Source organism: Hevea brasiliensis, chromosome 13, assembly GCF_030052815.1.
Source record: "Hevea brasiliensis isolate MT/VB/25A 57/8 chromosome 13, ASM3005281v1, whole genome shotgun sequence".
Taxonomy (NCBI): Eukaryota; Viridiplantae; Streptophyta; class Magnoliopsida; order Malpighiales; family Euphorbiaceae; genus Hevea; species Hevea brasiliensis.
The window spans coordinates 89,890,007-90,002,639 of NC_079505.1; the positions used below are offsets into that span (position 1 = coordinate 89,890,007).

At 35.1% G+C, this 112,633-nt stretch overlaps 14 protein-coding genes and 1 long non-coding RNA gene across 19 annotated transcripts; 7 read left to right on the top strand and 8 right to left on the bottom strand.

Moving 5' to 3' along the window:
• The first annotated feature begins 4,087 nt into the window (after positions 1–4,087).
• LOC110662002 (uncharacterized) lies at positions 4,088–10,492 on the top strand. Its single transcript, XM_021820870.2, has 11 exons — positions 4,088–4,414; positions 4,512–4,700; positions 4,826–4,879; positions 6,022–6,132; positions 6,403–6,465; positions 6,589–6,843; positions 6,981–7,127; positions 7,220–7,247; positions 9,614–9,684; positions 9,785–9,844; positions 9,958–10,492. The coding sequence occupies exons 1-11, from the start codon at positions 4,184–4,186 to the stop codon at positions 10,024–10,026; spliced, it is 1,278 nt and encodes a 425-aa protein (XP_021676562.2). The 5' UTR covers positions 4,088–4,183; the 3' UTR covers positions 10,027–10,492.
• Positions 10,493–12,050: 1,558 nt separating this feature from the next.
• Positions 12,051–17,274, bottom strand: LOC110662003 (uncharacterized). The gene is made up of 8 exons (XM_021820871.2): positions 16,708–17,274; positions 16,218–16,313; positions 15,418–15,528; positions 15,040–15,349; positions 14,647–14,737; positions 13,645–13,975; positions 13,019–13,167; positions 12,051–12,747 (listed from the first exon to the last, which is right to left on the bottom strand). The coding sequence occupies exons 1-8, from the start codon at positions 17,059–17,061 to the stop codon at positions 12,228–12,230; spliced, it is 1,962 nt and encodes a 653-aa protein (XP_021676563.2). The 5' UTR covers positions 17,062–17,274; the 3' UTR covers positions 12,051–12,227.
• Positions 17,275–18,490: 1,216 nt separating this feature from the next.
• On the top strand, positions 18,491–23,320 carry LOC110662004 (protein NARROW LEAF 1). Its single transcript, XM_021820872.2, has 6 exons — positions 18,491–18,766; positions 19,804–20,307; positions 20,517–20,660; positions 21,203–21,443; positions 21,713–22,213; positions 22,669–23,320. The coding sequence occupies exons 2-6, from the start codon at positions 19,816–19,818 to the stop codon at positions 23,100–23,102; spliced, it is 1,812 nt and encodes a 603-aa protein (XP_021676564.2). The 5' UTR covers positions 18,491–18,766; positions 19,804–19,815; the 3' UTR covers positions 23,103–23,320.
• A 675-nt stretch (positions 23,321–23,995) lies between these two features.
• LOC110662006 (serine/arginine-rich splicing factor SR45) lies at positions 23,996–30,172 on the top strand. 4 transcript variants are annotated; one of them, XM_021820875.2, is made up of 13 exons: positions 23,996–24,377; positions 25,270–25,338; positions 25,431–25,519; positions 26,286–26,332; positions 26,429–26,509; positions 26,599–26,764; positions 26,840–27,074; positions 27,155–27,220; positions 27,619–27,732; positions 28,577–28,646; positions 28,755–28,792; positions 29,435–29,498; positions 30,018–30,172. In XM_021820875.2, exons 1-12 carry the CDS (start codon positions 24,148–24,150, stop codon positions 29,496–29,498), a joined length of 1,269 nt encoding a protein of 422 aa, XP_021676567.2. In that variant the 5' UTR covers positions 23,996–24,147; the 3' UTR covers positions 30,018–30,172. The 4 variants fall into 4 exon arrangements, with proteins under 4 accessions (XP_021676567.2, XP_021676566.2, XP_021676565.2 ...); XM_021820874.2 differs by lacking the exon at positions 30,018–30,172 and adding an exon at positions 29,670–29,792 and having other exon boundaries at positions 23,997–24,377; XM_021820873.2 differs by lacking the exon at positions 30,018–30,172 and having other exon boundaries at positions 23,998–24,377; positions 29,435–29,792.
• Positions 30,173–31,951: 1,779 nt separating this feature from the next.
• Positions 31,952–35,937, top strand: LOC110662007 (uncharacterized). 2 transcript variants are annotated; one of them, XM_021820879.2, is made up of 4 exons: positions 31,952–32,121; positions 32,305–33,407; positions 34,141–34,518; positions 35,594–35,937. In XM_021820879.2, coding segments are annotated over exons 2-4 (1,431 nt in total). In that variant the 5' UTR covers positions 31,952–32,121; positions 32,305–32,356; the 3' UTR covers positions 35,596–35,937. The 2 variants fall into 2 exon arrangements, with proteins under 2 accessions (XP_021676571.2, XP_021676570.2); XM_021820878.2 differs by having other exon boundaries at positions 31,953–32,121; positions 34,141–34,524.
• A 308-nt stretch (positions 35,938–36,245) lies between these two features.
• On the top strand, positions 36,246–37,410 carry LOC131171980 (60S ribosomal protein L27-like). The gene has a single exon (XM_058132855.1). It carries the CDS (start codon positions 36,929–36,931, stop codon positions 37,310–37,312), a length of 384 nt encoding a protein of 127 aa, XP_057988838.1. The 5' UTR covers positions 36,246–36,928; the 3' UTR covers positions 37,313–37,410.
• Positions 37,411–42,312: 4,902 nt separating this feature from the next.
• On the top strand, positions 42,313–43,884 carry LOC110662008 (probable BOI-related E3 ubiquitin-protein ligase 3). The gene is made up of 3 exons (XM_021820880.2): positions 42,313–42,639; positions 42,741–43,086; positions 43,210–43,884. Exons 1-3 carry the CDS (start codon positions 42,584–42,586, stop codon positions 43,768–43,770), a joined length of 963 nt encoding a protein of 320 aa, XP_021676572.1. The 5' UTR covers positions 42,313–42,583; the 3' UTR covers positions 43,771–43,884.
• Positions 43,885–51,453: 7,569 nt separating this feature from the next.
• Positions 51,454–52,932, bottom strand: LOC110662011 (DNA polymerase zeta processivity subunit). Its single transcript, XM_021820884.2, has 4 exons — positions 52,790–52,932; positions 52,524–52,717; positions 52,197–52,386; positions 51,454–52,022 (listed from the first exon to the last, which is right to left on the bottom strand). The coding sequence occupies exons 1-4, from the start codon at positions 52,818–52,820 to the stop codon at positions 51,808–51,810; spliced, it is 630 nt and encodes a 209-aa protein (XP_021676576.1). The 5' UTR covers positions 52,821–52,932; the 3' UTR covers positions 51,454–51,807.
• Positions 52,933–53,060: 128 nt separating this feature from the next.
• LOC110662010 (KRR1 small subunit processome component homolog) lies at positions 53,061–56,257 on the top strand. The gene is made up of 12 exons (XM_021820883.2): positions 53,061–53,292; positions 53,384–53,460; positions 53,617–53,727; positions 53,947–54,015; positions 54,414–54,470; positions 54,669–54,707; positions 54,824–54,928; positions 55,034–55,116; positions 55,231–55,312; positions 55,492–55,635; positions 55,738–55,812; positions 56,028–56,257. The coding sequence occupies exons 1-12, from the start codon at positions 53,094–53,096 to the stop codon at positions 56,136–56,138; spliced, it is 1,152 nt and encodes a 383-aa protein (XP_021676575.2). The 5' UTR covers positions 53,061–53,093; the 3' UTR covers positions 56,139–56,257.
• A 675-nt stretch (positions 56,258–56,932) lies between these two features.
• Positions 56,933–61,090, bottom strand: LOC110662009 (elongation factor 2). Its single transcript, XM_021820881.2, has 4 exons — positions 60,938–61,090; positions 60,193–60,243; positions 60,014–60,101; positions 56,933–59,583 (listed from the first exon to the last, which is right to left on the bottom strand). Exons 2-4 carry the CDS (start codon positions 60,193–60,195, stop codon positions 57,143–57,145), a joined length of 2,532 nt encoding a protein of 843 aa, XP_021676573.2. The 5' UTR covers positions 60,196–60,243; positions 60,938–61,090; the 3' UTR covers positions 56,933–57,142.
• Positions 61,091–61,996: 906 nt separating this feature from the next.
• On the bottom strand, positions 61,997–65,582 carry LOC110662012 (uncharacterized). The gene is made up of 2 exons (XR_002496239.2): positions 64,798–65,582; positions 61,997–62,275 (listed from the first exon to the last, which is right to left on the bottom strand). It is a non-coding gene; the product is annotated as an uncharacterized LOC110662012 (long non-coding RNA).
• Positions 65,583–66,205: 623 nt separating this feature from the next.
• LOC110662015 (uncharacterized) lies at positions 66,206–80,051 on the bottom strand. Its single transcript, XM_058132856.1, is given in 7 exon segments — positions 66,206–66,608; positions 77,571–77,752; positions 78,095–78,179; positions 78,182–78,236; positions 78,345–78,606; positions 79,961–80,009; positions 80,012–80,051. Coding segments are annotated over 7 exon segments (948 nt in total). The 3' UTR covers positions 66,206–66,333.
• A 2,322-nt stretch (positions 80,052–82,373) lies between these two features.
• LOC110662014 (cytokinin dehydrogenase 3-like) lies at positions 82,374–86,468 on the bottom strand. The gene is made up of 5 exons (XM_021820885.2): positions 85,858–86,468; positions 84,448–84,575; positions 83,222–83,497; positions 82,887–83,134; positions 82,374–82,791 (listed from the first exon to the last, which is right to left on the bottom strand). The coding sequence occupies exons 1-5, from the start codon at positions 86,456–86,458 to the stop codon at positions 82,497–82,499; spliced, it is 1,548 nt and encodes a 515-aa protein (XP_021676577.2). The 5' UTR covers positions 86,459–86,468; the 3' UTR covers positions 82,374–82,496.
• A 1,872-nt stretch (positions 86,469–88,340) lies between these two features.
• On the bottom strand, positions 88,341–92,586 carry LOC110662016 (cytokinin dehydrogenase 3-like). The gene is made up of 5 exons (XM_021820892.2): positions 91,899–92,586; positions 91,459–91,586; positions 89,300–89,584; positions 88,956–89,203; positions 88,341–88,781 (listed from the first exon to the last, which is right to left on the bottom strand). The coding sequence occupies exons 1-5, from the start codon at positions 92,497–92,499 to the stop codon at positions 88,487–88,489; spliced, it is 1,557 nt and encodes a 518-aa protein (XP_021676584.2). The 5' UTR covers positions 92,500–92,586; the 3' UTR covers positions 88,341–88,486.
• Positions 92,587–96,936: 4,350 nt separating this feature from the next.
• Positions 96,937–98,951, bottom strand: LOC110662017 (transcription factor JUNGBRUNNEN 1). Its single transcript, XM_021820893.2, has 3 exons — positions 98,607–98,951; positions 97,681–97,988; positions 96,937–97,543 (listed from the first exon to the last, which is right to left on the bottom strand). The coding sequence occupies exons 1-3, from the start codon at positions 98,809–98,811 to the stop codon at positions 97,160–97,162; spliced, it is 897 nt and encodes a 298-aa protein (XP_021676585.2). The 5' UTR covers positions 98,812–98,951; the 3' UTR covers positions 96,937–97,159.
• Between the last annotated feature and the right edge of the window lie 13,682 nt (positions 98,952–112,633).

Genomic DNA, 112,633 nt, shown 5'->3' on the forward strand with positions numbered 1-112,633 from the left:
GGACGGAAATGGGAGAAGCGAAGGTGCATGATGTAGACCTAGTGCAGTACACTTCAGAAATAGTTCCTTTAATCAGGGAACGATTGAAAACAGCTTTTAGTAGGCAGAAGAGTTATGCAGACCCCAGACGGAGGGATGTAGAGTTTGCAGTAGGCGACTATGTATTCCTGAAGGTTTCTCCGATGAAGGGAGTCATGAGATTTGGAAAGAAGGGCAAGTTGGCACCTCGGTATATTGGACCTTTTGAGATTACTGATAGAGTTGGAGCAATTGCCTACCAGTTGGAGCTACCACCCAACCTTTCTCATATTCATCCTGTGTTTCACATCTCCATGCTCAGGAAATACATTCCTGATCCTTCTCATGTAATACAGCCGGATGTAATAGAGCTAAAAGAAAACTTAACATTTGAGGAGCAACCTGTAGCCATAGTGGACTACCAAGTGAGACAGCTAAGATCAAAACAGATCCCTATGGTTAAGGTTTTGTGGAGGAGCCAGTCAGTGGAAGAGTGTACCTAGGAGTCAGAACGGGACATGCATAGCAAGTACCCTTATCTGTTCAATGTGTAATCCTGTACTTTATTATGCCTTGTGTAAAATTTGAGGACAAATTTTCTGTAAGGGGGGAAGAATGTAACACCCCTAATTTTTAAATTTATTATTTTTGGGTAAATATTGATATTTTATTTTATTTGAATTTTAGGAAATTATTTGAAAATTTTCAGATTTTAGAAATTTGGTTCAATTTTTCGAAAATATAAACTTTGATGATTTTTAAAAATTAATTTAAAGATCACGTGGCAAAACTAAAAATAAATTTGGAGTCTAAGCATTTTTCTGAGTTTTCTGAAATTTTTTCTGAATTTTTGGACCTCTTTTTTCGGTCCCAAGGCAGAGTAACAATTCAAAATTTTGTATTCTAAATCGAACAGTCCGAATCGAACTGGACCGGATCGAACCAGTCAAATCGGATCGACTTCTTCCTTTTTCTTCCTTCCCGTGCGCGTCCCGACTCCTCTCTCTTTTTCTCCCGTTTTCTCTCTCCTCCCTCCTCCCCTTGTCGCGTCGCCGCCTCCCCAGCCCACCGGCGCGACTCCCCAGCCACCTCCCCTCACCGGCAGCCGCCTGGAACGCTGGCAAAAGGCGCACGAAGCGACGCGACGTGCAAGCGCGCCGCTTCGTCTTTCCGATCGAAATCTGGCCGATCCGACCACCAATCGAACTGGGTCTTGTGTCTAAATCCATCTACTCATCGAGAGCTTTCCATAGACACCAAGAACACCGAAATGCATCGGCGGTTTGTCCAATTTTTGCCCGGGAAGTTTTAGCCCATTTTGACTTTTGGGCTAGATTTCTCGCAAACTGTGAACCCCACAAGAAAACCGAGAATACCAGAGCTCTCCACTCGTCGAGAGCTTCGCGGCGATGTAAATTTCAAATTTTTCCGACACCGTTTTTTGGTGGGTCCCACGAAACTTCGTAATATTTTTCTGAGCATTAATTGAGCTTAGAAAATTTTGTAAAATTTATGTACTAACCCCCGTGTTGTGGGCTTCATGTAGGTATCTTCAATTCGCGGAAATTCGACAGTTGTCCGGGTTTATAAATTTCCGGCCGGACAGACCAATTACCAGAAAAGTTTCCGAATTGGATCAAGGTTTTGGCTACCCCACTATTGTCAGACGTCCCGAGCGCGTCCCCGAAGTTGGAATCGGCATAGGTAAACCCGAACCTTACTTTTTCATAATTTTCTAGTGCTTAAATGAGATTAAAAATCCGTAAAACATTCGTGGTAGCTCAGAAAATTATGATTCTTTTTGCATTAGCCTAGTAATATTGCTAAGGACTGCGGCACAAAGTTTTAGAATTTTTAGAGTTCATTTGGGTAGTTTTTGCAGAAAGAGTCAATTATAAGGACTAAATTGAAATTTTACATATTGTGATGGATGACTATTTGGATGGGCTCAGGAGGGGCTGTGTGATGTGATTGAGTTGTGGATATATGAATTGTGAATATAGAAGTGTATTTTGAGCCTTTTTGCAGGTCGGGTAGGTCCTAGGTATAGGGGAGACTCTGCCGGATTTTTGACACGACTTATGATGTATTTGGTCTTTTCTTAGTTTGTATTGAGTCAAATTTATTAAATGATTATAATAAAATTGTCAGGTGAGCCGGGACAGCCTTCTTCCTCCGCCCAGCCGGCACAGTGATTGCCATCAAGTCTATGAGTAAAATATTAATTTTAATTATAATTTCACTATTATTATATGTTCAAGCATGCCCATGCATCACTTATATGTATGTATCTATGTAGTTAAACTCTAGGCACGTTTTATGTTGCATTCATAACTGTTAAAGTGCCATGAATGTTGTTGTGGTAATTTGGAGCAGTGTGCGTGCGTTAGCGTGCGTGTGATGTGGTATTGACTATGGATAGGACAGGTATACACGGCTTGAGATCTTCGCTGGGACCCAGTCCTTCGGAGTAGACACGGCTTAAGTTCTTCGCTAGGACCCCGATTTGGTTTATTAAGCGAAAGTCCGGCTTGAGTTCTTCGCTGGCACAGGTTGGATTTAAGAGAGCTGTATAGGGAATCAGCTCCCGTATATTATGATTGATATTAATGGGTGTGTGAGTACTCCAAATTACCTTTTTGATGTTGTGATGCAAAATTATTGCTGGTGTTGCATTTCATTCTACAGGGTCCATTAGTTTTAGATAGTTATAGAGATTATGGTTAAAATTGATATTTTACTCTCTGAGTCAAACGCTCACTCCTGTTCAATATTTTTCTAGGCCACATGAGGATATTTTTGAGGTTAACCTGTTTTTCTCTCTCGCAGGTCGTTTATTCATGTTTGTGTAATTTTATAAACTTCTAGAATTTCCGCATGTGTTAGAAATATTTAATTGATTTGGGTCTGTAATATAATTGTTATTTTGGACCTGTAAAATTTTTATCACATGCATGTTTGATGGACTGGATGAGGGAGCTGAGCTCCCATTTATTTTTATGTTGATATGAGTATGTAGAGGGTGAGCTGAGCTCTCCAATTGACTATTTATTGTGTTTACAGGTCGGGTGAGTCAAAAACTCCCCGTTGGAAGGTCCATTTTATGGCCGGATTCTGTCTGGTTGATTTCTTGAAATTGAGCCCAAATGGGCCTTAGAGTTGGATTAGTGAATAGTTAGGCTTACTACGGGCCTCGGGGGCTTTAGGCTGGCCCAGGTCTTAGTGCCGGTCTGGCCCATAGGTTGGGTCGTGACACAAATACCCCCTTAGAGCTATTTATCGTCAGCTACTGACTGATTTAATTTTATTTTTTATTTTGATCATATTATCATTTTTTATTTAACTGAAAAATTATTATTATTAATATTTTTATCTTTTTTATTTGTAATTTTAATATTTTAATTAATGTATTTTAATTTTATTAAAAATTTTTTTATTAATAATATAAAATATAAAATATTTATTTATATCTAAATACTTAAAATTAATTATAAATTTTTTAATTAACAATAATAATTATTTTATTATTTTATTTATATTTTTAAAGTTATTTACTTTTTTTAAATAATTATTTTTTAATTTTAATAATTATATAATAGATTAATAATTATATATTTATTTTAATAATATAATAAATAATATAATATATTAATTTAATAATTATATATTTAATTTAATAATATAATAAATTTATAATTTTATATTTATTTAAATAATAAAATAAATTATATAATATATATTTTTATTAATTATTTTATATATAATAATAATAATTAAATATAATTTTATTAAATATTTAATATAAAGTAATTATTATCAATCATTAACTATTAATTAATAATATTAATTATTAATCATATTCAACCGTCAAACTAAACGTGTTCTGAGTTGCTAGCTGCTAAGCGCCGGTAACAATATATTTGCCGTAAGTGAAGTGATGATGCGGTTCCATAAACTTGTGACACGTCTATCGTAATCGACCAATTGTTTGTGAAAACTTGGCAAGGCATGATTGGTCAATAAATTTGGCCCAAACTTCCATTCACATTAGAGCATCTAAACCCAGAGGGGTTTTCATTGGCTCTCTTTTCCCTCGATCCATCGTTTCATTAGATAAACCCTCTACCTCTCTGAGAGCTTCAAGGTAAAACCCAATAGAATAGAAATGGCGAGAGTGGCTTGCAGTAACCTAATCCCCGCCTTACCTCTTCTTCCATCGAAATCACCATCATCATTTCTCTGCACTAATTCTTCTTTGTTCGCTAAGAGCTCCCAATTTATGGGTGCTTTAGGGATCAACAGGTGGTTTTCCTCTTCTTCGAAGATAAGTATGAGCTTGAAAGCCGGCATCGTTGGTCTCCCTAACGTCGGAAAATCCACCCTATTCAACGCTGTTGTAAGCATTTCTTTACGTCGTTTGTGAGGTTCTTTGATTCTCCTTGCATTGATGGTATTCAATTCTTAAGTGTTGATTAGATAATTGGTATGTATAGGTTGAGAATGGAAAAGCTCAGGCAGCTAATTTCCCTTTCTGTACAATAGAGCCAAATGTAGGAACTGTTGCGGTTCCAGATCCGCGACTCAATGTGCTCTCTGATCTTAGCAAGTCTCAGCGAGCAGTCCCAGCTTCCATAGAATTTGTGGATATTGCTGGACTCGTGAAGGGCGCCAGTCAGGGAGAGGTTGCTTTAATTCTTTTTTTTTTTGTGCAAATTTTGGTTTAGTTGAGATTATTGATGTATTTGCTGTCGACTATCATATTGCGTATACTTCTCATTACTGTTATTTCTAAACTTGATCCTTGCAGGGGCTTGGTAATAAGTTCTTATCACATATTCGTGAGGTTGATTCTATTCTTCAGGTTTTTATCCATCCCCTTTAACATTGATTTTCAAGTAGTGCATTGTTTGCCATGCTTGTTAATGTTATCAACAACCTAATTCAAGAGGAGAGGTCATAAATTAAAATTACAAGTGAGGGTGGGGAAGATAGTTCTTAAGGGTTTATCTCTTAAACTTGATTTACATATATTGTTGCTCCATATATTTTATTTCGTTAACATTTAAGTCCTTGTAAATGTTATGTAATGTATTTCTATTCAACTTGTTGCACTTTTGCAATTCAGTCCTTGAACAATGATTTTCAAGCAATCAAGTTCTTGCCTCCTAATCACCTGAACTATTCTTCAGTTTTGAGTTGAGGCTAAGATGTAACTATTCAGATCACATGTGCATTGAAGTGTTAAAAAGGAAAGAAAAAGAAAAAGCAAGGTGTCTTGTGAGTCTATTTAAAGTCTGCCAAAATAACAGATTGATTAACTAGAGTTATGTGTACCACGGATCCCCAAAAAAAAAAAAAAACTAGCACAATAAGTTAACAAAAAGTGATTCATGGATTAGAGTACAATATCAAGCACATTACCACTGATGGGTCCACTTGCCATGTTAGAATTGAGTTGCCATTTTTTCAACACTTTAGCACAGATGGACTAAATAAATTTACATAGCTTTAACTCAAAGTTGGATTTTAGATAAGAGCAGTTACTATCTTTGTTACTTATACACTTGATTGCATGGGATTGCTGTTTGGGGATTGAACTGCAAAAATGTATGTATTATAGTTTCATGTAAAAATCTGGACTTATGCAAAGAGATTTTGGATACCCTGGTTACAGATTGATGATGGAAGATTAAAATCCATAATTAAGTATTGGAGCTTGTTTAATTGATGGATGGCAAGAAATCGGAGAATAAAGAATTGAAAAGATAATGGCTATATGAGACTGGCATGTTTAGGTTCACAGAAAGGGAATCTATTTATGCGAGGGGTTTTAAAATCAATTGAGATACAAACTTTAATGAAATTCACTTAGATTTATAGAAAATATTGCAAATACTTACCCATGTTTTAAGATTCCTGTATATTCTTGCTAGGCAGAAACAAAGCTTTTGTTGATTGCTTCTCCATACAATGTTATTAAAGGCCTACAAATTCTTGTTTCAGGTTGTACGCTGTTTTGAAGATAATGATATCGTTCATGTGAATGGCAAAGTCGATCCTAAGTCTGATATTGATGTAATCAACCTGGAGCTCATTTTCTCAGATTTGGACCAGGTATGCTAAATAGTGTGTGTTCAGCACTGTTGTTTTTCTGTGTACGCCTGTGCATAAGAGAGGATCCTTACATGATTTGCCTAATTCTTAAATGATTTGCCTAACTGTAGTATTCTAGTAATAACTTTGTCAGCTATTGCTGCTTATAACAGTTCAAAAAAAAAAGTTATTTCGGTTCATAGTCTTCGAGCATTATTGTTGGCTTTTATATTTATTAACCACGGCAAGACAAGCTAATAGAACTAAATTATATCTTTTACAAGAATGCAGATTGAGAAAAGATTAGAGAAGCTTAGAAAAGGGAAGGCAAAGGATTCACAATCTAAACTCAAGGTAAAACCTTTTTTTTTTCTTTGAAATACCGTACAAATAACATTTCTTATATGCACATTTGGATACATTGATAAAATAAGTGTGGTGGTTTTGAATATGTGAATACAATTTTCTTCACGTCAGGAGGAAGCAGAAAAGTCTGCTTTGGAAAGGATTCAGGGGGCACTTATGGATGGAAAGCCGGCACGATCTGTAGCATTATCTGATTTTGAAAATGATGCCGTAAAGCATCTCTGCTTGCTTACCATTAAGCCAGTCATATATGTGGCAAATGTTTCAGAATCAGACCTAGCTTCTCCTGAAAATAACCCACATGTGAAGGAAGTGATGAATCTCGCATCTCAGTTGCAATCTGGACTGGTTGCAATTTCAGCACAGGTTTGGTCATACCTTCAGTAAACTTTTTACCTGCAACTTTGCATGCAGCTTTCTATTGTGTAACTGTTACTGGCACTGAGGTTTCAATTTTTAACTGTAATGCAAGGCAACTAATCTAGAGATGCTTAACTTTGCAGGTTGAGTCAGAGCTAACTGAACTGCCATCTGAAGAGAGAACAGAATATTTGAAATCACTTGGTGTAAGTGACAGTGGCCTTGGGAACCTTATTAGGGCAACATACAACCTTTTGGGGCTACGGACATACTTTACTTCTGGTGAAAAGGTGAGGAAGATTGATTTGACAAATGCCTTACCGAATACTTCTTTTTTTTTTTTTCAATTATGTAAAGGATTATTTGTTAATATTTTTGGCAGGAAACAAAAGCATGGACCATATTAGCAGGTTAGTTTTGCTTAACTGGTTGTTGAATTTATTTTGATTGAACTTGCTCCAAGCGAGCAGCAAAGCACTAATGTTTTTTGCTCAACTTGGTACTCTCAGATGGTTTTCAACAATTTCCTGTTAATTGAAAATTATTTGTAAAGATGCTTTTTCTTTCTTTTCCCTTTTTTTTTTTTGGGGTTTTGGGGAGGGGGTGGGGGAGGGGGGGGGGGGAAGTGGGGTGGGGTTGTTGGGGGGGTGGTTGTATTTACTTGTTTCATTCTTTTAGATGGGACTCATGATACTTCTATCTCTCTCAATCAGTTTGGCTTCATGCCCGATCGTTCAACTATGGAAGTGATTTTTCACATTAGAAGCTTGATGGAGAAATATAGAGATGTGAAGAAAGATCTACACATGGTTTTTATTGATTTGGAGAAGGCTTATGATAGTGTTCCAAGAGATGTCTTATGGAATGTGTTAGAACAAAAGAGAGTATCTATTAGGTACATACAAGTGTTGAAAGATATGTATGAAGGAGCAATTACTATTGTGCACACAGTGGGAGGGGACACAAGAGATTTTCCTATTTCAATTAGATTACACCAAGGATCAGCTATAAGCCATTACTTTTTTATATTAGTTTTAGATGAATTGACGAAACATATACAAGAGAGTATTTCTTGGTGCATGATGTTTGCGGATGATATTGTTCTGATAGGTGAGACGTGAGAATGAGTCAATAGAAAGTTAGAGCTTTGGAGAAGTACTCTAGAGTTAAAGGGCTTTAAATTAAGTAAAACGAAGACAAAATACATGCATTGCAAGTTCAGTGAAGGTCAAACTGGTAATAGGGAAGTAGTTAGTTTGGATGGAGTGGTACTGTCCCAAAGCAATCATTTTAAATATCTCGGCTCAGTCGTTCAAGTAAATGGGGGATGTGAGGAGGATGCTAGTCATAGGATTAAAGTCGGATGGTTGAAGTGGAGACGTGCTGCAGGAGTTTTATGTGACCGCTAGATTCCCAATAAGTTGAAAGGAAAATTTTACTGTATAGCCATACGATCGGCTATGTTATATGGTAGTGAGTGTTGGGTACTGAAGGAGTCATATGCGTCTAAGATAAGAGTTGCAAAGATGAGAATGTTAAGATGGATGAGTGGCTATACTAGACTAGATAAAGTCCGTAATGAGAGTATTAGAGAAAAGGTAGGAGTGGTGCCAATTCAGGATAAATTGAGAGAAGGGAGATTGAGGTGGTTTGGTCATGTGAAGAGTAGACATACGGAGGCTCCAGTTAGACAAGTAGAATACATTAGGTTAGAGGATAGAAAGAAAAAAAGGGGTAGACCTAAATTGACTTGGAGGAGAGTAGTACAACATGACCTAGAAGCATTACACATTTCTGAGGATTTAACCCAAAATCGTTTAGAGTGGAGAAAGCGAATTCATATAGCCGACTCCAAATTTTTGGGATAAAAACTTAGGGGGTGTTTGGTTCAGTTGTTGGGTGCAACTGATAGCTGATAGACACCCAAACAGGTGAATTAGAGTGTTTGACAAGCTTAAAAAAATAAAGGGCAACTGACATGGTACCCATCAGCTGCAGTTTGTATCAGTTTTATTCTTAGAGCTGTTTCTCATCAGCTAATAGCTGATTTGGTTTTATTTTTTATTTTGACCATATTATCCTTTTTTATTTAACTTAAAAATTAATATTATTAATACTTTTATCTTTTTTATTTATAATTTTAACATTTTAATTAACGTATTTTAACTTTGTTAGAATATTTTTTATTAATAATATAAAATATAAAATATTTATTTATATCTAAATACTTAAAATTAATTATAAATTTTTTTATTAACAATAATAATTACTTTATTATTTTATTTATATTTTTAAAGTTATTTAATTTTTTTTAAATAATTATTTTCTAATTTCAATAATAAAATAAATAATATTATACGATAGATTAATAATTATATATTTATTTTAATAATATAATAAATGATATAATATATTAATTTAATAATTATATATTTAATTTAATAATAAAATAAATAATATAATATAATAAATTTATAATTTTATATTTATTTAAATAATAAAATAAATTATATGATATATGCCCTTACTAATCATTTCACGTATTAACAGCAACAGCTAAATATAGTTTTACCAAATACTTAATATAAATAAATTATCATCGGCTAACAGTAACAACTATCAGTTATATTCAACAGTTAAATCAAACAAGCTCTTAGTTGAGTTGAGTTGAGTTAACTTTATTCTTTTAGATGGGACACATGGTAATAACTTAAATACCTATATGTACCGTTGTGGTCAAGGGGATTCTTGTCTGAGTTTTCCCATCTTAATTCAGGAATGACTGCACCTCAAGCTGCTGGGGTGATACACTCTGACTTTGAGAAAGGTTTCATTCGAGCTGAAACGGTAAGCATCATGAGTGGAAGTAAATGACTTCCCATCCGATTCATTGTATGTAATTTATATTCTATTTATGCTACTGACATGATCCTTTTTTTTCTTCCAGGTGTCCTATGATGATTTTGTTGCTGCTGGTTCATTAGCAGCAGCAAGGGAAAAAGGACTGGTGCGTTTGTTGCTTTAATGTGTCAATTTATATTTTATCTCTCACTTGCAACTTGTGTACCCTTTTCTATTCTCTTAAAAACTTGTTAACCAGAGAATTCTTGATTCACATAGTTGAGATCCGAGGGCAAAGATTACATGGTTGAAGAAGGAGATGTCATGCTATTTCGCTTCAACGTTTAACATAGGTACCATTGAAGATGAATGTATCTTATTGCTTTTGTCTATCCAATCAAAATCATTATATAGCAGCCGCAGAAGGCAATGAAGTATTTTTTCATTAATCTCTGAAAGAAGGGGTCCAAGAATTCAATGGACTAAGATCATTGTCAGTGGGATGCTAATGGAATGGACTACATGGTTAATTACTCTTTTCATTACCATGATCATAAGAAAACCACAGATTTTGCTCATTAACAATATGATTCGTGAAGTAGCCTGATATTTGTTTTAGAAATTGATTTTTCCACATATAGGTTGGATGTGCCCACCTGCTGGGTTGTCACTTTGTCATTAGTTTATAGGTAATTTTGGGAACATGTATAATACCGAATAATATATATTTACTTGAGTTCATTTGAGTAGAGTTGGAGAGAGACACATATTGCTTATTCAAAAAGAAACAATACAAGGGGAAGAATTCTTTAAATCCTCAAGCACTCTGCAAATCATTCCTTTTAACTATGAATTGATTTGTTCATTATACAAGAGGAGGGTTTTCTTATTGATGGAATGTGATTATGCATCTGGAACGACCCACAAAAATTAGTTCGCTCGAATGACCTCAAGCAACTACATTACTACTCATCCAAATGTTTGCTTTACTGATTTTTTACGAGTGATGGGTGCATTATTTTTTAGTGCATAACCCAATAATTTGCTCTCCTGGAAGGACTAGGTTTTCTTGGGCGGTTGGTCCAACATTATATATTTCACAGTAACATAAACCGACATTTTTTTCTCTAATGAAAACCTCCCCTGTTTTTTCCATGGCCAACAACCCTCAGAACACTTTGTTTTTGATCCTTGATCAACAAACTCACTCTCGTCTTTCCAAGAAACCAACACCAAGAAAACCCTTTTCATTTACTAGACAACATGGACACCTCAACTTGTAAGCCATTGATCATGGAGATCAACCTGATATCAGCCCAATTCCTCGGGCGTGGAAGAAAGTCATCACTTATGCAGACTTATTTGGTGGTACATCTCAACCGGAAGCAGATGCTCACGTCGAGGATTGACAAAGAAGGCCACGACAGTCCTACATGGAACGACAAATTCATTTTTGTAGTGGATGAATATGGTGATGTTTCGAGAAATCATTCTTGCATAGTTTTTTAGATCTTCCGCGTTCGGAGATTCGTCAAAGATAAAAGAATTGGTGTGGTACGAGTGTTGCTGGACAACTTGATAAGCAAAGATCATGGTTGCAGCGAAGGAGAAAGCCCAAAGTTTGTGGCATTTCATGTGCGAAATCCAGCCGGTGAACCTATGGGAATCCTCAACATTGGCGTGGCAAAGTTGAACGGCGTGTTCCATCAAGAAATTCCCAAGTTTCTTTCTTTGGATTTTGCCCTGGACCATAGAAGATTGATGGGCAGTGAAACTGTGGCTAGAGCCTAGCAGCCGCAGCGGCTGAATTGTAAGAGTTTTTGGAGATACTGAAAAATAATTTCGCTGGATTCCTCCGTGGACGTAGGCCACCTTGGCCGAACCACGTAAATTTATTGTGTTTCTTGTGTGCTTGCTTTATTTTTAGACATCTCCAGAAGGAGCTAGAGTTCAGGTCACGCACGAAATTTTTTTTTTCAGGAACAAAAAAAAAATCAATATTCTTCCACAATTAACACAGCAATTGGATTCGAGAGCTGCTGATTAGTCAATTACCATACGTTTAGAATTGGGGATGGAAAAATGCTTTCGTTTAATTTTTATCAAGTTTCTTGGACCTCATTTTTAAACAAGGATGGTGATAGTTATAAATGCCATGCCTGGTGCCAGCATACGCCCACGAGTCAAAGTCAACTTGCATACAAATAGATTTCCCCATGTAGCATAAATGGCCTCCACTTTACAATGAATTCTGTAACTAGCTTTTGTTTAACGTCATTTTCTGTCATGAATCCTGAACAAGCAAAACAACTCGGCTCAAAGTTTAAAAAAGGGGGAGGTCCCTAAAGCATACATCAATGAACCGTTGGCAATGACATCTAATAATATACTCGAATAAGCAAAATCCAAAAATCCCCCATCAGCAGGGGCAAATAATGAGAACAACATGATGCCCTGAACCAAAAAGAATGTGGCTTTTATGGTTACCAAGTATATGCTCACCTACCTACAAACAACCCAATAGAACAAGTATAATTCAAGCGATACTACTAAGCACTTTTTCCATCTGATTTTGATGCCAGTTTACTCCTCTGTTGATGTTCTGCAACTTTATAATCTACCACTTCACGAAACAGGCTTGGATCAAGTACACAATTCTGACTCCCATAAACTGCAGCTTGGATACTTGCCATCAATTTTGCTATTTCTCTCCCAGAAAATCCCTCCGTTTTTGCTGCTGCTTCCTTTAAGATGTCATCAGTCAGTCCCCTGATCTCAATCTTCTGCTGCTGTTTTTTGAACAAATTTTGAAACCAACCGCCAGATTTTCTTGATCCGGCCTGAGCTATATACTTGTCCAAATAGAGTTTGAGCAGCTTGAAGCGTTCCTCTTCCCCAGGCAAAGGGAATTCCAGGACTTCATCAATACGATCTGCTACAGCAGAATCAAGATCACCTGGACGATTTGTGGCAAGAGCAAGGACTATATCCTTTGATTGGTCACCAGTGCGGAAAAGAAGAGCATTGAGTGCACTTCTTTGAGCTTCACTCATGTAGGTCTTGTTCCGCCTACAAAGTTTGGTAAAAAAATTCAGTCCTCTCAAATCTAGATCCATATATAAATTGATAAAATTCTGCAGTTAAAACAAAATAACCTGTATAGTATATCTATCCTATGATGAACACTGTTACTCCTTTACTTTCCTCATAACTTATTGCTAAGTTCTGAAACTAACCAATAATTCTTCTCATCCATTCTTCTACGACTTGACATGAAGCCCAAAGAAAAACCATAACAGAAATATTTGCACAGATAAGTTACATGACAAGAACCACTTACTCGCACAAAAATGCATCTGCTTCATCAATGAACAGCAACAAACCCCTCTTGGACTTCTTAGCCCAATCGAATAACTGGTGTATTTTGGTAACAGCCTGTGATCCCAGCGGAGCAACATCACCACCAGTCATCAATGCATAATCTAATCCCTGCATGTAAAATTAGAAGAAGATAAGAATGCTTGATATGACATGAAACAGATGAAATCACCAGTAAGCATGCTTGATTCAAATCATACTTAAATTTTTCATATTTGATGCCCATTATAGGATTCACAAAGTTTACTAATTTCTTTCTTCTTTCTTAAGTAAAAACATTTCTTGTTATGCACATGTTCATATATTTGCATGTATCATATTTTGAATTTTAAAACTGCAAGGTCTAACCCATAGTTCAAAGGCATAATTAAAAGCTAGGTAGCAGAAAAGAAGAAACAGTTACAAATATCAAAAGTCTGAGGTCATCATACAAATGCAATAACTTTTGTGCGAAGTAATCTATGAAGTAATCACAAAAGTGGTCTCAAACGTCAAATCACAGTCAATCAAGCTTTTTGATGATTGCAATAACATAGCATAAGCAATGCATGAAACAAAAAGAATGAGACAGTCATATAAATCTCATACAGATTTTCGAGCAAGCTCTCTGGCAGCCATTGTTTTTCCTGTTCCTGGAGGTCCATAGAAAAGCATGTTTCGGAAAGGTGCTTGATGGGATTTTGTATTGGCAGTTGCATTGGACAGTTGTTCAATTCTTTTCTGAAGAGAAGGATGAAGAATCACATCACCAAAGCCATTTCCATTTTTGGAAGACCCTTTATTGGCACTATGTGATAAAGTGCTCATGGTACGGGTGAAAAATCCAGACCAAGGGTATTTCCCTCGGGAAGACTCTCTGATAAGTGATGGTTGTCCCAATATTCTATCCACATAGCTCCAAATCACCTTTGCACCTTCTCTGCATTAAAGAAAGAAGATATGCATAAGCTTTTCCTCACAAGCACAAGTATTGACTAACAATAAATTTTACTTAAAAAAATGATACCAGGGAAGTCTATTTTGAAATTCTAAACTTCGGGGACAGTTGCACACTCATAATTGCAATTCATGTCTTTCTCATGCAGCAAAAGACACTTGATCAAGAACCTATAATGCTAGAATTAAATAATTAAAGATATTTTCCCATTACGCTTATTTGGTGACCGCTAAATGCCATACAGCTTACAGAATAAATAGACAGCACACAACTTTAATCAAACATAGAAAAACAACCATTTGTCCACCTTCAGGCAGTCCAAAAATGATAGAAAGCAATGTGCACTGCAAAAAGCAATAATACTCAAGAAATGCACAGCAAAAATGGATGCAACAGCTCTACTCTCATTCAGGAGGACTTCACCACAAAGACAAGGCTAATAATGTCCTAGGTCAGCTATTTAAATCTAAGCTAATCAAGTAAACCAGTGATAATCAAGGCAAATATCCTTTCCCAGCATATGAAAACAAATCCCTATTATTTATAGGAACTCATATTCAAATCTACGTTGACCCTAGGCAAAACGGTTTCCTCAACTTCCACATCAAAAGCCCACACCACAAACACAGGAATCCAAATAAGTTTAACATTACCTTGTTGTATAAATCCCAGCGGCAAGAGCGGTCACTCCTCCCACAGCAACAACTAACTTATTTTGGTCTGTTAAAATGGCTCGTAAACCCCCTGCAAAAAAAAAAAAAATGAAGAAGAAGAGATGTGTCCACCTCAGTTGATATCTTCTTAAGCTAAAACACATGAGCATATGAAATTACAACAACAGTATTGCAGTTTATGAAGACTAATATGTCTCCGCTCAGTTGAACTTATGATATCCCAAATTTAATCTGTACACCACTAAATGAGATTTGTCTAACAATATCAGTTGCCTCCATCACCAAAGCTCCCTACTGAGAATTTAAATAAAATAGTAACTGACTCACATGCATAATTTATAGGACATTATTGGTTTGTGATTGAATCTATACCTCCAATATGGTCAAAAGTTGTATTAATAGCGGCCACCCACTTCTCTCTTTCAGCATTTGCACGATCAATCAGCATTCGCCTGTTAACATCTTCAGCTAGCTTTGCTTCATGGGCTCTCCCTTCAGCTTCTGCCATAGCTCTCACCCTGATTGTTTCCCGTTCTATATCAGCCTTTTCTCTCTCTGTCTGGCGCCGTTGTGCTTGAATCTGTTCTTCTGTGGCTCGTCGAGCTTGCTCCTGCCTTATTGATGATTCTTCTTGCAGTTTGACAAGCTCCTGATTCCTTGCTCTTTGGTATTCGTTATCAGCCTGTAACATTAACCAATTAGACTCCACAAAGAATAATTTCTTCAACTCAAAAATGAAGAGTCACATGCCTGCATCCTTTTTCTTGCCAATTCATCCTCATAACGAGCCATCTGGGATTTAGTTTGTGCCTGATGTTGAGCCAACTTTTTCTGTTCATCATATATTACCCTTTGTCTCTCCTGCCAAGTAACCGGGCGCAAAATTTAATAGAAAGTGATATGTCATCAACAGGAATTCCATGAGACTCAGAACACCAGGGATGGAGTGTGCATAAGCAAAATTCTTTATGCCCAATCTTCTTTATGCTCCAATAGGAGAAGAGATCATGAGCCTTCAGCAAAGAAGATTAGGCAGATTAATTGTATGGTCATACAAGGAAATGAACCATGGTTAATATGCAACCCAAAGGCGCACGCACAGAATGCATTCTTTTTAAGTTCATAACTCTATACCATCAGCAGCTTCCAGTTATCACAACTACCTAAACAGCACTGAAAAATGACGTGCCACTAATTGGGCAGGAAAAGCTAAACTCAAATATCAACCAACAACTAAAACTAAAAAAGCCAAGACTAGATAATAGAAAAATTAAATAATGTGACAGATGGATGACACAGTAATGTGCAATAAATTTCATGATGTCCTGGCCATTCGATTAGAATAATCCAAATCAAGAATAACATATGCTCCAAGGAAAAAATGTACAGCTAAATTGCCTTGGAAGCAGGAAAAAGAACATGTTTTTGCATGATAGAGTAAGAGTTCCAAAGATTTCACCACCAACCATGTACCCTTTAACCATGTAGATAAATTGTAGGTCTCACAAGCTTTACGAAAAATTATCAGAGTTGACACATTTATGTCTTACAGTTTCAGCTTGTGCTTGCGTTGCCTTAAATTCTGAAGCCTTCGCTGCCCATTCTGCCTGCCTTGTTGCTTCTTGCGTCTTCATCACTTCAAACACCTATATTAACAACAAGAAGCACCATTTTCATGTCTGCCCATTGACTAAAGGCCTATTCAAACTCAATTTCTGAATCAATCAATACATTTGAAAAGGCATGAAATTATTTATTTGAAGGGAGCAAGGTTGAAGTTGAAATGTTTCAATGAAAATCATCAAATCGAATACCATAACACGTAAATAAGAAACGAGCACAGAAAACTAGTGTGAAATGATTTTTTATCATCTGGGAGATGCATTATGCCCACAAACTTCATTGAACCCTAAAGCAATTCCATATACAGCAAAATGGAAACTGTCATTTTCCTGCCCATTTCCATAAAATTATCATAAAACGCACCACCAAAAAATAAAAAGGGCAATTTGACCAAAATTTAAAAGATCAATACTAAACCTTCTTAGCATGACTAGAAGAGGCAATCTCCCTTAAGGCTTTGGCACCTCTCTCGAGTGCCTCCGGATCGAACCCAGCCGACGTCGTCCTAGGGTTATCGTTCCTTGTAGCTTTAGGAACAGAATCCACAGCATTAGCCACCGCAGATTGAGCCGAATTGGAGGGCGGAGATTGACCAGAAGTAGAAAATGAAGGAGACTGAGAAGAAGCATTTGATGTAGTGGAAGACGAAGAGGAGGGAAATAATGTAGAGAAGTTGAAAGGGGTATCAGCAAAGGCAATGGAGTTAGTCTGGGAGAGAGAAGCAGAGGCTGCTAGAGCAGAGATTAGCCCTACTGCATACGTTTTCCCCATTCTCTCTTCTTTCCTTACTTGAAAATCCTGTTAAAGAAAAGCTACATAAACCCTCCACTCCAGGGGTTTGGTTGAATTGAAGAAAGGGTTTTCAGATATTTGTTATTTTATGCTTGAAGAACAAGAAAAGAAGAGGAGAGAAGGTTATTGTAGTTTCCATTAATGGCAGACCCTAGAGTTGCGAGAGGCCAAGAAAAGGTTTTGGTAGGGTTTAGGTGGCGAAATGTCAAGTGCGGCTGGTTTTCTATGGATATCGGGTTTGGTAAATGACCCGACCATATTTGAACCCGGATGTTGACAGGATCTGGTTCGGTACTTCAGCGCAGTCCAAATGGGCTATTTTTTTTTTTTAACAAAGGGCTGAGTTTTATTTGAGCAAAACAATTTCGCTTTTATATATATTCAATTTAACTCAATTAAATTTTTATTTTTAAATTTTAAAATTAATTATATGAATTCATTTTCTTTACTCTTCAGGTTATATATATATATATATATATATATGAAAATCTATGCAAACTTAAACCTATTGACTATTATTTCATTAAACTAAATAATTAATATATTTTTAATTAATTATTATATTTATTTGATTAAATATATATATATGACTTTTTTATTTTAAAAAATATTAAAATTTAATGAATGGAATAATATATAATGAATAATACAACAAGATGCATTTTTTTATTGTAAAAATAATTAATTTTATAATAAATAAATAAAAACACTATTAAAAACGACAATTTTTCAAGCATAAAAAATAAAAACATCTTGACTAATTAGTGCGAAAGTTTTATGGGCCAATATGTTAGGAGTTGAGAAAACATAAAAAGAGTTGAAAGGACGAAAACTATTTGATTGGCCTGTTGATGTCTGCTTAATCACTTGTCGAAACTTATATTCCTTCTCCTATTGTTCACTGCTTAAATCCATTATTTGTCTCAGACCATCACTCTCAGGTTTTCAACAATCACCTCGTCTATCATCCTCCTATTATGCACCTATTTTAATGAAAATTATCCGATACATATATTATACACTTAAAATTAATAAATAATATTGAGTTAAATTATAATTTTTTAGAATATATTAATCTATTTTATAATTTATCAGGGCATATTAATCAATGCAACTAATAAAAAAATAAAAATAAAAAAACTTATCCCCTTGTAGAGAAATCCGAGGCGAGGAGCACGAAAAGAACTCCATGTTTTCATTTTAAGTGCAACAAATTAGGCTTATAGGAAATGTGCCATCCGCACGAGCTCTTTATATAAACCGCATGATTAGACAAATCTCATAACCAATGATCACAAACCACGTGGAATATGCAAATCCAACGGCAATAAGAGAACACTCCAGGACTCTCTTCATAAGGATACCCACCTCAGGTACACTTCCCACCAACTCTCCTGCTACATGCAGATATCTCATTAAAGAATTACATCCATGGCTAACTTTACCTTGCCATTTATACTTTATGCTGTGCTTATGGGTTTCTATAGAAAACCCCACCACCAGTTTGCTGCATTCAACGCAAACTGGCAATCTTTGTCTTCAGCCTTCCCACAGAATTTTGTTTCAATTGGTTACATGATCCTTTTAGTCTTAATTTCAAGCTACTCAACGTCTCCCAATTGGACCCAGTTGTTTCATAAGCTTCTCTAGCTACCACCTTTTGCCATTGCTGATCAGTTGACCAGTGAGTTTCTTCTCTTTCTTCTTTAACTCTTCACTTTGATTTCCTAATTTTTCCCCCAGTTTGTGCATTAAACGGCAAGTGTTATTGATTATATATGTAGTCCGAGGAATATGGTTTTTGGCTTTCTGTGTTTGGTTTATTTCTTGTTGTTTCTTGTTTCATGATGTTCTAAAGTTCGCTGTTTTTTGCTTCTTCAGACTTCAGTGACGTTTTCTCTCTTTCTTCTTCTTCTTCCTTTTTTTTTTTGAACTTGTTGTTTTCATGATGCTTGATTGTTTCTTTGACTACTAAAAGCTGCAGCTTTCCATTCCACAAGCAAAATTTCATGATATAAACACAACTGTTAAAAGTTATACTGTTCTGATAATCCCCCTGCCCTTTTATTTTTGGTGGGAAAGGTTCCTTTTAATGGGTTTTGATACTTGTAGGGAAGTTCTTCTGTAAGTTGCTATCTTAATTTCTGCGACTTTGATGTTATTAGAACCTTTTTTTTTTTTTTTTTAACTTGAAGAAATGAAATAAATATTTGTCATTGTTGAGGCTTTTCCCTGGTGAGCGAAAAGATCGGTGCATATGGTTATTTTCTCCAAAAGACATTTAGATTCTGCCATATAGCTCTTACGTTGAGCATAGCACGTGTAATATATTTCTCAAAGAATTTTTAGAGTTAGAACAGGAATGGCTTCAATGTCGTTTTTTGAGAGACCCTCCTCCACCAGGGGGCCGGTGGTGATATTTGACCATGTTAGGGCGTCAGAATTGGGGACTGTATTGATAAGTGTAGCAAAGTAGAACTTATTCTGTTATTGCTTTTACATGATGCTTTCTATCATTCAATTGAAGCTTTAACTTATCATTAAAATTATTCAATAGCTTTTGATTTACTGATAAAACATGATGCTTCTGTTTTTCCCTATTTTGTATATTTTTCTTCAAATGCTTTTCTTAATTTACTCAACCTGTTATGTCTAGCTGTTTTGTTTCTTAAAGTCTCTATAATTATGATTGATTTCGGTTTTGCTGCATTATTTCCCTAGCTAATTTGAAAGATGGAGTTTAGTAGAGTTAACATGAGGGCCCGTTGCTCTGGTTCAACACCATCGGAGGAATCAGCTTTAGATACTGAAAGAAACTGTTGCAGTCATCCTAGCCTGCCTTCATTAAGTCCCCGACCTCTTCAACCTTTTGCTTCTGGTGGACAGCACTGTGAGAGCAGTGCTGCTTATTTCTCCTGGCCTAGCTGGCGGTTAATTGATGCTGCTGAGGAAAGGGCAAACTATTTTGCAAATCTGCAGAAAGGGGTTCTACCTGAAACTCTTGGTCAGTTGCCAAAGGGGCAACGAGCAACTACATTGCTTGAACTCATGACTATTAGGGCATTTCATAGCAAGATCTTGCGATGTTACAGTCTTGGCACAGCTATTGGCTTTCGCATTCAACGAGGTGTGCTAACAGACATACCAGCCATTCTTGTTTTTGTTTCTAGGAAAGTTCATAAGCAATGGCTCAGCCCCATCCAATGTCTGCCCAATGCCCTTGAGGTAAGGACGTATGTCTATTGTTGTGTCTTCTATCCAGAATTTAATGCTTTTTCAGGGGTGAATTTCTTTCAGCGATGTTGTAAATTTTTCTTTTTTCCTTTTATGATTGAGTACGGTTCATATGATTCAATGCCTAGTTTACTCTTTTTGTTTTCTTTCTCCAACTTTAAGCTTGTTATTAGAATGCATGTTAAATTCTTGTCAATCAGGGACCAGGAGGTGTATGGTGCGATGTTGATGTGGTTGAGTTCTCATATTTTGGTGCACCTGAGCCAACTCCCAAGGAACAGTTATATACTGAGATTGTAGATGATTTGCGTGGAGGTGACTTGTGTATTGGTTCCGGTTCTCAGGTACTTGCATATTCCCTGCACAATATCCTTTTGGATATAGACTAGAATGTAGATGTGTTGCCTTTGTACCCAAGATATTATTGATTCCACAGCATATAATGACCACGACCAGAGTTGGCTTCTGATTCAACTTCTACCTTTTTAGAGTCTTGTTGTTGTTTATCTGTTTTGGATATAATAATCCCTTCCACATCATAAAAAGGCTTTAGGTCAAATGTTTGTCTTATGATGGTCGCTTTTGTAAAATCTATGAGTAAGGGCCATTGCCTGGTCTCTGGTAAAAAGGTAAGGTTTTCAGGGACAGGTTTGAGGCCTGAGAGTAGCCATGTTCACGTAAAAACATATAAGGATAGGACTGCCTCCTGATTGTCTTGCATAGGATGCAACTTTAGTGAGATCATAACTGGGTGATGGCTTTTGCAAACTATTTCATTAAGAAAATAGTTGAACAATAGTTGATTAGTGTCTATTAATTTAATTGATAATCTAAAATTCCTATCTCACATGATGGGGATTGCAACTGAGTTATTGCTTGTGCACAGGTGGCAAGCCAGGAGACCTATGGAACATTAGGTGCTATTGTGAGAAGTCAGACTGGCAGTAGACAAATTGGGTTTCTAACGAATCGGCATGTTGCTGTTGACTTGGATTACCCAAATCAAAAAATGTTCCATCCTTTGCCCCCAACACTTGGACCTGGTGTCTATCTTGGTGCAGTTGAGAGAGCCACTTCATTCATCACAGACGACCTTTGGTATGGCATTTTTGCTGGAATAAACCCTGGTAAGCAGATTCCAAATTATAAGTCTAATTATAGCAACCCACATATCTATTTAATGAAATGGAGATTACTCTTTGACTAAACTCTGCAGTGTCAGGGACACTGTGGTGTTAAAGCTGATTAAGGGACCTGTATAATGCTTAGCTTCAATATGAATAGGGCTTTTTTTCTTCTTTTTCTCTCCTACTCATTTTATAATGCTTAGCTCCAATGGTTCAACCAAAAGCTTTTAATTTTTCACTTACTATACAATGGTTGGCACACCTTGCAGAGACATTTGTCAGAGCAGATGGGGCATTCATCCCATTTGCTGATGATTTTGATATGTCCACTGTAACCACATCTGTGAAAGGTGTAGGAGAGATTGGTGATGTAAAGATTATAGATTTGCAGTCTCCAATCAGCAGCCTTATTGGGAAGCAGGTGATGAAGGTTGGAAGAAGTTCTGGCTTGACCACAGGAACTGTATTGGCCTATGCCCTTGAGTACAACGACGAAAAAGGCATATGCTTCTTAACTGATTTTCTTGTTGTAGGTGAGAACCAGCAGACTTTTGACCTTGAAGGGGATAGTGGAAGCCTCATCATAATGAAAGGTCAGAATGGCGAGAAGCCACGGCCTATTGGGATCATATGGGGTGGGACCGCTAATCGTGGCCGACTTAAGCTGAAAGTTGGCCAGGCGCCTGAAAATTGGACTAGTGGAGTTGATCTTGGCCGACTTCTCAATCTTCTTGAACTTGATCTCATCAATACCAATGAGGGGCTCAAAGGTTTGTGTTTTGAAATATCACTGCTTGTCTATGCATGTTTATTTTATTGTATTTCTTGATATTCAATTAATATTCATCCTCATTATGAATCAATTTCTCTCTTTCTTTTTGTTCTCCTCCCTGTCAATATGTATTTTTTGTGTGTATGTGGATTATTCATAACAGTCCCCAATTTAGACATCCTAACTGTTAGGATTTGGATTTCAACCTGGGAGTTCCAGGATCAATTCCCACTGGGGTTGTGTGAATTTTATAAGATAAGAGAGAGAGAGAGGGATTTTCCCATTTTGTTGTACAAGCTCCAATATAAGCAAATCAGTAGAGGCATGGAAGGGGAATAATTATATGGGCTAAAATGATTTTATTGGAGAAGTGAAATTGTTATTATGTGGCTTTTTCATGATTCTCAATTTATTTTTTATTTTTGAATTTCCAATTGTCTGTTGTATTTACAGTGGCAGTACACGAGCAAAGAGCTGCATCAGCAACGGCAATTGGCTCCACAGCGGGAGACTCCTCACCCCCAGATGGAATGTTTCCTAGGGACAAAGTTGAAGGCAAATTTGAGTCGTTAGGTCTTCAAATTGAGCATATCACCATGGAAGTCGAACACAAAAACGCAGAAATGAAACCATCACCAATGGAAAATGAATTTCATTTGGAAGATGGGATCAAGGTAGCTCCTAGTGTTGAACATCAGTTTATTCCAAGCTTCAGAAGACAGTCCCCGCTGCATAAGAACAGCTTACCAGAGAAGGCAGTATCACAGAACCTCGCTTCTCTGAGGAATGGCTGTGATGAAGATTCATGTGTTTCATTGCACTTGGGTGACAATGAAGCCAAAAGGAGGAGATCAATTGCTTCAACTAGTATTGAGAAACTGAAATGAGTCGGATGGTTGCTTGAACTTCTGGTGTTGAATGATTTTGCAAATGGATGCAACTGCATTGAAACTTTCGTTGTACATTGTATTGTAGTGGGTAAATTGCTGCTCGAGAAAATGGGCTGTGAGCATACAAATTCTGGATTTTCTGTGATATGGTGATAACATGGTTCAGTTTAATGTCAACTTTGCTTTCGCAAAAAGATGTCATGATTCTAGTTAAATGTCATGGTTTCTTATAAAGTTGCCATAGCAGAAGCAATGGGAACGTTGAGGGCGTTCAGTGTGCTATTCAGATGGAATGCTCTAAACTAGGGATTGAATTTGAAAATTTGCCACTTCTTACTTTTCTAGGTTTAATTCATAATCACTTTAGTATCATTAAAAATAATTTTTTAATGTGACATTCATGTGCAATAAAATTAAAAAATTAAATAAGATAATATGTTAGAACCATATGAATAATTGTTATAAAAAATATTGTTATTTTTTAGGAAAACTTTCTAAAACAAATTTGAAATATTTTTGGATTCGTTATTTAAACATAAGTTTAAATTATGTTTTACATTATTGAAGAGCATAAAAAATAATAATTATAAATCATTAAAATTAATTTAAAATTAAATTTAATCTATTTTAATTATAAAAATTACTAAATAATTAAATAATTTTTTCTAAATTTTTATTAACAATTAGAATGTGTTTAATAAAAAGATAAAAACCAAGTTAACATAAATTTTAATCCAAAATTAATAGTTACGGATAAAACACTAATACCTCTCCATTCCAACTTTAAACATACATAAAATAATAATTTAAAGAAAATGGAATCTACCGTCCACACCAAAACGAAAAACCGGATCGGAGCCCGTTCGTAATTTCCATTTTCAGTAATCACTGGGCCCATCAGTTGTCGCTGTCCATAGCTACAAGCAGTCAAGCACTGGACAGATAAAACCGGCGCGGTCCTTGCCTCGTCTTTCCTTCCCTCAATTTTCACCGTCCTGGGGGTTTATTTAGGGTTTCTAATCTACTGTTTTGCTTTCTATCCATGGCGAAGCCAAAGCGAGGCCGTACCTCGCCTTCTGGTTCTGGTTCGGGCTCGTCCTCCCGGTCCCGCTCCAATTCACGGTCACGCTCTTACTCCGGTTCAGATTCTCGCTCCAGCTCACGCTCCCGGTCTTTGTCCTCTCGATCTCGCTCCAGATCGTTCTCTTCATCCTCCTCCCCTTCTCGCAGTCTCAGCTCTGCTAGCCGCAGCCCTCCTGCTCAGAGAAAGAGGTAATGGCTTTTTTTTTTTTCTTCTTTGTTATTTAGATTTTGGAATTTATGACGGTTTGTATGGTTGCTGGGAAGGTGGATATTAGATTGCGAAGACACAATGTCATTCTTGTGGTTGATGACAGAATAAAGTGTAGGAAAATGGAATAGATTAGTTTTTGAACTGTCGGACCTACTGGATTTAAAAGGCCTGGTTCTTCATTCTTGGTATCACTTTTCGAGTTTAGCTGAGTTGAGCTTTTTATCACCTGAGAACGGGGTAAAATTTCCCTGCAGTCACTTAATTTTGTTAATTTTTCATTTCAGTCATTATACTTTAAATTATTTCAATAAAATCACTCATTGCGGCTACTCAGACCAGAATCGAGTAAATAAAAAATTTATTTCCTTGCCGGATCAGATTAAAAAACCAAAGAAAAATAATGTATTTATTACATTTACTAATCCTTAGTTTTAGACCCCTGAAAACTAAAGAAAGAAATAAATTTTAATATGACCATGTAAATATTTAATTTTTTTATGATTTAAAGCCATACTTCATGTTGTAGTTTTTGCTGAAAACTATTAGTTAAAAAAAATAATAATAAAAGATAAGTGATTTTATTGAAACAAATTAAAGTATAATAATTAAAATGAAACAATTAGCAAAATTGAGCGATTTCGAGTAAAATTTATCCCCTGAGAACATAATTTTTAACATTTCTTGTGATTTGCTTTTGTAGAAGTTTGTTGTATTGGAAATTGATATCGGGACTTGAATATGGAGAGATTGGGATATTCCTAAGTAATTTTTTTTTGTTGCAAGCTTAAGCATCCTTTTTTGATATCGTTTTCTGCCCCATTTAATGTGTACATTTATTATTAAAAAAAATTGCTCCCTTCTTTTCTGCAGTCCTGCTGCTGAAGTGGCTAAACGAGGCCGTTCTCCACCACCGCAATCTAGAAAAATTTCTCCGCCAAGGTAAATTTACTATTTATTTTGATAGGAACTTGGGAAGTGGTTGAAAATTTGTCTTCAATATGTTATTTCTACCTGCATGGCACTGATTTCAGGAAGACTTCTCCCATTCGCGAGTCTCTTGTTCTTCACATTGACTCGCTCAGCAGGAATGTGCATGAGGGCCATTTAAAAGAGATATTCAGTAAGTTCTGCACCTTGCTTTTTTATGATGTGTCCTTAGTTTTTGTCCTTTTCAAGACTGTCTTTTTTGTAATTTGAAAAGGTTGACATAACTTGGCTATTTTCATTTAGTAAACTATGTTAGCTTTGTAATGACAGAAATCTAAATTTTTCAATTATGTTTATGTATGCAATCTGATTTTCCTTTGAAACATGTAGCTCCCAACCAAATGGGAAAATAGGCTTGCATTTTAAGCTTGTTTTTTAGAGTTTCTAATTGCACAGTGTGTAATTGTGAGTAGTAAGAATCTGCTGAATGGGCATATATGTGAAAATTCCAATACTGCTTTTTGCAAGCTGTTGGACTGTTGCAGAGTGAATGAGGAGTATTTGTTTTAAAAAAAATTGCTTGTAAAGAGAAATTGGTCAGTGTTTTAATAAGTATGAAGTTGAGGAGGTTGCAGTTATTCATTGCTGACCAGTTGAATGATTGATTCTTCTTTAGTGCATAGTAGCTTTTACTAGTAGACATAAAAGTAATCTATCCGTATCCAATCATTCAATTTTGTTAATGACTGTTTGATAGGGCTTGTTTGGTTAGTGAAAAATGGATTAACTGATATTCTGCTTATCAAATGTGTGATGCTACATGGATGGTGATTGTCAAGGAAATTGAGTCAGTTTTCTCTCCGTCTCTTTTTCAATCTGTTGATCACAAAGGGAATATGAAGCGTATGTTCTATTGATTGATGTTTCATCTTGGTTTCTTTGTTTTTGCTGTTACTCAGGTAACTTTGGTGAAGTTGTACATGTGGAGCTGGCAATGGACCGTACTGTAAGTTTCTACAAGTTGTTTCTATCATACTGTTGGAGGCTTGGAGCATTTGTTTGTTTTGTCTTCCTAGTGCAATAATATGTTTCACCTGAACAGGTTAATCTTCCAAAAGGATATGGATATGTTGAATTCAGGACAAGGGCTGATGCTGAGAAGGCCCTACTATACATGGATGGGGTAATTGTTACAAAGATGTGGTATTAAATGTAGTTGGTACCATACAACCATATTATTTCTGGTGACATGATGTAATTGCCTGGATGCAGGCCCAGATTGATGGCAATGTTGTTCGAGCAAGGTTCACATTACCGCCGCGGCAGAAGGTTTCACCACCCCCAAAACCTATTGCTGCTGCTCCAAAGCGAGATGCTCCCAAAACTGATAATGCAAGTGTAGATGTTGAGAAGGATGGACCACAAAGGCAAAGAGAACGTATGTTTGAGTGATTTTAATGTCATGGGATTTTTTTTTATTATCAGTTTGCTCATTGTGTCTAGTTGATGTCAGCTTCTCCCCGTCGGAAACCTCTAGCCTCTCCTCGAAGAAGATCCCCTGTTACTCGAAGAGGTGGATCCCCTAGACGTCTTCCAGATTCTCCTCCACGTCGACGTGTAGATTCTCCTTCACATCGGCGAATAGAGTCTCCTTATCGTCGTGGGGATACACCACCAAGACGGAGACCAGCATCCCCAGCTAGAGGTCGTAGTCCATCTCCACCAAGGCGTTATAGATCCCCTGCAAGGTTGGCTGCCTGCTGCACGATTTCTTGCTCAATGTTATGAGTAACTTTGAAAGGCTGTTGACCAATTATAATCTTTGCAGGGGCTCTCCCAGAAGGATTCGCGGCGGCCCTGTTCGCAGACGTTCTCCTCCTCCTCCAAGGCGACGGTAATTGCTTTTTCTAATTATGTTCTGAGCTGAAATGCCTGTCCTGATTGAATTTTTTCTTATTGGAACTGGGCAGAACCTGTCCTGCCTATATTTTATTGTATTGGGCCAAGCTTGGCCAAAGATATTGGCTTAAATATTGGGCTGGGGCCAGGCTTAGGTTAAAAGGTCCCTGACTGATTAGGCCTGGTATGAACCCGAACCAACCTGCCTTTTGAACAGGTCTTTCTCCAAAGTATGTTTAAGTGATCATAAACCATTAAGAATAATGGTTGCTGAAGTATAATATCTAAGGAATTGGTAGGAAAAAAAATACAAGCTAAGCAAATTTTAGGTTTGGAAGGAACTACTTTGGAACGTGGTAACTTCTTGGTGAATTCTTTTTCCCTTTATTGCAGCACACCTCCTAGACGAGCCCGTAGTCCTCCAAGAAGGTCCCCACTTCGTCGACGTAGCCGATCTCCAATTCGTAGGCCTGCTCGCTCACGTTCAAGATCACTTTCACCGAGGAGGTAAGTGTATTAATATCTAAACTTGGATACATTTATTGTTTATCTGAACAGTACTATTTTTGACAGAATCAAGGTACCTATTGAGTTTTACTGAATTAGTCGGTCTGATTCTTTGCTATGCGTTCTTAATGTCTGAGCATTGCCCATGTGAGGATACAAGGGGTAGCTTTTTTCAAAACCTTTTTATCAAAGCCTTTTGACTTCTTTTTTCTCTATATGTTTCTACAGAAGATGAAGCTATATTTAGGCTGTAAAAGCAGGGCCATTTTGTACAAATTGAATATGAGAAATTTTTTAGATGGAATAAATGGTTGATCATTCGAATGAAGCATGGTTGTGCAAGCCTCATCAAATCTAAGATGATTGCTGTCTTCTCTTAGGGATGTTGTGGGAATCAATTTAGCATGGTACAGATGAGGAACATTTGGTTAAGAGGGTAAATGGACTAGATTAGGAGGGAAATTTTGAATTTTGTTTTGAAATCAGATTCAGATGAGATTTTGAATTGTTGAGAACTTAAGCAAAGCGGAAGAAAGGGGAAAGCTGTTGGATAGCAAGGGTAGAAAGGAAAGGATAAAAAAGTTGTGGGACCTTGGATGGTAAACTCAATAAACAAGAATTCTTGGTCAATTCTTGCTGTGTTTGTGTATCTTTTCTTCTCACTGAATCGATCCTTGTTTCTTGTATAATAAATGAAACTTCTTTGGTTTTTGAAGTTTAGTAACTACTATGTTACCTTACATTATTTTTTATCCCAAAACAAGCATATCATTTTTGCATTTTCTAGTGTTGCTGAGCAACCTTTGTCAGCATGTCTTACAATTTTTGTGATCATGTTGTATAGCAGAGGCCGAGCTCCTGCTGCTAGACGTGGGAGGTCATCATCCTATTCCAGGTCACCTAGTCCACGCAAGGTTTGTCATTTGTGCCTTAACCTAGTCATGCAAGGTTTATTATTATCATGCTAAGAAAGGGTATTCTTTATAATTATGTAGTTGATTTTGTGTATTTGATTGCGACAGGTCACCCGCAGGATATCAAGGAGCCGTAGTCCTAGAAGGTGAATTTTTTTTTAAAAAAAATCTATAATCATGTTTGTGCACACACACTCTCACTGGCTAATATGAGAATCTTTCATTTGTTTGAGGTTTTTCATATCTATGTTTTGTATGATATAAAGACAGTTGTGGCGTGGCCAATTCTATGAAGATGCTGTTGTTTGACAAAGTTCCTTTTAAACTTTCTCTTTGTACTGGATTATTCAAAATTGTTTGAATAATTTTTTCTTAAGTTTCCTAAGGCCTAGAAAACGTGCACATCATGCTCTTTTTGCTTTTTCTCTGTAAAGAGAAGGCAAGAGGCTTGGGGTAGACACTGCAAGGAAAGAGTGGGATGGGGGATATGGTAGAGAAAGCAAATGATGGAAGTGATGTGAAACAAGAAGTGCATGCTGTTGAGCTAAAGGCTCTTAACTAGAGAACAAGATATGGTGGGGTTTGGGGGAGGGGATGCAATGGGCTGGTCCTAGTTACTATGTGTCTGTATAATTTTACTGTTTCCATTAATTCTTTTCAAGTAAATATGATTAAAATTCTGTTTGTGATGTTATAATTTGAGTGATATGTCTTGGTCTGACAATTCTTTTTCTTCTTAAGCTTTTCCAATTTCTTCTCAAAGTAACTAGAGATGCTTCTTTGTATAGGCCTTTGAGGGGAAGAAGCACCAGCAACAGCAAAAGCAGCAGCTCACCACTTCGTAACCCATAGGTATTATTTGCTGCAATGCAGTCCGTTACCCCCACACCCCAACCCTTCTCTTTCTTTTCCTCCATCCAAAAAAATTTGATATCTGTGAATGCTGTAATAGTTAAGATCTGTTTCAGTATGGAGAAATACTTTGATTTCCTGTGATGTGATAGGGCTTGATATTGTTCTCAGGGTCGTTTGTTTTGCTTCATGGGTCCCATGCAGTTCGTGCTAGTTAGGAATATTTGTGGAGAACTATCTAAATACATTTTGGTTAATTTGTGTTGAATTTTATGTAGAATACTTGTTTAGTTTTTTCCTTTTCTTAACAATGGACAATCTTTAGTAACCACTGCAAGTTGGAGTGTTTACTTGTATGCATCTAAGGAGAGAGTAAGAGAAAAAGCAAAGAAAGATTTCGTTCCTGGCAACTGCCAAGAAGCAGGGGTCTGGATTTTCCATTTGATTGCAGAATGATTTAGGAGAGTTGTGGCGTCGTGAGATTAACAAGCAATTATTCCTTTATCTTTTTCTTTTTAGGTAAGAGAGAGAGGACCAAATCCAATGCAGATGACGCGTGGAGTAAAATTGCAATTGATATGACTATGAATTTTTCATGAATTGGACATTGACGGATGGATTAAAGGACTAATTTTCAAATTTACGTTATAATTATAAAAAAATTGACGCCGCAATTGTTAGCACTATGGATAATATTTTGGTTTGTTATGCTTTGCATGCGCTTATGGATGAAGTGAAGGTAAAGCCTCCAAAAGCTTAGGAAAGGAGAGCAATTGTGTTTTGGAGCTGCAAAAATATAACAGCTCAATTGAATTGTATTTGAAAGATGAAGCTAATCTTGTATCTTGCTATAATTAATTTGTCAATTCATGTGATTAGAAAACTCAATTTGGTTTCTATGCTTTTAACTCTGTAAATGAATTAAACAATTTGTCTAACTAATTATAGAAGACGCCTAAAAAGATATTATTACATTATAATTATAATAAATTAGGGGATTAAATAATAATATATCTAAAAATATAGCCACAAAAATTTTGAAAGAAATACTACTATTTCTAAATTTGTTATATATATGTATATATAACATTCAATTACATATATATTAATTGAAAATATGTCTATTAAATATATATTAAAATACAATAAAATAACTAAAAGTAACATAAAAATAAATTAAAATTTATCTATTAAAAAAGAGTGTCACATGGTAAATTCTTTTATAGATATATATATAACTTAAAAGTTTAGTTTTTTTTTCCTTTTTATGTATTTAATAAATTTTAATTTATTTTAATATTATTATATTTTTATTTATCTTAAAAATTAATATTTTTACTATAATATTGATTAATTTATTCAAATTAATTTTTTTATTTCTAATTAATTGATAGCCTAATTAATAAAAATAACTTTTAATTATAATATTGATTAATCTGTTTAAATTAATTTTTAATTTTCAATTAATTTGTGATCTAATTAATAAAAATAACTTTATTTAATTTTTTTTAGACATAAATTAATAAAAAATTACTTTCTTTAATATTATTATATTAGTATTTTATTTTTTCCTTAATTTTTCTAAGTTATATTTGATATGTCACTTCATAATTACTATATTTTAATGTGTAATTAATTAATAAAATATAACAACCACTTTTGTTATAATATTAATTGTCATTTAATTATTATAATTATTATTATTATTTATAATAAAAAAGGACTTAATTTAATAAAATAATTATGGCTAAAATTTACCAAATATATAAGTATATTTATTTAATTAAATTTGAATAATTTTAAAATTATTTATATATTGATTAACATGATGATACTTTTATATTTTTTTAATTTTTTCATTTATTTATAAAATTGATGATATATTTTAATTATATACATTAAGTAATTTTATTCATAAAAAATAAATTGTAAAACTTGGAAATGTAATTTTATTGAAAATTTAAATTAAATATATAATATTAAAAATAAAGTATTAAAATGAGATATTATAATTATAGGCTATAAATTTTAATAATTAAAATTATAAAAAAATAAAAAAATTATAAAAAAATATCAAAATTTAAATTAAATATATAATAATTAATTTCTATTAAAATTATGCATAATATAAGTATTTAGCTAATTTTATTTATGTAGTTGGATTTGTCATCGAAAACTCAAGATGCTCTTATTAATAGAGTAGAATTAAATAAATAATATACTATATTTTGATTTGTTGATATATACAAATAATATATTATATATTAGTAAAATAAAATAAATTAAAATAAACAAAAATAAATTAAATTAAAAGATCACAGGTAATATATTTTACAAAATAAAATTAATAAGAGTGAGGAATATAATTTAAATATAAACATTTTTTCGATATTTTAAAAAATTTACTAGTATAAAAATAATAAGCTTTTTCCTTGAAAAGAAAAAATGATTTTAGGGGCTTTGTTTTGTAGGCATGAAAATTGGAAGAACGGACAAACGAAGAAGGATCCAATAGCCAAAGTTACTGCAGCCCCTCTCTCTCTCTCTCTCTCTACGAACCCTAATCCGGGTTTCATCAAATTTCGTATTCGATTCTCCAAATTAACATATCAGCTCTTTAAAGGTCAGTTCTTTCGTGTCCTCCAGAATCATAATCAAAGTAGATGCGAGAAAATATTGATTTTTTTGTAGCTAACTTCACGTTAGAGATTGGTTCTTCTGTTGATTAATTTCTGAGTTTTTAAGCTTCATGACAAATTTTCTTTTGCTTGTAATTGATGATGCCGCTTTCGGTTTCTATTTCCAGTTGGCTTCTGGATTTCCGTTTAAGCTTTAGCACAGGTAACTCTGACAATTTCATGGCAGGCAATGGCCTGCCAGTGCCATCTTTGGGTCGTGTGAAGCTCAGTGATCTTATTCCCTCTGAAGGCCTTCCCTCTGATTCGTACAAACTCTCAGTCTCCACTTTGTCACAGTCGCTTGCTCAATATTCTGCTGCCATCATTCAATTCTCGGGAATCGATGGGGCGCTTCTGAGATCCGGTTTGGATTCTGCTCGCCTTTACTTCCATCAAAGATCATCATACCCCTCTGCGGATATGATTCATACCAATGATTCTCGCGAATGGTGCAAGACATCTGGTTACTATGCTGATCCTCAGCTGTGGCAGGAAACCTTTGATTATAGACCAGGCCTGACTCCTACAGAGCCGAATAATTCCATGGAATTCCCTCCAGGAGGATTGCCTGACATATTTGCCCTGCTCGGAAAGGCAGCTAGGGATATACTGGATGCCATCAGCTTCTATTTAAACTTGCGTAGCTCTCCTTTTACTGAAATACTTGATAATGTTCCCTTGAGAAGTCGGGAGATATCCTCTTCAGTATTGTCTGTTTGCTGTTATGCTAGACCATCTTTTCAGGGAGCACAGCACCATAATTTAACTGCTCAAGAAGATGGTCAGATGGTTATGTATCCTGACCATGAGCACCAAGTTGATAAAAGCCTGATATCTCTTGTTAAGTCAGATAAGGCGGGTTTACATGTTAGAGATTTTCATGGTCGCTGGGTTCTTGTGGATGGAGATCTTGGTCCTCAAGAAGCCATTGTTTACCCTGGACTTGCCCTGTACCAGGCAACTGCAGGCTATATCAACCCTGCGCTTCACAGAACAGAGATTAATAACATGCAGGGGAACATGTATGGGCGCTGTTCTTTGGCTTTTAAACTTATGCCGAAGTCTATGACCAGTCTCAGTTGTTCGGAGATGAGAGCAGCTGGTCATGGTGTTGAAGCTCAGTTCCAGCTACCAGTACCAGTGGATGACTTCATGCAGAGACCTCACCCCACTGATCAGATCTTTAACAGGCATAATTTCCAAAGTTTCAATTTCTCAACGTCTCAAGATGGTAGGCAGTAGTCCCACAACATTCTTGTTTTCATTGTCTAATTAGTAAACTTTGTTTTTAAATAAATGTAACCTCTGTTCAAAATTATCTTAAATCAATTGCATGATCACTTTCCTTTAAATGACATAGACCATAGGCTTTCATATTTTATGCAGCACTAAAATACATACTTGTAGCTTTTCTTCATTCTATTATTTTTAGTTAGTTGGTTCTGTTTGAGGATTTGACCTTCCTTATCTCATAATTTTGGACATTGTTTCAAATACCATTTCATTTCTAGCCTTTTTTTCTGATCTAATATGTATCTGTTCATTAACATAAAATGAATATTGTAGGAGATTATTATTTCTCTACAATGTAATTCAACTTGATGACTCATTCTCTATAATGTAATATTGTGGTCAGTCTTTTAGGTGTTAAGTATGTCATTTGCTTATCCTTGTCCCAAAGGCATGTACGAGTATACTAAATGATAGAAAGATTTTCTGTTCCCTTGTGATAATAGGAAAGAAACATGAAGTTTGTCAAGTCTTAAAGTCTTTTTTTTTTTTTTTAATTTCTGGTCATTAGAGGTTTTTCTCTTTCTATATCTAATCCTGATAACTTTTATTGGCTGTTTCAGTCTTTTGGACCCTCTTCTTTTTGGGTTTTTCATTTTTCTTTTTCTGTGCAAGTAGTCCTTAGCGAGAAGTTTTTAACAGCAGGTCCTTGGATCGATGACATGCTGGTACAGGATCTATGAAGCCCATGATGAGGAGGAGGAAGAATAATTCAAGATGCAAACCTCTGCCACCATCCAAGAGGCTAAGGCTTGAGGCTCAGAGGGTTCTGAAGGAAAGAGTTCAGGACATTGCAGATAAGAAAGGCATCAAGCTAAGGTTCTGCAACCTCAAGGAGTGCGAGAATCACATTCATACCTTGGATAGCCCATGTGCCAATATTAGAATGGAGATCGGTTGGCCTGCTGGAGTACCATTTGTTCATCCCCATGATTTGCCGAATAAGGCAAAGATAGGTTTTCTTGAAGCATATGAGCCTGGGTGGACAGCAACTCATGGTATGGAGCTAAGTCTGACCGAAACTGGACAAGGCAGTCAACACTCGGCCAATTGTACCTGTAACTGAACTCTTCAAATTCCATATCCATATACTCATATCTTTTACGTCAAATGTCTCTTATGCTTGAGGCCTCACAAATACACGACTGCATGTGCATGTACATGTGTATTTGCATGCATGCATGTAGCATTCTCATAAGAACAATTGCTTGGTGTCTCAGTATTATGAATATATGATGGTTTTCTGTTGGCTGATTGAAAATTGTACAAAAAGAAAGTACAAAGAAGCTCTATTATTAGTGATGTACTTTATTTGACACAAAATAGATGGACTCTATTTCTGTGCATTTTTGTGTGTGTAATTCATGAATTGTGGGAAATTATACAACCAATTTATTTAAATTCCTTTACATGCTAGGAAATAATTCCAGCAGCGACTTATCTACATCAAACATGAATTGGCAATTCATCAAATTACATGAACTATGATACAGTTGTGCTATAGAGACTTCACTTTGAAGGCAAAAAAAATTCAGTCCAACTGGATACTATGTTTATGCATGTGTTGCCTGCTTAGAAGTACATTTAGATCTATATGGTATTACAATACTATGATATGCTATAACATCGTAAGTTTAAATCTCAGCTTTGTTTTTATCGCATGGAATGTGTCTTTACATCTTGTTATGTGAATGGATAATATGAAGGAAACATATCGTTTGGCCTAGGGTTTTATCTGGTAGGAGATCTGGTTGTTAGCAGATAAAGGTGTTCAACACCTTTCTTGAGCTTTTTCTTGCTCTGTGATGGAGTTTATATTTATTTGCTATTCTACGTCCAACTTTATAGCTCAGAGATCTGTTTAATGAACAATTGTAGTAGGTGAATTGTTCGGACATCTGTGGGGATCTATGGCTACTCATTCATAGCCTTAAATTAATGCTTCCAAGAGTTTACATCTATTTTATTAATACTCATCATTATCATTTTCATGTCCTTGTAGATCCCTCATGAGTCCCGTCTCTCTTCCCTCATTATCACATGCACATGTAGATATGCATGCATGTACCCATGCATATCTCTACCTTTGTTTGCTGATAAATAATTTCCTTGTACTTCTGTGTGCAGGAATCAATTTCTATGTTTTCCAAATGGCAATGATCCTTGATAAGCTTCTGACTAGGTTTGACAGAATTGATCTCCCTGGTTTACTGTCAGTTATGGCATTAAGCAGCTCGTGGTTGCATTTTGGGGTCATAGTACTTTCATTGTGTTGATGCATCAATTCTCCCAAGATGACATAGCAAATTGTGTGTTGTTCTTGGGCTGTGACTGAGATTCTATATTGGTGGTTCTACTGAAGCTTAATTTATTTTCTTATGTATTTATACTCTTATAGTGTGCTCGTTGAGCAGAGTGCACTGTTTTGTAGAACTGAACAAATAACAATAAGACATGCAGATTAGAAGCCTTGAGAGAGAGCTACTAATTTAATTCTGCGCCTTATCCATGGCCTCTGGTGCAGAGTTGAGGCAACACTACCTTCATTCTCCAGACTCTGTATGAGAAGAAAAGGTTTCGGTTACAATTGAATAAGAATAAAATTACTATTTCCGTTGCTTTTCAAAAAGTACCTGCTGGAGTCGCATTACAAAGTCTTCCCAACATATAATTTTTTACATCTGAGCTCTGTACACTCTGAATTTCTGTAGCTGTTTTCAGGTCCACAAATCTTGGATGCTCACTGCATGGCAGGTTCTAATATTAATAGGTGAAGAAGTTGTGTACTAGTTCATGAGGCTTGCAATGCCTGTATAATCATGAATCACTGGCATTCACTTCTATTTCCTTTCTATTTCAGGTGTCATAATGGCAGGCTTCGAAAATAAAATGAGTAAAACCGATGCATGAGTTTGTCATTTTGTTTTACTCTGGAGCATCCTACTAATTCCTGGAGCCAATTAATATTTTGTTGCTGTGCGGGCCTTTTTCATCATTTTGTTTATGAACTTCTATACCTGTGAAAACCTTTGATGAGCATTTAACTATCACATGATTAACAATGAAACCTAAAGAGAAAAGGCCTACTAGCCGAAGGAACATTTTCAGATCTAGTGCAAAAAGATTCGCATATGAAACAACAGCATATTCAAGCAAATATTACAATGGTGTGTGGTTTCAAGTTAGAGTTTCAATTGTACAAAAAAATTCCTTGCGGACATTGCCAGGCCTGTGAAGGCATATCAAGCAAATTCAAAACTAGGGTCATGCCCATGGCTCAGTGAAAGCAGGGCTTGAATTCTATTGATGTGGCAGTTCTCTAATTTTATCCACTATCGAGGCCCATCCCGATTCATATCAGCCTCTTCACACAAACCCTGGTAGACATTGGCCCCTCCTTTACGAGCAGCGACAAGGTAAAGAAATCTCGAAACCTTTCGCTCGCCTCCGCCTGAAACGAGGATGGTCAAGTTCTTGAAACCCATTTTGGCGGTTATCCTCCTCCAGGGTCGCTCCGCCCGCCGGAAGGCGGTGATTTTCCGATTCTTCGATGACGGGACCCGTGATCGCCCATACGGCCACTGCCTGGTCGCTGGAATATCGAAGTACCCATCGAAGGTGATCAATAAAGACTCAGCGAAGAAGACAGCGAAGGAGTCGCGCGTGAAGGCGCTTATCAAGGTGTTGAACTACAGCCATGTGATGCCTACGAGATACACTCTGGATGTGGATTTGAAGGATGTGGTGAGTCCTGAAGCGCTAGTGACCAAGGACATGAAGGTTACGGCTGCCGAAGTAATCAAGAAGAGGTTTGAGGAGCCAAGCTTAGGTTTTGAAATGATTTAATTTACAGTGTGTCTTTGAATTTAAAGAGATTTTGTTAATTGAAAAACTTGTTAATTTAGATTAATTGCTGGAAATTCATATAATGTTTTGAAACTCAATGTGAAACGGGCTCTATGTTAACTTTGGAATTTGTTAAGGTCACTGGAAAATTCATCTTGCTTGAGGTATCAGAAAGAGAACACACATCCAAGACATGCAGCAACGCAAGTCAGCAAATACAATTTAATATTTAATTGAAAGTTAATATGTATTATTTTATATTTGGAGTCAAGCTTTTCCGAAAGCCATCACCACCCTTGCGTTTGGTCTCTACAAGGGTATCTTGTTGCAGGTATCCAGGACCATCCTTGGTGGGATAACTAATTGGTGTGGTGCAACTTGGTGATCTTGGGTGTAGTGGATGAGCTTCCGATGGTGGATATGCTGTCATAGGCGGTGGATGTATAAAATCAAACACTTAAAAGATCCCATCATATTCTGAGTAAAAGGTCAACTTGTTATAATTACCAGCAACTTGTAGAGAGCATGTCGTGATATTTGCGAAAATGTAGGTTTGTAGAGAAAGCAAGTCTTTAAGAGTGAAGTGCAAGTTGAGCAGGGTTTTGAATGGTTTGTTTGCAGTCAATGGAAGGACACTTCGCTTCTGGGACGGGTTTTACTGGAAGTCGGTCACAACGACTCAGTGATCAGCAAAATAGCTTGGTTCTTGCCTGTTCCTTCCATGGGCTTGCTCTTACGCAATTTTCCATCCTCAACCTCAATTTGGGCCCATTACCCTCAAATTTTTCGATTGAATATGATCTTTAAGGAACCCACGCCCAAATTATGCGTTATGGGTTTGACAGAGCAACATATTGGATTGAGCCTTTTGGATTTAAAAAAAAAAAAAAAAAAAAAAAAGCTTACATTGATGTGATTGATAAAAGTCATTAAACAAGGTTCAGCAACCACCGAGTGCCTTGCTGATATAAGTTAAAGTAATAAAAAAAAAAAAAAAAGATAATAACACTCAAAATTACATGTACACGTAGGGTGGATGGCGACACGTAGCCTTGCTACATATTGATATCATATGACTAAAAATTGAGCTATATGATCGTCACCAAGCGACTTTGATGAAATAAAAGTATATTTATAGCCAAAGTTTCAAACATTCATGAGAATAGAATAGTCCATTAAATGTCATTCAACCACTCTTAGCCAAAGGAAGTAGTTGAAAACTATGCATATAGCCCATGACATGGTCACGAGTCTTCCCACAAGAAACATGATAGGTATGAGAAAAGTAATGAATGCCCATCTAAATTTCAGCCAAAGGTGAGAAGAAGAAAATAGCTAATTAATGCTTAATTGGGTCAACCAACAACCAAGAGTAATACAAACATTAAAGGTACTAACGCAGTGATGTGAAGTAGTTTTCATTGGAAGATGGTAGGTAGCTCTATCAAGCATCTGCCTTCCCAAGCAATACGTATGGGAAAATGAATGCGAAAGGACCTGTCGATATGTGGGACAAAGCATGGATATGCACATGGAAACATAAAGGCAAGCTCAGAAATGAGAAGTGTTTGGTGCATAGCAAACACTGAGAAATCACAGAGAAGGTGCTTTGAGAAACGTGTCAATGGGGAAGAATTTTATCTTTTCCAAAGTCCATCACTCACACCTCCCATATTCAACCCACTTTGATGGTTCCTGCTCATCTTTCTTTGCATGTCCCATTGATTTTTTTTTTTTTATTTGCTTCAATTATTAGTCAAGAAAGATTGATGAATAAATTTATACAATACCATATCAGTGAAGATAAAGAGAATCAAGTACCCTACCTTTATCAATGGGGGTCCACATATCCATGAATGCATTCTCTCTCAACCCACTTCTTCTCTCCGTCCCTCTCCTCCTAACCTAACGGTCAAATTTTCTTGGCAGATATACAAAGCTAACCTCTCTTTTTAAGAATCCTGGCTACAAGTAAGGTATGTTTCCAATACAAGAAATAATGATAGTTCAACTGACCCCATGAGCTGCAAATTGCAAAACTAATAAATAAATAAATAAGAACCTCGTTCATTATCATCAACACTGCCAACCATATGCCTGTCTCTTTCCTTTTTATTTATTTAATTACAGAGAAGATGCAGCAGCTGACATACTCAAAGGTTGGCTTTCATTTGTATTTGTGGTAGTGATGAATGAGATTCCCCCAAAGCTATAACAATGAGAGATTCTCATAATGTGAAGAGTTCAAAAGGATGGAGCTCACATGTACAATACCACACCACACTACCAACTTTAGGTTGAATGGAACAAAAGATGAAGAAAACTCCCACGTCAAGCCAAGATGCAATATATCTGCTCTAAAAAGAGGGGAAGCACAAACACACATTATATCTTATATTCTTTATATGGATATACAAATTGTACTGTCATGATTTATCAGGACAACATGCATAGAGCAATCATAGCCGTCCAATTATGTATCTTTTCTTATTTCCACAATATATAAAGTAGAAGAAGAATGTAATATGCGTTGTGACCCATTACCTCCTTTCCCCTAACTTTATGATTTTTAACTTTGCTTTTTTCTTTGGTGTTCTTTTGTTTTTAATTTCGGTGGTTAAACGAAAGTGTGGTCGATACATGGTTGGCTTGATGCATGCAATAATAGAGCTAGAATAAAGGAGAAAGGTGAAGAAAGGGAAACACCGAATCCATCTATTTAGCTAATAGCTATAGCTACTTTTCATCTAATCTTTATCTTGTGGGGTTCCTCTTTCTCTGTCCCTATCTTGAAGTTTCTTAATAATTTTTAACAATCATTCATCCAGTCCCATGTTTTTTGTTAATTGTATACGACTTTTCTTCAATTTCTTTCATGAATAACAAGATTATAATATGAACATATTTTTGTAATATTAATTAATTAATTAATACTTTGTTAGTCTAAATCTAATATTTAATAGAATACTAATACTTCCTTAAAGTGTAGATTTTTTTTTAGGTATTTTTGTGAAATGGCAAAGCAAGGGAAGATGGAGAACAGGCCAAGGTGTAATATTTTAATGCAGGGTGGCCTTGTGTCTGTACGGCCAGCCTCATGCGGCTCGTGTTATTTATAATTAATTATGTGAAGCTCTTATTTTATTATATATATATATATATATATTAGCACAAACAACTGTGTCAGAAATAAAAGCACTTGAGGATCAAAATTTAGGGCTAGTTGGCTGATTTATTTGTCGTTTTGTCTGTTTAAAATGGATTGTTAAATGCTCAGGAAATACAAGGGAAATTGATTGGGTTACGATTTGGTGGAGATTGCCTCGAGGTTACCTCTCTGTCTTTGTACACTTGTGCCTTCCGTGAATACAAGGCTCAAAGTAATCTATTTTAACATTTTAAAGAAGGGTCCGTTTTCATGTCTCTTTTACAGTCACAATGTCAGATTTTTTATTCCCTAAATTTGATTTTCATAAGTTTTATATATAAAATATATAATATAATTTACTTATTAAATATATAAATATTATATTTTTATATTTAAAATTTATATTAAATAGAGTTTAAATAAATTTTTTTTTATAATATCTAAGTAAATCAGGCAAGAGATGATAATTAACAAAAATAATAAGAAATAGCCAATAAAAAAAAGAAAAAGAGAATCATAATTGAGAAAATAATTATTGTATTTATATATTAATAGTATAACTCTTTTGATGTAAAATTATTATTATTATTAGATATGTGCTCAGACTTTCTAACCAAATCACCACTAATTACTAATAAAACTACACCATGAATCTATCCCCATGTTTGTTAGTTTATTATGGCAAGCATATCAAGTTGCATGGTCAAATTTGGATAGCAAGCAGAAATTTCATAGAAATTATACAATAGTTTCTAGATAAAATAATAATTGTTGTGGTGTTAAATTAATTTTAGTATTAGGAAGCTAAGTTGTCAAAAGATTGTGAATTACGTACTCCAATGGTATCACCTTAATTGGGAATTAGTTAGCAGATTTGGTCAATAAGTTCAATGGAATTCATCAATTGCATCAAAGTAGGCCCCAAATGTGGAAATCCAACCTTAGATTGATATATCAACAAAATTTTGGTAATTAAGCTCAGTTGAGAGAATTGAAAACCTGTTTTTCCAAGGCAAATTAAGGCAGTCAAACACGCCCAATTTTCCAAGGCAGACAACCACATAGTGAATTTCAATTTAGCATTAAACTTGTGAGGTTAAAAAAAATATATATAAATATTTATTTTTTATAAAAGTATGATTTAAAAATTTTTTAAGTAATATATTCAATAAAATATTTTTTAAAATCTTAATTTTATCAGTAAATTTGAAGGGAGGGCGAAGTTTTTCTTAGTTGGGGATAGGAAAACCAGGGAAGAAAAGAAAAAGGACAGCCACGTGGCAGACAAAGTGCCAAACGTAAGCCAACGTTTCCCATGCGACCTCCCTGAATTAACGTGTCTTAAATCAGATAAAATCAAAAGAGGGAAAAGGTTAGTAAAGAGGGAAACTGCCAAAGGTCCCTGACTGGGTACACCGTACCCTTCTCAACGGCCCCTTATTATTAGTTCCCTTTTTTCTTGACAACAATCCAATCTTTTGCGGGGCCCACTTCTGCCACGCTGGCCTTTCCCTGGCCCACCTTCCCTTTTGTCTTGTCCCTCTTAGTCCTCTAACCCTGTCCCACACGCGTATCAGTGGACCCCATTACCCACCACGTTGTTCACTGCGTCTACGTGGCAGATGCCCCGCTGCTTGTCAGTTATATATTAAAAATCTCCAACAGCCTCTTTTTTAATTTTAATTTTACGGTGAAGAAAAAAAAATAGTGAAAGGTTGCCTGCTATTACTTTATTTTTTATTTATTTTGTTCACATTTTATTATTAAATAATAATTATTATTAATTTATTTAAAAAATAAAATTTATAATCACGAAATTTTTCATATATATATATTTTTTCAGATCTTATTATTTGTGTCTTGATTTGATTCCTCCTCTCTACCTAGCTTTCTCTCTCTAGACCAAACCAAACCCTAAATAAACCCCACCATACGGCCTTGCCACCTCAATTGCATGCCCCTTTGTTCATTTCACCACCCCTTGTTCTTCTCTTCACCTCTAAAAACCAAAGCAACTTCAAAACCAACCACTAGCCAAGAAATCGAAACGGAAAGCATACAAGGACACTGCCTTTAAAGAAAGAGAGCAGAAAGCAAATCCAACCCATCTTCTTCATTTTCCCATGGCTGTAGAAGCCCGGCATCTCAGTCTCTTCCCTCCTCAACTCCTAGGCAACAGGTATGTTTCTTCTTTCTTCTTTCTCTCTTTGCATATGATAATATAAAAATGTGTGTCTGCATCTCAACTTAATGTTCTTCTTTCTGGTGATGAATTTGTAGGGAAATAATGAATCATGTTGAAGCAAATTCTAATATCTACAATACTCAGATGGGATATGGGATTCCATTATCAGGAACTACAACAACTACGGAGACACAGCTTCCCATGTACAGTTCTGTAATCACCGATTCAATCCCTCAAAAAACACCAATCAAATCAGAAAGCGGCCTCACCTACAATCTGCCTATGCCAAGAAAGCGCCCAAGAGAATCTATCAGCCCTCTCCTCTCATACCCGACTCCCCAGCCCAACAAGACTGCTTCTCCCTTCTCCTTTCTTGGCCAAGACTTCTCCCTCCAGATTGAGCAACAGCAACTAGACATCGACCGTCTTATTTCCCAACATGTACGTATCAATCGAGGTCTTCATTTTAATCTAGTATTTTTAGTGTAGATACTCTCCAGAAATGATCGTAGATATTGATGAGTAATCGGTATTAACTTATTTTTAAATGTTGTAATTGAATAGATGGAGAAAGTGAGGATGGAGTTAGAAGATAAGAGAAAGAGGCAAGCGAGGAGGATAATAGAGGCAATAGAAGAAGGGATGCTCAAGAGGCTAAGAGCCAAGGAAGAAGAAATCGAGAAGATGGGTAAATTGAATTGGGCACTGGAAGAGAGGGTCAAGTCCTTGTGCATAGAGAACCAAATATGGCGAGACCTTGCCCAAACCAACGAGGCAACAGCCAATGCTCTAAGGACCAACCTAGAACAAGTCCTCGCGGCGCAGGTTGACGAGCGCACCCGAGGCGCAGGATTAGACGAAACGGCAGCAGAAATGGACGATGCCCAATCGTGCTGTGGCAGCAGTGGTGAGGGGGAAAGGTCATCGGAGCGGTGTATGCTGGCAAGTGGGGTGCAGAATAAGGACACAACTAGGCTGTGCAGGAACTGTAGGAAGGAGGAATCGTGTGTGTTGCTATTGCCGTGCAGGCATCTGTGCCTTTGCACTGTTTGCGGGTCTATTCTCAATGCTTGCCCTATCTGTAAAGCCACCAAGAATGCCAGTTTCCATGTTAACATGTCATGAGTTACCAAAACACCAGAGAAACAAAAATCCAAAAAAACATTTTCAAGAAAACGAAAAAAAATGTTAATTTTACAGCCATCTTGGTTTAGTTAGAATGATGATTCTTTTATTGCATTTACAATTTTCATTTGTTTTATTTGATTTCTGTTCCCATTTTTGCCCATTTGCTGGACAGATTATTCGTTTTAAATACAGTGGAAAATCAGAGAAAATTGAATTTTTGTAGGAGAAAAAGCTGCAAAAGATTTGGCAAAATATGGATACGGCAAAGTAGAGAAACGGAATCATACTGATGCAATTTATGTAATTTAATATTAACAAAAATATGGATAAGCTGGCGCATTTTAGCGAGTTGGATAGACGAGGTTAGTTCGGGCTTTTTCGAGAGTAAAGAGAAAAAAAGAGGGGAAGTGGGGGCATGAGGAATGTGGGACCCGGGCTCCCAGGGCACGCATCTACGCGAAGGGAAGATGGACAGTGATCGGTGAGATGGGCGTGAAACTTACGCTCGTATAGCATCGCGTGGAGTCAACGAGAGGAAGAAAGCGACAGGTGTGAGGCAAAAGCTGACACGTAGGACGCGCGCAATTGTCGCTGTTATTGTGCAGTGGCAGTAGAGGCACTCATCTCTCTCTCTCTCGTGCGCACACCCAAACGCACGATTTTCTTTTATTTTACTTTTCTATTGTCTGGTGATGCGCTCAGTCAGAGTTCACTGTGTTTGGTGCAAACGAGGATCTCTGCAAAAAACTTTGCCTTTTCTTCTTGTTTCTTGCTTTTACCTTATTCTGTCTTCTCCCCCAATGAAATAGTAAGATGTAATTTTCTTCCTTTAATTTTAAAAAATTTAAAATAATAATAATAATAATAATTTCAATATCTTTTCTTTCCTATATTAAATTCTATATAAAGGACATCAGAATGGGTGGTTGGAGAGGATAGAGGCCCACCAAACGAGGCAAGAAATGGTAAATAGATAACACCTAAAAGGGCGCTGAAGAGTGGCAGCAGCGCATTTTGTGCATCATCGCTGGGCGTATTCTAGACGACGACGTTATCATTATTTCCGCTGTGAACGTAAATTTAATTATAAATAAAAAAATAATAAAAGCGTCTGAAAAATCGTGATATGATGATGACGATATCTTCAAGGGGGTGGTTGGCGCAGGTTAGCGTGCAAGTTTGTTGAGAGTTGTGAGGCCAAGGCAAGACTATTGATGGGTTAATTTTGAAATGAACGAGGCCCGTCCTGGGCACGTTACTTCTGTGTCTCTTTTGTCATTGTCAATAGGGGGACTATATCAAAAGCTACCACACCACCTTTGGCCTTTTCCCTCTTCAATTATAAAGCACCGTCTCTCCCTTTTTTTTATTCCTCTACAAATATTTTTTAAAAATATGGTGAAACAATCAATTTATCATCTTCAAATGTGAACGGGTATATTGAATTTTTCAAAATTCTAAACATCAATGGCAGTTGTTATCAAAAGATGAAGAACATAAATTTGTCCATATTTAATAAAAAATTGCCATCCATAGGTGTGATGGGAATGGAGCGAAACCTTTCATTTCCATGTATTGATAATTGGTTGAAAGTTGAAAATACGTGTTTGATAGAGAAAATTCTACATTGTTACGTTGGTTAGGCAGGTTTAGGATTGGCATGTAACGTTAAATGGGAAAGAGAAAACGAAAGAGGCTTCAATATATATACTATAATAAACATGTCCACGTATTTTTATAATAAATTCGTTTTTCTATAAAATAAATTTAATAATTTTAAAATTAAATATTTATATTAAATCTACTCATATATATATATAAATTCATTGAAAGATTCAAATAGTTGCTAGCCATTTATGAATCATTCTTTCCCATCTTCTCCAATATGATTTTGGGTGCATGAACATTGAAAAGTGTGCAATTTTTTAACTTTAGTGCATCACCTCCATTATAGCTTTAATCCAAACTTGGTTCTATGTAGTGCATATATTTAAAAAAAAAATTATATTTAATTTTGGAATCATATCAATTTTCTAATCTTACCATAATAAATTATTTATTTTAATCAAAACACACAAAGATATAATATTTAATATAATAATAATAAAAAAATAACATGTAATATTCTGAATGAAAAAAAAAAATTAAAAAGCTTTTATGCTACATGATAAGAAGTCAATTCCAATAATGATGATATTAAATTGGGAATATTAGATGGCCTTCAGTAATAGTCCCACCTCTATAGAAAGCGTATCCAATCCAAGTTGTTTACAAGTCATCTTCAAATCCCATTCAAGCATTTCAATCTTCAAAATTGTCCAACTAAATAATGGGCCATTTTCAGAAAATTAAAATAGTTTTCGGTTTAAGATAAAATAAAGAGAGAAATAAAGTTTACGGGAAAAAAAAAAAAAGTTGTCGAGGGCCCCACATAGGCACATACACAAAAATCCAAAGTTAGCATTTAATAAGAAGAAAGTAACAAGGACAACACAAAAATAATAGGAGATTTTGTTTGTAGGATCCTGTGGCCCACACGTGGACCCCCACCAGATCAGGACCATCTGTCCCTTTATGACCGGCATGCCCTCCAATAAACGTTAATCGGATTCCCCGGTTCTTTTTTTTTTTTTTAAATTAAGATTAAATGCTTTCTTTGTAATATTCATTAAAGAAATGAACATTGCCCTATTGACTAGGAACAAGTGATAATGATTTTAATTAATACAAATGTAAAGTTTAAATAAATAAATAAGAGTTGGGAAATGCTAATTATAAAAGGTCCTTTTGCCAAGGAATCTAATCAAAACATTTTACTAGAAATGATGAATGATCCTTTTTTTTTGGTGGGTTTTCTGTTTTGTTATACCTTTGAAACATCATGATGCCCACTACTGGACATGGTTTTTGACATGGATTTTTATTTTTTAATGCTAATTTTTTTTTATTATTTTCCTTAATTACCTTCCTTCCCATTTCATTTCCTTAATTCGGAATTTGAGAGGACCACGCCATCTTTCCCCAAAAAAAAAAAAATAAATCTATATTTAATTTTTTTTTTTCTAATTTTATTTGCATTGGGTGACAATTACTTTGTGATGATGTTTGGCAATAAATTGACTAATTTGTTTTATTTCACAGTTGAAATTTTGTCTCTTCTCTATCAAATCCATTTGCCGTAATGCATTTGTTATTTGCCATAAGGGAAATATTATAGTTATATAAGGGATAGGTGCAGTAGTCCAATAAAATATGTATTGTTTTTAAGAAGAAATTTAATTTTAAAATCTCAAATTAAATATGGGAGTTACGTTCCTCTTCGAACATTAATTAAATTCAATAATTATAATTACCTATAAAAAAGAATAATTGTGTTTCATTCAATAATACTTTTATCTTTGGGAGACTTAGGTTTTGATCACCTAAGCATTAGAAGACATCTTGGCTAATCAAACCAAAGTGTAATTTAATATGAGGTTTTCGTAAGAATGAATTCTTATAATTTCAAAGAATCATAAATTAATCACATGATTAAGGAGAGACTGCACTGATTAAATATAACCAAATCAAACCACCGGTGCATGATTAGAATATGAATCCCATGTTACACCATCATTAATAAATTTATTAGAGGGTGATGGTGTAACATTTGATAAACTAGATTACATTTAATTAAAAAAAAAAGGAGATAATTGGGATTGTCAACAAGGAATTAAATAATAATAATAATAATAATAATTAGTTAGAAAATGGGAAGATATGATGGGTTTGTGTGAGTTAGTTGAGATGTGCAATGCACATTGGAATCCCAATCTCAAAATCATGAAACCAAACAATTAATAAAAAGCCATGGGAAGGGAAGGCCACCAAAGCAAAGACACACAAACACACAATGTCTTGTTGTATTGAAAAGGAAATGTGAATAAACTAATAAGGCCAAATGGGTTTTTGGTCCTCTTTCCCCTATAGAATCACATATCAATTTCATGTGGGTTATATTCTTTTGTTTAACTTCTTCTATACATTCAAGAAGACTCCACATGATGGAGAGAGAGAGAGAGAAAGAGAGAAATACATATTCCAACAAGGACTAATTTATTTAATTTTTGTAAATGCTCGAATTCATCATCACGTACACATTACGCACTAGGCCAACCTAATGCCGACTATGAGGAAAGTGACACTTTACCCAATGGCAAAATTTAAGTATCTAAGGTCCATGCTTGGTGGTGTTGGTGCCTTTATTATCTTTTTGTTTTGTAAGGGTGTAAAGGAGATGGAAATGTGTGTCACTTAAGTTGTCCACTTAGGTCATATAAAACCATATTCTTCAATTCCATGTTACTTCACTTGAGGTGGGGCTGCCTAGGTAATATTGCCCAGTACTAAGCATAGAATATGAATATGGATCCCAATCAAAAGAGGCAAGCATGGGGGCCATGATGGGATCCCCTACCTTTTGAAACTTTGGAACCCCTTCTCTTATTTTCTAGTCTAATATGATTTTGTATTTGATTTTTTTTTTTTTTTCTCTTTCAATGCATTTTTCTTGGTTCTATGCTTAAGGCCCACATGTGCCCACATCACAAGCCATCAAGGTAAGACTTTGATGTCATTTCCAATTAAGTATGGTTTGTAAGTTGTAATAGCCATACCTTGAAAGCAATTAAAGGTAGCTAAATGGGATTGGTATAATGCTATTATACTTCAAATTTATCTTGAAACCAACGTGGAACTCCTTGCCAAGAAAATGAATTTCAATTGAGCACTATACTATTGATTAATTTGATTGGCAAGGTTTTTGATGATGATGGTGTCCCTCTTACTTTGCACAATCTCCATATACTTATGTTTGGTAAAAAGCAATTTCAAAATCAAAATCAAAATCAAATCAGAATTGAATAAAAATTAAAATTAAATTAATCGAAAAACTGATTTTTGTTTCAATTTGTTACGTTGGCTAGACCTATCATGTACAATAATGTTGAAAGGGTAGTAAAATTTAATTTTGAAAAAGAAAGGGTGGATGAAGATAAAAATCCACTTAACCCCAAAAGAAACAAGGCATAAACCATTATTCACCTAGAAAATCATATCTTAATGAATATATATGTATATATTTGTTATCTTCTTTATGTGGGAATTTCAATCACCTGCCATGAGTCTACTTTACGTGGATGGATTTGGTGTGATGGGTGGAGTAAGGATAAAGATAAAGACATTATTTATTGTAATTTTGAATCCAGAAAATCCCACTATAGATGAAACATTGCAAAGAGAGAGAGAGAGAGAAAAAAAAAAAAAAAGCACAATAAAAGGTAAAGCAAAGGCAAACTATTGCAACTATTCTTTTTCTAGGTTTGATAGATTTGCTGTGCAAGCAGCTTCCCCACTAGCCACAATATCCATGTGCAATGACCATCAAGTCCCACTCACCCCCATTAATGGATGGTTGCTAACCCAACTCCTCCATCTTTGGTAAAATCATTGCTTTCTCTCTCTTTCTCTCTGTCTCTCTCTCTCTCATATCAATTCCCACTTTGTCTAAAGTGCTGCAATAGTTCCTTCCTGTCTACATTAGACACCACTGAAAATCTAATCACTAAAATCATCCTTGTAGCTTGGTAGATGTAGGTGGACAAACATGATAACTAGCAATAAAATGGATTTTCCATGTGGATGGATAGGATATGAAGATTGAAGAGATGTGTGATTGGACTAAGTAATTGGTTAAAATAATAAAAAGTGATTCCAAAGAAATGATATCTATCAAGAACAAAGAGAGATATGTGTACTATGTTATATATATCTTTTCCCCTATTTTCCTTTTGAAAGCTTCACATTCTAACAGTGAAAAAGACATGAGAATTCAGATTAGGTGTTGAAAGGTGACATTACAAAGAATCAGCCAACACACTGGACCAAATACATGGAGGAAACATTTGCTAACATTGCCATTATTGAGTGCAATATTATTGCGCCATCAACAATCCATTGCTCATATATGGGGTTATTGGCCCTACCAATAATGGACCATCAAAACTGATCGCTTTAAATTTGGACCCCTTTAGGTGATCATCATGATACTAAATTAATCAATTGCATTGTATATTAAATATTTTTAACATATATCATGACTAGACATACTAATCAATCCTAAATTATAAATAGCAAATAAATCCACTTTTATCAAAATTGACTAAAAAGGAAGAAAAGTGATTGTTAATATACAGTAGGACTTGTATCCCACTAATAGAAAATTCATCAGTTGATAATTGAAAAATCTGAATTTAGGTCACTGCAGCATGCCTCAAAAGACATGACCATTAAAGCCCTAATGGCTTGATATTCTATTTTTCTAGCTTGGTCTTAAAAGAACCGACCTAAATTATTCACTTATCAACACCGCCCATGCCATACATGAACTAGCTAGATTTAACTAATTCCCTTCTTCCTAATCTACAACACCACTATGGCTGTCTGACACTGATGTATTAATATTTTCCAACTAGTAATGGAGGATATATTGCAAATCAAGAAGATTACATCAGTTTATATAATATCTTGAACTTTGCATCAATCACATTTTGGATGGCTCACATTGCTTTGGAAATGTGAAGGTCTGCTTTCTTTATAACTTTGTATTTTTTTTGACAAGTTGTGAATTTGTACCCATTCTAGTACAGCAGATGCCAATGCTTTCAATTGCCATTGCGGACTGCCAGATATACATTAGGGATGTCATTTCACTTTCTTTCTTCATTGGCCACTTGAAACAACCAGACGGACCTGACTGAATAAAATCATTGGGCCTCAAACTGGGTTCCACCATAAACTGATTTTGCATCCACCCAATTAATAAATGAATAGACTTTGTTGCTGAGAAAAGACTTCTCCAGCGTGTAATGAGAAGGTGCACAGCCTGGGACTGATCCCACCATCTCATGAGGCTAGCCAGACCTGAATGGGTGCAGATATTCTAACAGTGGATTCTGTTTTTGGATTCAGAGAAGGGCATTGTGAAAGTAGGCTTCATCTTCTGTGACTTAACGTTACTCTACCATTGAATCACTACTTAAAATGGAGATAAAACGAAATGGATAACATATGGAATTTATTTAAAATTGCAATTAGCATAAGAACGAAATGTATAACATATGGAATTTATTTAAAATTGCAATTAGCTTAAGAAGCTTAGTTCGTTACTCGATTAGTGTATCGACCATCTATTTTTTTCCCTTCATATCTTGAGCTCTTCAAGGCTACATTCCATGTGAGACGCAGACTGTACGAGATCAGAAAATATCCTACCAAACATGTTCAGTGTTGAGCATGATAAGAACAAATGATGGTTTCCAAAGTTTCATAATGCAACATAAGAACAAAATGAAGATGGACAAATAATTAAAGTGTCGGTGATCTGTTCTGCTGGACTCTTCTTGGGAAGTTTCTGATTCATCACTCATCACCTTGTGTTGAATTATTAACTTTACAAGTACAGTTTGATGGATCAGGCCCATACGGCAAAAACCCACAAAATTTAGAGAACGAAAATCTTCATTAACATGGACACCTAACAAGGGAGTTATTTGGGGCCTCCGGCCCAGTCATAGAAACAACGCTTCTGTGTCTCTCTTAGACTGTCCAACGAGGAAAACAAAACATTCTTTTATGCAAAGATTGAGAGAGAGCAACAGGGACTTTCATACTTGTATATAATTCATGATAATTCAATGCTCAGCCGGTCTATAAGCCAACAAGACCAAGATAGAACATAAACCAACGAGACATAAGCTTCAGATTCTCTTTGAAATCTGCGACAGAGAAGACACTCGGGGATGGGAGGAATAACAATGGAAAAATTGTTCAACCACCTCCCAAGTTCTTATAAAAACACTTATCACATAATTTACCTTCGGAACATGCAGGATTTCCTAAAATATCATGCTACTATGCGTTAGAAATTACAATAGAAAAATAAAACAAGTGCCACGCACAGATGTTCAATGGAATAAATACATCAGTTGTGGGAGTCTAGTAATTCTTCGCTTCAGGCTTTGGTTCAGATAGACTTGGATGTTCCAAATATAGCTGCATAAACAAAGGTTCGCTACTCATTGACTTGATTGGGGTTATCAGTGGAGGTTGTTGCCATTGCTTTGTGTCAGTTGGGATCCATAACTCTGCATACTTGCTTGTACCAACCTGAGGAATGGAACTAAAGTAGGCTGTTATCTCCCACCTGCAATCTGGTAAAAAAAGAGCGACGTTCACAGAAATACAGATCCTTTTCCAATCTCATTACACTATTAAAGAATTATCAGCAATTAAGCAATAAAGTGAAACAAAAAAGTTCTGTTGAAATGCTGTGAGATAAAAAAAATCGGACCATAAATGTAAAAGCTATTACTGTTGTTCACTACCTCGTGGGAGAACCTTGGTAAGAGGCCCTGAGACAGAAAGTTTCATTAAGAATGACCTAAGAGAGAATTCCAGGTCACCTTCTTCCACCTTCAAGTCACAAGACTGATTCACCGTGAGCTTGAAAATGAATCTCTCGACTGGGATATTATCAGTGCTAGAAAAAATTACTGCCACTCTGTTGACCAATCCCTATTTTTGTTTCAGAAAAAGTTATACAATTATCAAAGTTTTGCAATTCTAGTCACAATAAACACCATACTAGCAAGGATTTTCACCTAACAGAATTGAATAAAAGAAACCTACAAGTAAGGGGAAAAAGAAACAACCTTTTGGATAAAAGGAAGGAGGCCAGTAACAGCAGAGTGAATGTAATCTCTGAGCTGTGGGTGTCTAGCTCTCTGGACCACGACATTCATATACCTCCTCCTCTCAAATGCACCGCCAGGATATACTCCTTTGAGGAAAATTATCGATGTAATTGCTACCTCCAAGAATTCCACTAATACCCGAGCCCTTTCGTCTGTGACTTTGGAAAGAGAGATTGTTAGAAAAGGGATAAACTATCAAAATAAAAAGAGAATAAGAACCGAACCTTGAGGAGATTGATTTTCTCTGCTTTCCATGGGTGAAGTAAACGATCAATCAGCGAATATGTCTCAGGGATCCATTGACGGGAAAATGGGGGAGAAGATAAGTTTAAACGCCACGGTTTTGTTAACGACGAGTCGTTTTTTTATTTAAGCCCATGGGCCTGAAACTGAAGTCTTAGGCCCAATTCTAATGTTATTTCAGTTCATCTTTCTTAGACCATCTTCTTCGTCTTGCTGTCTGCCTAGGGTTTTAGGTGTTGAGTAACAGTTATAGGGTGGCAATCAATTGACCTGATAATCAGAAGCATGGCGGCTGAGAATGGAGAAATTGAGGTGAAGGAAATGACGAAGAAGCAGAAGCACAAGGGAAAACATGACAAACCGAAGCCGTGGGACGAGGACCCAAACATCGATCATTGGAAGATTGAAAAATTCGATCCCTCTTGGAATGAAAGCGGCATGCTAGAAGCCAGTTCGTTCTCTACCCTTTTCCCTCAGTACAGAGGTATCTTTCTTTTTGTGGAAGAACTTTTCTTTCTAGAATCCTTCAACCTCTTTATATCGTCTTAGTTATTTGTTTTCCGTTGCATTTTCAGAAAAATACTTGCAAGAAGTGTGGCCAATGGTGAAATCTGCTTTGAAGGAATATGGCGTTGCATGTGAGTTGAACCTGGTAAGAATTCATTTTTTCCCTTGCTCTGTTCGTTTATGTTGGCCATGTAGCAAGATATCCATTTTTCCTTGTTTTCTGATTTTGTTTCACTTGAATTTACCGTTACTCTTCTTCTGCATGTTTGTGTGGATGGGCTTATATTTTATTGGTGGTCAGGTTGAGGGGTCAATGACTGTTTCAACTACTAGAAAAACTAGGGATCCCTATATCATTATCAAAGCGAGGGATCTCATTAAGCTTTTATCAAGAAGTGTTCCAGCACCTCAGGTACAATTATCTACTATCCCTTTTTTAGCATTTGCTTGTGTCATTATTTTTCCAATTTTTTACTATTTGTTTTATTTTAAAGATTATCTATCTGATAGTCTGAAATAATTAAGATTTTCTTCTTGTTCTTTCTGGAAGTTAGATTCACTGTAAATTATAACAATTGATTCACTAATGTCATGTCATTCTTGAATGTTAAATGGATTTTTGATGTGATAGGCAATCAAAATTCTGAATGATGAAATGCAGTGCGACATCATCAAGATTGGAAACTTGGTCCGCAATAAGGTATTTATTGCTTAAATTATTTCATAGGTAGGTTAGGTGACTATTTTATTATCTTACTTTCGTAACTTTTATATTAACTTATGGTCTCCTTGGGTGTGGGAGATAAAATGCTCATTTTTCATGTGTCTTGGAGCAGTGAGAAACAGTCCATTTGTAGGTAGTACTCTACTTATCTAGTTGTATATAGCTAAGAACTTTTTTTTTTGTAATTTTTTAAATTCTTTTTCTAAATATATATTTTTAATGTGCCCTATCTTGATTATGTGCAGAAGTCTAGAGTCTAGACTGAGTATGGTGCAGGAACTTAGTCTAAAAAGTTTGTCTAGTGCTCGCAATTTGAAATTAACTAGACAATAAAATCTCCAAGAGCTCATCAAAGTTTATATTATTGCTTGCAGGAGCGATTTGTTAAACGACGACAGCATCTTGTGGGTCCAAATTCTTCCACTTTGAAGGTGTGTTCAGCTTCTTGGACCGTTGTTGTGCTATTTTTGGAATCTTCACTATACTCCAATCCTCTTCCCCTATGAAATGAAAACTTGTTAAAAAAAGGGAGCTTTTGTATAGACAAGATAAGCATGCAACCTAGCATGCTGAGAGATCGTCTTTTAGTTCTTTTTACTAGCTTATATTTCATCTTTTACTGGATGCAGGCCCTTGAGATTTTGACAGGCTGCTACATCTTAGTTCAGGTAATTGTTAGCACCAATGATTATTTTACACAAATGTAAAACTTTTTTTTTTTAACCACTGTTGGTGGAGTACAGTAGCGTAAAAATTTATTGAAGGTATCCTTGTAATTGAATAGGGAAACACTGTCGCTGCTATGGGCTCATTTAAAGGTTTGAAACAAGTAAGAAGGATTGTGGAAGACTGCATTCAAAATAAAATGCATCCTGTATACCATATAAAGGTGCATCTGCTATACTTGTTTTCTCTTCTAGTTTCATCTACATGGTTTTCACTTGAAAGCCTGTTAACTCTGTTTGTGTGCGTGTTTGACTTTCCTGTTATGTAGATTCTTATGATGAAGAAAGAACTTGAAATGGATCCTGCACTTAAAAATGAGAACTGGGACAGGTTCCTTCCCAAGTTTAAGAAGTATGATATCTACCTGATTATTGTTTATGTTTATGTTCATGTTGTTTTAATTACCCTTTAGCCTCTTTTACATGGTGTTCACTTTCATCTTTGATTTACACGAACATTTTTCAGGAAAAATGTCAAACAAAAGAAGGTTAAGAGCAAAGAAAAGAAACCATATACACCATTCCCTCCTCCTCAACCACCTAGTAAGGTAAGAGGATTACACCTGTTCTCCAAAATATACAAGTCCCTAGCTAGATTCATTTCATTATTGCATCTCTAATATTCACATTAGGCCTTAAAATTTTTATGGAACGTTTTCTTCTTTATGGTTTTCCTAAAATTTATTTTGTTTGATCATTAATATGCTATGTTTTGCAATATGTGCAGGTTGATATGCAGCTGGAGTCAGGAGAATACTTTTGGAGCAACCAGAAGAAACAAGCGAAGAAGTGGCAAGAGAAACAGGAGAAGCAAGCAGAAAAAACAGCTGAAAACAAAAGAAAACGGGAAGCTGCTTTCATTCCTCCCGAGGTTCTATTCCAAAACTCTTTCAGCCAGTTTAACCCATTTTATACACATTTTTTGGCCTCATGTTTTAGAAGAAGCTCAATGATATCTCTTTGGATATTTTAGGAGCCCAAAGAGCAGAATGCTGGTACATCAGAGGATAAAAATAATGATGTGGCTGCTATTGCCATCTCAATAAAGGTATAATTCATAGACTAATTCTAACAAAATCCTGTTTGCTTTACGAGGTATGCTGGAGTATTGTCATTGCAATTGCATATTTTGGTTATAGCATACGAGAGATTTTCTGAAGGTCATGTCAGAACAACTCTAGAAAGTTGCACATCAATTTTTTTTTTTTTAATTTTTTGTAACAAAAGAAGAGTAGGTAACATCTTGCGTTGGTTGTCTGGCAGGCAAAGGCAAAGGAATTCGGGAAGAAAAAGGCTATTGAGAATGTCAATGCAGAAGAATATATTGCTGCATCAGGAGAGCTACCTAAGAAAAAGAAATCAAAGCATGTTTAGTCTAGATATTCATGCTTATCATAGAACGCTTTTATTAGTTTGGCTTTGCTAAGTTGCATGCCATTGTATACCTTGTTTATTATTTTTGTTGAGTTGCATGCCTTTGTATTCCTTGTTTATTATTTTTGTTGAGTTGCATGCCATGGCTCTGATATGATGTTAGGACTATGCCCTGTTTAGGGAACGATCCTGTATGATCTTTAAAGCTTGCAATTTTTTTTTTTTTTTTCCCTCTTGTTAACAAAGTTTACACTAATTTTAATGAAAGAGACTATTATCTAGGTGAACAAAATAACGAGTGTGTTTTCAGCTGAACAACATTTACCCCACCGGCACATGTGCCAACAGGCGCAGAACTGCAATGAAGATTGAAGAGAGTGTCAAATCTTTTGTGAAGGGGAACACGGGAGAAGAGACGATGAGGAAAGGCTGGACGAGGTTGGTTATGATGCTGTGGGTGGTGTTTGAAAGCAGTTGGCTCAAATCAATATGTTTCCTCTCCGTGACAATCATGCAGGCAAATTTATAATTTTTTTTTTTTTTTATATATATATAGAGACATCATATTTATAATTAAGATAAGGGTTTGGGGAAATTTAATAATTATAAAGTGAATTAAGATATCACGTTATAGCGTATCCCATTGACATGGAAGTTTTAAAACTTAAAATTTTTTTGATAAAATATGCCACAAGGGAGGGGTTTTTAGATAAAATTTAAAAGTAAATTTACATGTTCACCATGCCATGCATTCCCAATAAACGAAAACCTGAAGATTATTGAAGCAAGCAACGTCTGAAAGGTTAAATAGCAATATAATCAACCAACGTTGGTTGGAATAGTTCAGAACACAACATCAATGCAGACATTATACTAGAACAAACATAAGGATGCCTAATCCCAACAAAGTACTACTCCACAGCAACAAAAATTAAAAATAGAAACAAAGCAAGAAAGGCAGCAAAAACATTCTTGTCGGTATCATCTTCACACTCGTGGATTGATTACAGCTTGTCCTCGTACTCAGATAGAGGTGTCATCTGTTCCTTCAAGCCCTTCCTCTTGCGGATGTCTGATACAAGCTGTGCAGCTTGCGACCCAGCCTCCAATGGATCCGAAGACATCATGTCCCAATGATCAAACACACACTGCGGGAAAGCTTGTCCTGATGTGGCAGCCCTCAAAGTGCCAGAGAATCCGAAGGACTCGACAACTGGGAGGTATGCCTTGATGTTGTACAGGGGGGTACCAGGCCTTTGCAATTCCTCAAAGACATGCCCACGTTTCTGGTTAAGAACACTGTAGATGCCACCGAGGGCCTGCTCTGGCGCTTGAATCTCGACCAAGTAAACTGGCTCAAGAAGCCTGGGCTTGGCTGTAAGTTGTGAAGCGTAGATAACCCTCCTAGCAGTTGGAATGATCTGACCTCCACCTCTGTGAATAGCATCAGCATGTAGAACCACATCACAGACTTCAAAACAGATACCCCTCATGTTCTCTTCAGCTAGAGCCCCTTCTTTTGATGCCCACTGGAATCCAGCAACAACAGAATCCTTGATTTCATTGAGGTACTGAACTCCCTTACACATATCAACAACCATGTTAGGCCCAGTAGTCTCAGGACCAAAACACCAAATTTTCTTTGCCAGATCCTTATCCCAACCAAATTCCTCGGACAATATCTTTGCACGTGCCTTTGGATCATCCCTTGGACCAATACGACCCTCATCAATAGCCTCAGCAAGCCCATCCTCCATAGGCCTTGCCTCCATGTAAAGACGATTGTGCTTGTTGGGGGACTTGCTCATCACTATACGGCAGGATTTCTCAAGGACAGTCTCCCGGAAGGACACAACAGGGTCTGATTTAATGATCTCTGCTCCACCCATGAAATCATCCTGCAAATCCTTCAAGCAGATCTCAAGATGAAGTTCTCCAGCACCAGCAATGATGTGTTCTCCAGACTCCTCAATTGTACAAACCACCATAGGATCTGACTTGGCCAAACGCTTCAGACCTTCAACAAGCTTGGGGAGATCAGATGCAACCTTACATTGAACAGCCACACGCACGACTGGTGAGACAGAGAACTTCATAGCACGAATGGGATGGGCATCAACTTCCTTCTCATTGGTCAAAGTTGCATTCTTAGTGATAAATTGATCCAAACCAACCATGGCAACAGTGTTACCACAAGGGACATCCTCAACAGTTTCCTGCTTCTTTCCCATCCAAATAACAGTTCTCTGAACACTCTTAACGTACAAGTCTTTCTTCTCACCAGGGACATAGTTTGGACCCATGATCCTGACCTTTAGACCGGTTGAGACCTTTCCAGAGAATACACGACCGAATGCAAAGAACCTACCCTTGTCAGAAGCTGGAATCATCTTAGAAACATAAAGCATAAGTGGGCCTTCAGGATCACAGTTCCTAATAGCTGTAGCATAAGGATCATCAAGAGGACCCTCATACAAGTTCTCAACACGATACTTCTGAGCCGTGGCAGGAGAAGGAAGATGAAAGATCATCATTTCCAATAGAGCATTACTTGCAGGAAGCCATGTCTGCATAACACGCTTCATCAAAGCCTTGCCCATCAAATCCTTCTCCTCAGACTTCATGGTAACACCAAGCTTTTGCAACATTGGCCACAATTTGTCCTTCTGGTCATTCATGCAAGTATTAATAATCTGCTTGATGGGCTCATAACAGAACTGCACAAAGCCACGCTTGCAAGTTGGAGAGCCAGTGTTCTTGGTAGTCCACTTCTTCGTAGCGGGGTCAAAGAAGTTCTCACCCCATAGCCTTTCCATCATCTTAGCCTCATCAACTCCAAACTTTGAGGCATACATCTTGGCAAAGTTTGTCAAAGTGAAAGCCCAACCATGCAAACCAGCAGAAAAAGCTACAGTTCCTTTCTCAGGGTAGACCTGACAATCACCAAGAAGAGGATCTTCATATGTTGCCATGATGACATTAGCATTTTCAATAACCCTTTGGAATGTTTGATAAGCCTCCTCTCCATCAACCTGGAGCTCAAGGAAGCATCTGTCCATCTTGTTGACAGTTAAGACAGGCCTGATCCTTTCACCCAAGGCCTGACGAAGCACAGTTTCAGTTTGGACACATACACCCTCCACACAATCAACCACCACAAGTGCACCATCAGTAATACGAAGAGCAGCCGTGACTTCAGATGAAAAGTCAACATGTCCAGGGGAATCAATGAGATTGATGAGATACTCATTTCCATTCCTCTCTCCCTTGTAACTTTTAAGGGCATCATCACTCATTTCATAGTAAAGTGAGATACCAGTAGATTTAATTGTAATACCACGCTCTGCTTCATCTTGACGTGTATCAGTCATACGAACATCACCAGCAACTTCTTGTGCTATAATACCAGCAGCAGCCACAAGAGAGTCGGTAAGTGTTGACTTCCCTGCAAGGTAGAAATAAACGGAAGAGATTAAGAACATCTGAAAAAGGGAAATAAATAAAAAAAAGAACATCTGAAAAACGGATTTCATCAGCACTACAAAAACATATTCAATGCTTAGAGAAAAATAAAGAAGCCCATGTAAATGCATGAAGTACATTAGGCCTGAAATCCACCTCATCAATATCTAAGACACACAAAAACACATATCAATTAAAATGTGATTATGATTATGTGAAAACAACTGAGACTACAAAGAGAAGAAAATGAAATCTGGCAAACTAAGATTTTATAAGTTGCTACCCTATGGCAACCTACAAAAGCACTAAAGATGGTAATAAAAGACAACTATACTAGACAACAAAAGCAAGCTGTACAAATCAATAAATTTACATCCTTAGTTAAGATGAAATTTGCAAAAAAGAACTCATACCATGATCAACATGGGCAATGACAGACATGTTCCGAATGTTGTGCTTAAAGTCCATAATACGACGAAGCTCCTCAGCTGTAAACTTCACCTGCAAATATCCAAAAAAAAAAAAAACTCCGTAAGCATCATTCCCAAGAAGAGAAAATTAGCTCTCCAGGATTCAAGACAAATGAACTTACCATCTTGACTAGCCTTTAGAGTTCACCACCAATTACTATCAGTGAGAACACCTGCACAGTCAAACAAGAACATCTTAAAGTGAAATTTACAGAATAAAGATCTAATGAAACTTAAACATATTGAATGCAATCAATTAATGATCCATTTCCACAGTGAGATGCAAAGTTAGGTGTGTAGAAGACAATCCTCAAATTTACACAGGCAATTGCTAGCTGCCTGCCCAAATCCTCTTATAATATATTAATAACGAAGCAGTCAACTCGAAACGCACACCCAAACATTCAATGAATTGCACAAATTATTTGATAGGCATAGCAAATGAAATATGGTGGCAACTGGCAAGTGAATTGAAATCCAAATCTACATATTTCAGCTGGAAAAGGCTATCACGGGGTACATCAAAATTTAGAACACATCTTAGATTTGATTAACTGTATAACTATATTAAGCTATAAGTAGAAAAAAAAAAATTGAAGAAAATAATAACAACCAATGTCCAGCCATCAAATACTTATCAACGTTAAACTATACGATTCACATCAATAATCATCTTATTTAACAGAAACATCGTCACAAAACAGCTTGATCAAGAATCTAAACAACACAAAGTTAAATTAAGCAATCAAACACCAAAAACAGCAAGAATTAGCATTACGAGCAGCCAGATCGAAATCTAAAATAGAAGAAGAAAATCAACTGGTGATATAAAAATAAAGAATCAATGAAGAAAGTAGAGATACACACCGGTAGAAGAGTGAAAATGGAGGCGGCAAGAGAAGAGAGGGTTTGGAGACTCGCTCTCTTCAGACCAGATATATGAGAGCCACCATCTCTAATGAAGCGTATATATCAAAGATTTCAGTGTATGTGGTACCCTAGGGTTTCCCTTCTGGGCTCAGCTGGGCTTTGGACTTCAGTCGGCAGTTTGCTGTGCCCAGCCTTATTCATTTAGCATACAAGATCCCAGCAAGGATGTGTAAAACCAGAATCTTAAAATCTTGTATACGGGATCATCGTATCTAAATTTAAGCAATATTTTTAATATTTAAATTTATTTAAAATTTAATAAAAATTTATCCTAAATTATCTAAATTCTTTCTAAACTCAATTATTTTATTATATAAATAATACTTGAATTAATTTAAATTTATTTGTTTTAATTAACAATTTATATAAATTGTATTTTTGTTAATAATTTATATTTTAAAAAATTAATAATTTAAAAAAAAATTTAAATTCCATATTAAACTATAATACATAAAAACTTATAAATATTAACATAAAAAATATATATTATATTTAATTAATTATATATAATAGATATTATTTTTTAACTTTACCCTCCATTCCATTATATATTATACAAATCTGTTTTAACAGAATTCGCATTAAATATCCAATAATAAAATTAATCAGTACTTTTCTTTTAGTGGATATATAATCTATTTAATCTAATAATTATATATAATGCATTTTTTAAAGTGTACTTTTTACAATTCACTGAAGGTGTTCACCCGCCCCAGACCCTTCATGTGAGATCGTTCCTATGTTTGAGTTCCAATGTTCAAGGAGTTTCATGGCTTAGGATAGTGCCGAGCTTTTCTCCTTGGGTTTTTATCCCTCCTCTTATAAAAAATACACTGAAAGAATATTATAATTTGCATATAGATAATGGGATTTATTTATGTTTTAACCGAAAAATGGGTATAAATTTCAACTCAATTATATTATAATTATCTCTAGAATGGGTTTTAAAAAAAAAAAAATCCCTAGAACTATGAAATATAAATTCAAATTCCAATCAACGCAAAAAGGTGAGCCATTTTATTTCTAAAAATTATTTTAGTAGTAAATAATAGGAATAATTCGACTATACTTCACACATAGTTCTTTTGTAAGTCTGCGTTTTATGTAAACATGTCAAGCTCCAAGTATTACAATGCACGGGTAAAAGCTCGGATTGCATGAATCTGAAGGTTGATGCTTGTGCTCAGGAATTAACAAATCAGGGGATCTGCCAGAGAATCATTCAGAATGCAACTTCAATTGAGTTCACCGTAGGAATTAACAAATTCAGGGGATCTGCCAGAGAATAATTCAGAATGCAACTTCAATTGAGTTCACCAATACATATTTCGTAAGGGTGAACATCTAATTATTTTATTGTACAAATAAAAAAGGAAAAAAAACCAACACAACAATGATCAAATTCTTCAATGAAAAGCCCCTTTTACTCAACTATGTATTTAAAATGCTTTCCCAACATGCCTATAGCCCTCTACAAAACGAACGAAACCTGATACAAACTATATCTAAATTTTCAGGAGGCAGGAAATGGCCATACAGGTAAAATGGAAACTATAGGAAAAGAAAGCGAAAAACCAGAGATTTGAGAGATCATGAGAATACAAAAGACAATAAAACAAGAACCCTTCAATTCACATGCTCTTCCGGCATACCCAAACAGCACCTAGCCAAAAGTACTGATATGAGAAGTCCACCGTTAAGGTAAATTTACAAGGGCAAATCTCAAAGTAAGAGCCGAGCATGTCAAGATTCTCGCTGCTGGTTTCACAGCGGCTCTCTAAAGCCCTCAGACTATAAATTAGAGGACAAGACTCTAATCAGGTACAGTTTCTCTACAATACTGAAACTATGTCAAATTTCTACCTTTTCATAAGTGACTGGTTTTTTCTGTGTTACAGCCTGACTTGGCACAAAAACTGATCAAAGAAGCTCACGACAATATCAATATTTATGAGGGCTTTTTAACTAAGTTTAATATTTTGTGAAAGAGTGTAACAACATGAAGAATAAGCTCAGCCACATATTAAAATAGGAAAAATTTTAGTTCCTTCATTACAGCTCAAATAATAAAATTCTATCACTGGCCTCCATATTCAAATTCTGGATATGCATTCAGATGCTCTTAAGTCCTAACTGACAGAGTAGAACACACTTATTATAATGCAAAAAGAGATATTGAAGCAAAAAATAGTAGTTTATTAGCTACAGGAAACAACACTTCAAATTCAGGAATTCGTTGATAAGAGACCATATATATGCTGCAAACCCAGTACACCTTCTTGTATTGTTTCAAACTTCAGAGGCAACTTATAACACAGAATAATAAAAACACAGCCAAAAATGGAAATCCATTGCAAGTTGAATGCAGATAATGTACAGATCCTGGCTCTTATGAAAACGGATAATGCTGCAATCAGCACAAGTTAATCTCTAGAGCATGACAAAGAGTGCACTTCAATAGTTCATTTGAGTTTGCTTACAGAATCTTATTTACCAAGAAACCACAGGTAATAAATTCAAAAACATGAAATAAAAGAATATAAAGTATTCTAGACATACTACAAATAGATAAAAAATGACTGCTAAAAAGAGCAACTAGGGGTACATGGCTATAACTAAGTAGGCAAAGAGAAGAAAGAAAAAGGACTGCACATTCACCATTACACATGAGATTCTTTTTTGCATGCATGCACTTTCTCTCATAACTTACAACAGAATGGAGAAAAGATATGGATGCCAGAAAAAAATGAGATATGGCACGTACTCCATGCATCAAAAGACATCAAAAAGCAGCGCATGTGAGTTTTTGTGTGTCCATAGACATGAGTTCAGTGCTAACAATTTAAGTCGTTTATTTATTTATTTTTTTTTGGGGGGGGGGGGGGGGGGGGAAGGGAAGGAGAACACTCAAGATGGTTTCCAAGCACAGAACCAGAACAACGAAGTACAAATGAAAAACATTGTTGAAGCAATACACCTACATATGTTTCTGCATACAAACTTTCAATTATATGCATACAAAAAAAAACAAGAGAGGTGAAGAATACAAGTGAGACTAGCACATGTTGACGTACTTGTCAATCACCTTCCCCCTTCCCATACAAGCTAACTCACTGACGTCAATGCAAAACATTAATAACAGTACAATACCAACTTTAAAATAGAATCACCTGGAAAATCTAAGTTACCTGTAATCAGCAACAGTATCACAAGCACCAGAATCTACAATTCAAACAATACTAGCAAGCCACAATGAAACCAATACGATTCAGCATAAATGGTAATATAAACCTAAAATCAGACCAAGTCCAAACATAGACTCCAAACATTTACCAAAAAATGTCGCAAATAATTCAAAACTGCGGCTTTGCGTAACAACGTTCAAGCATAATAATTTGCGTCTACACCTAATGGAATAATTTTCAACTAATTCTCCAATCAAACTTTTTATTTAATTAGATTTCATTAAGTTCAAATTCATTCTATGAAGCACACAAATTCTTTCTCTTAATGTTTCATATAAAAACTAAATATTTTACCCTGTAAATATTTTCAATTACTATACTAAGCAGCGCGAATCCGCGGGTCTAACACCAGCATAATAATGAGACACTAATTAAAAGAACTAATAATGAGATCTATTAAAGCTAAATAATGTCAGATCGATAAATGCCCAAAAATTCGAATAACATCTATAATTAAAGTTTCCATTTTCAAGAAATGAATCACAATCTTTTCACTTTTCAGCTGTAATCCACAGCTTCATCACAAAAATAAATGTACAGATAAATCCCTACCTGAGATCTGAACGGTAACCGGAGATAAAAAGCAAGATCCATGCAACCTTTCACCGCGGTCTCCGATTCAGTTGATGCAAGGCGGGATCTAATTCGCTTCTGTCCAATCTCAACCAATCACATCTCGCCATTTGGCACTGACAAGAATATATATCCAAGCGAAGCCAATCAGTTCCCGACCTGCACCAAGCGAATTAGAGACCGCCGGTAACAGAATCAACTTCTCCCTCCCTCAAACATCTCTCCCATTTTCTTTCTCTCTCTTCGAGATATAAATGTTGAATTAAGTAAGATAGAGCGAGAAAATCTACTGATACACACTGCTCCTACTCTATTAGGTGAGACTGGTGGTTATTTATAGTTGGAACGGACGAACAAGATTGTGACGCGTAGGTGTGCACCGACTAGGGTTATCAGACGGTCCACGGACGATTCTAAGGTAGCGGCTAATGGTTTTAGAAAAAAGGGTTGATGGTAAGGAAGTAGGCGTGGATTTTAAATGAATTACGAAGCAATGCCTGTGAGAGAGTAAGAGCGGGGCAGTCTGACGTGGAGCTACAGTGTCTACACGTGCGCGTGATATGCAGTTGCAAAGTGTTGTGAAAGGGTTGGAATTTTTTTAATGCGTGTGGTTATACGCGTGCCACCACAGTTGCGCCCCTCAACCAACCATCCGATCCATAAAGCAGATGAACGTGAATTGGATCATGTGAGCCGATGACTTCAATTTTTACCGAAAATAAATTCTATTAAACTAAAAATAAAAAATATGCGTGCGGATAAGGAGAAACTATGGAAGATTGACATGTTGAAGTTGCGGCTAAAGAAAACACTCAATCGTTTCAAAAAAAAAAAAAGTTATGTTTTGATACTTTCAACTTAAGCCTTGTTTGGATGGAGAGAAATAGAAAAAAAAAAAAATAAATTTTTTTTTATTTGAATAGAAAGAAAATAATATACTTTTATGAGAAGGATTTATATACAGATACAAACATCAATTTCTCTATTCAAATTTTTCTTACTTTTTTAATATTTTATTTAAAAATTATAAAAGAATTTAATTACTCTTTATTTTCTCTACTCAAAATCTCTTCTATTATCCTGCACAATTAAGGATCAACCAAAAGGGTTAATTTATGGAACCCTAATATTTTATGTAAATTCATGCATTTGATTCTTTTTATAGAACTTTAACAGAAGCGAGTGGCAGACAGGTCGGCCAAACTTCACTTGTTGCACTACTTTGGGATTTATAAATTGGAAGGGGGGTTGTGATTTATGTAACAGATTATTATTATTTAGGTAGCTTTTCAGTGATATGCCCTCCATTGTCAAAAAGGGCAAGAGAAAACCTTCATTTATTTTATAGATGATTCATTTTCATCCAAAAAGATCACTAAAGAAGATATTTTGAGTAAGCAGCTTGTTTCCCCTTGAAAATTTGAAAAAGAAATTTGTTGCCAGAAAACAAAATATGCAAATCCCATAAACGATCAAACTAGGTAAGTTTTACAGAATTTTTGGTTTTTCAATTAGCTACTTGGCCTTTTTAAGCAGGTTAGAGGTGCGGAACTCAGCTTCATCCCTGATGAAACTCCACCAAATGTAGGTAAGAGGGATGGTGCTGGCATGCCAAAGAGCATGGGCATCCACAAATCCTTTATATGGTGGGAAATCGTAGATTTCTAAGAGCACTGCAAGGCCACCAACCCACAGCTAACGGCGTGAAGGATGGCGGCTGATACCAGCCCAACTTGCCCAAATGAGAAGCTGAGCCACTGCCATGATGACACAAATTTTCATGTTCCAACCTGTAACAAATTAAAAATCATGTCAGTCTGTCATCACTAAATACAAGAAAACTTGTGCATTATAGAGATGGGAACAATTAGGGTTAATTTTATGTGCGCTCTGCTCACTCAAGTTCCTATAAACATCCATTATACTAAAAAAATCATGTCATTAAAATAATTGAAATGGCATATAATCACAATTGAACCACCATTTCAGCTTACGGGCAGCAATTTGTCTCTTGATTACACTCACTGAAGTGACAGTTAAAATTTATTTTTAGTTAATTAAAGCTAATTGTTGGTCCCACATTGAACTCAAATGCAATTCTCTTTTACTTATCTCTTGCATACGTGGAGCTCGATGGAGGTCTTTCTGGTTTTTTCTTCTATTTCTTGATCATCTTTGCTTACTTTTGGGCTGGAAACTCTTTTGTTACACAAACAAATACAACAACAATTACACATGATGTATGAGGATGTTTCAGATTAGCTGAAAGAATCCATATTCATCCATCTTAAAAACAAATTGGAGGAACTTAACAGAGAATCATGCACATATGAATGTAACTATCAGAACGAGTTTAACGATGTGTGCACATGCCAATTATTGCATTATATGATGTATCTACTCGTCCTGCATCATTTCATGTTACCGGTGGGAATTGAGCGGATCAGATGTGTATACTATGCTCTTTTGAGGCTGCAAAATTCTATTAAGAGGTTGAGTACAGAACTCCCAAAGACAAGTAAAATAAAATCCCAGAACTTATCATGCTCATGATGCTCAAGGGTCAGATATACTGCAGCAACAATGGACAATCGATCTAAGCAAGTGAAATTGCTTGTAGATGACTATGGCTAGGGGATTTTTGTTTAGGATTTTATTTTACTTGTCTTTGCTGTTGAGAAGTAAGAACAATAAACAAGCGGCCCAGAGGCAACGCAAGAGGGATTGGAGGCGGAGAAAACAGCATCACATAAGGAATAATGGGGCTTAGTCTCTTTGGAAAGACCATATCAGGGATTTGTGGGCCCCAACACTAGCTTTAACTAATTAAAAATAATTTTAAACTAAATGTCAACAGGTGCAACCATGAGACAGGTTTCTGCCTGTGGCGGCAGTCCAATTATGATTCTCTGTCATTTAAGTTATTTTCGCAGCATAATTCTTTTTCCCCATGAGGGTTTAGTGAAAAGACTCAACTCAACTCAACTAAGATTTTATCCCAAAAATTTGGGGTCGGCTATATGAATTCGCTTTCTTAACTCTAAACGATTTTGGGTTAAATCCTCAGAAATGTGTAATGCTTCTAGGTCATGTTGTACTACTCTCCTCCAAGTCAATTTAGGTCTACCCTTTTTTGTCTTTCTATCCTCTAACCTAGTGTGCTCTACTTGTCTAACTGGAACCTCTGTATGTTTACCCTTCACATGACTAAATCACCTCAATCTCCCTTCTCTCAACTTATCTTCAATTGGCACTACTCCTATCTTTTCTCTAATACTCTCATTACGGACTTTATCTAGTCTAGTATGGCCACTCATCCACCTGAACATTCTCATCTCTGCAACTCTTATCTTAGACGCATACGACTATTTCAGTGCCCAACACTCACATTACATATTGGGAATCTTACGATCACATAAAACTCCTGTGGCACGTGTCACCCCACAAGTTGTTGCCCCAAGAAGTCCAAGATATTTTGTGCTTGAAGGCTGCCCGAATGGATGCCAATTGGTGTGTGTGGAACACAGTGGCCGAGTGTGGGAAGTTGGGACATGAGACTTGTGCATGGAGTCCTTGGAGTGGACGTGAATTACATGCATGAGTAAGCTACGGCAATTGCATGGAGAGTCCTTGAAGTGGACGTGAGGCTTGCATGGCATGGTCTACATGAGAATTGTCTTGGTGCATGGGAAAGGTTCACGTGAATGGCATTTGCATGGCATTGTGGTAGTGGAAGACCACGTGGGACAAAGTGGTTTTGGTGTTGTGCATGTGAAGAACAACTTAAATGGGCCAAGTGGAGCGCACCAATTGATGAGAACATGCAAGGTGGCGTGAGGGGCCATGTGTAGCGCCAAAAGAAAGTTTGTGTGCATGGGACATGCATGCAAACGTGAAGTCCCTAAAGTGGTAAGCACATGATAATTGCAAGCCAAGTGTAGTGTGGAGACCATGTGGCTTGGAACCAAATTGCCAAGTAGTGGCGCACTAAATGGTGATAAGTCCATTTAGTGGACATGTGGCGTGGCAAGTGAGCCAAGTGAATCATGCATGGGATAATGGCCAATATAACATGCAATGTTGACCAAGAATGCAACGTGAATTCTCAATGTGCATGGCAAGGGAGTGGACCACATGTGGACGTGGGAACACACTTGCATGGGGCAAGTATTGCGGCAAAATGAGAACAGCCCACTTGTTGCATGAAAATGCATGGACATGGGGCTTTGACTTAGTGGGCGCATGCATGGTGAAGGGCCCAAAGTGGGGCGCATGAAGAAGCAGCCCATGGAGCCAAAACACTTGGCGCCCAAAGTGTCCTTGGCCATTTCAAACACACCACGCGGGAATTAGGTGTCAAGGTGCAGCCGGTCCTCATGTCCTTCCATGTATATTTTATTTATGTTTTAAATTCAGCCACACAAGGGCCATCATGGGCAGCCGGCCAAAGCATGTAAATATAAGGGTTTGTTCCCTTATTTGTAACCGTGTAGAGTGAGTTGAGAGAGTGAGTTGCGGGAGCACCATTTGAGAGTTGAGTGCTTTGTTTTCCTTTGGCAAATGTATAGCTTGTTTGTGTAAAGGAATAAGAGAAGTAGACCCCTACTTCGGTAAACTCTTGTCTCTACCTTTCTTGTGGCTTGCCGAATGCATGATTGTATGGTTGTTTAATGCTTGCATGGTGTTGAAGATACTTGCCATCTTGGTTGCCGTGAGGTTAGTTCCTTGTTGCTTATTGTAACTTCTTGCGTGGAGGTTGGTGTAGCTTGCCGTGTGGTGAGGTTTGTGACATGGTTGCTTGAGTTGGATGCGGCTATTGACTCATTGGGAGATTGGGTGTTGTTGCCGTGACTCTTGCTTGCTACTCATCATTGAGGTTAGTTGCTTATTTACCTACCTTGCGTGAGATTGCTTGTTGGGTGTTGAGGCGCATTGTTGATGCTACTTATTTGTTGTTACGGTTTGAATATTGGTGGTAGTGTGTTGTGGCTTGCGTGAATATCATTGTTGCTTGTGGTGATGTTGAGTTTCGGCCATTATTGAGTTTGGTATAAACTTGTTGCCGTGGGACACTTCTTGGTTGTCTTGGTGTTGTTGGTGAATCATTGTGAGTTTGGTTTGCCAATTTGGTGGCCGTGAGGTTCATTATAGTTCTTGTGAGGTTACTTGCTTGTTGGTAACTTGTGATAGTTGGTTGTCGTGGGATTCTTATACGTGAGGTCACTTGTGGTTACTCATGGTAGCTTGTGGTGGTGTGAGTGAACTTCGGCCATTGTAGGATTGGGTTGTTCACTTGGTTGCCGTGAGGTTCATTATAGCTCCTTGGTGAGTTTGGGTGGTAGCCGCATGACTCTTGGTGTTGGTGGTACCCTTGTTGCCGTGGTACACTTAGTGAGTTGGGTGGTTGCCGTGTAACTCCTTGGTGTTGAGGTTGGGTGACTTGTACAAGAATTGTTGCCGTGAGAATCCAAAGATAGTCGGCCGTGGTAACCTTGTTGTAGTGTGAACCTCTTGGCGTTGGATTATTGCCGTGAGACTTTTGTCTTGGTGGTTGGTTGCCGTGAACCTTAGGTGCAAGGTTGGTAGCCGTGAGATCCGTGGGACCATTTGAGGAGGCTGACTTGTTGGAGGAACAAGTGCCGCACGGGTTTGGGAGGTTTTTGGATGCGAAAAATTTTCTACCCGTGACACACGTCTCCACTTCAACCATCCGGCTTTAATCCTATGCCTAACATTCTCCTCACATCCCCCATCTACTTAAAGGACTAAGCCTAGATATTTAAAGTGATTACTTTGGGACAGTACCACTCTATTCAAACTAACTCCTTCCCTATCACCAGTTTGGCCTTCACTGAACTTGCAATGCATGTATTCTGTCTTCGTTCTACTTAACTTAAAATCCTTTGACTCTAAACCCTTTGACTCTAAAGCACTTCTCCAAAGCTCTAGCTTTCTATTGACTCCTTCTCGTGTCTCATCTATCAGAACAATATCATCCGCAAACATCATGCACCAAGGAATACTCTCTTGTATATGTTTCATCAATTCATCTAAAATTAATTGTCGCATGGTATTCTGCGGTCGCCCGGATGAGTACTCACCGAAGTGGGAAAGAGTGAGGAGTCGCCACTTTAATTTTGAGAGAAATTAAAGGAAACCATTTGTTAAAAAAAAGATAAATTAATAGAAACCACTTCGAAAAAAAAAACAGAGATTCTAGGTTCGGGGTCCATATATGGGCGGGGAAGGTATTAGGCACCCCGCCTCGTCCTTCTATGAGGGTAAACAGATTTAACATTATGCTGTTCATAAATTAAAATCGAAAGTTAGGGGGGTTAGAATGATGATGTTAATCCCTTTGATAAAAGGGAATATTTGATTTTTCACTGTTTCGGGTTACCCAGATACATAAGTATATGAGACGACCCTTAGTGAGTTGGCGTTGCATAGCGGTTTTTGTTTAGAGGGTTACTTTGCATGTTGTGTTATTTTAGTTTGGATTTGAGAGAATCCGGGTAAAAGCCTCTCCCGATCTCTAGGGATAATCTGTTTAAAGTTTGAGTGAGGAATCTCGGATAAGAACTCTCCTCCGATCTTCGCATATTTATTAAAATTTGATTTGAGAATCGGATAAGAACTCTCCTCCGATCTTTGCATATTTATTAAAATTTTGATTGAGAATCGGATAAGAACTCTCCTCCAATCTCTTCAGGTATTTATTAAAATTTTGATTAAGAATCGGATAAGAACTCTCCTCCGATCTCTGCATATTTATTAAAATTTTGATTGAGAATCGGATATGAACTTTTTTCCGATCTCTTTAAGTATTTAAAATTTTGATTGAGAATTGGATAAGAATTCCCCTCCGACCTCTTTAAGTATTTAAAATTTTGATTGAGAATCAGATAAAAACTCTCCTCCGATCTCTGCATATTTATTAAAATTTTGATTGAGAATCGGATAAGAACTCTCCTCCGATCTCTTTAAGTATTCAAAATTTTGATTGAGAATCGGATAAGAACTCTCCTCCGATCTCTTTTGTGTTTGAATGAGGATCGGGTAAAAACTCTCCCCCGACCTCTTAAAATTTAATCACGATCGTATATCGTAAGAACCTTAGACTAAGGGTTCTGGCATTCGAAGACGCTGAGAACCCGAACAAGGCTTCTCTTAACCCATTGATACCTTATAACTAAGGAGGCGATACCAGACTGAATTTTACCGATCTCCTATGTGGTCGCCTTACCAGCACCTTTTGACAGGCAATACTCGATCTCTTTCGTTTACTAGTCTGGGATCCGATCTTACCTCGATTCCCCACTATACCAAGTTATCTTCTGAGCTAGTTTAGTGGTTTGACTTCATAATTTGCCTCCGATTTATTATTCAAACTTTTATTATTTTAAAGGAACTCTTGTGTTAAGATACAGCTACCAACATTTTATCAAACTACCCATATGTTACCCGTGACCAGAACACCTACATTTGAAGTTAATAAAGGCTAAAAATAAATAGCATGAACTGATGAACAAAAGGTAAACTCAAGAGAATAACCACCTTCGTGGGGCTCTTTAACATAACATAAACTTGACGAAAATTACGAGCATGAAAACAAAGAAAATAAAAAAACGAGCACTTGATAAAGCAACCGTCTAGACGCTCACCTGTGGGGAGTTGAATCTATTGAACTAATTATGGAGTCACAAATATAGTAGAGCTGCGCGCTAATAGTCTGGGAACTAATGCTTGCCTTGAAATACAGAATACCAAGTTAAAATGCAGTCGGGCCGAAATGACAGTAACCGGGTTTGAATGAGATTGAGCTTGGAAAATAAAAGTGAATATAAAGATGATGAAGACAAAACTGAAACTGAGAGATGGGATCGCAGAGTAATGAACAAACTGAAAATAAAGAGTTTCAGTGTCCAACACTCTTTCAACGGGAATACTTTAGAAAACTGGTTTCTGAAGTTTCCCCTATTTTGAAAGCTTAAAAATAGCAGAGTAGCAAGACTGAATCAAGTTTCAGAGCCTTTCCACTATAATCAGCACCCTTTTTCGTCCTCCGTCCCCTTCAACAGTATTGTATACAGGTATTTATAGGGAACGGGTGCTCCCAATGAAGGGTCAGGATTTTCTCTGAGAGAGATGGAAGGTTTGGATTTTAAAGGACATGATCTGATGCCTGAGAATTGAAGAGAATCAAAATGGACGGCTGAGATCTTATTTAGAATATTTGTCCTTTCTCCTTCCTAATCCAACAGTTCAAAATCTTCTTGTTAAGGGAGATCCGAGGACTGGGAATAAAAGACGCCGGTCTTGTTGTCTTCTCTTTGATCCAAGGGCTCCGGGCTCGTCCTTACAAGTAAGATCAACGGTGGAGATCGAGATGTACAGGACTGTCATGACATGTCCTGGCACCTATCAGCAATGTGGGCGATTCTGCAAATGAGGCGTGCGGTGAAGATTTGATTTCGTCTGCAACGCTTTAACTATCTCGGCTCTGATTATGACGACAGTTATTGAAAGTTGTCTCATTCTCTCTTCGCTTTCCGATCTCCCATCCCTTCCGATCTTTCTATTATGATCCTTTTCCGATCTCTCATGCCGAGCCCCTCTCCTGATCTCTCCCATTCCAGAACCTTCCACTCTATCCGGGCTGATTCAGTCAAAGCATTTATTCCTTTTGTTACCGAGGCATCCGCTTCGATTTCTGCTAGTAATAAATGCTCAGACCCTCTCTATATATATGCCTTCAACGGGGCATCTTCCCACATTTCATTTTCTCCTTTTTCCGCTTCTCACTTCTCCTGTTCTAGCTGTTCCGGCAACAATCCCGGCCATGGCGACTGCTCTTAATCTTTTTTCGATTGTTCACTTTGTTCAACGACTGAAAATTTACGACTCAGGTGACCAGAAAATCATGATAACCACATCTGATGACAATAAGAGAGCCGAACTAATTTACCGATCAAGATCGAAAATATCGATCATACCGATCTCAAGTCGGTCTACCGATATAATCGGCGAACCGATTTCGGGCAAGAAGACTGCTCATTTCCCTCTCAAGATCGGTGACCGCCCTTTGAAGTTCATTTGGCTCCTCACCACATTGGGCGTCCCGACTGCAGCTCGGTTCTGGTCGATGACATCGACAATGACTCCTCATCATTATGAGAGTCATAGTCACTCCATCTGAGCTGTACATCTATCCGATGCTCATGGCTGGCTTTCAGATCAGACACATCTTTTGATTCAGCCACGAGACTAGGCTTTGACATAGGTCCTTACCAGGTAGAATGTACAGCCGATCTCTAGAGATCGCCCAAATGATGTAATCCGACCTTTAAAGGTTCTTAATGATGTAATCCAATCTCTTGAGATTGCCCAAATGATGTAATCTGACCTTTAAAGGATGTAATCCGATCTCTTGAGATCGCCCAAATGATGTAATCTGACCTTTTGAAAATGAAATGAAATTTTATTTTGACAGTTATCACTTTATTATTGTATTGGTTATTTTCTGATCTCTAATATGCATATCCGATCTGATTCCTAACTGAATAGCCCTTAGCCGATCTGTAACTCTGAACATGTGCGAAAGCGTAAGAGGGAGGTCTCCAAGAAGGTGCGGGAGATGAAGCGCGCCGAGGCCTCACAGACGCCAAGGCATGATTCAGAAGAGGTGCGGGGAGGCTCGTCCCGACCCTCGGGACCACCGATCCCTGAAATAGAAGTAGTCCGGTCTCCTCCTCGACAAGAAGAACCACTGCCTCCACCTGCTCCTTCGAGTGCGGAAGGTGGTCCTTCCCAACCTACTACAAGGACCCTTTCCCGCGGCGCCCAGATCCTCATTCATTCCTTAGAGAAGAACCGATCTGTACGGGAGAATCCGAGTTTGGCAAAGGTTCTGGGAGCTTCCATATGCCTCCAGGAGGATCGGCACAGGCTGACCCAGGGCAACATTGATAATCTCCTGGCCCAGACGATGAGCTTGAGCGTGGAGAGCTTAGTGAACCAGCATATCATCAGGGAAAATGCTCATCATTTGAGGCAGGAGATCCAGAAGGCGGGACAGGATGCAGCTTCCGCTCCAGCCCAACTTTCATCCGCCCGGGATTATATAGCTGAAATTGAGGGGCGGATGAAATTCTATGAGGATAAATTGGCCGAGCAGGCTCATGCTCTCCGAGCTGCTGATGTCGCTCGCCTCACTGAAGAACTTAGAGCGAAAGAAGAAGAGGCAGTGACGAGGGAGGCCAGTGCTTATGTTAACGCCCATGGGGATCTTTTGGCCGAGCTCAAGAGGCGTTATCCTGAGGACGACTTTTCTTGGATGGTGGACCTAGCTCCCCAAGACGAAGAGGAGAGCGAGGAGGAAGCTAAGGGAAATGGAGATGGTGAGCGAAATGTAGAATAGGTTGGGGGTGATCCTCCAGCCGAATGACTTGTATTTTTATTTTGAAATGAAATGAAATTCTCTCTTTTGTTCAATGATTTGATGAGATCAGAAAGTATCTAAGTTGTACAAGCGCCTGATCGTTTGAACATATTAGAACACCAAACTTGAAAGCGATTATTAATTTATGTATGAGAGGTCGGAAAAACATTGTAAGCATGAGATCGGCCGAGAACAAACACCGAACGAAACTTAAGATTATTAAAATTGGAAACCTGATTTGAACACTTAAGATCGGAAGCACCATTAAGCCGGATTGAAACCTTAACTTTATTAAATGATTATCCACAATAATTATAAAAGGGAGATCGGAAATAAGACTGGATGACACGAAGACCTAATGTTGGTTTGATTTCGTTTGACGAGAGATCGGAAATGTGATTGACTGGCAAGGAGACTTGATAATTGGTTTGAGAGATCGGTAATGAATTGAGCGATATGGATACTTGGCATTGATTTGATCTCTTTGAAGAGAGATCGGTAATGAAGTGAGCACATGGAGACTTAGTGTTGGGGATCGATTTCAAAATCTATTGATTTCGGAGATTGGCCAAAATATGGTGTCGACACTAATGTAAAAAGGTAAGGGCTTATGGCTGATCCTTGGTGTAATCCAATTGAAATCGGAAAATCTCTTGTATCCCCTCCCACCGTGGGCACAATAGTAGTTACTCCTTCATACATATCTTTCAACACTTGTATGTACCTAATAGATACCTTCTTTTATTCTAACACATTCCATAAGACATCTCTTGGAATACTATCATAAGCCTTCTCCAAATCGATAAAAATCATGTGTAGATCTTTCTTCACATCTCTATATTTCTTCATCAAGCTTCTAATGAGAAAAATCGCTTTCATAGTTGAACGACCGGGCATGAAACCAAATTGATTAAGAGAGATAGAAGTATCATGACGTAGTCGATGCTCCGCAACTCTCTCCCACAACTTCATAGTATGGCTCATGAGTTTAATTCCCTTATAGTTTGAGCAATTCTGTATGTCTCCCTTATTTTTAAAAATAGGTACTAAGATACTCCTCCTCCATTCATCAGGCATTTTCTTTAAGTTTAGAATCTTATTAAATAATTTAGTTAACCATGCCACTCCCATATCTCCCAAACACTTCCACACTTCAATTCGTATTTCATCGGGTCCACAGGCTTTGCCCACTTTCATTCTCGTAAGTGCTTCCTTTACTTCTAAAGATCTAATCCTTCTAGTATAATTCACATTCTTTTCTATTGTTCTATAATCTATATTCACGCTATTACCATTTTGACTATTATTAAAGAGTTCATTAAAATAATTTCTCCATCTTTCTTTAATGTCCTCATTTTTCACCAACACTTTTCCTTCTTTATCCTTAATGCACCTGACTTGATTGAGATCTTTACATTTCCTTACTCTCCTCCTTGCTAATCTATAAATATCTTTCTCCCCTTCTTTAGTTCCAAGTTGCTCCTATAACTTTTCAAAGGCCTATGCTCTTGCTTGACTAACTGCCTTTTTTTTTGCCTCTTTCTTTGCTATCTTGTACTGTTCATATGCCTCATTATTATCACATTTAGGTAATTTCTTATACCATTCCCTTTTTCTCTTCACTGGCTTTTGTACTTCCTCATTCCACCACCATCTCTCTTTTGAGGGTGGTCCATGTCTTTTAGACTGTCCAAGTACTTTTCTAGCTACTTCTCTAATCTTTGATGCCATCTGTATACACATATCATTGGCCTCCATATCCAGCTTCCATACTTCGGACTCGAGAAGCTCATTTTTGAACTTCACTTGCTTTACTCCTTTGGACTCCCACCACTTTGTTCGAGCGACACTATTTCTTCTGACCTTGCTTAAATTGTTCCTAAACTTGACATCCAAGATCACCAACCGATGTTGACTTGTTAAAGCCTCTCCTGGAATGACCTTGCAATCCTTGCATAGAGCTCTATTTGTCTTCCTGGTTAAGAGGAAGTCGATTTGGCTTCTATGTTGCCCACTTTTGAAAGTCACTAAATGTGACTCTCTTTTTATAAAGTAGGTATTTGCTAGTATTAGGTCGTATGCCATAGCAAAATCCAGAATGCTTTTTCCCACCTCATTTCGACTTCCAAAACCAAAACCTCCATGAACATTCTCATAACCAGTGATCTTATTGTATGAAATTTGCTCAGTCAGATGCTATGTTTTGTAGATGAAGTAAAAAGCTATTCTGATTACTTTGAGCTACTGAAGAATATATTTTCTGTTCTAATCTTTGGACAAGAAAGAAGTTACAAGAGGATAGATAACTTACCGTAGTCTAGCTTATAGAAGTTGAAAAACAATATATGAGTAGTCACAAATGCAAGTAGTGGAGCAGCAACCATGACCCTTGCTGCTTCATCCTTCACATTGAAACTTCTTAGTAGAATGAGTGAGTAACCCACTAATGCCACTGCAGAAGAGTAGTCCATCTTTTCCGTCAAGTCCACATCTCTGCAGGTTAAATGCACAATCAAGATATGAAAATGGAAAAAAAAATCTCTATATTTTATATATATTTCTCTGCGTGTGTGAAGGGGAAAAGAAACTACATGGCAACTGCTAAAAGTAGAAATGTAAATCTATGTGGCTTGTGCACTGCTTCAACCCAGCACCATATTAATCATGCATGATGCACATAAGTACAAAGGTTTGGAAGTAACATCTAGATTATAGAATTCATTGCAGCACAAAACATCAAAATTTCATTGTCTGCCTCTATATGGAAAAACTCAAATCTTCCCATTTGATACACACAGTAGCCCTTCTCATCCTGATGCAAAAAGAGGAGCTTACCGGCTATGGAAAACAGCACGCCAGAACCAGGAGTTCATTGATATGAATCCATAGATATGCCACAGAGTGGCATATTCATAGTATGCCAACCATGGAAATGAATTGCAAGGTTGAGTGCAGAGAAAGCTACAGAGGCTGGCTCCTGTAAAGAAAAATTAAGTCAAGATGCATAGTCTAGAAAACTATGGTAAGGTCTAAATCAACTTCAGGAAAAAAGGACCACTAATGATAAATTTACTAAAAACCAAACCTGAATTCCATACAAACGTGTAAAGGGCCATTTACCATGGTACTTGACAGGACCATGGCTAAATACATCTCTTTCCTTTTCTCTATCAAGCATGCAATGGTAACGGCAATCACTTTGGCAATCCCATTGTTTCCACCTCAAGTAAAGAGGTTCTTGCATATACCATGGACCATCAATTGAGTCACCATCAGACGAAAATTTACAACGAGAAAAACATCTTTGCCCCACACATCCTGTTTGTTCACATTGTCCAACACAATCCCTAAATTCCAGAACAGAAAAAATTATCACCTATCCACATACCAAACTCTCCCCAGTACACATAGGAGATTTCAACAATGCCAGATGAAAAGCAAAATTAATTAATTCCACCACAGATACTAGGAGGAGAACTACAACAGAATCCAAAAGGGTCCTCTATTCAGGTAACTAGCATGAGAAATTAAATACAAAGACACTACACAAGACACCATCTGCAAGTACACTGTAATTGTTCAAATGTGAATTGTATGAGAACTTAACTAAGGCTCCATTTAAATGTGTGTGAATTTCAAGTGATGAGGTAGTTGAATTTAACATTATATTGGAATTTTCTTTTTTTTTTTTCATTTAAAAAACAAATCCTAATCCACATTCATTTACAATGCACACCAATCCAAAAGAAGCCCAAGAAGAACATACCTGTGATGAAATTCAGAAATATATAAAAAATGAGGAAACTTTTGTTGAACTTATGAGAACTAGCTAATAATGACTTCTTTAAATAGAAACTAGCCGCACATGGCTGTGTAAACAGGTAGGCAAAGATGTGAAAAAACAAGTATTCATAAACAACACAACCACACTACCACACGAGCTATCCCATGCACACGCATTCTCTTGATTTGTCATGCATGTTTGAAAAATGGGATACTGCAATAGTTAGCGATATCATCAATTAAAGCACAGGCAGACAACCATCAAAGTAATCATAACAGTCCCTTTACACATTGAGAAAATGGACATCTTTTAAGCCTTATTGTTTCTCATTAGGTAGTTCCACTGTAACCATGACAAGAAGTGCTGCACATGCACATTTTTGTGTGCACTTGTGCAAAAGTGTGTTTATATAGAAAAGAGTTAGGATTTTACCAGTTTATGTTGACAATACCATTAGAACTATAAGCAAATAGTATTAAATAGATCCAGGTATCATTTTGAATAAATTCCTCATCTAGTAAGATAAGTAACATGTTGTTTTGCTGATTTCTTTTAAGACGAACAGGAGCATAGATCACAGAGCAATCATGAATATCATTTCTCAAGGCCTTAAGCAATACACAAGGGCCATGAAGAACACAATTGAGGTTAATGTGTGTGAGTGGAGAGACAGGCGGGGAGATGGGGAGGCGTGCAGAACACAATTGAGACAAGCATATGTTGGTTTACTTCTGAATCACCTTTCGCTTACAAGGTGATTCACAAGGACACCAATGCAAAACCATGAATAGATTTTACAAATGCGAAGCTCAGGAAATGACCAAATTTTAATGCTATATCATCAACTTTAAGCTCAGTAAACACTATAATGCTATAACACTAACTTTAGAATAAAATGATGGAAAATCAAAAGTCACCTGTAGACTGGATCAGAATCACCGGCACTGGCATCTAGAACTTCAATAATGAAATCACCAGAAAAAAACCAATCCAATATCGATCTACCATCTGATTAGAAAAAATGAAAAATTGAAATCTAGAAAATTTGCCAAAAAATGTAACAAAAATATTTAAAGACCATCAGTTTAACATAACAATGTTCAAGCATCATTGTTTGCATCTAAGAATTATTATTTCACAGCTCTTTTTCAGAAACATAGAGAAATTGAACCAAGAAAGGGGAGAAACACAGAAGATTGAGAGAGAGGATGAGATCAGAAAAGAGAGAGACCAAAATTCTTATTCATATCACACACATTACAATATTATCGAAGAATATTTATTTATACATTTCATCTATGTAACTGCTATATTCTGTTACAACTGATTCCTAACAACTCTAACTAATCCAACTCTTTCACTTTTATTCTTTGTATTGTATCAATACCTTCAGCTTGAAAAGTTTCTTGTCCTCAAGGAACTCTGAAGAATGCAAATATGGCTTACTGGCAAATTCCCACCCTTAGCTTATTTGTTGAAAGGAAACCTATTTTCTTCCTTTGTCTTTGCCTCATTTCATACTCATTTTCCTCGAGATTCCAGCACCCTCTTTTACATGCAATTGCAACAGCTAAATCTTGTAAATAACAATCATTTTCAACATTTGATTCATTTACATCAAATTCTTGAAGCTTCAAAGTTAGAACACCTGCTGCAATGGTAAGTGCCTTGTAGCTTATGGTCTTTCCAGCTGCAATGAATGAAAGACTTGGCTCAATGATTGGCTAATTAATTTCTTCACTGGGCATTCCCGTCTTGCCCCACATGGAATTTGCAAGAATCTTCTCAACTTCATGATCTTCATAGGCTCGTATTCTTTTTCTAGTGAGCTGCCCACCACAAAAATCTTGCACATGCTCCTTGTTGTCTACTTCCTCAATCCCAAAAGTTTCTCTATCAAAAACACCATCACAATAATCACCATCAAGATCAAAGTCATCAAGATTCCCTTCACTCTCACTACTCACTGCCTCAAAACCAGAAGAACCTTCAGGTGCTTCTTCTACATAATCATGTGCTCCCGTTCCAAGATCATTGCCGCAACTTCTTTCTTCCATTCTTGAAAACAAATTCCTTCTGCCATGGCCTTAGAAAATTACAGAGAAAGATGGAAAGAAAATTGAGAAACAAGGACTGATGGGAAAGAACAGAGAAGGGAAAACATCAAGAAAGGAAAAACTAACATGAGAACCCATGGCCGAGGACCATTAGCTCTGATACCAATTGATGCAAACCAAGAGAAACTGAACCAAGGAAGGGGAGAAACACAGAAGATTGAGAGAGAAAATGAGATCAGAAATGAGAAAGACCGGAATTCTTATTCATATCAGACACATTACAATATTATCAAGAATCTTTATTTATACATCTCATCTCTGCAACTGCTATATTCTGGTACAACTGACTCCTAACAACTCTAACTAATCCAACTCTTTCAGAAGAACAAATGATCAAAGTTCTCACTATCAACTTCGAAGAGACATCCCAAATTGCAGTTTATGAATAGGTAAAAATTAACACGGAAAATTTCCTATCTATCAAGAAGGTTAAAACTTCTCGATTGACAAGTAAAGTTTCATAACTAACGAGAGGGAAAATGTAAGAAGGTATATGGCAAATTCATGTAAGACAAAGCTCAATCTTCGATTAAAAAGTAGACTTTCATTGACAATAGATCATGCAATGAGTTATAGAGAGAAAAAGAAAAAGAACAAAAGTAAGGTTGAAGAAAACAAAAAATAAAAAAAGGGTGACTTACCTTTTGCTCGATGATGAATCCAGTTAGTTAATGAATTCTTTTCCTGCTATTTCCACTGCGGAAATGATTCAAATGGGAATTACAAATACAAATTGAAATTTGAAAAGTGGGTACAGAACAGCACGAGAGTGGAGAGAGATTTCTCGTCGAGAAGAGAGAGACACAGACAACAGAGCAGAAGAGTGGACCATTTGTGCTTGGAGTCTTGGGTCCAATTGGCCTGCCAAGGTTCAAGCACTGCTCCGCTTTAGGAAAGCTTCTGGCCCAACTATTACCTTTCTTCTTTTAAATGACAACGGAAGCCCATAGGATATTCGGCTTTCGGCTTCCCTTATAAAAAAGAATTTCACTCCCGCACATTAACCTCATGCATTTGAGATAAACAGCTATCATTACTAAGTGGACTAACGATGTTGAATATATTCTATATTAATTAGTCATGTTTGAAAAAATCACACTGATAATATAAGACAATATGCTCTTTTTTTTTTCATTGTGAATCCAATGGCTAGGGCAAATAATTGAAGACATTATATCTGTTATTGAAAGATATATTGTAAGAATTGCTTCCATGCAGATTTGCTTAGTTTCATTTCCAATCTTTTGCCTGGAGCAAAGCAGAAAACAAAAAAGAAACCAGCATTTATTTTGTCCATAAGTAATATCTATGAAAGAGAGATTTACAAAAGAGCTAATTAGTTATTGTTGAAAATTCTCTGTCCAGGTGACAATATCATTTTCGGATCAAACAAAGCTTTCCTCTGCTCAAAATCTGTCCATTTCGAGCCAAAATGTTTAATCCACTCATTTTTAGTCGCATGATTGGGAAGATACTGCTTAACGTTGATACCAGCTTTATCACAGAATTCTAATATTGCTTTGTTTTGATCCTCATAGACCTGCCAATCGTTAATCCCACTTGTATATAGAAGGCCTGCAGTGTAGAAAATATCTTCATCTGGTATGGCTGCGGACATCCTATCATCCCATCTGCAGTATAATTTAAAAAATGTATAAGAACTCATTGTTAATTCAGTAATCGAATGTCCATCTAGTAATTGAAAAACCAATTTTCAAGCGCTTACTTGTTTCGGAACATGGGGTAGAAAAGGACAGGTCCTGTGGTAATGTTTCGTTTAAGAACAATGTCCCTGAAAACACCTGAATCGAAGTCTGAAATCACTGATTTTGGAATGAAGAGATTTAGCCATGGATGGCTTTCATTTTTCTGCACTTGGATTTGGACTCTGGTTAAGAATTCTTCAAAGGAGACATTTTTTTGGTAAATATATTCAGGCACGGAGCTAAGCCCTTTGATAAACTGTTTCATCTCCTGCAGGATAACTATGATAATTAGCTAATTAATAGTTTTTTGTTGGGATTTACAGTAAGAATTATAAATGGTGATTAATTAACGAACCTTCTCTACAGTTTTCTCGGTGAGATCCTCATAGCTGCGGGCTATTTCTAGACTGTAGATGATGCCATGTTGTTTTACTAGGGATGAAATTTTGGGGAGATCTGCCGCTGGGAAAAAGAATGTTCTCCAAGTATTAGGAGTACCATTGTCCAATACAAGTCCACCTTCCAAGTAACTTATATCATTGCCTGGTCTCCTTCCATGAGTTGCAATAAAATGTTCTTGGTCTATGGTAAAAGCTGAGAAATTACTGTAAAGTATTTGGGCCCACAGAACCTAAAAAGAAAAAGGAAATAAAATTATACCCATCACCATGATTATGTAATTAACTATACTTAAATAATGTATTAAACTATCTTAATAAAATATAAGTATAATAATCACTATATTTTGTATTAAAGGTTTTACAATTTGAATTCACACACTGTAATTTTAATTTGCTCCAAGGAGCTTATGCTTGGGGAATCAGGGGAAGTTACAGGTCGAGCAGCGGATATGCCTTAGCGTTGCGGCAAGATATGGTACAGTTTTTTTAAAGCCGACCATTTAACTTCAATTAAGACTTAAATTCGAAGGTTTCTTAATAATAATTAACTTATTATGATAAATAATATCATAATAAATTATTAAATTTTTATTTATTTTAAAATTAATATGATAAGTCACTACATTGAATATGTCTATTTATTTTTAATTATAATTTGTTGACTTATTAAACTTTTATTTAATTTTGGCTTTTACTCGGAGCTTTATTTTTTTTAATAAATTTTTCCTTGAAACAAAACTAATAAAGGGCAAATTGGGGGCTAAGAATGTGTACCTTTTTTTCATTTTTAGGTAGTTTGTCTTTTCCAAGCAAAAGATACATCGTGTTTTTATTTTATTTCTTATGTCGTCTTTATTTATTCTATTATATTATATCTATATTTAGATATTAATTACTAATTTTCCAACAAAAAAAATCCATTTTTTAAGAGTTTTATTCATTCCTTAACGTTTTGACTTTTCTATTTTATTTTGTTGAGGATCTACAATAGACCAAATAGTCTATTTAACTAATAGAGTACCTTGCCTGCACGATTCTAGGTACCCTCCAAAAGAAACTTGACAAAAGGGAGAAGGTCTTTATGCTTCTAAGATAAATAGATCTGGGATTTTAGCATCATCAACTGTATATTCTAAGCTATCAGTGACAGTAAAAAGGGGTCAATTTGCTTTATACGCACCCTTTTGAAAGCAAGGCCTAGGGCAATCCTTGCTCTGGTTATAATCCCAAACTGGCCTAAGCCGCCCAAGACCCCATAGAACAGCTCAGAGTTGTTATTTGCGGAGCAGGTCACGAGCTCTCCTTTTCCTTAATCAAGCAAAACACTAACCTTCATTAAGCTATCTTCAACATATAACTTCTTATGACATGTCACTTGACATTTTTTGAATTAACAAGGTAAATGTATGGGCCATTTTGCCATCCATCATATTGAAAGATGACAGAAAAAAAAAAAGGATTAATTATAGTTTTATACATAGTTAAAAAGGGAAGCATCTAAAACAGAAAATCATGTGACTATTAGGTGCTATATTTGAGTTTTGCTAAATGCAATTAGGACTAATGTGATTGCATGACTTACACCATCCATACAAGAAATATCCCACATGAAATCCACAAAATGACCATCAATTTTTATTTTCTTATAAAATACTTTAATCTCCCATTTGAAATCTAAAATTTTATATGAATTCAGTTCAATTAATTTCTTTTAAGTAATTATCATGTTTGGAATTAAATAATTCAATTTTTCAATTTAAAAAAATTTTAATTTTCAAAAAAATAAATTTCAAGTATGATTATGTGAGAATTTAACTGAATTATTTTTTTTTAAATAATTTATTCCAAAAAAACCTAAAAAACTGGTGACAATATTTTACATTATGAGATATGTCATTACTATAGCTCAATTAATGTCCCCAAAAGCAAGAGCAATTAATGAAAATAATTAGATTCACATTTGGGGTTGATTTGTTAATTAGCAAAATTTTTATCTAAACTTGGTTTATTATAAACTCAAAATATAAACAGTTGGGACTCATGTATTTAATAAATGAATTCCACCATATATCTTATGTTTTGAGTCTATGGTGATTGGATTTATGTAAGAAAAAGCTAATTAATTAAAATTTTATAATCTTTTAAAAGATGTGAGATTCAAATTACAAATAAGAGCTTAATGTTTGACCTGATTAGATTATTGATATATGATATTTCCGTAATTCATCACATACTTAATATAATAAAAATTAACTTCATGATCTTCATGATGACCTAGCTAGATGATCTAAATTGATTGTTTGTCATATCAAAAAGTCTTCAAACATTACTCTTTTGTATCGTCTCATAAATGGACAATTGTTGGAAGCATAAGATATATCTAAAGCATATGGTATATCCAAAGAGATTTGGCTTTTTTTGGTACAATTGGTTCGACTGGATTTAAACTTGAGTTAAAGCTCATTGAAGATTGGATTTAGTTAATTGAAATTCCTTAAAGAGAAAGAGGATATCAGAGCAATAATAATGCATATAGATGATGTGTATAAGGCCATTCAAATGTCAAAAATGGAGAAGTAAATAATCGTACCAGTGACAACATCCAGTTCATAAACGTTGCTAATCTGAGGACCAAAACGAAACGTTTGCCCACTGATTCCAGCATTAGAAAGAGTCCCACCAACGCTTAGTTCCAAAAAGTCAGTCCATGAAACAGGTGCAAGCCCTTCTTTCACTGTTGCATTTAGCACATCAATCCATAGCTGCTCACCTCCAACATCAGCAAACAAAGGGCGTTTAGAGATAAAAATCCTATCTCTTTTCTTCTGTTCCCTTAAACCCTTCATGTCCACCACCACCCCATTGTTAGCCATGTCCTGTCCATGGGTACTATGGCCATTGCCCCTAGAGGATATTCCAAACGGTGTTGAACAAGTGAAGGAGGCTTCAATTAGACTGGAGATATCTTGAACGGATGATGGGTAAAGAACGGCAGCTGGTTTGTTATGGACTATGTTACCGTAATCGGTAGAGGCTGATTCTATGGCGGCAGGATCGACATGAACCCTGTCTGCGAGTTCAGGTGGCAATGGACATGCCAAGGGTTCTGTTTTCCCTGGAGTGGACGTGAAAAGTGTAATGAAAAGGCTAACAAAAATAACTCTTGGGATCAGAGAATTCCAGCAGGCCATTTTTGTCAAGGAAGAGAATGATAATTCGGAGAGAAGAGAGAATAGGGTTTGTGCCTAGGGTGTTGATGATCGATCAATGAAGGCGGTTGGATGTGTACTTATAGCCGAAAGTTGCATGAGATTGGTGGCTTGTTGGTTCTGCAAAGAAGAAAAAAGTTTGGTTCAGTTACTTGCAATCTTCATAATCGCGTTTTTTACTTTGTTTTTGAAGTGATCTTGTTGATTGATTTCTCGATTCGGTCGGTCGGCCCTATACCTACGGATTTTCTTCCTTCTTGTTGGCTTATTATACTGCAAAAGGCAGAATCTGATGAATTTGGAAGTTGTGATCGTGTGGTTAATGTTGGTCGAGTTTGGTCAAATTTGTTTTTGTAGTTTTCTTCAAATTATTCCTTAGGGTCCAAACTTGAATAGTTTAACATATATCCATGTTAAGTTATTCAAAATCCCTAATTTCCTCCTTTCCATCTTTATTAAACTAAAAAGAAAAACTCAATTTATATACAAGTGGGTTTTAGTTTTGTTTTTAAATCTTTTATTGATTATGATGAAAAATATTTTTTTCCTACAATAGCAAGAAAGAATTTTAAAAATGGTTAGACTTTTATGGTTTCTTTACTTTTTAAATACTTATTATATATTCAATCACATTTTTTTCCTTACAAATTCATGTGTCGCTTTCAACGAGGGGAGAAATTTCATCCCTAACAAAATTTGTGAAATGATAAATTTCAGCTGATCTTAATATTTGATCATTAATTATAATTAATTAATTAACAAATCTAGTTAATGAATTACTATCACAATTATTAAATATTTATTTTATAATATAATAGGTTATATAGTCAAATTTTAACACTAATTTCCTTTAAAATTAATAAGTTGTTTATATAATAATGTTAATCATAATATACACATGTGACGACTTTTAGAAATTAAAAATTATATGAAAATAACCTGAGAAAGGGTCAAACATTAAACTTAATTTCAATAATTGATTGATTTCTAGGTAGTTTGGAATAAAATAATAATTTCTTGGCATTTTCTTTAGAACTCTATGTAAGATTAGATCTTTGGCCAGCAACAAAAATTCCTTGTATTGTAATTTTTTTTTTTTAAAGTCAACATAAACCAGCAATTTAATTGGATGGTGTAACCACGCCCAGCTTTTGACTAGCGAAATAAAGAAGGATAAAATAATCACAAACAACATATTGATTACGTTAGAAGGATTTGATTAGCACCTTTACTTGATAATTAAGTGAATCATGAGAGAATGAGATAGCTTTGACACCGACCTAGATACTTCGGTTAAGGCTAAATACATGCTTGACGTGCTTTTCCCAAGATTATATTTTTACATTCTAATTAAGCCATTTGGTTCTCAAGATTGTACTCTAATCTGTCTTTCAAGTTATCAATAGTTATCCATCTTTCAATTAGCTAGTTTCAACTTGAGTTTTTTATTATTTTTTTTAATGATATTGAAAAATGTAATCTATTTTTTCTTTTATTTATAATCAAGGGTATTCTGGGTTAGATTTCTAGTACTGGAATTAAGTTTTCTCTTCAAATGATTTTAAGGGTGCATTTTTTTTTATGTCAACTTGATGTATACAATTACGATAAATAATTTTAAAGTGCTCTCAGAAAAGTTAAATTCTGATTGATAAAGAAGAAAGTTTCTATTTTTAATAACTACACTAACCCTATTCAGTATACTTTATTTTAATTAATTGTATTTGAAAACTTTAAATTTTATTAAAAAAAAACATTGATATTATCATATTATATAATGCAAAATGTTTTCTTTTTTTATTCATTGATAATCAAATTAATGGCTATGCAAATAATTGAAAACATTATATATGTTATTGAAATATATTTTGTAAAAATTGCTTGCTTGCAGATTTACTTTCATTTCCAATCTTTGGCCTCAAAAAGGATGAAGTAAAACAGAAAAGAAAACAGCATTTATTTGTACATGAGTAATTATGAAAAAGAGAGAGATTTACATATAAAAGCTAATTAGTTATTGTTGAAAATTCTCTGTCCAGGTGACAATATCATTTTCGGATCAAACAAAGCTTTCCTCTGCTCAAATTCTGCCCATTTCGAGCCAAAATGCTGAATCCACTCTTCTTTTGTTGTATGATTGGCAAGATACTGCTTAACGTTGATACCAGCTTTATCACAGAACTCTAATATTGCTTTGTTTTGATCCTCATAAACCTGCCAATCGTTAATCCCACTTGTATATAGAAGTCCTGCAGTGTAGAAAATATCTTCATCTGGTATGGCTGCGGACGTCTTGTTATTCCATCTGCAATTTAATTTAAAACGTCGATAAAAACTCATCAATCCAATAATCAAGTGTCTATCTAGTAATAAAAAAAAAATAATAAATTTAAAAGCACTTTTGTGTTTCCAGACATGTTAAATTTTTTCTGACTCTATTATTAATAAAATTATTGCTTATATAAGAAAAAGCACTTACGTGTTTCGGAACATGGGGTAGAAAAGGACAGGTCCGGTGGTAATGTTTCGTTTAAGAACAATGTCCCTGAAAACACCTGAATCGAAGTCTGAAATCCTTGATTTTGGTATTAAGAGATTTAGCCATGGATGGCTTTCATTCTGCAGCACTGTGATTTGGACTCTTGTTAAGAATTCTACATAGGAGACATCTTTTTGGTAACTATATTCAGGCATTGAGCTAAGGCCTTTGATAGACTGTTTCATTTCCTGCAAGACAACTATGATAATTAATGATGATTCTATCTAATAAATTGTTTTTTGTTGGGATTTACGGTAAGAATTAACGATGATTAATTAACAAACCTTCTCCACAGTTTTCTTGGTGACATCCTCATAGCTGCGGGCTATTTCTAGGCTGTAGATGATGCCATGTTGTTTTACTAGGGATGAAATTTTGGGGAGATCTGCCGGTGGGAAAAAGAAGGTTCTCCAAGTATTAGGAGTGCCATTGTCCAATATAAGTCCACCTTCCAAATATATCATTCCATTATTATTATCGCCTGGTTTCAATGTATTGTTTGCAATAAAATTTTCTTGGGCTGTGGTAAAATCTGAGAAATTGCTGAAAAGTGTTTGTGACCACAGAACCTACAAAAAGAAATAATATATATATATATATATATATATATATATATATATATATATATATATATATATTTCAATCATTATTTCATCACCTAAACTATAAAAAAATTAAAATAGTAAATCAAATACTATTTTAATAATTTTTAATCCAATATAAGTATATATGATAATCAACTATATATTTTTTGTTAAATATATAAAATAATATATACCTATCTCCCTTTTCATATAATAATAATAATAATAATAATAATAATAATAAAGCATCACTAATTTTCACGTGCTATGACTTTAATTTGCTCTAAGGCGCTTACGTTTTAGGTAATTAGGGGGAAGTTATTTCTTTAAAAAAAAAAAATTAGGGGGAATTTACAGGTGCGGATATGCCTACCATTTATTCTAAAAGCCTACCATTTAATTTTTCGACTTTTATTATGTATAATGGCTATTACAATTCTTTGTTTATTCTGATTCAAATTATTGAATTAAAATTTATAGATAAAGACTCTGATTAATTAATAAGTTATTAAATATTTATATATTCCGTATTGAATTATAAAATTCTAATATATTTTATTTTATTTTTTTATAAGTAGTATGACATTAATTATTAATCGCAATGAATCATTATATTAAATATATGTATTTATTTTTGAGTATTTTTGTTGGCGTATTAAAATTTTATTTATGTTTGACTTTTACTATGAGCTTCTTTTGTTTTGATAAACTTTTTTCCTTTGAAACAAAACTAATGAAGTGCCTAATGGGTGGCTAACTTCTTTTCTTTTATAGGTAGTTTGTCTTTTCCAAGTAAAAGATACATGGCTTTTTATTTTATTTTTTAAAATTTTATTTATTAAAAAATAAAAGACTGAAATTTCAAATCAACCTAGCTTCTATTTTATTTTTTATGTTGTTTTTCTTTATTCTATTATTATATTCTACATCTCACTATTAATTATCATCAGTATAATCTATATTTAGATTTTTTCAAAGAAAGTATGCGATTCATTAAAAACCATAAGAATCTACACAGGAGAGTCTGGAGGCTCTTGCCAATCAACAAAACAAGCATAATTTCAAGTAACCGAGCAAGCTTTTGAGCTAGTAATTAATAGTTTCACAACAAAAGTCTATCTTTTAAGAATAGATTATTGAGTGTTTTATTTTATAAAATATGAGATTCATTTCTCTTAAAGTTAAGGAACGAACTGCAATTTTGTGTGTGTGAGAAGCACTATTTTGTATAATTCCTCCTAGCATTTTTAAGAGGTTTATTAACTCCTTGGTGTTTTGACTTTTCTGTTTCACCCTGCTAAGAGGTTTATTGATCTATTTAACTAATGGTGTACCTTTCCTGCACGATTCTTCCTCCTAGTGAAACTTGACATAAGGAAGAAAGTCTTTATGTTTCCAAGACCGATAGTGGTTTTTATTTTATTTTATTTTTTTGAAAACGATATTTAGCATCATCAACTATGTATGCAAACTTGGTTTTGGTTAGCACTGCAAATTTGGTTTGGTGATTATGCATTGAGCCTTGCTTCAGGTCTGCTACAGATGGGCTAGGTGTTTTTTGATCAGTTGTTTTTCTTTGGGATTGGTACTAGCTGTTCGTTTCTTTGGGCATGTTTTCTTGTATCTTGGATTGGTGTGCTGTAATCTTATCGTTTTCTTTTAATAAAATAAATTTATTGCTTATAAATAAAATTATATATGCAAACAACTAATGAAATTTAATATAGTGATATTAGAGTAATCTCGAAAATTTTAATATATATATATATATATAGTTATATGCAAGCTTTTGCAACCGAGCTGCATGCGTGTGCATGATAGATTGACAGTAAAAGCGGGTCAATTTGCTTTGTACATACCCTTTTGGGAGCAGGGGCTAAGACAATGCTTGCTCTGGTTATAATCCCAAACTGGCCTAGGCCGCCCAAAACTCCATAGAACAGATCAGAATTGTTATTTGGGTTGCAGGTCACGAGCTCTCCTTTTCCTTAATCAAGCAAAACACCAACCTTCATTAAGCTATCCCTCAACATGTAACTTCATGCATGCTAACGAATACTTTTCAATTTTTAGGCTAAAAAGAAAGAATATAAGAGCCGACCAAATAATCACATGACCTATCACACTTGACTGTAATTTTAAAGATATATATCTCCTAACATAATAATTATAATTCGAATAAGATGAGAATGACAGATGAGATTTGGTTATTTGAAAATTTTTAAAAAGAAGTAAATAATCTTATATACAAAATGATGTGCCATTCAAATGTGAAAAATGGAGAAGTAAATAATCGTACCAGTAACAACATCCAGTTCATAAACGTTGCTAATCTGAGGACCAAAACGAAACGTTTGCCCACTGATTCCAGCATTAGAAAGAGTCCCACCAACGCTTAGTTCCAAATAGTCAGTCCATGAAACAGGTGCAACGCCTTCTTTCGTTGTTGCATTTAGCACATCAATCCATAGCTGCTCACCTCCAACATCAGCAATCAAAGGATTTTTAGAGATAATTACAACCCCATCCCCTTTCTTCTGTTCCCTTAAACCCTTCATGTCCACCACCACTCCATTGTTAGCCATGTCCTGTCCATAGGTACTATGGCCATTGCCCCTAGTGGATATTCCAAAAGGTGTTGAACAAGTGAAGGAGGCATTGATTAGACTGGAGATATCTTGTACGGATGAAGGGTAAAAAACAGCTGCTGGTTTGTTATGGACGATGTTACCGTAATCGGTGGATGCTGATTCTATGGCGGCAGTATCGAATTGAAGCTTAGAAGCAAGTTCAGGTGGCAATGGACATAGTTCTGATTTCCCTGGAGTGGACGTGCAAAAGATTATGAAAAGGATAACAAGGATAAATCTTGGGATTAGAGAATAATTACTGCAGGCCATTGTATTTTTGTTTTTTCAAAGAGAATGATAATAATTCAGATAGAAGAGAGAAATGGGTTTGTTTTTAGGGTGTTGGTGATCGATCAATGAAGGGATTTGGATGCGTTTTATAGCGGAAAAATTCATGAGATTGGTGGCCGGTTACTTGTAATCATCATAAAGAAGGAATCGTGTTTTTACTTTGTTTTCGTAGTCATCTTGGTGATGAATAGCTGCAGATTTTCTTCTCGTTGGCGATTTAATTATAATTAAATTGGCGAATCTAATGGATTTGGAAGTTGGGATCGCGTAGTTATATTGATCGAGTTTGGTCAAGTTTTTTTTTTTCGTCAAATTATCCTGTTGGCTCAAAACTTGTATAGTTTTGACAAAATAAGATGTTCCCATGTATGCTAAAATTGGTGCACCATATATTCACCTGTTCCAATTATCATATGTACTAAATCTCCGTCCTTTTACGCCTGGATTTATTAATATTTAATTTTTAGTATTTAAATTATTAATATATTTATTTTTAACATTAATATTAATCAATTAATATATTTTATTATTTTTTATTTACAATATATATAAAATTGATTGTAAAAATTTTTAAAGTTGAATAAAAAATAAAATAATATTTTCAAGTACAATAATATGAAATTATTTAAATAATATTTTATACATTAATTATATATAAATAGATTTAATATAATAAATATTTAAAAAGATAATATAATAATAATGATACAAAATTCTATCCAAAAGTCAAGACATATTTGAAATGGTAAGAATAATATTATTTAATCAACTTCAAATAAATTACAAATATTATTTATTTATGAAAAAAGAAAATATTTAAGTCACTCACTCTTTATAAAGAATGACATGTGACAGAAAATCATACTCACTCTTTCTAGAAGGTATCATATGGCAGCATTGTGAGATACATATTATTTTATTTTATTTTAATAAATCTTAAAATATTAATTTTAATTTTATTATTTAATTATCTTATTTTAAATTAAATTATTAATCCTTCAAAATTAGTTTAATAATATGTGATTTAATTGACATTAGTACAAATTTATTTATCAAATTTATAAAATTGATGTATAACATTCAATTAAAATGTTAAGGAGTTATAAAAAATTATTCATAATAAAAATATATGCATATTATGAGATGTAAGAATATTAAAGAAAAAACAATAATATTTCTTTGTTTGATTAACTAAAGAATAATATAATAAATTTTTAATAATAAATTTAATTATAAATTCTTTGAGATTTAACAATATAATAAATACCAAGTAACAAATAAAGAATAATTTATCCACATACAACACCTAAGAAAATTTGTCTACTTTATATATAGATAAATTTTGAAATTAATTACTAATTATATTCTTTCTATTTTTTATATAAAAAAAAGGAATATCTTAATTTACAAGTGGTTGTTAATTTTTTAATTGATTACGATGAAAGATATTTTTTCTACAATAGAAAGAATAGGATAGGATAAAGATTTTAAAAAGGATTAGATCTATGATTTCTTTACTTTTTTAATACTTTATATTTACTTTGTTCTTCTATCTATAAGACATGAATTATCATTTAAAGGTAATTATTGACAAAATAAGATATATTTTGATTTTAACAAGCTAAAAAAAAAACTAAAGAATAATGAAAATAAAAATTAACAAAAATAACATAATGAAATAAAATAAATTCAAAGAAAAAATATAATTAAATTCACTTTATTGGAAAGTTACAAAATAGTAGAATGTTAACTAATCGTGTAAAAATATTTAAAATTTTATATTTTTTTATACTTTGTTTACAGATAAATGGATTTAAATTTATAATCTCTGTTAGATTTCCATTAAATCTTAAACTAAATTGCCAAAAACGATTATGAGGTTAACTCCATATCTATTCCCATACTTTTAACTTTTTCTCTCTCACCTTAACTATATTTTCTTAATCCATGTGAAAAAAAAATAGTATATTTTTATGGAACAAAAGAGTAACTAATAACATGATATTTTTACTTTAAAGAAAGGAAAAGTCATAAGCTGTAGCCATGAAGAGCTCAAATTCATATCAGAATAAACTTAATAGCCACTATATTAAATATTTATATTTAAATTCGTGTATTCATTATATATACTTTAATTATTTTTATATAAATTTTAATATAAATATTTAATATGATGGTTACTAAATTTATTTTTATATGAGATTGAACTTATATTAGATGCACCTAAAATTATATATGTTACATTAAATGCCTTTAAAAATATGATTTTTCTAACCATAAAATAATACACTCGGTAAAATTCATTATGTATGCATATTTATTACTGTTAACTGTCACGATCTGAAGCCTATGGACCGGACCGACACTAGGATCTGGACCGGCATAAAGCTTCCGAGGCCCGTAGTAAGCCTACTAATCCCAAATCTATAATCAGAGCTCAAAACTTAGGCCCATCATCCATATAAAAGAAAATAAAATATTATATTATATTTTTTATTCGGATCAACCCAACCTGATAACTATTAAAATTTAAAGTCAAGGGAGCACAGCTCAATCTTGATACAATCAATTTTAAACTATATGATATTAAACTATAAGCATATCATAAAAATTTTCATTTGTTGATATCAAAACTTAAGTGGTTGGTGAATTTTGAATAATCTACAAATAGTTAGTGGCTGGTGAATTTTGTTTATATGGTAAATTATTATGTTATTGTAAATTTATTAAATGATTATTAATTTTACACCTGATGAATGCATTTTTCTCTTATCTTTTCTTCCTTTTTCTTTTTTTTCAACTCTATCCCAAATGAATGAATGCATATTCTCACCTACTTTGTCCATATCCGTCTCCCCTCACATCCAGCACTCCTTCTGGCGCTCCCCTAGCCTTGATACTGAAATTATATAATCTGGAGGTTTTTATTAGGTGCTTTTAGAGCACATGTTTTTTCTCTTATAATAAAATAGGAATTATATTTCTTAATTCATAGGATGATTGATAATTTGTAAGTATCTAATGCGCTAAAAATTAATGCACTGAAAGCTTACAATTGTAGTTTTGACTTTTAGGGAAGTTCATTTTTTTTTTTTTTTCTATCAGGAACATGCACAGCTTCTATATTATTTGTGTAATTTTACTATACTGAAATTTTGTTATTATTATTATTTCTATTTTTTTTTTTTTAATCAACGATTGGTATTTCTACAATTTATGTGCTTGATTTTTGTGAGTTTGTGAAATTGATTGTTTTGGGTTTGAGATGTTTGATTTTGGGACATGAGGAAAGTGTTAATGTTAATTTGCTGTGATTTTGGTTAAAATCCTGGATTCATGGGTGTGAGGATTGTGATTTTGAGTGTGGGTGCGTGTGAGAAAGAAGGAGGGCCTGAGAGGAAAATATTAAAAAATAATTTTATTTTTTAATTAACAAATTTTTTTAATTCAAATTTGATCATATTTTAGGCTATGTTTATTTTGTAGAAAATAATTTATATATATAAAAATATTTTTCATAAAAATATTTTATATTGTTTAATTGTAATGTTATATTAACGATATGTATTTATATCCGCATATGTAAGTGTTTTCGCATTTTAATAAAATTATTAAATTATATAAAATACAAAATAACTTTATTTTTTTAAAGAGAAAGTCAATTTATTAAAAAATGATTTAATTTTTTCTTTAATTGAGAAAAAGTTTCTAATTAATACATTTTTTTAAGTGTCTCAAACATTAAAAATGTAGAAAATATTTTTTAAAAATATATTTTTTATGAAATAAATAGAGTCTTAGTTAATCAAATAAAATTATGACAATAATTCAATTTGGCTTAAAATACCAAAACTAAAGCGAGCAAAAGTTTAGTATATATATGCCTAATTAATTCCTATAACTAATTCTGGGGTAAAAAAATATTTGGTGCAATGACAATATTTTAAAATGTAGTTCTAAGAATTTTATATATATATATATATATATATATATATATAAATTACTATATGCTTTCGGTTATGTGTACCTTTACTTATAAAAAAATGGATACCATCTTAATTTTTTATGACTATTTGTGCACTATAATATAGTAATTTGCCTTTCTTTCCTCCAATTAATTTCAAGTGTTGTTTGGAACATATACAAAATTCTCCCTCTTTCTCAATAAACAAAAGTAAAATTGCTATAGCCCAGCATATCACGATTCTTAGATTTCTTACCCGTTGAATACAATTGTTGTTACGCGTAAAATCCAGAATATAATCGACAAAATTAGAACAAAAAATTTGAGAAAAATTCATGATTTAAAGGATTATTATCCCTAATTCATAACATAATTAATTTTGTTTCATGAAATCTACGATATAAATGGCGTGCAAATTATTTTTCTTCCATGCATTTGCATTCATCTAAGTGTTTGACACAACTGCATATATAAAATTAAAATCGCCTAATTCAATTTCCATGAACATTCCCAAAAAAAAACAAGCCATTATATAGATTACATTAATTAGCTTTCAATCCAGAGCTGAATTAGTTCATGGTAAGTGAAGGTCTTTTATAGGATCATATATAAACAAAACCAACCTGCAATCTAAAGTACGTGCTAGAAATCGCCATAATATAACTAGTGAAATATTTACAGAAGTGAAGGACCAAAAGCAAACTCCACAACTGATCTAAGTTCATCCCAATCACCATAAGCGAAGACCTCATTCTCGTAAGGACTTGAAATATTCGACGAGGATGCCATAGATGGAGGCTGAGTTATAGAGCTCAGTTGGTCTGCATGCAACTGTTTCCTCTCATTGACATGATTAATAACAGGCTTCTTATCGCTATATTGAATGCGTGGAGCACCAAAACTAAGGTAGTTTTCTCGACTGTTAGAATCCACACTGCATGTCTTAGAGCTTATGTCAATTGCAACTGGTTGACGTTTGTTAGATATTTCTCTCCAATCTGGTGTGTACTTTCTGTGCGACACATTTCTCTTGAAAATTCGGCACAGTGTCCAAACTTCCTGTGATTTCATGAACCAAAAGAAAGTGAAAAAGGGAAAGACGATCGTTATCCCATTACCATACAATTGGTTTCTGTAGAATTTATTTGCTTAGTTAGAAATTAATATAGCTAGTTTATAATCTTCATCTTTCTTACCGCTTCTTGGGCAGAGCTTTTAGCGTTGACAAGGTTGGTGGTGTTGCTATCGTTGGCGGGGAGGCGAAACTCGTGCATCATCCACTCGGTTTTGGTGCCTTTTCCTGCACTTCCTCGGTAGTATACTAAAGTTTTCTTGAGCCCAATGCAGTCTCTGCCTTCTCCTCCATTTGAGTACACAGGCTTATCAATGCCAGTTGCTTTCCAGAATCCAGACCTCGTCACTCTATTTGGTCTTATGCTATTCCTGTACTTCCTCCCTCTTTTGCAAAAGAAGTATCCTTCTTTCTCTCCAACACTGCTAGGCTCTATATATGATCAACAAAGATAAAAGAGGGATATGTTTTAGTAACATTTTCATACGAGGGACAATATATAGCACTAATCAGCAGAGTTGGATTTACATTAATTTCTATTTTTCATGTCAAAATAATAAATGAATTACACAACGGATATAATTGATCTCTCCATTTCTTCGCTTTGGTTTGATTCCTTGGCTTCAGCATGATTCTAGAGAGGTTGCCTATTGCCGTATTTGCTGTATTTAGCTTTCTTTGAGCTTCTGGTCACCTTTTTTACCAAAAAAAAAAAAAAAAAAGGCTATGTGAACAGAATCAAACTGTTCCATTCGCGTACATAGTAGACTAATCAGTTTGGGAGAACCCTAGATGGATCAGAAAAATAGTGATCAACAAGCTATATAGTTTTCATACAGAACCACATAACTTCTCTAGCATGGAAATTAATTAATTACTAAGATATTAATTAATCCAATCATCAAAATCTCCTGAGTGTTCTCTATCCAAACCCTAGTCTCTTCATATCATCACCATCTCCTTCTAAAGATCGAACAAAACAAAAAAAAAAAATTAATTTTTATATGCAGAAACTAGAAACAGAAATGAGATAAACAAACACAACCATACTTGGAAGATCCCATGGATCGTATTTGTAGATATCAACTTGTTTGATGAGCTCAATACTGAGTGGTTTCTTGTCAATCTTTCTTCGAAGATAGAACCCTACAAGTTCTTCATCAGTTGGGTGGAAACGAAACCCTGGGAGTGCAACTTCTTCTTCATCATCGTCCATATGATCTGGACGAGTTTCAGTATTGTTGTTGCTGTTCATCTTTCTTTCTGATTCTGTGTGTTGGTGATTGAAAATAATGATCTCAAGCAGCTTTTGAAGATGAAAAATTGTATATAAAATAATAATAAGTCTAGAGAGGCGGTGGCTGAGAGTCAAGTCTTGTGTTTGACTCTGGTGTAATAAGGGACCATGGCAAAGCCAGCAGCGGAAAGAGTCTTACCTACACATTGATTGTTTTTATGGTGTTTATCTGTAGCCATCGCAAGAGACTTTATTAAAGAGAAATGGGATTTTATTCTATGCAACCCATTTCTTTCTTCACCAATTGATACGTCCATGACATCATATTAACGTAAATCCACAGACCCACATCATGCATGCCCTTTAGTTCTACTAGATTTTTCTTGCTCTCTCTAATAAAATTCATAAATTATAAATAAAATATTGAAATTTTTCAATTTTGAAACATTGGGTGTATTTTCTGTAAATTAAACAAAGGTTGAAAATTTTAAATATTATTGTCTAGTTTTATTAAATAATTTGAACATAAACATATAGAAAAGGGGCATATTGTACTTTAGTGTTTTCTTTAATTAAAAAAAAAAATTCAGATCAAGTGGGGTACATGGTGGCAACATATTTTCTCAACTATAAGCTTCTAATAATGCAGACCGAAGCTTAAACTGCTGCCTTTACTTGGAGCCGTGCTTCTCTTAGAATCTTTATTTTTTTATTCCTTTTATATATATATATATATATATATATATACTCATAAGAATTTTTATAAAGAATTTATATATATATTATTCAAGATTATATTTATAAAAAATTGATATTTATTTATTTATTAACTCAATTTTTAAGAGTTTATGTTTTTCTTTTATTGAGTTTTGTGTGTTTTATTATTTATTTATTTGATTGATAGTGTATAATAAGTACATAAATCTTATTTCTAATGGTAGATCTTATGTTTATATATGATCATGAAATTTAATTTATATAAAAAAAAAATTATAGAGTTAAACAATAACTAAAAATTACTATGGATCGGAGCTTGTTTTTCACCATTTGACTAGTTTAAATGCTCTATTAACTTAATTTGTATTTTTGAATCAAATAATTTTTATATATTTGAGTTTTAGGACTTATGTTGAATTTTTTCAATATTCAACCTTTAATTTGTAATAAAAACTCGTATTTTCCTTTTATAAAAAGATATTAATAATATTATGTGTAAAAAGGCAAAAATCAATATAACGAGTAATCATAATCTCAAAAGGGCTCAAATTTGTGCCGTACAAGAGATTACTACTAAATAAATAAATAACGTGGCAATTATATATTCAAAGTCTTTTCTTGTTGAGGGACCAAAATATAAAATGCACTTATATACACTTACTTGTATAATTCAAAGAAAGAAAAAGGATTCTAGAAGTTGCGTGTGCATATTTGACCATATAAACATTTTACATAAAATATTGGATTGATGGGTTCTCACGAAGATGTGGCCACTATTATTTTTTGTCTTTTCATTTATTTATTTTTAATTAAAATTAAAATTTATTATTTTAAATATGATTTTATTATTTTTAAATTAGATTTTATTAATTTATTTTCGATTTTTTTTAAAATTTATTTTTTGAAGGGATTGCGGTCAAAGAGCAAGGCCATGGGGATGCTTAAATTTGGGACGAAAGGATGATGTAATTAAAGTAAGTTTGACTAGGAAACGTTTGGCTCTTGTCCCAATGTAAAATGGTTTTCGATTTATGACAACAATGATTCCCGACTTTTGGGACCGACAATTCTCCGCTTTGGTCAAATTTAAACGCCATGCCCCTCCAGCCTCAATTATTTAATACAGCTACAGGCTACAGTGCAAAAAAATAAATTATATACATTCGATTAATAAATAATTATCCTAAACAAATAAATAATTAATTAATTAATTATAATTTTAAATACAACTTATCTATCCAATTAATAAAAAATTACCATATTATAATTTTAATTAAACACTACATATATATATTTTTTGTTATTGAATTAGATTCAATCTAATTTTATATTATATATCAATTATAAATTATGTTAAATAATGTATTACACATTCAAAATTTTTAAATAATAATAATAATACAGGATTCAAAGTAAGATCATAATGTGTGTCTGTAGAAAAATTGGAATCATTAATAGGATGATGTAATAGGTCAGTGTATGCAAAAGTTGAAGAGATGAAAAATTCAAAGAAAAGGAAATTGGGATAACCCCACACTTTCATTTTGTTTGAAAATTAAACATGACCCTCCTAAATTAATAATGATTTGACTGGACTTATCACTATCTATGCTACCTGGTCAAGAATGATTAACCATAATCAGCCAAGTCAAAGCACAATTCAGTATTAGTCAATTAACAATCTTTAGATGGTAAAGATTAAGACAAATTCAATTTGAAAATTTAACTTCTATAGCTACTAATTAACCATTATTTCTTTTTCTTATTAATTGTTTATGGAGATACTTCACCATTTCTTCCATACATCTTTACCATATGTCATAATCTAGGTATTTTGTATAAAATTAGAAATTTAATTCTTGCATTTATTTAAATATAAAAATATTCAATTTCAATTAGAATTTAAACTCGAGATTTCATATATAGCGTGCTAATTATTTAATTTTTCTTTGTCTTCATTATAAAAATAGTAAAAATTAATACACAAAAGATATATATAATTTTTTTTAACTAACATTTCAAAAGCTGAAATTTATAAAAAATGGTACTGCTTAAAAAAAAAAAAAAAAGGAAGCTTCTTTTTTCCTTGACATTTTCTGGATCCTATTTGTAACTGCTGTTTAAGTAGTTCTTATTATTAGGGGTGAACAAAAGAAAATTTTGATTTTAAATCAAATCAAATTAAAATAAAAAATTAAAAGTGATCTTTTTTAAATAAAATTAAATAAATTAAATTAAAATTCAATCTATTCTTTGTAAAGTAAATTACAGATTTTAATTTAGTGGTACTGAATCATCTCTAAAATTATAGAATTTTGAATTTATGTTTTAGTAAAAGCTAACTATATAAAATAATAATAATAAAAAGAAAAAACTGAAAATTTTGTTTGTCTCAGAGACCAAAGTTTTCCAAAAAGGCTTCTAGTCAAACTATCCATGAAGAAAAGGCCTAAAAAGGGGTAAGAAAAAAAGAAGAGATAGAGTCAAAGTCCTTGGTCAATAACACTGAATTTTGATATTCTCCCTGTTTTTAAATTGAAGACAATTGGATCCATCAAAAATCTCAGTTGGCCAATGCCAACCAATCCTTCTTCACACCTAAATAATCCATTGCATTGCCCCCATATATTCAGTTCCCCCTTTTCTTTCACATATTCTATCCTATTTATTAAGGAATAATTTCATAAATATGAAATAAATTATTTTTTAATATATATTAAGTTGAAAACCCCAGTTATTTTTCTTTTAAAAAATTAATTAAATGTTGAATCCTTCTAGAATAAGACGATCAGATTATATAAAATTTAAAATTTTTATATTGAGTCTAAGATTTGAATCGAAATTTATACATACTGGTAAGGGAGAGCAGTTTTCGGTTTAAACTGAAAAATTAAATCGAATCGAGTCAATTTAGTTTAATTGATTCGGTTTTAAAACTCAATCGGTTCGATTCGATTTATAATTTTGATAATTTCGATTAATCGGTTCGGTTCTGTTATTTTCATAAAAAATAAAAAAATCAAACCGAATCAAACCGAAATTATTAATATATATATATCAAGGAAATCAAAGAAAATCGAACCAAACCATAAGATTTAGGTTTGATCAGTTTAAAATCAAACCGAACCCAATTGGAAATCAAATGCTCAATTTATAAATTTTGGTTTGATCGGTTTAAAACTAAATCAAACTGATATTTATCAGTTTGATTCTGTTTGATTTTCTCTTATTAATTGGTTTGATTCGGTTTTTAAAATTTTTTATTTTTGATTTTAGATTTTATCGGTTCGGTTCGGTTCGGAACCGAACCGACCATTTGCACACCCCTACATACTGGGATTTTATCTTCAGCTTGGATAATGATTAAAGAACCTTCCCCAACGTTGATTTCAAATACACGTCTTTTGTGAACAAACCTTTTTTCTTTTTGGGTTAGAATTGAAGGTGTCTTAATAATTAGGTTTGCGTTATTTATTTATTTTTCAAACAAGGCATTTTCTACACAATTGAGTCTGCTAACTCATAATATGCACTTTGAGCCAACTCTTTCATTTGTCAAACCAGCAGCCCTGTGGTCCGTGTCAATCTTAATTAACTATATTTGCAAGGCATTCATAATTAATAGCTTAAACAAATTCAAATCTTTATTTTTAATCTATAGTCATTTTTTTAATATATATTTTGTCAACAGTTTTTCTAATGGGTGCAAAATTGCATCCATTAAGGTGTAGTTAATGAACCCACTAATATGGGGAATCACAATTTTGACAATACATGATTAATACTAACCATATTGTAACCACACTAGTTAACTCTAAAATATTTTAACTTCCCTCCAATTTAGCTTCATTAGAAAAATAAAGTTATTCTAATTTCCCTCCAATTTTTAATGACTTTTCATCTCATCATTAATCTCTCTTTTTTTTTTAAATTACATTCACTTGCCATGATATACTTAGAGGCAAATTATCTACTTAGCAGCAGAGTTTCTATCTAAAGCAAACAATAGCTTCCTTTAACCATGTAACCAGTAGAAGAATTTCATCCTATGAAGGTACATAATTTTTTTTTAGCTTCTTAAACTTATAAGAAAATAAGAAAAAATCAACCAAAATTTACTAGTGTTATGTTTACTTTTTTACTATATCAGAAACTAAAATTTGAAAAATTCTTTATGGGATTTGTATCATCTGTGCTATTTTATACTTTTCTAAATAGATTTACACTATTTTAATTGTGCTATCCAAGCAATTATACTTAGCTTTTATGATCCCAATGCAAGTACAAATTCTTTGGGCTGAGATTATAGATTTATGTATCTTAACTCTTATTCTTCAATTTTTATAATAAGTTCTTAATTTTTTTTTCTAGTAAAATTTTGATTTAAATGTGATTCTTGGAATTGATCGTGGTGAATGAGAGTAATGACTAAGACATTATGGAGGATATGTTCAAACCATTTATAGGTCAGTGCTTTTTAAGTGAAGAAGAGGCTTTTATTTTTTATAAAAATTATGCAAGAAAGCATGGTTTTTCATGTAGAAATAGCAAATTTGTACTTGCAAATGGAGAAAAAAAAGTGGTATGATTTTGTTTATAATTGTGCGGGAAAGTCACAAGAAAAAATAGTTGATTTAACCAAAGATCAAAGAAATAAAACATCTATTAAGTGCAAATGCAAAGCTCATAATAGAGCATCTATCAAGTGCGAATACAAAGCTCAAATGCGAATTGTGTTGAAAAAATCATTTGACATTTTTCCCTGAAGAGTGGCAGGTAGTGAAATTTGAAGAATTTCACAATCATAATTTATTTTCTCCAGAAGAAGTTCGCTTCCTTACAATAAATCACGCTATATGTATAGAGGATGAAGAGTGCATTTTTTTGTACAAAGAGGGAGGTCTTTTTGTCAGACAAATTATACATGTGAGAGGGGCATTAAACATGGTCATCTTCTCTTTCTTGCAAAGGATATATATAATCTAATCAATAGAGTATGTAGAAAAGAGAAAGAGAATAACGCCTTCAAAGTGGGTGAAGAGGGAAGGTTGGAGCGCAAATTCTGGTCTCCAACACATTGTTTTGATTGGTGTCAAAAATTTGGAGATGCAGTTGTGTTTGATACAACTTATAAGGTAAACTCATATGGAATGCCATTTGGTATGTAAAGCATCTATTAAGTGCAAATGCAAAGCTCATAATAGAGCATCTATTAAGTGCAAATATAATGCTCATATGCGAATTATCAGGTAGTGAAATTTGAAGAATTCCTCAATCATAATTTATTGTCTCCAGAAGAAGTTCGCTTCCTTACAATAAATCGCACTATATGTAAAGAGGATGAAGAGCGCATTCTTTTGTACAAAGAGGGAGGTCTTTTTGTCAAACAAATTATACGTGTGATGGAACTTGAGAGGGGTATTAAACATGGTCATCTTCCCTTTCTTGCAAAAGATATATATAATCTAATCAATAGAGTATGTAGAAAAGAGAAAGAGAATGACGCCATGGATCTATTGCAATTTTGCAAAGCTATTAAAGATGAGAATCCCAACTTTCAGTATGCCTTCAAAGTTGATGAAGAGGGAAGGTTGGAGCACAAATTCTGGTCTCCAACACATTGTTTTGATTGGTATCAAAAATTTGGAGATGCAGTTGTATTTGATACAACTTACAAGGTAAACTGATATGGAATGCCATTTGGTATGTTTGTGGGTATGGACAATCATGGAAGGACCATATTATTTGGTTGTGCATTAATTCGAAATGAGACTAGAAGCACATTTTCATAGCTAATGAAGGTAAAAAAATGTTTACAAGTGTTATGGAAAGTCAATCATTATATTATTTCTGTATATATTTTGTATTCTGTATTCCTATTTAGGATTTCTTATTTAGGATTTCTTCCTAATTAGTATAACACAATTATAGGAATCAATTGTATATAAATACCCATGTACAGATTAATTGAAATCAATGAGAATCATCTCTTTCTACATGGTATCAGAGCAGGCCATCTAGGGTGACTATTTGTTCTCACCACCTAGCTCAGGAGAGACCTTGGCCGCCGACCGGCCGTTTCGACTCCGATCAACATAGCTAGCATCGCCTCAATCCTCTCATTCCACCACTGTGTGCTGTTGCCTGATCCAGTACACCATTAAAGGGCTTCTGAGGTTTGGCTCTCAGATCCTATTTCGGTATTTACTTGATTTGTGATTTTGGATTATTTTGTTGCTGTCAGCACTTTGGATTAGCGTTTCGGTTAGCTTTCTTTGTCTCAACAAATGGCAGACAATAAGAATGTTATTTCTGATGTGATTCCGATGATGACTAAGATCACGGAACACAAACTTAATGGTTCGAATTACCTGGAGTGGAGTAAGACTGTTAGGGTCTATTTGCGTAGCATTGATAAGGATGATCACCTTACTAAAGATCCACCTACTGATGATACACAACAAACTTGGCTAAGGGAGGATGCTCGGTTGTTTTTGCAGCTTCGGAACTCGATTCACAGTGAGGTAATTAGTTTAATTAATCACTGTGAATTTGTTAAGGAATTGATGGATTACTTAGATTTTCTGTATTCTGGTAAAGGGAATATCTCCCGTATTTATGATGTTTGTAAGGCATTCTACCGTGCTGAGAAAGAGAATAAGTCTCTCACGGCTTATTTTATGGATTTTAAACGGGTATATGAGGAACTTAATGTATTGTTGCCTTTTAGTTCTGATGTGAAAGTTCAATAGCCCAACGGGAGCAATTGGCTGTTATGAGTTTTCTTGCAGGCCTTCCTTCAGAGTATGAGACTGCTAAATCTCAGATTCTTTCCAGTTCTGAGATTTCCTCTTTGCATGAAACATTCACACCGGTCCTTCATACAGAGAGTACCCAATCTTCACAGCAGGGTAATAGAAGAGGAAGTAGAGGAGGAATTACAGGCAACAGAAGTAATCAGCGTAATGGAGAGGCTAGTTCTAATCAGGACTGAAGAGGAGTCATTTGTTATTATTGTCATGAGCCTGGCCATACAAAATATAATTGTCCGCAACTTCAGAGGAAAAAATCAGCGATCACAGATGGCAAATATGGCAGCAGAGGATTCTACAGTATCTTCCTCTGAGAAAACTGTTTTGGTATCTGCAGAGGATTTTGCACAGTTTTCCCAGTATCAGGCATCTCTAAAGCCTACCAGTTCCCCTATCACTGCGATCGCTGAGTCAGGTAAATCCACTACATGCCTTGTATCTTCCTCATCTAAATGGGTTATTGATTCTGGTGCAACAGATCACATGACAGGTAATTCTAGTCTTCTATCTGCTTTCGGTCTAATCCCACTTCCTCTCAATTACTTTAGTGATGGTTCTACTTCTTGTGTCATGGGTTAGGCTGCGAATCCGACCGTCAATTTCTTTGTCATCTGCTTTGTGTCTACCAAATTTCTCTTTTAATCTACTTTCGTTAGTAAACTTACTCGTACCTTAAATTGTTCTATTTTCTTTTTTACGATCGGTGTTTGTTTCGTGATCTTACGACGGCGATTATTGGTAGAGGACGTGAGTCGTGGTCTCTACATTCGGAAAATCATGTACCGCGGTCGCTTGTTTGCTCGATCTGTAACACCTCTTGAAGCTCATTGTAGATTGGGTCATCCTTCTTTGTCTACCATGAAGAAGTTGTGTCCTCAGTTTCAGTCTTTATCAGTACTAGAATGTGAGTCGTGTCAGTTTGCAAAACATCATCGTTTGCCTTCTGTGTCTAGAGTCAATAAACGGGCTTCATCCCCTTTTGAGTTAGTTCATTCTGATGTTTGGGGTCCTTGTTATGTTACTTCTAAAACTGGATTTCGTTATTTTGTTACTTTTGTTGATGATTACTCTCGTGTTACCTGGTTATATTTAATGAAGAATCGTTCTGAGTTGTTTTCTATCTTTTGTGCCTTTTGTAATGAAATCAAAACTCAATTTAATATTTCTGTGCGCATATTAAGAAGTGACAATGCTAAAGAATATTTTTCAGCACAATTTCAGTCTTACATGACACAAAATGGCATTCTTCATCAGTCTTCCTGTGTGGATACCCCATCCCAAAATGGCGTGGCCGAAAGAAAAAATCGGCATCTTCTTGAGGTAACTCGTGCTCTTCTTTTTCAGATGAAAGTTCCTAAACACTTTTGGGCGGATGCAGTTTCTACGGCATGTTTTTTGATCAATCGTATGCCGTCTTCTGTCCTTAATGGGGATATTCCTTATACTGCTTTGTTCCCTACAAAATATTTGTTTCCTGTTGAACCCCGTATTTTTGGTTGTACTTGTTTTGTACGTGATGTTCGTCCGCAGGTTACTAAATTGGATCCAAAGTCTCTCAAATGTGTCTTCCTTGGGTACTCCCGGATTCAAAAAGGGTACCGCTGTTTCTCTCCTACTCTTAATCGTTATCTTGTTTCTGCAGATGTCACATTTTTTGAGTCCACTCCATTTTTTCCTCAATCATCTGGGTATGAGAGTCAGGGGGAGGAGGATGATATCTTAATATATACTGTCCAACCAATGTCTAGTCCTCTCTCACAGCCTGTTTCTTCTGTTTCTAGACCTACTCGGCCTCCCGTTGTTCATGTTTATTCCAGGAGATTGGAGATTACTGACTCAGATCCTCCACCAGTTACTTCGTTGAGAGATCCTGTACCTCATACTGATCATGATTCTGATCTAGATTTACCCATTGCTCTTCGTAAAGGTAAACGTTCATGTACTTACCCTATCTCTTCTTTTGTTTCTTATAATCAATTGTCTTCTTGTTCTCGGTGTTTTGTTACTTCTTTAGACTCTGTTCCTATCCCTAATACTGTTGGTGAGGCACTGTCTCATCCTGGCTGGTGTGCTGCTATGAAAGAGGAAATGGAGGCTTTAGATGCTAATGGTACATGGGAACTGTTGCCTTTGCCCACTGGTAAGAAAGCTATTGGTTGCAAATGGGTATTTACAGTAAAGGTAAATCCTGATGGTTCTGTGGCTAGGTTAAAAGCACGCCTTGTAGCAAAAGGATATGCTCAGACATATGGGGTTGATTACTCTGACACTTTTTCTCCTGTAGCTAAACTTACTCTTGTTTATCTCTTTAGCAGCTACATATGATTGGCCCCTGCACCAATTGGATATCAAGAATGCTTTCCTTCATGGTGATCTTCAGGAGGAGGTGTATATGGAGCAACCACCTGGGTTTGTTGCTCAGGGGGAGTTGGGTAAAGTTTGTAGGCTTCGGAAGTCTCTTTATGGCTTGAAACAAACTCCTAGGGCCTGGTTTGGGAGATTCAGTGAAGCAGTACAGGAATTTAGTATGCAAAAGAGTAAGTGTGATCACTCAGTATTTTATAAGCAATCTGAGGCTGGTCTAATTCTCCTGGTAGTCTATGTGGATGACATTATCATCACTGGGAGTGACTCTGCAGGTATTTCATCTCTTAAAACCTTCCTCCAAACCCTGTTTGGACCAAAGACTTGGGATTAATAAAGTATTTTTTGGGTATTGAAGTTATGAGAAGTAAGAAGGGTATTTTTTTGTTTCAAAGAAAATATGTCATCGATCTATTGACAGAGACAGGAAAATTAGGTGCTAAGCCTTGTAGTGCACCAATGACTCCAAATTTACAAATTTTAGCAGGGGATAGTGAGTTGTTTGAAGATCCAGAGAGATACAGGAGATTGGTAGGAAAATTGAACTAACTTCACTCACTCGTCCGACATTGCTTATGCCGTTAGTGTGGTAAGTCGTTTATGTCTTCCCCAACCGTTGCTCATTGGGAAGCCTTGGGACAAATCTTGTGCTATCTGAAGGGAGCTCCAGAAGAGGTTTGTTATATGGTAATCATGGGCATTTGAATGTTGAATGTTTTTCGATGCCGACTGGCCGGATCTAAGGTTGATAGGAGGTCAACTCATCGGATATTGCGTTTTTGTTGGAGGAAATTTGGTGTCTAGGAAAAGCAAGAAGCAGTGTAGTTTCTCGATCTAGTGTCAATCCGAATACAGAGCCATGGCACAATCAGTATGTGAGGTAATGTGGATATTTCAATTACTAGATGAGACAGGTTTTAAGACCCCCCAGCCTGCGAAATTGTGGTGTGATAATCAAGCTGCTCTCCATATTGCTTCTAATCCAATATTTCATGAGCGGACCAAACATATTGAGATTGATTGTCACTTTGTTCGTGAAAAGATTCAACAACAGATCATCTCAACAGGACATATCAAAACTGGAGAGCAGTTAGGAGATATTTTCACAAAAGCTCTGAATGGAGCTAGGATTGACTACATTTGTAACAAGTTGGGCATGATTAACATCTATGCTCCAACTTGAGGGGGAGTGTTATGGAAAGTCAATCATTATATTATTTCTGTGTATATTTTGTATTCTGTATTCCTATTTAGGATTTCTTATTTAGGATTTCTTCCTAATTAGTATAACACAATTATAGGAATCAATTGTATATAAATACCCATATACAGATTAATTGAAATCAATGAGAATCATCTCTTTCTACAACAAGCTTCACAAATTTGACTATTTTATGCTTACATAATTAGTTATTAATACAATCTTATTTGCAGACCTTTGTATCATTAATGAAAAAGGCTCCTTTAACGATTTTGACGGATCAAGATCCATGGATGACTAAAGTTATAGCAAGTGAAATGCCAACTACAAAGCATGATTTTTGTATATGGCACATCACTTCTAAATTCAGTAATTGGTTTACTTCAGTTCTTCGTCATCAGTACTCAAATTGGTGTTCTGATTTTTACAAAACATACAAATTAGACACTTTTGAAGATTTTGATCATCAATGGCCACTTGTAATTACGAAGTATAACCTGAACGCAAACAAGCATATTTAGGGTTTACATGCTATAAGACATTTTTGGGTGCCAGGATATCTTCGTCATTATTTTTTTGGAGGAATGACTACAACAGAAAGATCAGAGAGCATTAATGTTTTTATGAATGTTTTTATGAAGAGATTTGTAGCTTCTCGCTCATGTTTTGTTAAATTTATGAAACAGGTAAAATTGATTACTCATATTAACTTATACTGTTTTTTTTTTAATTTTTATTTAAGTAAATAAAAAGTAGTGATTTAATAGCTACAAGTCAATTTGTATTATTAAAGTGTGATCCATGAAAAATTGATATTCTCCCTGTTTTTAAATTGAAGACAATTGGATCCATCAAAAATCTCAGTTGGCCAATACCAACCAATCCTTCTTCACACCTAAATAGTCCTATGCATTGCCCCCATATATTCAGTTCCCCCTTTTCTTTCACATATTCTATCCTATTTATTAAGGAATAATTTCATAAATACGAAATAAATTATTTTTTAATATATATTAAGTTGAAAACCCCAGTTATTTTTCTTTTAAAAAATTAATTAAATGTTGAATCCTTCTAGAATAAGACGATCAGATTTTATAAAATTTAAAATTTTTATATTGAGTCTAAGATTTGAATCGAAATTTATACATAATGGGGTTTTATCTTCAGCTTGGATAATTGATTAAAGAACCTTCCCCAACGTTGATTTCAAATACACGTCTTTTGAGCACAAACCTTTTTTTTTTTTTGGGTTAGAATTGAAGGCGTCTTAATAATTAGGTTTGCGTTATTTATTTATTTTTCAAACAAGGCATTTTCTACACAATTGAGTCTGCTAACTCATAATATGCACTTTGAGCCAACTCTTTCATTTGTCAAACCAGCAGCCCTGTGGTCCGTGTCAATCTTAATTAACTCTATTTACAAGGCATTCATAATTAATAGCTTAAACAAATTCAAATCTTTATTTTGAATCTATAGTCATTTTTTTAATATTTTGTCAAATATATACATAATGTTTGGAGCATTAATTATCGTCAAATTTCAAACAGCATTAAAAAAAAACTGCAATTATGTTCCCTGTTTATGAAGCAATTTGGGTAAATATTGTTTCAATGTCCGTGTCAATTTATTTGAATAAGTCCTCGAATTTGGGTTATTTTTTTATTTAATGAAGATTTAAAGATCAAGGAGATAATTGATGAAATACATAATAAGAGGTATTGCCCCTTTTTTTAAGAATGCTCATCAATGATAAATCTCAAAATAGGCTGATAAAAAATTCAAACGCCATATCTCTTCACTTTCTACGCTTTTAACTCAACGTGACAATCCATCTGATAATTAAGTTCGTTCAATCCTATCAATCTTGCGAGGGAGATGAAATAAAACCCTGAAATGGATCATTGATGCTTCCCTTGTGACATTGTGAAGTAGCAGAACAGAAACAATGACCATACGAGTGAGACACAATATAATGTGAAGACACCGTGTACCTCAACATCTTTTTAGATGGAACGCTATCAGGCGTTTGACCGCCTCCGCCACCGCGACAGCCACTGCCTCCTATATGGAATATGGGTGCACCCCATAATGCCTGAGAGCGAGTTGCAAGCCCATATTTACATTAGCATTAGAGGCGGTGAATTTATAGACGACGGGACCCATCTTGTAATGAACAAACGCATTTGGCAGCAAATGAATAACATAATCCTTTGAACGGACTCCTCAATAGCTTCTGAATTATCGATTACATGCTTTGGTTGTACGACCAAAACAAAGATTTCTGTAGAGGGTCCCACAGAAGAAAAGTAGGGCTCCCAACTGCCCATTGCTTTAGTACAGGAAAGGATGTATTCAGGTATAAATACAAATAAGCATGAATGATTTGAAAAGTGGGGCAAGATTTTTCAAAAAAGCAGGGACAAGACAATTTCCAAGTTCCTGTCTTCATTATGGTTAAGCAAAACAACAATTGACTGCGTTAGCCTAGTTATTAAGGAATCATCAACGTTTCATGAAGTGGACAATTCATTGACCAATTAAAAACGACCAATTATGCGTTTTGGTCCACCATATGGAGCGCGCGTCGACTCATCCAGAGCCACAATGCCTTAGCAGTAGGGCAGATCCTGGTATAGTAATAGCTGCACCTGATAGCTACTGGTTCCTGTTCAAGGTTGAAGGGGAAAACGAACTGCCAGGTCCTTCACAATTTCAATTTTGATTCAATCCATTTTTGATCAAA

What these genes read in the sequence shown, in the direction of transcription:
- LOC110662002 (XM_021820870.2), top strand. Translation starts at nt 4,184, where the DNA reads ATGGCGAGAGTGGCTTGCAGTAACCTAATCCCCGCCTTACCTCTTCTT. An exon ending in CCACCCTATTCAACGCTGTT is followed by an intron (nt 4,415 to 4,511) that starts GTAAGCATTTCT and finishes TGGTATGTATAG; the next exon opens with GTTGAGAATGGAAAAGCTCA. An exon ending in ACTTTACTTCTGGTGAAAAG is followed by an intron (nt 7,128 to 7,219) that starts GTGAGGAAGATT and finishes TATTTTTGGCAG; the next exon opens with GAAACAAAAGCATGGACCAT.
- LOC110662003 (XM_021820871.2), bottom strand. Translation starts at nt 17,061, where the DNA reads ATGGGGAAAACGTATGCAGTAGGGCTAATCTCTGCTCTAGCAGCCTCT. An exon ending in TGGCAAGAAAAAGGATGCAG is followed by an intron (nt 15,350 to 15,417) that starts GCATGTGACTCT and finishes TTAATGTTACAG; the next exon opens with GCTGATAACGAATACCAAAG. An exon ending in AACTTTTGACCATATTGGAG is followed by an intron (nt 14,738 to 15,039) that starts GTATAGATTCAA and finishes TTTTTTTTGCAG; the next exon opens with GGGGTTTACGAGCCATTTTA.
- LOC110662004 (XM_021820872.2), top strand. Translation starts at nt 19,816, where the DNA reads ATGGAGTTTAGTAGAGTTAACATGAGGGCCCGTTGCTCTGGTTCAACA. An exon ending in GTCTGCCCAATGCCCTTGAG is followed by an intron (nt 20,308 to 20,516) that starts GTAAGGACGTAT and finishes CTTGTCAATCAG; the next exon opens with GGACCAGGAGGTGTATGGTG. An exon ending in GTATTGGTTCCGGTTCTCAG is followed by an intron (nt 20,661 to 21,202) that starts GTACTTGCATAT and finishes GCTTGTGCACAG; the next exon opens with GTGGCAAGCCAGGAGACCTA.
- LOC110662006 (XM_021820875.2), top strand. Translation starts at nt 24,148, where the DNA reads ATGGCGAAGCCAAAGCGAGGCCGTACCTCGCCTTCTGGTTCTGGTTCG. An exon ending in CCCTACTATACATGGATGGG is followed by an intron (nt 26,510 to 26,598) that starts GTAATTGTTACA and finishes GCCTGGATGCAG; the next exon opens with GCCCAGATTGATGGCAATGT. An exon ending in CGTTATAGATCCCCTGCAAG is followed by an intron (nt 27,075 to 27,154) that starts GTTGGCTGCCTG and finishes TAATCTTTGCAG; the next exon opens with GGGCTCTCCCAGAAGGATTC.
- LOC110662007 (XM_021820878.2), top strand. Translation starts at nt 32,357, where the DNA reads ATGGCAGGCAATGGCCTGCCAGTGCCATCTTTGGGTCGTGTGAAGCTC. An exon ending in TTTCTCAACGTCTCAAGATG is followed by an intron (nt 33,408 to 34,140) that starts GTAGGCAGTAGT and finishes ATGCTGGTACAG; the next exon opens with GATCTATGAAGCCCATGATG.
- LOC131171980 (XM_058132855.1), top strand. Translation starts at nt 36,929, where the DNA reads ATGGTCAAGTTCTTGAAACCCATTTTGGCGGTTATCCTCCTCCAGGGT.
- LOC110662008 (XM_021820880.2), top strand. Translation starts at nt 42,584, where the DNA reads ATGGCTGTAGAAGCCCGGCATCTCAGTCTCTTCCCTCCTCAACTCCTA. An exon ending in CCTCAACTCCTAGGCAACAG is followed by an intron (nt 42,640 to 42,740) that starts GTATGTTTCTTC and finishes ATGAATTTGTAG; the next exon opens with GGAAATAATGAATCATGTTG. An exon ending in ACCGTCTTATTTCCCAACAT is followed by an intron (nt 43,087 to 43,209) that starts GTACGTATCAAT and finishes GTAATTGAATAG; the next exon opens with ATGGAGAAAGTGAGGATGGA.
- LOC110662011 (XM_021820884.2), bottom strand. Translation starts at nt 52,820, where the DNA reads ATGGAAAGCAGAGAAAATCAATCTCCTCAAG. An exon ending in AGAAAATCAATCTCCTCAAG is followed by an intron (nt 52,718 to 52,789) that starts GTTCGGTTCTTA and finishes CCAAAGTCACAG; the next exon opens with ACGAAAGGGCTCGGGTATTA. An exon ending in TACCAAGGTTCTCCCACGAG is followed by an intron (nt 52,023 to 52,196) that starts GTAGTGAACAAC and finishes TTTTTTTACCAG; the next exon opens with ATTGCAGGTGGGAGATAACA.
- LOC110662010 (XM_021820883.2), top strand. Translation starts at nt 53,094, where the DNA reads ATGGCGGCTGAGAATGGAGAAATTGAGGTGAAGGAAATGACGAAGAAG. An exon ending in CCTTTTCCCTCAGTACAGAG is followed by an intron (nt 53,293 to 53,383) that starts GTATCTTTCTTT and finishes TTGCATTTTCAG; the next exon opens with AAAAATACTTGCAAGAAGTG. An exon ending in TTCCTTCCCAAGTTTAAGAA is followed by an intron (nt 55,117 to 55,230) that starts GTATGATATCTA and finishes AACATTTTTCAG; the next exon opens with GAAAAATGTCAAACAAAAGA.
- LOC110662009 (XM_021820881.2), bottom strand. An exon ending in CATTGCCCATGTTGATCATG is followed by an intron (nt 59,584 to 60,013) that starts GTATGAGTTCTT and finishes TCTACCTTGCAG; the next exon opens with GGAAGTCAACACTTACCGAC.
- LOC110662014 (XM_021820885.2), bottom strand. Translation starts at nt 86,458, where the DNA reads ATGGCCTGCTGGAATTCTCTGATCCCAAGAGTTATTTTTGTTAGCCTT. An exon ending in TGAACTGGATGTTGTCACTG is followed by an intron (nt 84,576 to 85,857) that starts GTACGATTATTT and finishes TGCTTGATTAAG; the next exon opens with GAAAAGGAGAGCTCGTGACC. An exon ending in TAGGCCTTGCTTTCAAAAGG is followed by an intron (nt 83,498 to 84,447) that starts GTGCGTATAAAG and finishes TTTTCTTTTTAG; the next exon opens with GTTCTGTGGGCCCAAATACT.
- LOC110662016 (XM_021820892.2), bottom strand. Translation starts at nt 92,499, where the DNA reads ATGGCCTGCAGTAATTATTCTCTAATCCCAAGATTTATCCTTGTTATC. An exon ending in TGAACTGGATGTTGTTACTG is followed by an intron (nt 91,587 to 91,898) that starts GTACGATTATTT and finishes TGCTTGATTAAG; the next exon opens with GAAAAGGAGAGCTCGTGACC. An exon ending in TACCCCATGTTCCGAAACAC is followed by an intron (nt 88,782 to 88,955) that starts GTAAGTGCTTTT and finishes ATTAAATTGCAG; the next exon opens with ATGGAATAACAAGACGTCCG.
- LOC110662017 (XM_021820893.2), bottom strand. Translation starts at nt 98,811, where the DNA reads ATGAACAGCAACAACAATACTGAAACTCGTCCAGATCATATGGACGAT. An exon ending in CGATCCATGGGATCTTCCAA is followed by an intron (nt 97,989 to 98,606) that starts GTATGGTTGTGT and finishes GATCATATATAG; the next exon opens with AGCCTAGCAGTGTTGGAGAG. An exon ending in AAAGCTCTGCCCAAGAAGCG is followed by an intron (nt 97,544 to 97,680) that starts GTAAGAAAGATG and finishes ATGAAATCACAG; the next exon opens with GAAGTTTGGACACTGTGCCG.